At 40.4% G+C, this 115,857-nt stretch overlaps 3 protein-coding genes and 1 long non-coding RNA gene across 6 annotated transcripts; 1 reads left to right on the forward strand and 3 right to left on the reverse strand.

Annotated features, from left to right (window-relative positions):
• Positions 1 to 3,567: 3,567 nt before the first annotated feature.
• FAM81A (family with sequence similarity 81 member A) lies at positions 3,568 to 19,322 on the reverse strand. 2 transcript variants are annotated; one of them, XM_085234287.1, is made up of 11 exons: positions 19,086 to 19,322; positions 17,569 to 17,925; positions 16,183 to 16,250; positions 15,075 to 15,168; positions 14,679 to 14,952; positions 13,840 to 13,958; positions 8,381 to 8,510; positions 7,678 to 7,784; positions 6,478 to 6,613; positions 5,931 to 6,126; positions 3,568 to 5,527 (listed from the first exon to the last, which is right to left on the reverse strand). In XM_085234287.1, the coding sequence occupies exons 2-11, from the start codon at positions 17,574 to 17,576 to the stop codon at positions 5,388 to 5,390; spliced, it is 1,272 nt and encodes a 423-aa protein (XP_085090413.1). In that variant the 5' UTR covers positions 17,577 to 17,925; positions 19,086 to 19,322; the 3' UTR covers positions 3,568 to 5,387. The 2 variants fall into 2 exon arrangements, with proteins under 2 accessions (XP_085090413.1, XP_085090414.1); XM_085234288.1 differs by lacking the exon at positions 15,075 to 15,168 and having other exon boundaries at positions 19,086 to 19,320.
• A 3,418-nt stretch (positions 19,323 to 22,740) lies between these two features.
• LOC146543541 (uncharacterized) lies at positions 22,741 to 24,562 on the reverse strand. Its single transcript, XR_014885974.1, has 2 exons — positions 24,374 to 24,562; positions 22,741 to 24,268 (listed from the first exon to the last, which is right to left on the reverse strand). It is a non-coding gene; the product is annotated as an uncharacterized LOC146543541 (long non-coding RNA).
• Positions 23,546 to 107,451, forward strand: MYO1E (myosin IE). Of its 2 annotated transcripts, none has more exons than XM_085234285.1 (28): positions 23,546 to 23,812; positions 54,774 to 54,917; positions 57,582 to 57,671; positions 58,580 to 58,674; positions 66,079 to 66,166; positions 68,135 to 68,224; positions 69,150 to 69,281; positions 70,383 to 70,517; positions 71,551 to 71,683; positions 73,940 to 74,136; positions 75,125 to 75,205; positions 75,575 to 75,661; positions 76,817 to 76,903; positions 78,003 to 78,170; positions 78,892 to 78,977; positions 79,562 to 79,643; positions 80,575 to 80,681; positions 84,308 to 84,406; positions 88,136 to 88,280; positions 91,762 to 91,876; positions 92,570 to 92,739; positions 93,218 to 93,363; positions 97,942 to 98,088; positions 99,326 to 99,483; positions 100,569 to 100,661; positions 103,397 to 103,592; positions 105,575 to 105,744; positions 106,253 to 107,451. In XM_085234285.1, the coding sequence occupies exons 1-28, from the start codon at positions 23,561 to 23,563 to the stop codon at positions 106,327 to 106,329; spliced, it is 3,570 nt and encodes a 1,189-aa protein (XP_085090411.1). In that variant the 5' UTR covers positions 23,546 to 23,560; the 3' UTR covers positions 106,330 to 107,451. The 2 variants fall into 2 exon arrangements, with proteins under 2 accessions (XP_085090411.1, XP_085090412.1); XM_085234286.1 differs by lacking the exon at positions 23,546 to 23,812 and adding an exon at positions 24,030 to 24,165.
• A 1,015-nt stretch (positions 107,452 to 108,466) lies between these two features.
• Positions 108,467 to 115,538, reverse strand: CCNB2 (cyclin B2). Its single transcript, XM_003209404.5, has 9 exons — positions 115,381 to 115,538; positions 114,250 to 114,375; positions 114,042 to 114,170; positions 113,595 to 113,765; positions 113,362 to 113,520; positions 112,824 to 113,060; positions 109,791 to 109,931; positions 109,115 to 109,225; positions 108,467 to 108,803 (listed from the first exon to the last, which is right to left on the reverse strand). Exons 1-9 carry the CDS (start codon positions 115,402 to 115,404, stop codon positions 108,702 to 108,704), a joined length of 1,200 nt encoding a protein of 399 aa, XP_003209452.2. The 5' UTR covers positions 115,405 to 115,538; the 3' UTR covers positions 108,467 to 108,701.
• Between the last annotated feature and the right edge of the window lie 319 nt (positions 115,539 to 115,857).

Raw genomic sequence — 115,857 nt, forward strand, 5'->3', positions numbered from 1 at the left:
ACTACGTAGGAATTAAATGTTATGTATGCAGATGTGTATATTGTAACATTTGTAGTTGTTGAACCCTTTAAATTTTTGCAGCAAATGGAGCATCCTCTGTAGCTGCCCACAGAAGGGCCAATGCAGCAACAGCACAGGCTGTGTAGTGATGGGGAGTCCCAGCTTCAGGATACTGCCTCACTACAAGGCTGCTCTGATTGTGTATATAGATGCCAGATGTGAGTACAGATTTATTATCTTAATGTGTTGTAGATGACTTCGTTTGTGGTGTTTTGGTTTAGGCCTCATCTCTTCATGTATTAATTTCCTGAAAACTTCCTTCAGGTCCCACATGGGCAGGAACAGGCAGATGCTGAGATGCTTTCAGTGCTTGAAACTACAGGAAAAGCCAGAGTGAAGTACTAAATCAGCTCAGTATAAATTGCTGTTGGAACTGTACAGGTTTGGCATCTTTTTCTCAGTCTCTGAAGGAGCCTCAAACTCCCTTCCTTGTTTTCATAAGCATTCTATCAAATGCAGCATACAGTGTTTGATTGTACAAGTTCTGCAGCCTAACCAAATCTGACTCTAGTCTGTCTTCAGCAAGTTGGCTAGGTTCCAGATGTCTCTCATGACTTTTCTATAGGCTTTCCGTGTTGTGGCAATTACAGCTTCGATTTTCTTCTTGAAACTAGATCTTGGTTTGGTGTGCATCACTGATGCTGCACTGAACTCAAAATACTTTTTTTTTTTTTTTTTTCCTTCACTGATGTATGCCAGCAAAAGTTACAGCTCTCCCAAGTATTTTTGCACTGTTAAGGCTATTCCAATATTATTATATTGAGATTATCCTTGCATGGATTTCAGAGCAGCATTTTGCACTAGGCCCAGAGCATCATCTGCTAGCAACTGCTTGGATTACCCTGTGGTCCTCGTGCCAAAGCCCCTCTCAGGAGGGGAGGCAGTGCTGGGATAAGAACCTTGCGTGTCAGCAGCTGCTCCTGAAATGACCTGTTTGAAATGCATGTTGATCTTTGAGCTTTGTATGATTTTAAGGTCCTGTATTTGAGAAGAACTGCCAGTAAATTTCATCTGGTTTTACCTTACCTTTTAATGCAGTGTGTTGACTTAAGTTTTGCTGACAGAAATGATAGCAAAGGACCTTGGTTTCCACTTGCGTTCCTTGCACAGTCTAAAGGATCACACCAATCTCCCTCAGAATTCTACTTAATGAAAGGTCAGTCTTTACTGAAATTTAAAAAAGACATTTGGAATTTTCTACAGTTGTCCAAATGAGTAATATTTTGTAAATTGAGGTGAGCCTGCAAGCTGTGGTATTATCAGGGATCATCCCAGTAAAGCCAGCACCTTCCTTTACTTGACAGGAGTAATGGTGACACCCAGTGGCCAGTTTAATAGAGGAGTTGCACTGAATTTCTTTGCGTTTATTTGAAATTGCCTCTAGATTTCTTATGCCGTAGAGAAGGTCACAGGAGAAACACCTTCCCTATGCGTAGGAGGACTTCATCCATTTTTCATGCCTCTTACTAGATACTTCTGTAATTGGAATGTGTGTCTTCTGAGCACTTTAATTTGAAGATAAGGAGAGCATTCTCTGTTGCTGACTGCCAACAAAGAAACATAGAAACTGAGACAAGTTTCAGTTTGACTTGGTGTAACATGAGTGTGCTGCTGTATGTTTTCTTTCACACTGTTCTTCTCTAATGTCAAAACTGTGTCCACTGAATTATATCACTTTTTGATTACTATCAATGATGTCAAACTGCACTACATAAACAACTGGGTGTTGAATTCAAGATTGTCTTTTTTAATTTTATTTGCATTGCTAACTTGCCTAATGAGTGTAAATAACACAATTATTCTGTCACTATTGACAGTTCGTTTTCCAGTAACTTCTGGATGGACAGTGCTGTAGTTTCACTATGGTATCACATGAGGAAGAGGCACGTACTCCAGTTAGAAAGATTTTTCGTGAGGTTACCCACTGATGCTTTGCCATGTCACTCAGACTGAATACTGTGGTCTGCAGACTGCAAGTGCTTAAAGCTTTGTGTGAGCTGAGGAGCTGACAAAACTAAAGTTTTTATCTCACGAGAGGAACTGGTCTGCTTTAGTCTAGCCCCTACAACTTTTGTAGCAGTGATGTTATGGAATAGGACATAGATAGCTGGTGGGTTCTGCAGCAGTAAATGTGAAGTCCCTCTGCTCAACAAGAATTCTTCCATTGATTGCGTATAGCACCAGTTCTTTTTGTTCTATTAGAAAGGGTTCTGCTTTGAATTTGCTTTGGTATTTGCGTTGATTTGGTTTCAATTTAAGAAAAGTCAGAACTGAATCCTATATATTCAAGCATGTTAGCAAATGCTCCCTAAAATGCAAATCAAAAGTACTGGCATCATTTGATCATTTTCTTCTATCCCACCTACACTTACAAATAATACCTCTTAGAGCTTTGAGATTTGTTGGCTCAATGTGTGCTCTACTTATACTTGCTTTCAGCTACACTATTATCAATATTTTTAAATGGTGACTTCTGAAAAATGGTGAAGAGAAAGGAAGAGGGAGAAAGTCATCTGATTTCAGAAACATTCTTGGAAATGCAGGTCTTGCATTTCAATCACAAAGATATTTCATCATTTAAAGTTGTACATTGCAGCAGTTCCTATCTGCTCTCTTAATCTCATGCTGCTGGAAGCTGTTATACTAATATGATATTTGGCTTTAGATTTATAGAACAGGGACATCCTACAATAGCATGGTTTGGAGTTGCAGACACCCCTGAAATTTCTGCTTTTGTAAACTCTTCCATAAGGTGAAGTTGGTCAGCCTAGAAGAATGTAGTTGTTTTACCTGCCTCCTGTGCTTTGTGTGCTCCAGAAAGGAGTGAGTGAGATATGAATTGCTGTCTGAGCTCAGGCAGTTTTTTGAGAGGGGAATTTTCCTTCAGGGACCAGAGGTGGACCTGCTGATCCAAATTCTCATGCTGGTTTGGAAGGGCTTAGCAGATCTTCGGGTTTCCTGGTTTTTCTTATTCTTTGTTTAAAAGCCATGTATCCCCTAGGAAAAAATGTTGCACGCCTTTGTACCACCATTGAATTTATATTAAATGAAAGGCCAGAGGGGAGGAAAGATCTGCTTCACTGTATAATGAGTTTTGATATTGCTTAAGCTTTATAGTAAGCACAAATTGTGAAGACCCTCCAGTCTTATCCTGCAATTCAGGCAATAATGGCATCATAGCCAAGCATGTGGAACAAAAGCAATCTCCAGCATAACATATTTGAGTTCATCAAAGGAGCAGGAGTTAAGGAGTTTTCCCTGCAGGGTCATAGCGATTCAATATAACCTTGAATCACACAACATTTTATAAGAGAAACATTTTATTAAATTCATATATAACTGTTTATCTGTTTCCCTCTATGCTTTTTTTTTTTTTGTGTGTGTGTATTGTACAATACTCTCTAGAGTATTTGCAACTACAGAAGAAAAGGTGTTGAGTTTTTGTTCCATCGCTTCTTGCTTCTTCACACATTCAGGGTTTTTGTTAATTTTACAAAACACCAGAGATAGCATTGCCATTGCACCTGGCTAAATATTTAAGAATAGAGAAGAATACATGAAGAAAGAATTAATTTTTAGACAATTCCCAAGACACATCTGTGAGAATTGCACTGTCTTCCTTTAGTGAACAGGGCTTCCCTTTTAGCTGCCATCGTAAATATACTTCACAGTACATGGATGGTACAAAACAGGAATAACAGAGGCAGTGTGGTTATTGGAGAGCACTGGAAGTCAAAGTTGAAAGTATTTTAATGCAAAGATACCTGAAATTTTTGCAACTACATAGGAAGTGGATACAAATTTAGGCAGTAATCTTGTAAAGATTAGTGCATGTTTTCTTGATTTTTATTTTTTTTCCCACAATATACTGTCCCAGTGAAAGTAATGGGAATGTTTTTAGAGCCTTTATTTATTTTACTATGGTAAGTCTGTGGGCCATAAATTATTTTGTAGAAGTGGAGAAACACTTGCCACAGGTTGTCCAATTAAGAGTCTAGTTTTGCAGCATTAGCCAGAAAAATAATCAGTCTACAAAGACAGTGGAAAGACATCCTATCAATTTATACAAGTTAGCAGTAATGCTTGTATAAATTAATAGCATTTTTGTATATGAATTACTGTGACCTGTACAAGTTAATAGGATGCCAGATGAAGCCTTTTGTGAGTGCTTAATCCTACATGATTTGAAAAGATATGGGAAATGAAGTTGTGGCTGATAATATCAAATCAAAATATATATTTTCCCACATAGGTTAGCATTTTGTATGAGTGCTTATTTTCAGTGGGTTTTCTGTTATGGGAATGAAAATAGACCGTTATTATTTGGAAACAGCATGAACTCGATTACAAAATCAAACCTACTAAATTATTGAAGAGTTAGTTGTTGAACTTCACAGAAATGTCTAATCTGATCATAAACTGAATTTTATTTTACATCGCATTCTCCAGACTGTTAGATTATCACTTTCTTTTCTTCTCAAACCTTTCAAAGCTTTTATCAATAAAATGAAACAAGTCACAAGAACACATGCCCAAGTAAAAAATACCGTTATATAAATATTTTTGTCTCTTCTCAAGTCCACTTGGTTATTCATCTGAAAAGGTCACAATACTGAAGACCACAAGTTGTTTCTTACATTGTTCATGAATCATTTTTAGTCCACGACTACATTATATAATGCTATTTAGTTTACACACACGTGCGCACGCAGGATATTTGCACAACTAAACAAAAGGGGGTTTGAAAATTGGTCTGTCCAGTGCCAGTTCTGCCTCACAAGGAGTCAATGTCCTGTAATGATAGAGAAGGTCACTGCAAAAATGTCCATCAACTTCAAAGACAGTAATGTATATCAAGGTTGGGAGCCTTGCCAAACTGATACTACACGAGTGATATCAACTTGGTTTGGGTTTTTGTGTCTTTTTGTTTCTAAATAAAAAGGAAAAAAAAAAAAAAGCAGGGGTGCAGATGCTTATATATATATAAGCATATAATTGCCTGCTCAAGCCTACACAACTGGGGAGCACTGAAACGCTGTTAGCAAATTAGGTGCCAGCTTCACCAATATATTACTCCAGTTTTACAGTTGGTAATCTCCTGAGAGCAGCTAGAGTAGTGCAGTGGCAAGTGAGCACCTCAGCCCATAAAAGCTTCTTGTCAATTGGTCTATTAAAAGCTTGCATTTACCACTCAAAGTAAACATACAGACCTGTGCAACAGCAGCATGTCCTTCAGTACATGCATTTAATTTGGATTACAGACCGGAACAAGGCTATAGTCTGCCTATTCAGACAAGTAAGTGTTCATCTCAGTCAAAATCTTGCAGTCATGGTCCAGCCTCTCCCCACATTGGAACCTCCTGCTTCATTTGGTGGATCTGCTTTTGTAGTTCATCTCTGTCAAGTTTCATTTTTGCTTCTAGAACTTGCCGTAGAGATCCAATGCTCTCATAGATAGCTGCAAACCCTAATTGCAGATGAGAGATAAATTAGTTTGTAATCTAAAGCAGTAATAATATGGCATAGTTGATAACAGAATATTCTTCCTACCACAGTATTCAGTTTTCTCCTAGGAAGATGGCAAATGTTCTGAAGAAAAATAGGACTTTCGTTATGCTGGCAAACTAATGTCAAAATGCCCCTGATCACAGCCAAACTGTGCTAATGTAGGTTTGGGGGAAGCAATTCTAAGCTGATAAGATGTCACCTCTTGCTGCTGTGAGTTTCACACTTAGTGAAAATCCTCTTGAATGCCACAGATGCAGCCCAGTCTTTAAACTACTTTGGTACATGCACAGACATTTTGTACAATATTAAAGTTCAACATTACCACAATTTAGAATGAAGATCTTGTTTAATTATGGCCCTACCAGCATTAACTTCAGCTTTCATTTCTTTTATATCTTCATTAATCTCATTTTGAAGTTTGCCAATACGAATATTTATCTTTTCTTCAGACTGTTGTGTTTCATGTGCTTCCATGGTTATCTTCTGTATTTCTTCTATTTTGTTGATTTTCTCTGACATCTGGTTAAATTTCATCTCTATAGCTCTTTCACTCATTTCCTGGAGCCAGGGAAAATAATTTTAATGATTTAGCATGGATATTAAAATGAGTGGCCTTTCCCAGATATGCACCTTTTATTATGTGGAATTTACAGGTGCAACGAATTAAAATTTATTTCAGAAAGCATTTTAAAATGACTTGATAGAAGGCTAAAATACTGATGTACTGAAAGTGGTCAGATTTATTTCAAGACCCTCAGTCCATGGTGAATGTTACACTAGACATCAGTAAAAAGAGTTCTGCAAATGTTGGTGAGGTCTAAGAGTCTCATTCAAATAACATCCCTGTAACTCATAATGCTTTTGAACACTTCCTGAGAAGTATTACTGGGACATCTGGATGAAACTTACTGTGTTCTCCTTAAAAGTCAGTGAGAGTTGGTCAAGTTTTTGCACGAGCTCTTTTTCAATCCTCTCGCGTTCCTGTTCCAACCAGCTGCGTGCAGACACTATCTGGCTGCTGAGCTCTTCAATAGCATTTTTTAGTCTGAGAGCATAATGCAATTTAGGAGATGGTAAGAGCAGAGAAGTCATTCAGCAGTGATTTTTTTTTTTTTTTATGATAAGAAAAGATTTAATGCTTTGCATTCTCAACACTACGTTAAGGTAAATGTTCAAAGTTTACAGCTACTAAATTGGATAAGGCAACATTGTTTTGAAAATTAAAGAAGAAAACCACAACCAAATAGCAGTTATTTATATGAAACTTCACAACATTTTGATGTACGTTAGATGCAGATTCTTTGTAGCATTGAAAATGGAATGCAATCATCTTCATAGATCTCAAATCTGAACAAAGATCTGATGACCACTTATGTAACTGGCAGTGTCAGTTCATACAGCCCCACTTGCACTGCCCCATCTGCCTCACATTTACGCCATCCATTCAGGCACACTTGTTTTCCACTGAACATTTGCAATCTGGATCTGTTCTCCCATCTGGTTTGCAAATAGCCATGGTGCTGTAGCTGATGGGATGTCATGAGGTGGCAATCAGCAGGCAGGAGGAAAGGCTGAATGAGGCACAAGGACAGGAGCTGGTATCTGAGCTGCACATAGCCCTAGATAGAGCCCGGCAGTAACACAGTGACTTTTCTTTACTAATTTGAGTATTTGAGTTCTCTCTTTGGACTTAAAAGCAAGAGCACTCGGTGAGCTCAGTGCTGAGCTTCCACAGCTTTGGACTGCAGCGTTCACTGCTTTGCACGCTGGCAGAAAAGGTACTGGGACGCTTTTGCAAAAATATAGAACTGGTTTTTAATACAGTCCTGCCCGAATTCTTAGCTAGGGACCCAACTGGGTGTTCACAAGTGCCCAGCCACGTTAAGGGTGTAATTTCTACCGGGCAGATCAGCGTGCTTTTGTAAAACAGGCTGAGCACACGCATGTGTGCAGACAGGTAAATGCGGCTGTAGACCTGTTCCTTAGCGGAAGGCCGCACCACCCAGACTCGGAAAAGCGGGGCCCTCGCTTCCATCCCCCCGGCCCTGCCGACCTCCTCCCCCGCCTCCCGCGGCGGCCCCGCGCCTCGGCCCCGCGCCGCTCGCTCACTTGGTGTCCAGCAGGTGGAGCTGCTGCGCGCTCTCCTTGTAGGCCAGCTTCAGCTTGGCTTCCTGCTGCGCCACCGCCTGCTCCACGCGGCTCAGCAGGTGCGATACCTGGAACACAGCGCGCCCTCAGCCGCCGCCTCACCCAGGCAGGGGAGGATCGAAAGGCCCGTTTTGCTGGCGCTTCCGACATGATTCAGCTTGGGCGGTGAAATGATGTGATGAAAAATGTATTGTCTCACAAGATAGAAATAGGAGTGCTGTGAGGACTGCTAACGAAATATTTCCCACAAAAGCAGCTGTGGCAGATTTACAAAGCATGCTGTTCAGTTCTACAAGATTCGTGACAGTACGTTGCTAGCACACTGCTGTGCCAGTATACTATACTGGGGCTTCCCACAGCATGCAAAAGGCAGCAGTGTAAGGACTTTTCCACTCAGACCAATACATTAACATAGCTGTGTAGCAGTACTCAATCTAAGGACTGTGTGCATATATAAAGCATAGAATCACCAGGGTTGGAGAAGGCCTCCAATATCACCCAACTCAACCATCCACCCAGCACCAATATTTCCCCACTAAATCATGTCCCTTTTTACCTCAGTGCCCCCAGGACCTTCCCCCATCTTTGAATCTGTGACCTCGTAGGCAGGAAAATAATTCACAGGAACGATAGCTGTTTGAGTTAGACTATAGCTCTGCTGTACCTGTATTTCTGTCTCTTTGATTTTCGATTCTAAGATCAATTTAGAGGTGTGCTGGTCTTTAGTTAGGCTCTGAAGTCTTTCATATGTGATTTTGTGCTCTGCAGACAGTCTGGCTAGCCCGGCATCACACCTGTTTGAATAAAAAAATACCAAAGCAATAGTTGAATAGAATGTAAGGCCCAGGCTTTTAAAATCACCCATTTTATATTAGGTATCTCTATGAAAGTACTGTCTGTCTAGCAAAACATTGTCTTATGAGGCTGTAAAAATGCTGATGTATCTCGCCCTATCCAGCAAGCTGCTCCAAAATGGGAATAGATCCCAAATACTTCATCACACTCCTGCTGTACTATGGTTCTTTTGGTACTGACGTGTAAATTGTGTCATTGTCAGAGTTGGGGAAATTGCATTAGAATTTCAAAGATGCAGGATTTCAATACCTCATTACTTCTGTTACTCTCCAGCAGATATCTGCTGTGGTGTGCATGGTTTGCCCTACATAGAGGCCTAAATAATTATGAAGATCATTTTTCCATTATTGTAGCCATGTTCTGCTAAGCCTTACGTTCTTATTTTTGTTTGCCAAATAACAGTACCCAATATAGAGAGTAAACAATGTGAGGAAAAGTTATGATTTAACTAGCACAGCCTGTATTTAGGTAAGGCTGCCATTTAAAGCAATTTTGTCTCACTAAAGACTACAAAATGCAGTACTGGCACATAATAATTACTGTTTCCTTTCTTCATGTTGGAACATTTCTCAACGCTGTAACATTTTCACAACAAATGTGCTATGGAATACGTCCATTTCTTACCGCATTTCAAAAATACTTTTGTCAAGGGGGATTTCATCTACAGTAATACAATAAGGACATAAACTGTGATGCAAAATAGAAGTACTATAATTTCAAGAGTGAGACTCCTGCAGAGTATGAGTCATGTATATTTATAACCACCAAAGTTACTATAATTGATCTATGAAACTGGTGGAGAACAGACAGTGGTTACAATGTAAGGGAGGGGGGAAGGGGGAAAGGCAGTAAATGGGACAAACTATGGCAGGTTAAATCATTACTCAAAGCCATGGCATGTTTTAACTTCTCTTAACTTACATTTCAGTTGGAAAGCTTTCACTTCAAAATGTGTTTTCAACACCTCAGTTATAGTTGTGTTACTGTAATTATGGTGGTATACCTTCAGTATCAAACTAACAAATAAAGCAAAATACCACAGATTATAAAACCTGTCATTTATAGTTTGGCAGTTCAGCATAGTAAGACCAATTAGTAGTATCTGTAAGAAGAGCAGCTTAGGTTTATACAGTGGTAAATTCTAGGTCTTACAATCAGGCAGCTTCTTTAGAAAGGCAAGAAAAGCCAAATGTCTCCACTTTGTTGCTATCTGAAAAAAAAAAAGAGGGATGAAATAACCTATCTATTCCCCAGAAGCCTGCGATCTCTGTGCAGGAACAGCAGAGCTATAGATTCTGCATAGCTGGCGCTGGCAGGTCAGACCCACCCTCCCTGTGAGCTTTGTACAACTGCAGCTGGCAGAGTGCAGCAGGCTTTTTGCTCACAAAGATCTTAAACGTGGTGCATCCCAGATGCATCAGGCTCATTTTCTCATGTAGGAAAATCTGCCTACATGTTATAAGTCGAGGGTGTCTGAAATGAATCACATCTACAGTGTATGTAAAAATTGACTATATCTGCAAAGTAGGCCCAGTGTGAACATGCATAACTGCCATCTCTCTGGTATCTGGTATCAGGCAGCCTCTGCAGACACCAACTTCTGTACTGACCGGATTGCTGTGTTCATACTTTCCAGACAAATGGTCTTAGTTCACAAGACATTCTGTAAAGATTTGATAAGGCAGTGCTCACAGGTTTAATGATCTTTTATCGCTAGAAATAGGCATGGCAAAGCTGTTTAATATAAAACTTGCAATGCCAAGGACAGAAGGTGAGAGTAATGGATTTATCGGCATATACATAATTTTCTGCTCAGTGTGTCACTGCTTTTAATTAATAGAGGCAGTTTCTGTCTTAATAGTAATTCTGATTCTTAGAAAAATGGACAGCATCATTCACACTGAACCCTGTAATAATGCTTCACAAAATCATCAGTAAATGATACTTAAAGAGGAGTGGTCCAGAGACATGAGCTGCAGTGTGGGTCCAGTCTTCTCCTGCTAGAGATACTAGTTGGCTCTCTGATGCAGGTGAGCTCAGCTGTGGGGTCTGTCCCAGCCACACTCCTCCAGAGCTGTGGGCAGTGTTGGAGCTGTTCCTCTGAACTGCACACGCAAGTAGGAATCTCTGTTTTCATAGCTAAAAGCTGCAACTCTCAAGAATAGAGAATTGCTCACTGATATTGACATGTTACAGAACAGCTGGTGTTAGGAAATAAATAGTACTCTTTCATACTGAACAGAATTTTAGTATACATGTAATCACTGGAATTGAAGCAGCCAGAATCCTGAGACTGATACTAAAATTCTTACAGGATCCGAAGGCTGAGATGTAGGTGATTTACCATCACTCATATACAGACTGAGTCATGGCAATTGTCCACGTGTATACTTCTATGCTTGTATACTTGGAGCTGTTGGAGTGGGTTATCAGAGACTAATGGAGTGCTGGAGTACCTCTCCAATGAAGAAATGCTGAGGGAGCTGGGCCTGTTCTGGAGAAGAGAAGGCTCTGGGGAGACCTCACTGCAGCCTTCCAGTACTTAAAGGGAACTTATAAGGAGGGGGACTGACTGTTTACACAGTCTGATAGTGATAGGACAAGGGGGGGGTCGTTTTAAACAAAAAGAGGTGAGTTTGAGATTAGATATTAGGAGTAAATTTTTCACTCAGAGACTGGTGATGCACTGCATGCTACAGGCTGCCCAGAAGAGTGCGGGCGCCCCGTCCCTGGAGATGCCCAAAGCCAGGTCAGATGGGACCCTGGGCAGCTAAGCTGGTGGCAGCCAGCCAGCCAGTCCACAGCAGGGGTTTGGAACTGGATCGGCTTTAAGGTCTGTTCTAAACCAGACTGTTCTATGATGCTAGCCTAGAGCAAGTGTGACTTACTTTGAGTTAAATTAGCCTACTTTCACTACAGCCTGAGTTGAACTTAGCACCTTGGCTATGGTCAAGAAGAGGAGTTAGCTGATGTACAGTAAGTTGGAAACCCACAGTAACTGGATCACGTATCTAAGGTTTCACTCTTCCAATTAATCTGAAAGCTAGCAAGACTAAATGCTGAAGTAAAATTACATTAAGTGAGTTTGTCTTATTTTATATAACAGATTTTCGGTAGAGTAATCAGAAATTATCACAGGGAAATTTTGTATTGCATATTTGTATAACACAAGAAACTCTAATCTTGATTATGATTTCCAGATATACCATAATCATTAATCATAGGAATACTAATGAATGAAGTAGAGTATGTTTGTAAATGAAGGCAAATAACCTTCGTTCACAGACCACCGCTTTAAATTGATGTATGGTAAAGGGAAACTTATTTCCTTCTCCACATAAGGAAAATACAGAGCATAATACTGAATAGGAGCTAATGATTAGAGACAATAAACTAATTATCTTATGGTAACGAATACAAATGAATCCACATTCATTGCCCAGTCTGATATAAGGGAAATTGATGTAATCTCTTAAAACGGTCAGATAAATTGTAACCCAGGCAGAATGACAGGGAGTTGCCCAAAGTAAATAAAGGAAGAAATCTTGGCAAAGACTGTGCTAGTCGACTGCTGCTCTCAATACCAAGTGCTCAGCCATGCAGGGCCATGGTGAAGCTCATGCTGGCACATGTTTATTTATGTGAATTCTTTATTGAAACCAAGCACATTGTATTTTGCTTCATAAGCTAATCAGTAAGTGCATTGCTCCACATAAAGGCCTGTCTTGGGTCACTTAATATTAAAAAAAAAAGGGGGCGGCGGGAAAAAGGAGGATGTGTCATGCCCATCCTCATGTGTCACAAGGATGTTCAGAGAGCTGGAGCACTCCTCCTATGAAGAAAGGCTGAGAAAGGAAGTTGTTTAGCCTGGAGAAGAGAAATCTCCAGGCAGACCTCATAGCAGCCTTCCAGTACCTAAAGAAGCCTGTGAGAGAGCTGGGGAGTATAGTGGTAGGATAAGGAATAATAGCTTTAAACTTAGAATAGAATAGATGTAAATGAAAAATACAGAAGAAATTCTTTCCAGTGAGGGTGGTGAGGTGCTGGCATTGCTGCCCAGAGAAGCTGTGGGTGCTCCATTCCTGGAGGTGCTCAAGGCCAGGTTGGATGGGCCCTGGGCAGCTGTGCTGGTGGGTGGTGTCCCTGCCCATGTCAGGAGTTGCAGCTAGGTGATATTTAAGGTCCTTTCCAATCCAAACCATTCTATGATGATACCATGAAGTTTCCCATTGAGTTATGTATGTATTTATATCAATTCTCATTTGACAAAAAATGCTTATCTAGTTCATTCCTGTTAGTAAAGGATAACTTCAGTGAAGCATAACTTAACAAAAAAAAAAAAAAAAAAGACACATAATGACTGTGCTAAGCCTCTCCTGAGTATTCTTTATAAAACAGGCTCAGAAGTTACTGGGGAAGCTTAAAAACAATTGAACAATTTGAGGGAAAACTTAAATTCAAGGAAAATCCCTCCCTGATTATTTGTATAGGCTGCTATCACTAAATCAGTTGAAGTACAGGAAAAAAAGAGAAGTTATCTGTACATTATAGATAATAGGTCAAACTCAGGACAAGTATAATTCCAGTGAAGTTGTTAGCCCAGATATTCTAGGAGAGACCAGGTCCTTTTCCTGTAGCTGTGCTAAACCATCTTTTATGTTACACTTTACAGACACTGAGGCAAATGTACTTTGTGCCATCACCTACACATTTACAATTCAGCCTGAAGTCTGTGTAATTGCACAGCTGCAAGCTGGAGTTTGAAGCAGCCCTCAAACCTCTATTATTTTATAGCTGTCTGTTCTTTACACATCAGGTGGCCTATGTAGGTTTTAATATGGTTAACCAATAATTTCACACACATATTTCTACTTCTAAAATGTCTGCCAAAACGTGCAACTATTATGTTCTTTACAAGTGCAGATTGTTCCATGCCTCCTTTACAGTAATTTTGCTAATTAGTCTCAAAGACAAACTACAAAGACTGTCTAACCAAAGTACTTTTAAAAATTGAACAAAATCCAGATTTATATGGAATTTGAGGTCTCTTGTTAAAAATTAATCTCAAGAATTATGGGACATATTGTTTAGTTTAATATGTAATCCTGAGATGCAAAGGATTACTGTTAATTTTCTTGAAAACACCGAGCAAAATTATCCTGGGAATTTTGCCAAAGTAGAATTCAGCCCATTAGCATTGACATTCGTAATTCAAGATTAAAGCAACATTAGTTAGTCCCAAAAATATACGTCCATAATGACATTTACCTTGCCACTCTTCCACGAAGATCCCCTAAACCAGAAAGCTGCCGCATTTCCAGGCTCTTTAGGGTAGAATTTGTTCCATAGCTGAGATTGTCTCTGACACGTATCTGTTCTTGCAGCATCTACAAAGTATTCATATGCAAATACAAATTCAGTATGCTACGTTTAATGTACCTTTTAAATGTCACTCATAATTTTTCAGTATTTCAGTAAAATCAGGTATCATTTTATTACGACTTTAATAGAGGCTCGTACGTACTGATACAGGTACCTCCATGTTACTTAACATTTCTTATTCTGAAAGTCCACACCATAACCTATTACATTTTCAGTGGAATGAAGGTTTAAATATTAACATTTACCCATCAGTTTTTCCCACCACACCCATGTTGCTCATCAAGCAGAGGCCATGATTAGTCAGAAAAATGAGCAGTTGGGTTGGGCTGCTTGGTGTTGTCAGTGAGTCAAAGTGAAAGAAAGTTTAATACAGACCTAAGGCATTTCCTAGTGTTTATACAGCACAGTCTTTGAACTAGAGTTTAGCTGGGTGTTAGTACCACGTTAATTCATTTTGCCAAGGTTTTCCAGTGTTGCTTTTCAAAGCAAGCTCATTAGTACCACAAAGATTTCTGTGTTTACATGCTAATATCCTGTATTATTTTCATAGCCACTGGAGGAATTGCATAATTTGCAAACAGTTTTTACAGTTACAAAAACAATTTATAAGCTTACAGGATCTTTAGACCTTGCCTGAACTTTCTCATCCTGTGGTAAACTGTTATTAAATCAGAAGGACTAAGTAGCTGAAACAGTATTAGTCCAGTGAAAAATTCCTGACATACCTCAATGTCCCTGTTGAGCTGCCTCACGATGGCAGTTATGTTCCGGATGTGTTCTTCTAGGAGCTGCCTAGCTAACCGATCACCCCCCCCTTTGTTCTGCATTCTGTGCAGAGTGGAAACAATGTCCTCCTTGATGCGAAAAGCGTGTTCCACAAGCGCAGCCGTGGTTTTCTCATGGCTGAGGATTCTGTCCTCCAGCTGATCCACGAGGCTCGCAGATGCCAGCGGGACCGCTGTCAGCGCCTGGCTGTGCAGCGGGATGTTTCGAACCCGTCTGGTGGAGAAGAATGTTCAGATATGATTTGGGTCAGACACAAATCTCCATAGCATCTTTCTGCTGAGACAGTACGAGATTATCTTAGTGGCAGCACTGGGGAGAAACACCAAAGCACTTACAAAGGCCGGCTGCTACAGATGAATGGGTGTTGTTTGCTGCTGCCTCTGTCCGTACAAAGGCAGGTCAGGCTCTTTTTCCTACAGTTTAAAGAAGCTTTACAGAGACATAGGATCTTAAGAAGAGGACATTAGCATTATAAAGAGTTACAGTTCTGAACCATAATTTGATTAAGAACCCAAACCCAAGACCCTCTTACTGAGTTTCAGAAGTAATGCTTTTTGTCTCTACAGTTTTCATCTTTATTCAGGCTTAATCAAAGCAGAAACTGTGGAAGGGAGATACAGCAAACCAGAACAAGATTAAAAAGAAGTAGCTTGCGTCCATGCCTTTTTGCAGTCTATACAGCTGCCCTGTAATAGCATACAGAAGCTTGTCCTCACATGAACGGGACAGGAGGATACACAGGTGAAGAAACTGAGGAGAGACCAAAACTATGACAAGCTTTGCAGCCACAGAAGTCACATTCATTTTTATCCTTTAAAGCAAGCTCACATTTAGGTCTACGTTTTTCAGAAGAGCTCTGCACTACATAGCTTCCATGAAATCAATGGGAGCTCATGGATAATTGAAGTGGAAAAAAAAAAAGACTTTGGATGCATGCAATCTTTTCCTGTTCTGTAAAGAGAAAGGAACATTTTCAGAAGCCTAAGTAGAAGATAAAAGTTCAACACCACTTTGAAAGAGATTTTTGTTCTCGTAACTCTGTTATTCACTGTGTATAGTCCACATCGATTCTGCTAGTGAACCAGACTGACAATTTACTTTCACCCTAATAACATTGATAGAGGTATAAGAGGATAGTCAGCTCTGACTCTGAGCTTTCACATTTTCTCTATAGTTAGAAGACTTCGGTTTAAACATAGTACTTTTGGACTTCTATTTAATTAGAGTTTAAAGAATTTCATTCAGGAAATTTTAAGTAAAAGCTGAATAAGGAATTGTGATCTGGGCATGATTTGAAGGAGTCTACAGTATTTCAGCTTGTTTGCTTATGAAATTCCAAAGACCCAAGCTACAGCATTACCATAAACAAACAATTAAGAGAGGAAGAGAGGCACATAATACTCCACAATATGAAGATTTTATTTTTTACATTCTAGTTTGTACCTTTCAGAATGGGCGAGAGTTGGGAAGATTGGGCTTCGTTGGGCCATTTTCTGGTCAATAATTTATGTCTGTTGAAAAAGTACACATTGAATTATTTAATGGTTTACATTTGGCACTGAAATGACTTAATGCTCCTGCTGAAGTGAACCTCCAAGTAAAGTTTAAGATTACACTGACAGGTCTGATCTTGGAGTTTAAATATTGCTTATAGAATAAATGCATATAAAAATAGATATAAAGGAACAGAATAATGGAAACTAAAACCTTCTAAAAAGGTTCTATAGTGAAAGTGATACTCTTGCAAAAGGCACGGTTGACAGCTTTAAAACTGAAATCTGCTCAACCAACAGAACTGGTTTGGCAGGACAGAGACAAACTTCTTGTCCTAGATCTGTCTGCTGGTCCCAGACACCATTAATCAACAAATACAAAAGTGAGAAATGAGGGATTATAGTAAAGCTTAGGAATGCATTGGCTAGAGAATGACATGAAAATTCTTCATGACAGCAAGTTACTGTGGGTAAGGTGTTTTTCAGAAAACCTCAATAAAATGTTAGAGATCAGTGTAGATTAGGAAAACTGAATCTTTTATTCATTTATTTTTCAAATCTCAATGTCCACACTTTATATAGTAAATTCTTATGTAGTCAGACTATAAATTCTGTTTCAATTTTTAGATGTAGCCAGCCAGACTGTGGCAGACATTGCAGCAGAGCAGCTCTGTTAAGAGCTTCAAAAAGATATTTCAGGTATTTCACTGTGAGACCAGGACTGGAGCTTTGCTCCATTGTCAGAAATTAAAATAATAAAAAAAAGCTTATAGACAATATCAAATCCACCTATTTCACCCCATACAAAGCAAATACATATTTTAAACTGTAAAGATGGCATGATTGAGCATGGCTGTCCTATTGGAGGTCTGAGCCTAAATGCTTACTGAAAACTAAAGTCTTACGCGCAGAAAGAATTTTGCAGTTGCTAATGCAATATGTTGCACAAACAGAGAGGACAGAATGGGTTTATTGAAACAAAACCATACAATTTTAATTGTAGAAAAGTAATAGAACTGTTCTCCAAGATCTCAAAATTCCAAGCATGTTTGTGCTTCAGGAACTTATAAAAGCACTGCCTAAAAAGAGAGCAAACATTGCCACTGTATGCATGTTCTATTTATAGCACAGTGCTTCAGAAACTACAAATTAGAAGAAAAAAAAAAAAACAGTTTGAATAGAGGCTGAGTTGCTGAGCAGCAGTAACACAACTGTAATTCAGAAGGTCTGATTTCAGTTCCTTGCTCGCTCTCTGATCCTGATGCCTTTGGATCAGTTATTTCCATGCCCAGTGACTCAGTTTCCCTTTATGGAAAACAGAGATTATAGCACCTACCTCTTCATTTAGGTTCTTGCATGCCTGCAAGTAGAAAGCCCAGTACAAGAGCTGGGTATCATGGTGCTGGCTTCTGCATTCAGGATTGCACTGCACTGGCCCAGGCCCACTGTCTGTTCATGCACACAGTGCTCCACAGGTGTTCAAGCAGTGCCTGGCTGTCCCACGAGGTCACACAGCAGCCTGAGGAGCCCGAGCTGCTAGCTCTGAGCTCTGAGCTCCTCGTGCTCTGGGCCACAGCACAACTCACTGATCTTGGTGCAGTGCAGGATTTGAACACAAAGCTATGAACGTGGGAATATCCCACTGATTTAGGTAGAGCTATGCATATCACAGCAGCAAGGCACTGGATACTACCTAAAAAAAAAAAAACAAAAGATCAGATGTTGGGGACTGTATGTCTAGTGATGTCTTAGTGAAACACTCCTTATAAAAAAACAGCAAAACAGGAAATCCACAACTGAAGTGCTTTCATCTTAGGGCCTTTGGTACACATTTCATACCAAATGACAACCATTTTTGGAGCACTGGAAGCACAGGATTGCATGAAGATGTCACTTTTTTTGCCAGACTGCCACTAGACAGCCAGCAGAACGTGGGTGTCTGCGGAAACAGTGTGCACAGGTGGGCTTCCCAATCTTTCGTTAATTTGAGCACATCTCTCAGTACATGTGGAAATCTCAGAGCCAATTGGCAGCTTTCTTGATCTGACCCAACATCCTGAGGGGATGTACCAAGGTCTTGTTCAGCAGTTGTACAAAACTTTATTGCAGTTTGGAGGTATTGCAGTTAACAGCTCCACAAAGCTGTCAGGACTGATGCCATATTTCTTCTCATTTAGCCTAATAAAAAGCAAATCAAAGAAAAAATAAACGTTCCAAAGTCTAGAACTGGGGGAGTGTGATTTCACATGGCTCCCAATTAAATGGTGCTAAACTGGGATCAGCTTAGATACAGCCTGAAATACAGGCTTTAAGTGCATGGTTGTCACTGTAAACGGTGCTGCCTCCTGCTTCATACCGCTGTGGCCATTTAAATCGCAATACGTGAATCCGGTACTTTTGGAGCGATTAAACTGCCGGCTATTCCAAATGCACTTGTCACGTCGACACGAGAAAGGGCGATTTTCCCTGTGCCGCCGGTAGAGATGCGAAGCACAGGGGCAGAGCGGCTCGGCACCTCGGCACCGGGCACACGGGAAACGCAGCCGCGGGGGTGCGCGCCCAGCGGGGCTCCGAGCCCCGTTTGCACCCAAAGCAGAAGCCGCTCCGGGGCGGCGGGGGGCGGCTCCGTTGGGGGCGGCCTCGCAGCGCGGAGCTCCGGCCGGGCCGTGCGGGGCGGGGCAAGGGAGGGGGCAGGGGAGGGGGCCGGGACCGGCCCGCCCCGCTCCGCCCTCGGCTGGGCGCTGGGTGCCGGGCGACGGCCCGATGGGGCGGCCGGCCCCTCCGTCGGGTTACGGGTAGTGCGGGGGCGGGCGGCTACGCCGAGGGGCTCGGGCCCGGCGGGGCGGCACTCACCACTGCGGGGGGCGGGGGCTGCGCGCCTCTTCTCCGCGCCTCGCGGGTCCCGCTCCTCGCCGCGCTCCGACCGCGACGCTCCGCGCCTGCCCCAACGCCTGTCCTACCCTGTCTGCCTGTCCGTCCGTCCGGCGCGGGGAGCGGCGCGGACCCGACGCAGGCCGGGCTGCGGGAGCTGCCGCCGTTGCCAGGACGCCGTCACCATGGGAACGGAGCGGCGGGGGGCGCGCCGCAGCCGTATTTATAGGTAGCGCCCGCCCCAGCCGTTCCCACCCCTCCGCCGCGGCTCTCCCGCCCCTCCGGGGGCGCGCGCAGCAGCGGGGCTCGCCCTGCCCGCGGCAGCGCTCGGAGCAGGGGGCTCCTCGGAGCGCTGACAGACCCTGGTAGAGTATAACGCTGCGATGTGTCTCCAAACGAGTCCTGGCTTTTAGCTGCAGTGAAACTTTGTGTCCCACGACAGGTGCTTTCCTCTGTAGGAGCCAAGAGGTGCTGCTGGAAAGGCAGAGCACACACGAGGTGTGTCCACACCTCAGCTCTACCTGCTGCTTCAGCACAGCCACCTTTGGGTAAGCACGGGCTGTTTGGTGTGGGCTGAGCAATCCCTGTGCAGCAGCGCAGCACCTGTGTTAGAAAGATGCTGCAAATGGGAGAAGCACCGCAGAGTGTGCGTGCACCCATATAAAGAGCAAGGCAGGGGCAGAACCTGCAGTTCTTAAAGTAAAGGGGTCAGTATGTATTAGGGTTAGGGGCTAGAGACAAAAACACATCATGGGTGCTTTCAGAACAGCCTGTGACCAACGTGGTGCCACCCCACCTCTGGAGGGCTCTTATCCAGCTCCTGTTATACGTAGCTGCACCCTTGGGGCCAGGGCCTGCTCCTGCTAAAAGCCACCAGGGGTAGCAGCAGCACATGGGGAGATGCTCCCTTTACACCCAACCAGAACCTGTCCTGGTTCCATTTGTGTTGCTGCCCACCCACCGTGCAACAATGTGCAGAGCTCGGCTTTGCCCCGTGATGGGTTTCCCCGTGGGGGCTGTTGTCAGTTCCCAACACTGACCTTCTGCTGACCTCACTGGGTACACAGGTGCTGTCTCTAGCCCTGCAAATGCCTTGCTAACTGCACACAGCTGTGTGGTTGTCATGCACCTGGTTCAGGATTTTTCTTGTTAAAGAACTGCCTGTATATATTGTGTTCTCTTGTCTATGTATGTGACTGTAAGAGCTGAGCAAAACATCACCTACAGTAGATCAGCTTAGGTTATTTTGTTTTAAAGATAGAGTTTGTATCCTTCCTGCAGCATGATGTTAGCATTGAGCCGTGTGCCTGTGCTCAGTGCCTTTCTGTGCAGACTTTGCCTTGGCAGCAGCACACAGCAGTGCAGGCCCTGCAGCTAGGCTGCTGGGAACGGGGCACTGGTGAGAGCATCCCTCTGACCTGTACAGAAACTGCTGTCAGTGTGTGTTGGCAAAGACCATTGCTTTTATAGTCATGTTGCTTCCCTGATGCTTCTAACTAAAGCAGTGCTAAGCTCTTGTAGTTGATGTAATTATATCTTCAGTGTAATTGATAATGAACAAATAGATTTATTTTCCTGAAGGTTCCTATTAGCCCAGAGAATAACACCCATTCATACCTGGTTTGTAGCTGGAGAAATATTCACCTCCATGAATTTAGAGTCTCTTTTAAGTCTGAGGCTTCTCCAAATGAGCCCTAGAGCAAAAGAGCTATGAGATTCTCCTCAAAGAAACAGGTGAAGGAAGCTGCTGGCCTTGTTCCTATGCTCCTCTGGTGATATGTCAGAGGGCACCTTGAACGTGGCACCAAGTACATTGAGCTGCGAACTTCCCTAGTGTGAGGCCAGCAGAGCAGGGGGGACACAATGTTGTTAGAGAAAGGAGAGTTTCACTGTTGCCATCCTGCATGGACAGCCTGTCCTAATCACTGCTGTGATGCTGCTGCATTTAATGTCAGACCTTCTGGTTTTGTTTTGTATTTGCTATTTATTTCTCCCTGTATTTCACAAGAAGTGTTGAATCCTTATTTCATTTTCTGCGAGTAGCGCTCTACACCACAGAGCGTAACTGAGGGCAGAATGAAGCCAGCTGCATTTTAGTAAAAAAAAATGTGAAGACTGATGAAGTCTGTATTTGTTCTTTGGAACGCAGATCCAGCAGAAGTATCTGCGATGAATTTGTTAAATGCCCTCAGTCTAATGCCATTTATTTTCCTATCCTTTATCTTTCTAAGAAAAAACAGCTCTGTGGTTTTCTAACTGTGTGGATGATGTCTTAGTAATGGCATTAAGCCATTTTTAGTGGCCTACAGGCATTAATTAAATGATTAATGAAATTATTCTGATCAATGGAACACAAATACATGGTTTAGAAAACTTACTCTAAATATATTTGAAAAGCAGTAACATCTTTATTTTTTTCCTCACTGACATCTGTGTTTGTCAATTAAAGGTCAGGGCAATGTCTGTTGCACTACAATTTCAGATCTTTTCCAGATTGATCACTCACATTAGAGCTCCTTCTTTCTGAAGCACAGAACACCTTTTTAGAAGGAAGAGCAGGGGCAGCTGCATTCCACTGTGCTCCCACAGGTGGTACCTTTGCCAACAGTTCGGTCTGTAGCTGCTCAGCAGAAGCCCAGCTCCCACCCAGAGCTGCTGGCTGTGTGCAGGCAGCAGTGGGCAGAGGTGTGCGGGTTTTCCCCATGCAAACTCCTCCTTAGCTCTGCTGGAGCCCCTTCAGATGCAAGTGGCTGGAAAGCTGCCTGATGGAATGGGACCTTGGTTGTACTGACGGACAGTCGGCTGAATATGAGCCAGCAGTGTGCCCAGGTGGCCAAGGAGGCCAATGGCATCCTGGCTTGTATCAGGAATGGTGTGGTGAGCAGGATGAGGGAAGTCATCCTGCCCCTGTACTCAGCACTGGTGAGGCCTCACTTCGAGTGCTGTGTTCAGTTTGGGGCACCTCAGTGCAGAAAGGTCACGGTGGTGTTGGAGCAGGTCCAAAAAAGGGCAACAAGGCTTGTGAAGGGCTTGGAGAATGTGCCCTATGAGGAGAGACTGAAGGAATTGGGGCTGTTTAGTCTGGGAAGAGGAGGCTGAGGGGAGACTTTATTGCTCTCTTCCAGTATCTGAAAGGTGATTGCAGAGAGAGGAGGGTTGGTCTCTTCTCACTGGTGACAGGTGAAAGGATGAGAGGAAATGGCTTCAGAGTAAGTGCCAAGGTAAGTTTAGGTTGGATATCAGGAAAAGCTTCTTTAAAGAAAGGGTTGTTAAGCACTGGAATAGGCTCCCCAGGGAGGTGGTTGAGTCACCATCCCTGGATGTGTATAAAAAACGTTTGGATGTGGTGCTCGGGGATGTGATTTAGCAGTGGTTGTTAGGGCAGTATAGTTAGTTGTGGTTGGACTCAATCTTTAAGATTTTTTCCAACCTGAGCAATTCTATGATTCCCCAGCTGAGCGCAGTGCAGGTTGGCCTGAGCAGCTCAGGCACACTGGCCGCTCTGCGTACTGCGGCCATCATAAGGGAAATGCCTCCCTGCTGCTGAGCTGGGTGGTGAATAAGTGTCATTCACTCCGTACAGCCAGCCTGGGAATTCCATGTTTATCATTAAAACAAGCAGAAGTAAACCGCTACATTTAAAAGCATGAAAAGAGTTTATTGTAAAATAGACTGTGCTTGGTGCGCAAAGGTTGGTGCAGAGCGAGGACAACTTTGGCCCTAAAATTTTTGTTAGTAGTCCTCTGGGAGTGCTTTGGGAACGGCTGGGCCCTAGCAGCACTACTCTCAGCTGGCTGTCCTATGCTGAGACACTTCTTGAGTGCTCTTCTGTAATGTAATTTCTGTGTTTTTTTCATAACTTGTTACAAAGATGCCCGTGTGTACCTACACGCAACTGCAAACCAGGCATTACAAACACCCGCATCCGAAGCAAACAGAAAAATCAGTAATGCTGATGTGGGTTCCCTTTGTCGTGCCTCCCCTATTCCTGCTCTCTGGGTGCTTGCGGCTCTTCACTGTTTTTCATCACAGCCCCACGTCCCGATGCAGCGCCAGGCACACCCGTTTTGTCCGAGCGCGATGCGGCTTTCGCTCTCTGCTTACTGCCAGCAATAGAGAATGATGCAAAAATAAGAAGCCATGCACCTGTCGGGAGCGCTTTGCCGGGCGCTCCGGGAGAGGGACGGACGGACGGTGAGGGGCCGCCGGGCTGCGGTATCGCCGCTGCAGTCGCCCCGCGGCCCGGGAGCGGCGCTGGCAGCGGGAGCTGCTCGGCTCTTCCGCTCGCGAGGGGCACGCGGCAAAAAGTTGAGAGCTTTCCGGCGGGCTGAGACGTGCGGCCCTGCGGGTCGTTCACGTGGGAGGAGGAGGGCACGGTGCTGCCGGTGCCCCCGGGCCCCGCAGGGCGGCGGGCAACGGGCGGGGCGCGAGGGGCCGCGTCGGGATTCCCTCAGGGAATGACGTTCCGCCGCGCGGCCATTGGCTGCGCCGTGCCGAGTTCTCCATTTATGGACACGGCGCCCGCGCGGCCAGGAAGGGGCAGCCACCCGCGCCGCTCGGCCCTGCCCCGTCTGCCGCGAGTCCCGGCGCTCCCCGCCCGTCCGCCCCGCCCCGCACGCGGGGGGCGGGCCCGCCACCGGCCTCGTCCGTCCCGGGGCGCCGGCGCGTCTAAACGGAGCCGTGGGCAGCGCAGCGCGGGAGCCGCGATGGTAGGCGCGGGCCGGGGCGGTTCGTTCCGCGGGGTCCCGCCGGGGAGGCGGGGTGCGCGCGGTGACGCCGTCGATCCGAGACCCGCGGCCGGCGAGGGGCGGCACCGGCGGTGCTCGGAGCTCCCCTCCCGGGGCGCTGGGGTGTGCCGGGTCCGCGTGCCCCCCGTGCCGTGCCGGGGACGGTCCGCGCAGCGAGCTGCCGGGCGGGGGCCGAGGGGTGTGGCGGGCCGGGCGGGCCGGGGTCCGCAGCTGAGTTTGTCTTGCCGGTCGCCGCCGGCTCCTGCCGGTTCGTCATAGGTTTCGGAATGGAGTAACGCAGGTGTGACTCCGATTCCCCGTGCGGAGGACTTGGAGTAAGTAGTGAGAACTCCGGTATGGTAACTAACCGGGCTGAAAGTAAGTCATTGGTTATGAGCGCGGTTCTGAAGCGGAGCCCTGAAGATCTGAGTAAAGGCACTGTAAAAAGAAAAACTTTTGTGCTCCTGCTGCTACAGGTGGGGGTGCGCTCTGACATCCCCTCCCCCCTCCCGGCCCCACCTGCCCGGGCGCGGCCCCGCACACCTGTGCCCGGCGGCAGTCGGGGCTCTGCCGTTCGCTGTGCAAATACAGCGCTGCGGGGCTCGGGGGCCGGGATTCCTGCCCCACGGAGGGGATGGGATGGCACGGCTCGGCTCCCCGCCCGCTGCAGTCCTGCTCTTGGCGACGGGCTTTGGGAGGGAGAGGCCCGCGTGCCGGCCGTGAGCTGATTGTTTACTTGGAGATTGCAATCGGCCTTTGCCCTCACCTTTGTTTCGCGGTGCTCTTTACGTCAGGGACGATTGTGGCACCTGTGGGCTCCCGGCTGTGATTGCTGTGCGGATGCTGCTGGGCGCTGGGTGAGGCCGGGGCTGCCTGGTGCCGGAGCTGCCTGACCGCTGCCGGTGCTGCTCAGATCAGCGCACCTCTCCCTACGGTCAGTTTGCAGCGGGCCCCAGCGGTTCCCTTCCAACGAAAGGACTGAATATGGTTCTTGTCAATAAGTGTAACTAGGAAGCAGTAACACGCTCAACCGATTTTACTTTTTCAAACTGAGGGAATTAATGTCTGACACAAGTTATCCTCTTCTGGGAGCTGTTCGGGCCACTATCGTTGTGGTTTTGATTTGGTATTGAAGTAGTCCTGAATCACATGAGTACTTCTGTGATTGTTCTTATGCGGCCATTACAATCCAGCCAGTAAAAAGATTGTTGTTTTACAAGTACTGCTTTGTCTCAGAGCTCTCTGCAGGCAGCAGTTGGTGACCCTTCAGCAGGTAGCTCTGTGTAACCAGCTGGCAGCAGGGCTATCTGCCAGGATTTCTAATGGCTTGTTACCAGTGTGAATCACACCACTCGCATCCTGAAACTTTATATGCTTTTCTGAGCTCTTTGAGAAGTTATTTCCCCTTTTTTTTTTTTTTTTTTTTTTTTTTCCCTCTTGACAGCTTTGATTTCTTTGGAGGGGGAAAAATGCTAGTACTGACTTCAGATGCATTTGTTTTGTGCTGTTCAGGCACTTTGATATAGCAGAGCATGTGATGGTGACACTTGTGCAAATATTCCTCTTTCAGCCATTGTGCCCTTCTTATGTCTGCTGGTGGGGCCGTGCAGCTGTGTGCAGCTCAGCAATATGTGTGCTCTTTTTTGCTGGTTTATTTTTAATCCAGGTCAATATCTATATCTAGTTAGTGGTGTGGTTTCAGAAGGAGTTCCGCAATCATGGAATGGGTGAGCTGTTCTGTGGCTGTTTGCTGCAGTATGAGGTGTGGGAGTGAAAAACAGCAGGGTGAAACTGCCCTACATCTGACAGCTTTAAGGAACTGATAACTGGTAACTACTGGAATGCATTCCTTTTGTTAAACTTTGCATTTCAGCTTTTTAAATTCAAGGGTGTAGAATCACAGAATGGCTGGGTTGGAAGGGACCTTAATGATCATCCGAATTCCATACCATTACTGTCAACAGGGTTGCCAGCCTCCAGGTCAGGCTGCCCCGGGCTCCAACCAATGTGGCCTTCGCTGCCTTCAGGGCTGGGGCATCCATAGACTGACTCTCTGGGCAAGGACTTCCTCCTAATATCTGTAAGTAAGGAATTCTTCACATGGCGAGGCCCTGGTACAGGCTGCCCGGAGAAGCTATGGATGTCCCATCCTTAAGAGTGTTCACAGCCAAGTTGGTTGGGGCCCTTGGTCAGCCTGATGTGGGGGGTGGAAACCACCCTTCCCATGGCAGGACCTTGGAACCAGATGATGCCTAATTTCAAAACAGCTTGATATGAGTAGAGGTCAAATATTTATTGTTCAATCCAGCATGATGCTGAGCGTGTCTTGGTTACACATAGCGCTCAGAAAAGTGCAGAAATGGTATTTCTTAGTTGCCCTGAAAGGACTTGCTTGGCTTCAGGGTTTGGTCCTAAAATAATTTGTGTAAGGGACCTTATACTGTCTTAAATATACCATCTTACATTTTCTTCCTGTATGAAATTCTCAGGCAAGAGACTGATGTTTCTGTATTTGAAGAGTGCTTTCCTGTCTGGTGCTGCAGACAGTAGCATAAGCTCAAACCTTGCTCTCTGCCAAAAGTGGGATAGCAGGGAGGGCAGCAGCATGTGCTTTGCATTATGTCTAGAGGTGCATTCACAGGAAAATCTTCCAGCTATATGGTATTCCCGTCTGGCTGATACATAAAATAGAGCAAAACACAGTAGCATGTTCAGTAGCAAAACTAGTAATTCATCCTTGAGTTTGATTTAAATCTGCACTGTGCATATTCTCTCTGCTTCTTGCTAGTCTGGACCTCTAGAACAGTTTATAGATATATGGTGCATGTTAGCAGACTTCAGAAAACATTAGTGTAGGCAGAATACTATCCAAATGCAGCTAATAAAAACTGAACATGTGACGTGTATTATGTACGTCCTGAACACTTTCTTAAGTCTTTGCCTTCCAGAATTGCTTTTTTTTCCTGTCTCTGTGTAACTACTTTATAGTAAGGGAAATGGGGTGAGAATGGCATTAGTAGCTTGTAACTAAACTCTTTACAGGCATTTCTCTTAGCTTGAAGTAAGGGGTAATTGCCCCAGTCTTACTGCCTTGGTCTTAAGATGTTGCTGCATGTATGGGAGGGGAAAGCTGAGACGGTCTTCTTTGAGCTGCTGTGACAGCTAGCAAGTGAAAGTGTCAGCTCAACTTGCCTGTTCCCAAAAAGTTCTCAGTGAGAACGTTAGCAATAACCTCATCTTGAAGTACGTTGTCACACTTGAAGCACTAAGCAGTTGCACACATCTTTGGAGAAGTTTTCTCACCTCCTTTTGTAATGACATTAACTGTTTATTTTTCTTTTGGCAATACTGGTTTGATTTCTTCCCAGCACCTAGGAATTAAGACAGTGACACTGATGTAAAAGGTCATGTGTGGTCCCATCCAGGTTATATCTGAGGAGAAAGGATTTATTGTATTTTTCTATTCCTAGTTTCAGCATCAGAAATGTTTGTATGTTTAGATCTGCCACTTAAGATTGTATGTATTACTAATGTGTAACAATTAACATGTAAATAAACACTTAGATCTACAAAACAATCCTTTGATTGAATTCAGTTGCAGCATCTGGTAAGGAAGGGAATGAAAAGGTAAGAGGTCATCTTTTTTGCTAAATTTCTGGCTCTTGTATTTACTTTGCCAAGGACCTTGTGCAACCCTGGGAATGAGCTTACTGTGCTTAAAATACAGTGTTCTGGCATAAATTGCAGTGATTCTGCTGATAGAGACCCGCCTGGGATCACGCTTACTGTGTCAGCTTATTAGTTGTCAGATTTCTTGCTTACCTTTTGGTTCTGGTTGCTGCCACAACACATGGCTTATATGTGACAAATCTGTGTTTCCTTTTTCTAAAGTGCTGTTGTAATGCAATACATCAGTCTGGTTGTTTTTTTTTTTTGAACCTGGTTTCTAGATCTAGATGGTGTGCTACTACTGGGAAGCATTAAAGCTGTGTTAGAGGGGATTTTGTGCCTAATTAAAGCAGTTGTTGTTCCGGGAGCTGATGGCTCAGAACTTGAGGGAATGGGGGAAAAATCAAAGCAGCAGTTCTCAGAACTGGTGCGTATGTTTGTTTTACAAAAATAAGTATTTGGAGAGTAGTCCAACCCCTGTACAAAACCAGAAATAATCAGGCCTACCTTGGCAAGAAAGCACTGGCTTGTGCTGTTGCTGACTTTCTGAACAAAGACACTTTGCATATTCAAGATTTTGATTAAATAGTGTGAGAGGCTTACATCAGCACACAGGGATAGACCCTTTGGAGAGAAAAGGTTCTCTTAAGCCTATTCTTATCTGTTGAAGTTCAGTTGCTTCCCTGTTGTCCTGTTATCCAAGAAACTCCTTGGCAGACTGCAGTGTTGTTATTACCCTCGTGGAAGTGTCTCTACTACTTGGGAGTGCAGAAGCTGCGTGGGCTACTTGCTAACTTGTGCAACCAGTGGACTCTGTTAGCTGTTGTGTGTTGTTTGGCTTCTATTATTTCTACTACATGGGCATAAAAGTATTCAAAAGTATCACAGAAATGCCACAGTCAACACACTTTCTCCGTTTTGTGATATCAGAACCAAGAGCTGTTTTGTTCTGAGTTGGTTGGGCCTTGTGCTCCCCTCCTTGCTGGGCCCTTGTTCCAGCCCAGCAGCCTGCTGTTGCACTGTGGTCTCTGCTGTAAGAGCTGCCTTTCAGACAAGCCTCCCTGGGTTCAGCTGCTCCCACCTCTTGCATCCACCGCGTTCCTGAGATGCTCTGGCTGTCCTGCCCAGGAAGTACGGCTGTTGCTCACCTCCTGACTCATCCTCACCCAGTTCTCCTGTGCACCACCTTCTGACTTCCTCCCTTTCTCCTGCCCCACCTCTGTGGCAGTGCAGTACCCTCTGGGGAGAGCAGGTGTGCAGTGTGTCTGGGCAGCACAGGGAAATCCCTTACTTCAGCTTGACCAAGTCATTGCTATGTGGGAAAAGGGTTCTTACTCAGGGTAAAGTATTTCTGAATGGTGATCCTCACGTAATAAAACTTGCTCAGTATAAATGTGTGCGTGAGTCTGGAGTTACCCCTCATGTACAGCAACAAGTACATCTGAGCTCAAGATGTGTGTAGATAGCCTAGCAGGAGGGGTGGTTAAGGGACCCTTTTCAAAGACAGACATTTAGCTGCTGTTAAAGCTATTGGTGAGTTGGGTTCATGAGCTGTTCGGGTTTTAAAGTTTTGACTTGAAGCTGAGACTGTTCTTTTGAGTAAAGCCAATGAAGAGCTGTCAAGGAAAGCAGTGCAGGTTGTTGGAGTGTGAGTCGGAGTATCTTCAGTAGGAGTGGTGCCTATTGGAAAGGACACTTGAGGGGAACTGCGATGTCTGAGGAGTTGTCTACTGACATAAGAAAACAAGTTCAACAACTGTCCTATACTTATAAGTTCATTTAAAAGTTAGCAGACCTTCAGCATGCTTCTCAGTTGTTGCAGGTCTGGAAGTGCAGCAGACTGCCCACAGGTCTGTGTGCCGCTTTCCTGCCAGCTGTGACTTCAGCTGCCGCAGGTATCACTGGTGGAAGTGGCTTCTGGCTGTTGGCAGCAATGTGGAAGCACACCCACTTAAGGTGGGATGATGACAGCTGGGTATTTATTTAACCTACCTCACAAAAAAACGGAACAAAAATGCTTTAAACAAAACCATGTTCTTCTAGAAGCTGTTCTGATGCTTTGTTCGGCAGTCTGAAGTCTAAATAAATGTGTTTTTGGCACCCATCAGACAGAGCTAGCAGTCTTACAGTGACTAGCTGCACTTGTTCTAGAACAGGAAGTGTGAGGGTTTTTCTCTGCCAGCTCACTGAACCACTCACTGAATCACCTTCATCAGCTGAGTTTGAGTCTGCAACCAGTTTTCTGTCAGCTGTGTCTAATTTAAGTGTGGAAGCCGTGGTCAAGTCTGAACAGTGCAGCCTGATATCACTTGTAAAATATGGCATCTCCACTCTGGCAAATGTTCTTAACACTCAAGATTTTAAATCTTTCGTGCTCATGTCTTATGAACTAACACACTGCCAGATGTTTGATCCGGCACCTAGGAGAGTCTTCTGTTTTCAATCTAACATTCCACAGCATTTGAGAGGCTTTAAATTCTAGGCCATTCACCATTGCTGCTGTTTTTTTTTTTTTTTTTTTTTTTTTTTTTTTTTTGTACTGATTTATGTCTTTTCCTGTGCTTTGAGCCGCATATTGCTAATAGCATAAATACAGAAGATGGAAATCAAGGCTTTTTGTCAGTAATACATTTGCATTGCCAAGTGGTAGTCAAGAATTTGTCTTTTTGTTTTTTTTCTGCCTTGAGGGTTTGAAGTCTGTGCAATGCCCAAGCACTTCCGAATTTGCTTTTGCAGTTGAATCTTAACCCTGTGCTACTCAGCTTTGTAGATGAATTATGCTTGTTCAAAGTATTTTAATTTCTTTTTCAAATACTGCTACAGCATCTGAACTGAAATCCCTTGGGCTGTGACCCCTGTATGCCAACAGCTTTTTGGTATGAAAGTACTATCCCTTTGGGCTGGGCTGGTAGGATGGTTCCAAGGACAAAGGTTGCCCTATGTATCTACTGCATTATTGCTATTGTATTTCTCTGGATGTGTACTGAGTTCCTTTAGAAATCTGTAATCGGTAGCCCAAAAATTGAGCTGTTGCAGTATATGAACTGTAAAATATTTAAGTGAAAGCAGTGTTCTTGAGCTGTAGTGAAGCTTGAGAGCTTGTATTTTCATTGGATCTAATCTTAACTGCCTTTTTGTGGTACTCAAAGGCAAGTGCATGCCCTTAAGTGAGAGCACTTGTCTTCTTTCAGTATGAGAAAAATTCGGTTTGTGTGTTGGTCAGTTGCAGAGTAATTTGTTTTCTTATACTGTGCTTCTGATTGTATTCCACATACACATTTGTCCTTTCTTTAGATACAAGAAAACTTAACAATATTTGAAGAGTCATGCTTCTGGTACAGATAGTGTTAAATGAGAGTTTTTCCAACTTGATGAGATTCATTCCGGAAAGGGTAAAAGCTACAGGTCCGCACATTTGTGCTTTTTCAGCACTGAGGTACTTAGGTGTCTACCTACTCTGAATTATGAAATAATTCTACAATATTTTCCTAATAATTGCACAAAATCATGTGTCATTGGCTTTATTTTTTCTTGTTTTCTACCCATTTAGATTGCCATCTAAATATGGATCAAGAAGTCTGGTATTTTTGAACAAGCTAGTGATAGAACTTGACTATCTAGGGGACATACTAATTAGTCACAGAGATCTGTTGTATTACATCATGTCATTTCTAGTTTTGTAATCTTCATGTTGATTCTTGATAGTACAGATTCTGTGGAAGCATGTTACAGACTAGACACAGCATTCCTATTGAGGGAAATTCTGGGTAGTGTGGAAACTGACGTATTATAGTATAACGATTTTGTAACATATGGCTTCTATACCACATAACGTATAATCATAGTCATTTGAGTTGGAAGGTACCCTTAATCTCTCCTGCCATGAACAGGAGTCAGGATGCTCAGAGCCTGGTCCAGCCTGACCATGTCTGTCTCCAGGGATGATGCATCCACCATCTTTATGGGCAAAATATCCTGCTGCAACTGTCTGTGTAGACTTATGGATTCAAGCAAATCAAGAATAAAATACAAATTAAAAAAAGATATTTGACTGTAAATTAAAATGCAAAAGTAGTTTCATTAATACAGAATTATTTCAGCTAATTTTTTGCTTTACCTCCCTTCCCCCGTAAACTGGGCCTTATTCACAGCTGTGTTTCCAGGAGCTGTTGCTGTTCTCTTGGTAGTCTCCTAGGCCTTTTTCAGTGCTTCCCCTTGACTTTAAATACACACTGGGAGCTACTATCTTGGTCAGTAATTGCTAGATTCAACAAGCCAAAGATCCCTACCAAAATATTCTGGTCTTTGCAGTGCGAAGGTCAAAATAACTTCTTACAGTAGTGCATTTTGGATCCTGGCTGTTCTGTGTAACCTACACAACTTGGGCACATGGCGTGAGATGACCTTCTGTAGCTGGATGGCCCTGGTTGGAGGTGGAAGTGTGGGCCTACTGCAGTGTGCTAGCACCATTGAGCCTGCAGAGATGCTTGCAGCGGGAGTGCTAAAAGTGCATCAGTTGGGTCCTGACTGGTCTCTGTGTTGTTAGCCTTTTATTCCTTTTGCTTGCTCTGCAGTGGCTGGTGGCTCTTCAAAGCATCTTTCTGCTTCTTCCTTGAATACTAGGAGCTCCTAATGCCTAGAGCCAGTGTGTGCTGGTTGTGGTAGTCAGGGATGGTGTTGGCATGCAGTGTTGGTGTGAGGGGGAATGTGATAGGGGCTTCTGTGCTTCTCAGGGTTATGTTCAGCTTCCCAGAACACTGTGAAGACCCATGTAGTTCTGTTGGAAGCCCTACTTCATGGGAATGGACTATCAGCAAGTAATCTGGGCTCTTAAAGTTGGAGTTGGAATAACTTCTATAGACTGTGCTATTTGTTATGGGTTGTGTGGGTGTATTTTTATTTTAAAAGCCTGAATTAAGCGTGGCATGGCTAGGAAGAAAAGAAATGATCTTAAATGTTATTGTTCAGAGATTCTGATGTGACACGGCATACTTCTACAGATGTCTGATGCAGAATTTGGCCCTTAATAAGCGAAATCTGCACTCCTCTTTAAAGCAGAGCTATGTGGGAGGAGGCAAGATGACTTCATTGTAGGCGAGGCCACTGCCGTTGTTTTCTGATGCTGCTGCGGTCTCTGCATTGGGTTGTGATTACAGAGGTCAAGGCACGGTCTCTTTCCTGTGAAAGGACAGGGATAGGTGTTGAGCAGATCAATTAGAAGCATACCTACTCAAGTGAAAAAGGATATATTGGTGCTTGAATGTGAAACTCAGGCTGTGTTGGGTCTACTTATGCTCAGTAACTGTCTTTATGAACTCAAATGCTAATCTGTGTTTTAAATGACTTAAGGGTACTTGTCTGTAACAGTCATTCTTGTCTTACAGCACTGTGTAATAATTCATATCTGTATGGCAATAAAGAACTAGATCCAACCTACTGGAGAAAATAATTTGCCCAATTTGATATTTGCTTTAAATAGCAATTAAATCAGTGTGTATGATGCTCTACAGTTAATTAAATTTAAATTTGATACAACTGAAATTGTTATGGTTTGGAAAAAAAAAAGTCCATGCAATAACAGAGGCTCATCTGTTCTAGCTTAAAGCTGCCTTCAAACAGTTCTCTACAGAACTTCACATTACAGACTTCACAGATCTTGGCCTCAGCCTCAGGAATATGTCAGTTGAACCTACTGTGAGGCTACAGAGTGGTTAAACTTAAGTGGCATACCATAGTACAGAATGGGACTGATTATTCTGTGTAGATAAGTAGTATTGTTAACTTTCAGTTTTTATGTGGAAAGGAACAGTTTACCGATTTACAGTGCCAGTTACCCAGCTGACTTTTCCAAAATTCTTAGAGCTATTCCCATGAGTACTACTCTTTAAAGCTGTTCTAGTGATAAGTAGGATTTCTGGTTCTAGGGCTCTTACTGTCTGAAATACCAGCACACCCAGTCCCCAGTGACCTGATCTCAGTATGCAGAATAAGTTGATGACCAACAGTGGTTTCTTCCTGTAGTTTAGCTTGTGCTTTTATTCTTGGTTCATTCTAGGAACACTTCAGAGGAAACAAAAGAACAGTGAATAGTTATTCCCGTATTTGGTATAATTCCAGACAAAATGAGTATCCTTCCTCATTAAGTAATGGATGATAGTGTTTCTGGAAAAACCAGACCTCCTTAAACTATGGACTTATCTTTAAATGGCCACGTCAGGCTTATTTTCCTTGTAGTTGCATACAGTGCAGTTTTCTACATAGAATCATAGAGATGCTAAGCAATCAGGTAGCTCTAGTAGAGTGAAGAGGATTAAGATAAATGTTTGCTTCATTAGAACAGTAAAAGCTTGTATTTACATATTTATAAGTCCTTCTTTGTTAGATTCCATTAGCACTGTGCATTAGTAGGGTCATTTAAAATTACATTAAGAGTAGGATTGGAATTAGTGGAGGTTATAAAGTACTTGTTACGAAATAAACGTTTGGCTTTTAACTACTGATAGTGGAAGAGGAAAGAATAAATAAGTGTAAAAGTCTGTTGCATCTCCTATATTGCTTTTTGTTCCTTTATATATGAGGGCAGCTCTGAAAATAATGTCTCCTGTTTTATTGTGTTGGCCCATGATGTCAGAGATGGATGTTGGTGTTATGGCAGTAGAAGTTGAACCTTCCCACCAGTATTCCATTACATGTTGTTGCTGTGTGACAGATGGCAGCAGAGGAACAGTCTGACAGAATGGTGTCTGACAGGGAAGTGCACATGAAGCAAAGGTGTAGAACTGAATTCCTTCATGTGGGGAAAAATGATACCCACTGATGAACCAGCGGGCATCAGCACAGTGAGGTGGTGGTTGGTGCATTGCAGCAGTGGTGACAGTGACATGAAAGACAAGCCGTGTTCTGGATGGCCATGCAGATTTTTGAGTGTGGCATTGCAGGCTCTTGTTCATGGCTGGCAGAAAGTCTTAGCTAATGGTAGTGACTATGTTGAAGTGTTCGGTAGCTGAGAATTTGCTCTGTCAACTAGTGTTACTGTGCTCTTTGTTGCAGCTTCCGTGGAAAGAAACGGGAGGCATTACTTCTGGAGCAGCCTGTGTCATTGAATTAATTCACATCGTTTTCTGTATTCCCAATACAGATCTGGTGTAGAGGGGGAACCCAATTTGAAAGCCTCGTTTCATTAACAGGCGCTAATGAAGAAAGCCATACTTAGAATGAGTAGCAAACACAGTATACTTCAGGAGAGCATTTTAATCTCTAGAAACATACTCCCTATTTCCTGCTGATCTAACCGGCTGCTTTACCTGCTTCCATGTAGCTCATCTGTAAAAATACCCCTTAATTCTGAGACAGCAGACTTTAATTTTTAGTTTAGGAGTCCTGATCTTGCTAAGTGTTGCAGTATGTACATAAATTCAGATTAACTAAACCTTAGTTGCATACATCAGGGTAACCAAAATTAAATTGTTCTGTATATGTTCTTGGGAGAACTAGAAATGACCAATTCTAGATAAGGAATGAAAATCTGAAACTCAACCAGAAAAGCAGAACGCAATTCAGAGTTGTCAAATGAGACCAGTTTTGGTGACAGAAGATAAGTCTTAGAGTTTTAAGTCTGTAACCCTTTGCCAGTCCTGATAGTTTCTTTTATGGGAAGGAATTACAGTGCAGTTTATTCTGAAAACAGTCTTCACTATATGAAAGAAATCAAGTGCTGCAGGAAGTATATTTGGACTCTGTTGACAGTACAACTTGTACTTCTCAGTGTGTAGGCAGATAACTCAGGAGTCTGCAGACACTATAAGGATGTTCTGATGAATCTGAAGGTAGTAGTTTGAGCGTGACAGAGAAGTATATTACCCCTTTAGTGAATTAATCATGAATAACTATTTAGTCTGACCTGCTGAAAGCAGGTTTTCACATAATTTCAGTGTTCAGATAATGTCTTAATGGTACAGGCAGAGATGTTATTGTACATGTGGTCATTAGGTAGGTTGTTGCTTGACTCTTCTGGTATGTGGGTCTGTCCTTAGTCCAGAATATGCTTAAAAATACACTTTAAAATTACGGGAAGATTTAGCAGGTGCATTTTGCTGCTATGCAGGAAGATTTTTCTTTGCACTGAGTCTGGGTAGCAGGAACACTGCATGCAGTCTCTGCTTTTCTCCTGGCTGAGTGACCCTTGTGCCTGGAAGTTAGGGTGACAGCAGCAGCTATGGGCTGATGCTATTGTTTTTTCCAGTGAGATTACACAATTTCTTCTTGAAGAAAGAAGCTTATGGTATTTTTCTGCATGGATTTAATGACTATTAGTCCTGTTCATCAAAACATGTGCAAGTGCTTTGCTGTTGGGTAGCTAATAGTCACTTAGTAAGCAACTGGAACTTTTGGCAGCCGTGATGAATTCTTGTCCCTTCTTTTTTGAAGGTTTGAACTCCCAGTAGCTGGAGTTCTCTGCCTACTGATTTCTCAGTTCTGTTATCCTCTGCACAATCCTCCTTGGCAGCAATTTGGCAGGCTTTTTCCTCCTAGAATGTTCTGTAGAGCAAACAGAGGGTTGCTAGTCGGTGACCTATATGGGGAAACAGGCAAAAATGGTGAAGCTTCCCAAAGAAGCATAAAGTGCTATGGAGCAGCTATGAAAAGCTGTTTGTCCTGTGTCTGTCAGTTTTCTTGCTGGCTAGCTTTCAGCCTAGAGCTGTAAGAGACAAGGCAGTCTGATTGTAACCAGTCTGTTATGGTTTGTACTGAATCCCTGATACTCAGGAGCAGTTCAACAGCTGCTAAGTTACAGTGGAAAAGTCTTCAGTAGAAGTTGCTAATGGTAACTTTTTACTTCTCTAGAATCCATTTAACTATTTGTATAGCTCTTCTTCCTGGTCTGCTACTATAATGCGGCCAGAATCAGTGACTGGGTTGTAAGCTACTCCTTGTCAGGTAGCCAAGGCCATGAATTTTGCAACCAGAGTCACCAGTCTTTTAGGGGAGTATCCAGTTTTATTTTAAAATAATTTCATGAGGACCACAGTTAGATCTTCAAGTTAGAACTCAAGGAAATTTGTTTCTTTGCCTTGTCACCCTCTAGGACTTTGAAAGTGCTGACATTCTGCCCTTTTTGGATGCAGGGCTAGCTATGAGGTACTAATCCTGTTGCTGTGCTCTCATTGGGACTGCAGGTGTACAAACAGGAAAGGAAAAAACAAAGGGGAAGTTAATATCATCTGATTGCCAAAACAAAAAAGCAGCAATTTAGTAGCTAAAATTATGTCCAAGCTGGTAACAGGATACCGTGAACAATGAAGAATTAAAAAAAAAATTATGTAGCTAAGTGTGTCCTTTTAGGGCTTGTTTTGTATTTATTATATGCCATTTAAAATTTGGAGGGTTGGAAGTCACCTCCCTGAAGTGAACTCATTTACTTTTTTGGTGTGTTACCTTACTGAGAAGCTTAGTCATAGATTGTTGCTAGTACTGTTGACAACTTTAGAATATACTCAAGATCTAAAACTGAGTAAAAGCCTCCTTTTGGGGTCAGCTAGGGCAAGTCAAAACAGGATACCAGAACTGGTAGGTAGATGGTAGGTAGAGGAGAGTGCTTACTGTCGTTGGTTGTTGTTGTTTTTGTTTGTTTGTTTGTTTTTAAGGTAGCTGCACTAAAATATGCATCTTCTTCCTTAATTTCTGTTCCTGTCTTTCAGTCTCTAGTGAAGCAGCATGTGAGAACTTTACTGTGGAGTACCACAGCTATGATCACTCTTTCTGTGGATGCTGCTTTCTTCTGGTGCTGTTTCTATTAGGAAGTAGAAGGGAATATACCTGGGGGCATTTCCCTAATGGGTGCCACAGCCTCTGTTGCATAGCTCTTAAGTGCCTGAATACTGCACAGTATGTGAGAGGGCTGGACTCCTGTGCCAGTTCTTACAGACAATGTGCTTCTGCCATGTGATGTACGCTGGATCCCCAGCAGGCTGATCTCCTGGTCTTTGTTAATCAGAAAGGTGAAAAATGAATTGAATGTAAGAGGGAATGGCCATGTCTGGGCTGGAGAGGTGGTGGGAGCCTAGCTTGATCCAGGTACATTGTGTCCAGCTGCAATATAGAGTTCTACACCTTCTGGAGCACCCTAATAGTCCTCCCAACTGTACAGATAGAACGTCTGATTCCTGTAGAAAACTGGTACTTGTCCTCCTGTTGATCAGTGCATGACCTTGAAATATTCAGCCTAAGTGTGCTGTCACACCCTGTTGGTGTCTGTGATTGTCATCCAGGCTTTCCCTTGGAGACCCTTTCCTTCCCATGTGCCTTTGCCGATCTCTTCCTGTCCTCTGCTGCAGCTCTCGCAGGGCTGCCCCACTTTGTTTCAGGCTGCATGTGGTTTTTGCATTTCGCTTAAATCTTACATATCTATGCGCTCTCATAGATAAGTTACACCTCCGCTAGCAGTTCTAAACACATTTAACTTTGCCCAGGCAGTAGTGCTTAAATGGTGAAAACGCTGAAACTTATATTTTGAAAAGTGCTGGGTTCTGTGCATCACACAGTGAAGGGTAGCTTGTGGTAAAGACAGGTGAAGTTTTATTTTATGCTTTGTAATGAGGGGGTTGAGAAGAAAATGGACATCCAACTCCCTTCACAAGCCTGGTTTATGAGTAGGTTGTGTTATTATTTAAATGCTATTATTCTGAGACAGTAGCTTAAGACGTGTTCATTTTCTTAGTACTCCTTGCAGTAACTGCTGCTGAGTGTTGGAGAATTTCTAAAAGCAGCACACTGAAATGTATGCACTATTCAATTTGTCACGCATTTGCACAAATTGATGTTCATCACTGGTAACATCTCCAGTAGTTTGGAAAAATCTACCATTAGATACTGCCTGCACACCACAGACAGATGTGTGTTGAAGATGATACAGGAAAGTCTTCCTGTAATGCTAGCACAAGACTGTTACTGTATAACTTAAAATGCAGACAGTATCTTTTTGAAGTTGTGGTTAACACAGTTCCTAAAAGCAATATGACGACTTCAGGGCTGGATTCCAGAGTAAATCTGTTCTTGCAAAATGTTCTGTGGCAACTTTAATCCCTACAAATAACTGAAATCTCTTTGACAATTGATTTAAAAGATATTTTCCCTTATGATAGCCCTTCTGAAGAACCAGTGGGTAGTTTTGGACTCATCAATGACTAAATTACTGGTGTGCTGTGTAGAGTCCTGCGCTTCACCTGGTATTCTCCTTTGCAAACACTAAGAAAGCCAAACCTTGCTAAACATTATGAAATTTGACAGGAGCAAACTCCAAAGCATGATAGCTGCAGTCTGCATCCTGTGCTTTTGTACTGTAAGAGGTCCTGGCAGTCAGGCATTGCAAGGGGTCTGCAGAAGCACATCTGTGTATCTAATGATTTAGTTGTTTAAGCTACTGATGTTGAAGTGCTTTCATTAATTGGGTGAGGCATGTTTGGCTGCATATTAAGTATGAAAAACTACATTGTGAACAATCATACTGTTTTGTTGGAGAGCCAAAAAGGCACAGGCTATGATAGTTAGAGATCACATGCCTCATGTGCTGTATATTTTTCCGCTGTTGCTTCACCAGAGGATACAGAATTGTGTGTTAAAAGAACTTTGCAGAAAACAGGTTGTTAATATACCTGAATACGAACAAAGTATGTGGTGGCTTCAGTATGGGTTGTGAGTGAGCTTGTAAATTCCAAACCTGTTTCACCAGATGACTAATTGTACAATGTCGCATCCCAGCCTGTGTGCTGGGACAGCTGATGTATTCCGTAACTCGTGCCTTTTCCTTCTCAGTAGTAAGCTTACAGTCCCACAGCAGGATAGTGTGCTGTCCTCAAGTGACCTCAGAAGGGTGTACGGCCTGCTCCAGATGAGCCAACCCTGAGCATTAATGGTATTGGGAGATAACAGAGTGGCTGAGAGCTGTGTACTCTTGCCTAGCATCACACCTTGTGTACAGCTACATCTGAGGGCTGCCAGAATGGGAGGAAATGCAGAAAGCATTGAAACTGCAGCTTTTAATTAGATTTCAATGAAGTGATATCAATGGACATCTGAAATAACAGAATGAGGTTTTATTATACTATGTATGAAACAAAATTAATAGGGAATTGAGAAGTGAGGTGTTGATGTGCAGAACATAATCTGACAAGGCATCCCTGTACATGGGTTTTTAGGTACTAGTTTCTGTATTTAAACACAATGCAACCTGCAGAAAAGGCAGTTCGCATCATTTATGATACAAGTCCAGAAATTCTACTGAAGAATGTTTCTAATAGCTTGTTCCTTTAGCCTAAAAAAAAATCTATTACAAATAGCTGGATGTTTCATGGTTCTTTGTTCTTTTATAATGCTAAATCTGAAATTAGAGGAATTGCATCTTCAAAAGCTTGAATGAGTTTCAGTACTCCAGCTGTTGAATAATTCATGTTAAAGTTTGTTTGCACATTGTTTATGGTACCAGAAAGAACCTCAAGCAACTGTTTAAAAAGGGATTTACCACCTTCCTTTATTCACCTCTGGCTAGTAACATTTAAAAACAAACGTGCTACAAAATCGTTGTGTCTGTGTAAAGGTTGGCACCGTGCCTGGCCTCAGCGCTGTGTAGTGAGTGCCCTCCAAATCTTCCCCCTTTCTGCGTTGTTTTTATTCCATGGAAAAAATGCTCCAATGTACTTCACGTTTGTTTCCAGTTTAGCTTTTTTTTGTTGTTGTTGTTACCAGGTTTGTATGGCTGCTATGGCCCAGAACAAACAGCTTGGCTATGAAGTGAGCTGTACTGGAGTATTCACAGAATCACAGAATTGTAGGGGTTGGAAGGGACCTCTAGAGATCATCGAGACCAACCCCCCTGCCAAAGCAGGTTCCCTACACCAGGTCGCACAGGTAGGCGTCCAGGCGAGACTTGAATATCTCCAGAGAAGGAGACTCCACAACCTCCCTGGGCAGCCTGTTCCAGTGCTCCGTCACCCTCACCGTGAAGAAGTTCTTACGCACATTCGTGCGAAACTTCCTATGCTGCAGCTTATGTCCGTTTCTCCTCGTCCTGTCTCCACGTACCACTGAAAAGAGACTGGCTTCACCACTCTGCCCGCCACACCTCAGATATTTATAAACCTGGATCAGGTCCTCTCTCAGTCGTCTTTTCTCAAGGCTAAACAGACCCAGTTCACTTAGCCTTTCTTCATAGGGGAGATGCTCCAGGCCCTTCACCATCTTTGTGGCCCTCTGCTGGACTCTTTCCAAGAGATCCCTGTCTTTTTTGTATTGTGTTAGGCTTATTCATAGAGGCTGAAAGGGTGTCTGTCCATCTTTAGGAAACTTGTAACTAACTTCTTCAGGCTGTGCTAGAATGATGGCTAGCATAGCATAGTATCAAGGAGCAGGTTAGGGTTTTTTCTAATTGATCAGCTGAAAAGAGTGACTGACAGCAGTCACAAGGAATTGTGATTATGTAGAGGAAAAAAACCCACTCGAGATCCCTAAGAAAGGGCTTTCCTGTAAATTCATAACTAGTTGTGTTTTTTGTTTTTTTCCCAATGGGAAAAATAGATTTTTGTGGAAATCGTTTTGTAAGTGTAGCAGCATGTACTGCATCAGTGCCTTGTTTTCAAACATAACAGATCAGTGCTCCAGAAATTTATGGCATTGAGTCAAATTCTTGATAGTCTAAGAATCTTACCTAATCGTATCAATCTGGAATCTGAGGAGGACACTGAATATGCAGTAGTAGAAAATGAACGGTAGTATGGTCAGCAGTCAGCTGCAATGTCTCTGTTGCTGCACACATCTACCTTTAATTTCTGAAATAGCAGAAGGCTTAGGTTCTGGACTGTTGCTTAAGCAGGAGTTGGAGCTGCCTGTTCACCTGAGCCATTCTCAAGAACCAGATGTGCTATGTGCTATGGATGCCTGCTGCTTTACAAAATCAAAGGTCATATGAGGCAAAAATGGGTAGCACTCATAGGGAAGAAAAAGGGCAGAACACACTTGTGTAAGTAGCAGAGTTAGAGATTTGAATAAAGCTCCTTATATGTTCCAGTGACTGAAGTGAAAGCCCTGGAAATGGACCAGTAGGGTTGGTGTTATCCAAAGGCTAATTAGAATGTGCTGAACCCTTGGACTCAGCACCATGGGAGTCTGGAGAGTGTGTCAGTATTTCTTTCTTAGGAAGCTGCTTTTACGCATGGCTTCTGGGACTCCCTTCACTACTTAGAATTTTTTTTTCCTTCTGGTTCTTGGTCCAACTTGTGCCTCAGAGTTTCAAGCCCTGGTGTGAGGAATGTGAAGAAAGACTGGTGTTGAAGGAGTAACATATTGGGGGGATTTGTCAGAGTTCATGATAGACCTGTGCAGGGTTAGTGAAAATCAGACTAGGTTTAACTCTACATACCTCTTGGCAAAGTAGTAACCTTACATGACGAAGGTGCATGTGTGCAGCTGAGGGGTTTGTGGCAGTGCCCTCCTGCTGACCAGCTACAGCTGCTGGTGTGGCATTGGGGTCCATTTGTTTATTGCCACTTTAATTGTACTGTTCTCATCCAGCTAGAATAAGGCAGCATTTATGTCACAGTTGTCCTGTGGTTCTGAGGGGTTATGAGGAATGTAAACTTGTAGGAAAACTGCATCAGTACAATTTGCCATTTTGAGCCAGAACTTTATTTTAAAAGGGCTTATATACTTAGTATAGGGGAAAAAAAAAAAAAAAAAAAAAAGCTGCCTCTGAGGACTTCAACAGAATATAATGTATTGAGATGGCTAAAAGCAGATAAACGCTAGGTTATCAATGTCCTTTTTATTTTGTGTACAGGCTGCGTGGGGCCTGGGTGGGGAAGAAGAGTACTCTTTCTTAATTGAAATGCGAAACTTAGATGTAAAGTCAATATACAGCTGGAGTTTTGTAGCTGAGTACTATGTGAAACTCAGCTGGTTTTAGTTCACACTTCTAATGACTCTTTTTTTCTTGTTTGCTTGGTTTCTGTGGGTTTGATTTGGGGCTCAGTGGCTTCGTGTCAAATCCTAGCAAGCCGAAGTCTTTGGACCATTGTGTATCTAAAACTTAAATGTTTTCCTGATTTATTTTTTTCTCAGATTTGGAGACCTCAGTACAAGTAACATGATCTAGCTTGAATTTTACTTTTTCTGAGTTTTCATTGTGAAGTTAAGCATTTGCTTAAGATGAAAGCTAGCAAGCTTTCTGTTTGAGGGTAAGATAGTAAAGAATTTTACTGTTAAAGGCTATAAGAAAGCTACTGATTAATCATTTTAAAATTATTATCCAATAAAATAATTCTTCTAAGACTTAAATCTCTAGCTTGATAGGGAAACAGATGATGGTGATGAAGAAGGGAACAGTGTAGAATGTAAAATACTGAAAAGAGATTTGCATCAATACAGTCTTGAGATTATTCACTTGGCCTGGGTTTCAATTTTTGAATGCTTTGCATCTTTTCACTTTTCTTGAGTGTTAGAACTGAACAAACTTACGGTTTAATGAGGTGTCTTCAATGAAGAAAACATTAAGTTTTCTGATAGAAAGCCATGGTCAGACTTAGCTATGGAAAAATTGAAGGGGACAGAAGATGCAGTACCAACTGCTGTACTTCAGACGTGCTTTAAAACAAAATTCCAGTAATTTTTCTGCAGTATACATAGCAGTTCTGTTTTTTCCCGAGGCTGATTTTTACTTTTCTGCTATTTCCCTTTAGAGGAGATCGTTTGAAACGGATGCGGCTTTGCAGTAATGATTTACAGGCATAAATGGGTATTTAATTCTGAAAAATAGGTGATAAAGCTACTGGCTGTGTGAAACAAGCCTTTTTTAAAAGTCGATTAAAACACAGTTGGAGTACATTCAGTGCTTGTTTGGCTGGTGTCCCTGCTTAAAACATAATTATGCCAAATCAGTATTTGCAAGACTGCATCTAATATGTATTCTGATGGTATTGCTTTCTATAGCAGATATGACAAAAACTCGTTTACAAATGAAATCAGCTGTCAGTAATCTGTTAAAAGCTTATAGCTATGAAGGGCTGGATGTCTAAACTAGTTTTCTGTTAGTTTTCTTATTCCAATAATTTGAATGCTAAATATCTACATTAAACGTTCTAACATTAAAAAAAAAAAAAATCAAAAACAAGAAGGAAGAAACCCACAAACTTCAGGAGCAGAGTAGCAGTTTCTTGTGAAAAGCTGTCTTTTGTAGGTCAGTGGAACTGTCGCTTAACCTGTTAAATGAACTTCTGCACTATGTTGATGAAGACGCTAGGGGATGCAGCTCTAGGGATCAAACATAAACATGGCTTCAGCCTGTGTAATAACCAAAAAGACCCGATTACATAGCTGTCAAAGGTTGTATTGGAAGTTGTTTAATAATTCAACTAACAACCTTGGTGTTCCTCTAGAGTGGAATGAGCTCTTTGTGCATTTCTGTGCTTCCATCTTTCTGGGACATCAGCTTTACTGGAAAACGCAATGTGCTACTTACCCAATAGAGATCACGTATATCCATCTTTGGCTTTTTTCCTTTTCAGTGCCTTATGAATTGTTATGGAAATGTAGAAGTCTGTGGAGTTGGTATACAAGCTTAATGAAAATTACCGTAAATAATTAAAAGTATGAGAGATAACAGGAAAAAGATATGACAACCTTATGAAATCTTAAGCAGGCCGTGTTATTTGGAAACTTATTCACTGACTTGGAAAAGATTGTAATAAAAGTCAGTGAAATAAAGTCAAAGTATTAAATGAAAACAAGCTAGTTATTCTATAAAGCTATTACACGTTGTTGATGAAGCTGCCCTTATTACAGAGCTGACCGAATAGACATGCTAGAAATTTAGCAGGATGGCAAATTGTAATTTCCATATGAATAACGGGTATGTGGTCTGGATATGAGAGCATTCTGGGTTACACTCAGTGGGGTCACTATGCCTTGCTGTAGTGTCCTTATTGGTTAAAATAGAAATCAATCCATGACAAAGGGATGAATTTTCTTGTGCAGATTAGCCCTAGCAAGTAAGTATTTTCATTCAGTATGTTCCCACTTCCATATCTCTACCTGGAGCAGCTTAGGCTTTTCCTGCAGTTGCCACTTACCATGCAGAAGAGAGAGTGCTTGGGTTTGGTTCTTATGTGTGTCTGAAAACCCAGGGTGGTCTGCAAAGTTCTTTGAACTGGACCTTAACAGCCTTGGTGTGGGGTGAGAAGGGGAACTTACTGGCAGGAGAATGTGCTCTCTGGTGTTCCTGTGAGCTCTGGTGTGGTTGCTGGGGGATCCTGCTGCCTTCGGCCCAGAGCAATCACAGTGGGCTCTTTGCAGACCACGATGGGAATGAAGGTATAGCTGAGAAAGGGAAGCTTTCTTTCTAAAGTTTGCTACTCACCGAGTGAAATTTGTCAGGTCCGATGCTTGCTGCCTTTCCAAGATTTTGCTTCCTGTTGCTTTTAGATTAAAAAACAACTTTTTGGGAATGGTGTGGACTTGTAGGGTTTGATTCTTTGGAAATGGATGCGTAAGTGATCCCTGAAGTGGGATGCTCAAAAGAATTCTTGCTTGTGTTATGTAATATTAAAAAAAAAAAAAAAGCATCTGTTTCTGCAAAAACTGGAATAAAAATTAAGGTTGGATTTTTCCAGAGTTAAAATAAAGATTTAATCAATGTATCTAACAGTCTACCACATTTTGAAGCCAAGTCTGACTTCTTTGCATGAATAGCAAAACTGGAAAGCTAATAAAAAGGAATTTGTAGGCTAAGTCACAGGCAGCTTGCGTGCTGCTGTCAGCTCCTGGTAGGGGAGTGAATGCTCTCCCTGAGCCTTTCCCCTGTTGTCCTGAGTCAGTACCGTGGGGGTAAACAGGAAGCTGCTGTAGTCCCACAACCTCTAGCATGTGTTTACTCAGCACCCTGTGAAATTAAAACAACACAGAAAGCAGTTCTTACATGGGAGTCTCCCCTGCTCCTGGGCCCCTGCTGCCTGCCCCAGTGAGCACCTCCTGCCCTAGCATACCTGAGCTCTGCTGTCAAATGTGGCCTGAGGGTGTTGTGGGGCTCTTTCATACAGTGTTAAAGCAGGCATTTTTACAGCCACTTAAGTGGGAGAATCCCAGATAAACTCAACTTTAGGTGCTGAATTTCTGCATTCAGGCCTTCAACAAACCATGCCCTCTCATCCCAGTTCAGCAATGGTTACCTCACCTGCAGTGCTGCAGTGCTGTGTCTACAGGAGAGCATGCTGTGGTTGTGCCAACTGAGCAGATCGATGCTGCTATCTCAAAATAGGCTGCTGTGGAGCCACTGAGTAGTCCTGCGGGCAGACTAATAAATCAGCAGTAGACTTAATTTGGCATGTCTTACTTAGACATCTTAGCACTGCATTACACTAATAAAGTTTTGAGGTGTCAGCACAAGGATGCTTCTTGGTATCTGTTGTGCAAAAACTATTCTTGGCCACAGTTTTCTGCTGTGCTGCAACTTTTGCTGTTTTATTGTGACTGTTATGATAGTTAGCTTTTTTTCTAGTCTGAGATCACACAGGCACATGACTATGGGAGAGTTTCTACGTGTATACACACACACACACACGTGTAGGTTGCTCTGAAAGGTAATGCTTCCTACTTATTTCCATGGAAACCACAGCAGATATGCAGAGCACAGTAACACTATTTGCTAGAGCAAATTATTGGCTACAAAACAGTATTTTTCCACATAGTCATCCCATTAGCTGTGCTTTTTTGCCAGTACCGAGTGGGACACTGCATGCTACCCATGAACAACTGCACCAGTGGAGGTGACCCACTGTCACCACTGCTGAAGCAGGCTGCCTTGCTGTGCTCACATCCCCTGGTTGGTCCCCTTAAAAACTGTTCAGTGAGCATCAACAAATGTCAATGAGTGCTATTTCTTCCACATGGAAGAATTAAATTCTATCCTTCTGCTTCATACACACTTCCATGTCAAACGCCATTTTGTCAGACTGCCCCTCTGCTGCCATCTGTCACGCAGCAACAAAATGTAGAGTTACCTATCTGCACAGAGAAATCAGTTGTGTGTAAAACGTTCTATCACAGGAAGTGACTTGCCTCCCCTGAGGCACTGCTGGGGACAGAGTCGGGCCTTGAAGCTCAGGTTAATGTCTCAGCAGTATCAGCCTGGTGAGAAAACAAATACCTTGATTTTATCGTGAATCAGAAAGGTCAATAGGAGAGAAGGGGGAAGAGCAGCTTCCAATGCCTGTTTGTTTACAATGTACGAAGAGGGCAGTGACTGAGCAGAAAGGAATCCACTGGGGCGAGTTGTGGCCTGTGAGCATGGTTTGATGTTAAGGGCTGAGATTCCAGGAGTTGCAAGAAGCGGGCAGGGAAACAAAGTGGGAACATCAGCTAGAACAGGACATGTTTGTGATGGCATTGCTATAATATGCCACTGGTTTTACTTTCTCCAAAAACTTCAGCTGGCACCAGTATACAGTGTTCACCACAGCATCAAAATGCTCTTTCTGATGGTGCGTATACAAGACAGTGGTCCATGTGTAGAGCTTCTGAGTCATGCTGTTCTGAGGTTCTTCTCTCTGGGAACCAGATGGTGAGCTCCCACTTGACTTCAGTTTCTTATTTAGATTCAGGATCATCAAGGAAAAATATTTTCAATATGATATTAAAGGAGAGTCTATGATATTTTGTCTAAATCTATTGATGGAGTTTTCAAACTACGTATTTTAATTAAAGATGATTTATTTTTGTAAATCACATAGGAAGGCTCACAGTAAATTAATGATAGACAAATTGTTTTCTGTTGATTAAAAAGAACAAAAAAAAAAAAAAAAGAATTTTTTTTTTTTTTTCCTGGAGGGGTGGAGCAGACACTTAGGAGTAATCCATCTGTACAGAGATTTGTGGTTTTTGGCCTGTGAGATCCCAGATGCTATGCAGTACTTTGGGGGAGATTATATTTAAGTACTCTTATATTGTGTGTCTACCAAAATGAGTTTTAGTACTCGATGGAACTAGGATAGCACATTTTGGTTAAAATGTGTAGCAGTTCATAGTACTATATTTGAGATATATGGTTGCACAAAACCTTTTAAAACCAGATTTTAATGGAGAAGAGCGTTAGGAAACGTTATTTTTAAGATCTAGTACAGCTAAGATAGAACTTGTTTGTTGTATTTTTTCTTTTGCATTTTCTTAACTTACGCAATGTAAGAATATACAGTGCATTTTAGAGATGAAAAGTTAGCGTGAGTAGATGCTGCTCAGTAGATGGTTGTAATGGCGTGCATATACAACCTGACTAAATTTTGCAATTACCTGTTCTTAATCCGTCACCATCAGAATTTTGCTACTCATGCCACGGAATATAGGTGAAATGTAGCACACCTCTGGAGGCTGCTCAGTCAGTCAGGTAAAGCAGTTAATGTTCAACGTTAAGTCCACCCTGTTAAGTAGTTAACAGCAGTGCTTTTTCTTGAGATTATTTCTTGGAACATTGTGCCGCAGCCACCCAAAAAGCTGTGGGATGGGCAAACATACCTTTACAGCTCATTAGCTACGTTTTGTGACTGCCTGCTCTCTGTGAAAGTTGTATGAGAAACCTAAGAATGCAGCTATGATCTGCTCATAAATTCATTCATGTCTTTAATTTACTCTCTAGAATATGTGCCTTTTTATAAAGAAACTTTTTTTAATTCTGATGCAATGCCTGTTGCCCATAGTCAAAACTGAAGTAATTTTTATGTTGGTGATTTTTTTGTTATTTATCTCGCAAGAGTGTTGATGGTTTACTGACTCCTGAAAATGGGCATAATGTGCATACCTTGTCAACATCTCTTGTTCTTATAGCTTGTGTTGTTTTACAGGTGTGCATTTGCTATTCAGGTAAGAAGGCTCTAGTTTCTCCTGCCCTCCTTGAGCAGGAGGCAGTGCTGGGGACATATCCCAAGGCCACACGTGCTGCACCTGCAGCCCAACATGGGTTAGCTAAGTGGCTGGTGGGGAGCGAGAGTTTGGGCAACTGGACTTCCCACTGCAGGTAATCTGCTCTGGAGTCAATCCGAGCCACCCTGGGTTGAGCCTTGCCCTACAGCAGGCTGAGAATTGACTTCTTCCCTAACTGTGTTTTTTGGAATATGAACCTGTTAGTAGTTTCCATGCTTTAATACGTTTTTGGTATTTTTAGTTCTTTGTATGGAATGTCTGTCGTGCAGCTAGATGCTGAAATTTTTGCTCTGCTGTTTTCTCAAATATTTAAGCAGCACATTTTGTCTCCCTTAATGTTTCCCCTGTGTTCAATTTAAATTATTTGTCCTTGATCTTTGTCTATCTAGCTGCTGCTTCTGTCTTCCCTTAACTACATCTTTCAAATATGATCACATCATTGCAGTGAATGTCTGTTTGTTCTAACATTATGTACACAAGAGCTATTTTGAAGCACTTTTCCACTATGGTGTCTCAGTTTCAATTACCTTAATTGAGGATCAAAATTCATATTAAGGTCTTATAAAATATTTTCTACTGAGAAGGGCAGACTGTTTTCTTTCATTGGAATGTATGAAAGACTCCTGTAATTGGATGGTAAAAGTTTACTGTTTTGGTGGATGGCATTGCAAGAAGCTTGCGGAAGCATTGACATCAGGTACAGAGTAAGTGGTGTGCAGCTGTTTCAGCATGATGTGTTGTACTCATGATACTAATCTGAGCAGAGGGACAAACACTTCCAAAACTACAAGGATTTTGAGAAGTAGCAGTGTCATACCCGAAAAGGGAAAGAAAAGGTCACGCTTAGGATCGTTTGATACTTAATCCTTCATGGGGGCTGAGTCCCTACTGGATGGTGATGAAAGACGAATGTTTGCTACTGAAAACAGCAGTCTGGAATGCAGTGTGGCATTTCTTTCAGTTATGGGAACCAAGGAATGATTTTCTATGATATGTAAATTGTTGTATTTTAGACAGCACTGATGGAGCACAAGAGAAACAAGGCACTTTCTCAGGGGCGGAATAGGCAGTCTCTTCTGATCTCTTGTTTTTAGCACTTCACTTTTAGATGTACTATTTTTAGACAGCTTGAAATACAAAAATATTTGCTTTTTCTCCAGTTAAAAGAAAGCCCTGTTGTGACACAGCATGACTCAGTCTTATTATAGCCACATCAAGTATGTGTTGCTTAAGATAACACAAAAGTGTATAAACAATGATAAAGGCAAAAGTAAGAAACTGTGAGTTGCTATTGTAACACAAAGTGTAGGCCAGCAACAAAAGTTCTGAAAATAAATGTCTCATCAATATTTATTATTCATCTTAAACAAAACAATACTGTGCTTTAACCGTGTCATACCAAAAGTGTACAAGAAGCCTAGAAAGTAGTTAATATTAGTACGTCATTTTTTACATCTCCAGAACTGCCTTGGCAGTAAGTGATGAAATCCACTCGATATTGATGGTGCTGTCACCCTCGTGTCCTCAGTAAAATGTTCCTATTTCCTGCTATTCATGTAGCTATTGTCTTAAGCTGTTAACGAGTGGGTGCTAAGAGAAATTTGCAGTGTGTTAGTGGAGTTAATTCTAGGCTCTTCAGAGTCTTGGTAGGCTTGATGCTGAAGATGATGAAATTGCTGAGGTGTGCAGGGCAGCACTGCCATTCCCAGCCCGCTGGTGCTGGGGCTGAGCTCCTGCTGTGGAGCCTCTCAAACAGAAGGCCTTTGGCTCACGGGGCTGTCTTGTGACTCATAAATATTATTCTTGTCAGAGAGCAAAGCACATCTGATTTTGAGCCCCAAACAGCAACCACATGAATAATAACAGCTGACAGCAGTGCCATATACTCCTTTAATTCCAGCTTTTTGGCCCAGCTGAGTTTCTGTGTGCTGCTCCGAGCGCAGGCCGCAGCAGCACTGGCAGCCACTCCTGCTCTCAGACATGGCTTTTCACCTTGAAGAGGTACTTTGGCTTCTTGCAGGCCACTGATAGGGTAATCTGCTGAGCTTATCTTTTTGCATCAGCTTAGGCTTTATTGTTGTAACACAAAGACATATATTAGGCTGCTAGGCCCAGGGATGAACAGCCAAGCTCTGTGCCAGCCCCGCCCTTCCCATGTCACTATTTCATTAAGCTAATGAAATAAATACATTAGGACAACTCTATTTGAAAATCACTTTACTGGTTCAGTTTGGTCTGCAAGGATGTAAAAATGAAATCTAGCTGCAGCAAGACTCAAAGAAAGAATGTATTCTGAGGTGTAATTTATCACAGAATGGTTTGAGTTGGGAGGGACCCTTAAAGGTCATCTTGTCCAACTCCCCTGCAGTGCACAGGGGCACCTACTCTCCATCAGGTGCTCAGAGCCCCATCCAGCCTGACTTTGAATGTCCCCTAGGACAGTGTATTCCACCACCTCTCTGGGCGACCTGTGCCTCACCACTTTATTGTAAAAATATAAAAAAAATTCTTTCCTCTATCCAATCTAAATCTCCCATCTTTTAGTCTGAAACTATTTCCTCTTGTCCTGTCACAGTAGACTCTGCTAAAAAGTCTGTCCCCTTTTTTCTTATGGCCTCCCTTTAGGTACTGAAAGGCTGCTATCAGGTCTCCCTAGAGCCTTTTCTTCTCCAGGCTGAACAGCCCCAGTTCTCAGCCTGTAGGAGAGGTATTCCATCCCTTGGATAGTTTTTGTGGCCCTCCTCTTGCCATGGTCTAACAGGTCCATGTCTCTCCTGTGCTCCATATCTGGACGCAGTACTCCAGGTGAGGTCTCGCTAGTGCAGAGCAGAGGGGCAGCGTCACCTCCCTCGTCCTGCTGTCCACACTTCCTTTGATGCAGCCCAGGATACGGTTGGCTTTCTGTGCTGCAAGGGAACATTGCTGGCCCTTTGGCTCCTTGCTCTATGATCGTTCCTATGTATGTTCTTTTTTGCTTCTATTACCTTCATACTGTATTTCACTGTTCCAAATTTATTACCATTCATATTGTTTATTGTTATTAAAATCAGCTTGCTCAGTTATCTTAGTTTACTTGTAACTCCTTCAAAGAATGTAAGATAAGGCTAACTATAATTTGATTACATGCAAACTTTTCCTGCCTGGTGTTACATTCCTTAGAATTTTCCATTCCATGAGCAGATCCTTTTCCATCCACTGCCTGTGCTTCTTCATTAGTAAGTGAACAATATCAGCCCTTAGGATTAATTTATGAGGAATAGCAGTCCTTGCCTATTAAGTTTTTCTCCTGGTTTCTTACCTACTCTTTGGCTAGGTCTCTACAAATCCGGTTTACTGTACTGCTTGAAGTCATCATTTAAAAATCCATGTTGTGTATGTATATATTACAGTATTATTTGTCTGATTCTGAAAATGATCCTAATTGTATTTTCTCAAAGAACATTTTGTTCAATTTTGTTTGAGTTATTTGTTACAAGCATATCAAGTATAATTTTGAGATGGAAATTTTTTTGCATGTGTTAGAATTTTGGGAGAGACATCTAAAGTACTTTTCTATTTTTTGCTTCTTGAACAAGTTCTGAAAATTGAATTACAGGTATTGTAATTTTCAAACATATATACAAGACCTCTAGGAAAGGTGCAGCACTGGAGAGGCCTGAGGAGTTCCTTTACAACTGCTATGACATGGATTTATTCAATTGATTTATGATGGGAAGATCTTTTCTATTTCAGAGCAATAGAAGAATGAATTAACTGTTAGCTGATGATAGTACAAGTTGGAAGGGCCTGAAGTTGATGAATTTGCATCAGACTCTGTAGCTACCATTCTATGATTTATGGTTGGAAGAGAAAGAACTTGAGGGTTGTCGTATAGAGACAGCACTCTTTTGCTGCCTGGACTGAGGAGATGCTAGCCACTGCCGCCTGTCCTGCTCTAGGTTCCTGAGAAAAGGCAGGGTGAGGGCAAAGTTTAAACATATAGGTGAAATTAATCACTATTAAAGCTTGGATTTATTTCTAGATCTATAGGAGAAATCTAATAATAGTCTGCCAATGGTTTGTCACTTCTCTGTGCATTTTCATGTATGGCTGTGCTTCAAGGAAAAAATAGTCCCAGACTACGGATAGGAACTTATTTAGTTTAATTCAATATTACTGTGAACTACTTGGTGCTACAACTGTCAGCTGTCTTCCATGCAATTGGTTTCGTGGACATTTAGACTGCTGCTTTTTCCAATTGATTGTCTGATACTGTGGTACTCGAATTTGCTGACAGCTGTTCATTAAATCAGTGGGTAAGCACTGGGGAAAGCAGCCCTCAAGGTAAGCTGAGTCTTCTGGCATTGCCCCTCTTGCTTGCATTGTTGCATTACTTTTGGAAAGAACCTTCTGGCCCAGTAATGTGTAACTTGCAGTCAGCAACAGTCACTGACTTTCATAAAGCTTGCTGTTAGACAGACTGTGTGCACATTTTCCATACATCCCTTGGCTTTGTGAGCTCTGTCCTTTTCTCACTGACCTTGCTGTCTCTAATATCACAGCTTCCAATGGGGAGCTTGATTGTTTCCTACAGTCTCCTTTCTTACAAGTTTTCTGTAGCTTACTCCATTTTCCAATACTAAACTACGCTCTGCATAACTTTATGAAATCTGTCATTCTCTGTGTTTATTTTTATACTGTACCTTTTTTTAATCCATGCTGCCTGTCTCTTTTTTCAAGCACAATATCACAAATAGCTGATGAGTGCACTGGAGGAAATTATGTCTTCCTGCTGGACTTCCGTTTACTCAGATAACCTGACATCCAGCTGAGGCTTCAGTCATGTGTTTTACAACAATTTCCAAAAATTAATTGGTTCCTTCATTTACTCAGTGCTTCCACATCATTGCTTCCATTATGCAAATATGAAATGGACATGTCTTATGTGAATGGAAATGGTTTTAAGATTATAATTTTATTTAAACTCATATAAGGTTATTTGATGTTTAAGAGGACTGATGAGATTGTGTGCTTTCAGGTATATTTTCCTCTGCTATCCTGTTTTTAAAAGTATTTTTTTCATTATTGATTACAAATACTCTTCAGTGGTGTTAGCAGTGATGGATAGCAGTAGCTGGAGATTTAATAAAAACAGGGGTAAAGCCTAGAAGTCCTGTGCTGTCTGCAGTGGGCAAATGAGTCTGTTTTTAGCGCAGGTTAATTTGAGATCAAATCCAACTCGTCTTATTTACCATCTGTGATTATGCATTAAGTTATTCTGCAAAATACTTTATAATAAGTTGCATGTATTCTGATGACTATGACTTGATCCCATAAAATGCATCTCACTGTTTGAAATTGTGATGCTAAAAAAGAGGAGGAGTATACCAGATGACTGTTTTGTTAACCACTTCTTCCTTGACAGCATGCATGGCGATATTAGTGTAAAATGTATTCATTTCAGGATTACTAATTTGAGAATTCAGACTTCAAGTGCAAAAATACAGGAGTGCCATGAGAATTACCTGTCAGACTCGAGAAATAGTTTTGGGTTTAGAGAGCATTTAACCTAGACTGGATTTAATGTATTTATGGTTGCATCCATAGAAACCTAACTACAGTTCAAATCAGCTGGAAAAAAACCAGATTTTGATTTCAACTGGTACAAATTGAAATGTCACGAGTTTTCAGTAGCATCCTGAAATAGTAGTCTCTAAGTGTGGGGAGAGATTATCTATTCAGATGTCAGTTATGCACAGTGACTAACAGCTCAGAAGGGGCTGTTCAGACACACAGCCTGTCAGGCTGTGCAGCATCATCTGCAGAACACCACTGAATGCCTTCAACATCAGTCTCACAGCTCCTATGAGAGTAGCGGCATCATATTCCAGTTTTGGATTAGAAGACTCAAGATGGAGAATCCAGGGTATCCCCATTTAATGCAGTTCAGATGCTTAATTATCCTCATGACTAATAGTTGCACTGCAGGAGTCTAATTTTTGCATCTTTAACTTCTAAGGACTGTATCTCCATTGGAATAATTTTTTTCTTCCCCTGCATGTTTTAGAATTGCCTGACATCTGAGAGCACTTCCATGTGTAGACATTCACAAAACCCCATGAAACTATTGCTATTTTTGGAGGGCAGTGCTTTAATTAATAGTTCAGAGATGTATAAGGTGACATCATCTGTGTATGCTTTTCGATAGCTGGGTCAAGGGATAGAATTCAATATGAGCAATATATTTTGGAAATTGGAATTAGAATGGGTTGCTTTCAGATATTTCATGCTCATGAGAAATATTGTAACTTTTTTTTTTTATACTTATTGTGTTTTCCTGCAGGGAAGCAAAGGGCACTACAGATATCACTGGCAGAGCCACAATGTCAAGCACAGCGGAGTGGACGATATGGTCCTTCTTTCCAAAATCACAGAAGATTCCATAGTGGAGAACCTAAAGAAGAGATACATGGATGATTACATTTTTGTATCCTTTCTAGTATTGCTTTTAGTTGGGCTATGCAGATGTATCAGAGTCGTATCATAGAATGGCCTGGGTTGAAAAGGACCACAATGCTCATCCAGTTTCAACCCCCTGCTATGTGCAGGATCACTGACCATCAGACCAGGCTGCCCAGAGCCACATCCAGCCTGGCCTTGAATGCCTCTGGGGATGGGGCATCCACAACCTCCTTGGGCAACCTGTTCCAGTGCTGCACCACCCTCTGAGTGAAGAATTTCCTCCTAATATCCAATCTAAGCCTCCCTGAAGGTTGAAATTAAGACGCTGTACAATTCTTTTTTATATGTAGTAGTTCTTGTCACTGTTGAAGATAATTTTGTAGCCCCATACATTGTGACCCCTCAAGCTAATCCAGTAGTGCTGCTTGCGTGATCAAGAGTTAATAGTTTTAAGCCTTACTATACGTGTTTTGAGATGGTGTTATCTTCTTTACCTCCCAGATTCGAATGCTTTCACATTAGCATTTCTCCTATTACATAACCCTGTTTACAACTTGTTCTGAATCATGGGCTGATGAAAACATGTGACCACATGAACATCTGTAAATCTACAATGTTTGTGCTATATATTTTTTTTTTACTATGATTAATGAAAATGTGAAAGATTTAAATAGTCAAATATATAACCCAGCAAGAAAAACAAATTTCAGCACCAAAAATGTTTTCATTTTTGGAAATTTCATGTGAAAAGACTTCCTTGACGTAGAACACAAGTAACTGTTTGATTTTTAGTTTCTACAATGTAACGCAAGCTACAGTAATCAATTTTGTAACCTGTAGTCAGTGGTGATACTGTTCTTCTGTTTTAGCTGGATTTTGGTACCAGCTAGCTGTGTATAGAGAGCAGTTCTTTTGAAGAGTTTAATTTCTTTTTAGCAGAATGGGAGTAAAGTAGAACTTCTCCTGAGTATTTCCAAATACTCAGACATAAAAGCTTTAGCAAGGACTGATAGAGGAGAAGTCATGTTGTGGCTGTGCTGACATTTCTGAGACAAACTGTGTAAGTTTTTTTAAGTTCATGGGTGAGTTGCAAAGAATTTCTCAGACTGATCGTATTGAGGCGATCTACAGCACTCTTCCTGGTAGTAGAAGAAACACGTCTGTCAGTATGAAGTCCTGCATCTTCCATGCACAATGTTCATGAAGTCTTCAGTGCTCAATGCTTTTTTTTTTTTTTTCTTACAAAAGTGAGAGTACCAGATTAACATAGTTTTTTTTTTTTTTTTTTTTACTGAAGCAGCTTGTGTGCTTTCCAAGGGGTCTGGTGGTCACATGGGTTATCAGACTCTTCTTTTAAAAGCATTATAATTCATTTGTGCAGAGAAAAATAATCCTTTTGCAGTTCTCTGCAGGCTTTTTGTTCTAAACTGGAGACCATCTCTTGAATCTTTCAACTGTTCTTATGCTCACCCATGAATGAATATTCCTCTGTGCTACTCTGCACAAAGATTACTGATTCTTCCCAGAAAATGCTGGTATTGTTACCAACAGAAAACTATCACTTCAGATGGTTATACTGACACAACGAGTGCTTGATATATTGGAGGCCCAGATGTTGTCACTCTTTGAATTAAATTTAAAAATGTATGAAGAAAGCATTGCAAATTAATAATACTGAGATTACGTTCACTGATTTATAGTTGTTGTGTGACTAATGTGATACTGTCTGGGGCACCAGCATAATAGGTTCTTATGCAGCCTAACACAGCAGCATGAATTTCTCAGTTTTCCTACTTAAGTATGGAAAGCTTGGACAGTAAGTTTAGTTGTGAGCAATTCCAGCTTGTTCAGTGAAACCAACAGTACAGTATTTTGACCTCACTGACATGGGTACACTGCTAACTTCCAACTCAAGGAAGCAGTCCTGCCTGTTAAGTAGTACCAGTTGTTTCAGTTGTGTATATAACAATTCATTACTTACACTGTAAGTGTAGGCAGATTACAGCCGAATATGGAACTGTGAAATACTGACATTCAGGATGTTGCAAAAAAAATATCTGGGAGTAATAATAAACTGAAATGTTTCATAGGGTAGCCTGCAGGACATGTCTTCTAGGGAAATGTCTTCCAGTGTAACTGTTAACAGTTACACTCATAAAATATCACCACAGCACTGCATTACCTAACTCCCTTAGCTCCCTGCCTTGTACACACAGCTGAGTCCAGTTCAGCTCAGTACGGGTGGTTTCCATGTGTCTGCACGCTCAGCACAATCTCTGTGAGATCAGAATGTGTCAGTACAGCTCACTCTGTGAAGGTCAAAACAATCTTTTCAATACTAACAATATGATCTCCTCAGTTACAAAGGAGCAAAGCAGTTCAAATATACCATTTCCTTTCTGTATTTTTGTTCAGGGAGTGTTGGACTTGGGCCTGTGATACATGTTCCTATGCTTAACTTGTCCTAAAATAAATATTTTGATAATATGAAAGTATCCCACTGAATGATATGTTTATATTCTTGCAAGCCTTCTAATTTCATTTTTATTAATAATTGTTTTAAGCTTTCTTTTTTCTGTATTGTTTGAAGCTGTATCCTGTTGTGTAATATATGGAAAGGCTGTTGCAGTATCTGGTGGTAAGACACTACTATAAAAACTGTAGTTACCTTAACTACTTTTGAATACAGACATATATTGGCTCTGTATTAATCTCTGTGAATCCTTTCAAGCAAATGCCGTATTTCGGGGAAAAGGAAATTGAAATGTACCAGGGAGCCGTAAGTAAAGCAGTCTGCAATGTACTACAGGATTGGCAGGGATGTAAATATTATTCCATGTGGTTAAACTCATGGAAGCATTTGTTTCTGGGTTTTGGTGATATTGTATTAACCTGGGAGAGCGTGGCTGATACCCATCACCATTTACTGAGTCCTCAAATTGAATTCCCTGGGACACAGGGAATTAGTGTCTCAAGAAAATACTTGCATTGATTAACTCTAATCCATACCAGATTTTTCCCCTTGACAAGCCTCTCCTCCTGCAAAAGCACTTTTTAAGATACTGTTTGCTTAAACTGTGGCACAGAAAACAAAATGGCCATTAGTGGATTTGAAGAATATGGGTAGAGATGTCACATACTAGACAAGTAGAGTAGGAAAATTGGGATGCCAAAAATAGATGCTGGTCTTGAAAATAATGCTTGAAGAGTTTGCAGTACAAGGACGTTATGGACTTAAAATTCTGCTTTCTGCTCTGTTTGAGTCAGGCATGTCCATGGATGGAGGACCAGGGAAACCACCCGGTTTGGGTGGGTGCAGTGGATGAGGATGATCCCATTACAGCACCAGGCTGTAGTGGCTTAGATAGTTCATTGTTAGCACATGAGCATTGGTGGGATAGGCTTAAATTATATCAATTTGTCTTGATCAAGTAATATATTTCAATTATGGGCCGTTATTAGAATGGTGTATTTACATACTTCAGGAGAGAATTGTGGGTGAGAAAAAGATCAGTAACAAATCAGGCATTGGTTTGTTTTAACTAAACAAACAGAAATTCCTGTAAGTGGGTTTGAAAATTGTTTTTTCCAGGAATATGGTTCTTCCAATTGAAATTTATTTTTCTCTTTCTGCATTGTTTAATGTTATGTTATGTTGAAAAATGTATGCTCTATCTCCCTTTCTAGGCACAATATGAAAACCCACCACATATTTACGCTCTTGCAGACAGTATGTACAGAAACATGATTATTGACAGAGAAAATCAATGTGTCATTATTAGGTAAGAAAAAAATCTGTAAGAAAATATTTTTGTCTTGTTCCTGTTGTAACTTCAAGAAAGGGAAAAGCTTATTTTTTATTATACTAATAAAAACCTTCTGAGTTCATGACCATTGAATATTTTGGGGTTTTCTAGGTTGGTTGTTTATGTTCTGACCCTCCCTTTTGTTTTCCAGTGGAATCCTGATAGCTTATTAACAAATGTCTTTCTCATAGCCAGCTTCATGCCTATCACCTAGTAGCAATAGCTCAAGTGACTACGTGAGAATTAACAACTATAGCAGCCACAGACACTGCTGGCTAAATCTAACACTCACATTGACTACATTAACTGCATTAGTGTGTTCATTTTAGTTGTTTTTTTTTTTCCAGTTAAAAGTAAATGCACTTTTGTTCATTTCAGAATTTAACTTGCTTTCAGTCAGAGGCAAGAGGAAGAGGCAGATACTAACAGTTATTCCTTACTATTGGTCTATCTGAATTATTAGGCTGAGAGAATCCACTGTAAAATTACTGAACTTGTTTAATGATAGGCATTACTTAAGTAACAGTGAAAGTGAATGTTGGGTGCAGAAGGTACTCTTTGGCCTTGTCTGTGAATTCATAAATGGTTTATGATAAAAGAAAGCATGCAGAGACCCAGAAATACAGGATATTTGAGCTGGCCTGTTATCCATCCTTTGACTTTCCTTGCAGTTTGCCTTTGGCACTGGTGTTCAAAGTGGAGTGCGTGCCCTGTAAGGTTTACAGTGCAATCCACTGGGGGGGTCTAGGATGAAAGTATTAGAACATTGGTAGTACATGTATATAATCTGTAAGCAACTAAGTTACAAGCATATATTGGGAGCCTGTGTTCAGTAATGTCTTGCTGGTTGGGTGCATGATCAAAAAAGTTTGGAGAACACTGGTCTGTGGGAAGGATCAGTCAAGAACTAGGGAAAAGTAAGAGGAAGAAAGTTATTTGAAGTTAAGCAGCTAATATTCTATTAATAACAGTCTTTCTGAGCTTTCAGTTGTTTTTCTTTGGAGCACTCAGGCATCACTATGAATTTAACTGCTTTTGAATTTAAGAAAAGCGGTTGCAGCTCTCACTCATGAGCTGCTTTGGATCCTTGTTGAAGAATATTTGTTTGTAAGTTAGATTCATTGTCTTATTTCACGTGGTCAGTGCCTAGGGTTCATCCAGGCCGTGCTTTCCTTGGTGACAGGATACAGCAGAAAAGCAGATGGTTGTCCCCCTCAGCAGTAGCAGAAATGTATGTAGGTATGTGGAAGTTTCTGGTTTTGCATGTAGGAAGGTCAGCTAAGCATTAATGGTTTGCTAAGCTGAGCTGTACTGTAATGGCCTTCCTGTTATGGGCAGCTACCTACAGCATAGAGTCTTGTGTGTCAAAAATCTCTAATTCAGATTCTCTTATTCTTGTTTCTCATACTTCTGAATTGTTCCCTGAGCTGCCATCTGGTTTGGAAAATTGATGCCTGTTGCCACGTGAAGTTAACAGTCCCATTTGGTCAAATTCAGATCTGTTAGGCATGGGTAAAATTGAGATTTATTTTGATTTTTGAACAAAATCACATTCCAGAATGGAATGTTTCATATGAAGCTAAATTTATAGTGAAAATTCTTGAACTGTTGTGGACGGTTAATATAAAGCACAGTTCTTGATACATTGCTAGTGCTGCAAAGTTTTTTAATACATTCAAATAATTGAATTTTCAGAGATGCAGGCTTTTTTGAATTCTCAGGTTAAAATTCTTAGGAGAATTCTTGGGTTTAAATGATGGATGATGTGTTTTAGGAATTCCTGCACTGTATATGTGCAGAGTGAATTCTTTCTCAGTCTGTGCACAAATCATGCAAATTCTGCTGGAATTAATTAAAATATACTACAAAATTGGAAAATGTTTGCCAGGGACATTTCAAAGAGTTCCTCTTCCTTTCTAGTGTTTATTTATCATATGATTTGTCTTACTGCAAACTGGAAAAACTGCAGACTTCATTTTTCTAGGACGCCATTAAGTTATTTCTCTGAAATCAGGTGACTTAGCCATTCATAAAGTTAATTTTGTTTCATTTGATATTTTAATACTTTGCCCACATTTAGATACATCTCATATTTTGTGATTAGAATGACATCACAATTTCTAATGACTAGATATGGCTTAAGACTGAAGTATCATTAAATTCACCATTTTGTTTCCTTACATTTTACTTTTATTTCATAGAGCAGAAAGCACTGAAATTGCTGGCTGACCAGAGGTTCCTGAGATCCTGCAGCTCTGGTGTGAAATGGATGTTTTAGCTACACGTCTACCACTCTGTTAGTAGCTGCCAAGGACTGTAGCATTACAGCCCCTAAGCTGCTGATTGTCAGAAAATTGAGATACAGCTCTGTTTGTTTTCAGTTCCTCAGAAGTCTGCTGAACATGAGCAGCTTCAAATGGACCTTGCATTTCAATGAACCATAATTTTTTTTCCTTAAAACTTTGGCATGTGAGAAAGGAGTGATGATGACAGTATGGCTATTAAGAGGTGCTGGTTTGCTTATTTTCTTCACAGCTAGTCTGAGATTGCTTCACTGAAAATTTGTGTTGGAGCAGAAGAAACAGAACAAGCTAGTACAGAAACAAACCCAGTTTTTCCTTCTTTTCTCTCTTTGTATTGTCAGTCAATTTTGTTTGGTTTTTTTAGAGAGCTTTGCAGAGGGCAAGGGAGAAATCCTTTGTAGCGTGTGCTAGTTCATTCACATCTGTCTGATGGTGCACTTAGAGACAAAGGAGTGGTGGGGAAGGGGTTGCTGCACCCCTGTCTTCCCACTGCATGTGGTTGGGCACCTGTGGCTTCTACTTCCAGCCCTGGGAAGGGATGTGTGTTCAAATTGTTGGGAGCAGATTTCCAGGCAGGTATAGGGAGGTCCCAGAGGTGTCACGCTGTAGTCAGGAATCTTTGTTGGATGTGGGGCCACACAACCTTTGGCCAGGATGTTTAGTTCCTGGATTCTAACTGATGCATTTAAACATTGATGGAAAAAGTTCTTCAGAAAGTCAGGGAATTAACGAGGAAAGCAGATCTGAAAGAAAATACAGTTCTCTGAGAGTGAATAGATTGTAACACTTGTATGTATTCATTTGTTTGTTGATTTATTTATTTATGCAATAACACTCACTTTGAAAATCCAAATCTCACCGGCCAACTTTTCCAGGGCCAGAGAAGATTATTTCATTAGTGGAATAATTGCGTATATGTGTATATGCTAAGAAAATTATATGTACGTGTCTAATTATTGCTGAGGAGCTGTGAGGTGTTTTGAATGGGTGTTAGCAGTGTATGCAGTGATGTTATTCCTGGGCTGGCTTGTGGCTGGGCTGTGTGCAGGTGCAGAACGTGTGCTTCTGTGGGAGGAGGGAGCACTACTTGTGGCTTTCTTCCCTCGTACACATCAGGCATAATTAAAAAGGGAGTTTATTCATCTGAGCACTGCAGCTTTGCTGGAGTTTGATTTCTTATTGACTTTGTGGTACTGAGCATAATACTTCGTTGGAGCCTCTACTGAACCAAGTTCATAAACTTGTGTCTGCTGAATCGGGCTGTTCTTATTTCTTCCGCACCGGGAGTGGCAGCCCTTGCAAACATCAGCAATGACTTGTCCAGTCAAGAGTTTAGTTACAAAGGGTTTTCTTTTAAGATTTTTAATTCCTTCTAGACTACTATTTTCTTTTAATTTAAAGCATGGTGATTATGATTATTATTTTTCAATTGTGTAGCTATAAATGTTTCTCCAGATTGTTCTTAAGGTGTTGCCTTTCTTTAAATTTGAAGGCTTTGCTTTCTGTGACTTCTGCCAGGAGATGCTGCATTTGCCTTAAAGCAGTTTTGTTTGTAATTTTAGTTTACATTTTACCTCTGTGTGGCAATGTTCGGATGCAGTGAAACCATATGTGACAACTGCATGCCTGAAAAGATGATACAGCATCTTAAATGTTGGGGAGGTACGTTAATGGAAGATCACTTATAACCCCGACTTCTTAGTAAACAACTAGTACATATCTTAAGCCTGTAAAGATCGAAATTCAATGTGAGATTTTTAGTCAGCTTCTATATCTTGACTTTCCATAAAACTCAAATGACAGTTCTAAAACTCCTGTACATAAACTAATTGGAAATATGGCTGGATTTTAATGAAGGAGTGGTAGAAATGTAAGTCTAATGTAGTAAGAAAAATTAGTTAACAGCTCTCAGTTGCAAAGGAGAAATTATGTCTCTGAAATTATGTTACTGAGGTCTCTGAACATAATTGGAGAAAGGGGATTTTGTATATAAACAATCTGAAAAGCTTATTCAGACATGACAGAATACTTTACACACACAGCATTCTTTATATATATTTATTATTAAAATTTCCACCTTGTCCTGATTATGTAGGTAACTATTATATTGTCCTGTATTGTTCTACAGCCAGTGAGATTACATTAAATGTCACTCAGCAAGTTAGTTTTAGAGAGAAGAATGAGGCTCTGTATTGGATCTTGCTTGTATACTCTACTTAAAGGATTATATGTAGGTTGCTCTGGAAGTAATGTCTCCTATTTATTTCCATGGAAAACACAGCAGATATGAAGAGTATGATAACATTACTGATAGAGCGAGTTCTCAGCTGTGAAGCATTCTTTCTCAATGCCATTAGCTATGCATGTCAGTAGTGATGAGCAAGAGCCTGTGTGCCGCGCTTATAAAGATCTGTACCAGCAGAGGTGCCCCACTGTCGCTGTTGCTACTGCTGAAACTCACTGCCCTCCACCTTGCTGTGCTCACATCTACTGTTCAGTCGCCATAAATGTTCAGCAAGCATTGATGAATGTCAGTAGGTGCCGTTTTTTCCGCATGAAGAAATTCAATTCCACCCCAATGCTTCATGTGCACTTCCATGTCAGATAGCATTCGTCAGACTGCCCCTCTGCTGCCATCTGTCACACAGCAACAACATGTAATGGAATATTGGTGGGAAGGTTCAACCTCTGCTGCCTTACTACCAACATCCAATTCTGATGTTGTTGGCCAACATAATAGAATAGGAGGCATTACTTTCAGAGCTGCCTTCATAACTCCTCTGGAAGGGAAGGAAGGAAAGAAAGGAGAAGCTAAAAATTTCTTGCTGCTCATAGTCTTATTCTGATTGCAGCTAATTATTAATTAACTTCACTGAACAAAACTTTGCTTTTCTGATGTTGCAGATAGTTCTAGAAAAACAATGTGTCTTTCAAAGCATTCTTTTTTTGTTAGTGATTGTGAGCATATGGTGATAGAAAAATCTCCAAGAAAATTGCAGCTTAATCTGCTTCTTACTTTCAGCCATTATTTCATTTTTTCTGCTTTTAAAAATCTCTGTACTTCTAGCTAAAAAAGTATTCTTGAGTCATCTTAAAATAGTTCTAATAGCAGCAGAGCAGTAAGGTGCATGTGGAAAAGCTTCTGTATGAGAATCATTCCCCTGTGAGAACTGAGTACCTGATCTTACTGGTGGTAGAAGACATCAGCTAAAATTACTTGAGTTCATAAATAATGTATCATCCTGTTCAGCAGTAATTTAGTTGGAGCTATTTACTGGTCTCTGACAAATAAACTTTTAATACTGAAAATTTAAGTGTATGGATCTGTATGTTTGAATCAAACTGAAAAAACTCAGTCTTCTAGGCAAATTCATTTAATGTGAAGGAGAACTTATATTGAAATAGAGACTAACAATAAAATGGAACTATGTGCCTCCAGATAATTTTCCAAGACAAACAGTACGGAATCATTAATGTAAACCATGCTTAATTTGAGCAAAGAGGAGAAGGATAATGAGAAAATCTTAATGAAATGTGCTACATTTTTACCTCTTGATAAATAGTATCTGCTCATATTCATTGAGTATTTGGCTCCAGATCCTTCTTAACATCCAGCAGAGAATGCATATATTAATTTAAGAATATGTTTTAGGTTAGATTGGCTTGTCTGTCTTGTTTTACAGGATGAGCAAATTTACTGTGAGTAAATTTTGGTTTGAAGAAGTTATTATTTTTCTACTAATCAAACTGATGCTGTTTTTAACAATGGTTTACCATTTAGAAAACTCGGTCGGTGCCTCAGAATGTCGTAGATATGAATAATACAGGCTTTCTTGTCTTCGACTGTTAGGAAGAGATGACTCTGAGTAATAAAAGTTGATACAGTTGAGATAATCAAGAGCTATTTTTTCACCTTTTTGATCTATGAAGCTGCAGGCAGGAAAAGATGCATTAAAACATTTCTGACAAAATCATTTCAGTATTTCTGTACTGTTTGGAAACTTTAAAGATGTAAAATGATACTTGCAGCTTGGCAGCGTGGGGAGCTTCTTCAGAATTAAAACCTTTGGAAATGTCTCCATTAGTCATGTTGATAAGGAGCTATGTGTTGACATTTTCAGCAAGTCCTGTTCCTGTGCAGCTCATGCTGATGTTTCTCTGGCAAACGTAGCTAAAATTTGTACAGGAAAAGATGTGTGCTTGGTCCATATCCAGGAACAAGTAGGCACAAGACAGAAGAGCCAACATTCACAGAAATTATTCAGGAACATAAGAACAGCACAAATTTTCACACAAAGATATCTGAAATATTTTTTCTTAATGACACTAAACCAACACTTATGTAACCTGCAGGAATTCTGCTTAAATACAGGTTAGCTGTAAGGTATGAAATAAAGCACTGAGGTTGCATTGCCTGGTATGCCAGTCATCTTTCCGTCTTGAGAAGCTCTTACTAATTCTGAGAAAATGAAACTACTGATGTTGTAAACTGTATTCACAACTGAAGTGAAATATTGTAACGGAAGGAAGGAATTGTGAAAGCTAGTATGGAATATTAAAACTTCTTGTACCCTGTGTCAAGAGGTATAGGAACAGGAAGGTGGTTCTTCCGTCATTCAGGATGTGATTAATAATGTCTCATTATTTCATTCAGGAATGCCAAAAACAAAAGATTCCTGAACTGAAGTAGGCATCTGGCATGGCATTCAAGGCTTGGATTTTCAAATGAGTTTGTGTGTTAAGATCTGAAATCCCACTTCATTTAATTGGGAATTGATTTATTTTGAGCGCATTTATTTCTCAATTTACATTACTTCTGACTTTGAATTCCCATAGGGATTCTGGGGTCCATGCAGGATGATTTATTCAGAATTATTTATTCATAAACAAATCTGTATTGCAATATTGTATGACAGTCTGTTATCAACTTACCTGATGTAAAACTCGAATTACTTATTATTATTCATTATTATAGTATCGTTAGTAATAGCAAGGTTGTACAAGATATACCCTGATTAACTCAATTCTTAGTTATTTAAAAACTAATAAGTATATTTTGTGTCTCACTTTCTCACAGTGGGGAAAGTGGTGCTGGGAAGACTGTGGCTGCTAAGTATATCATGAGTTACATCTCCAAAATTTCAGGAGGTGGCCCTAAAGTGCAGGTGAGTTGATACAGCATAATACTAAAGTATGAGCACCAATGTCATTTACCTGGACTTGAGCAAGGCCTTTGACATGGTCCGCTACCACATCTTTATTTCCAAATTGGAGGAGTGTGGATTTGATGAGTGGACCATTCGATGGATAAGAAACTGGTTGAAAGGCCGCAGACAAAGGGTGGTCATCAATGGCTCTATGTCCAAGTGGAGGCCGGTAACGAGTGGCATCCCCCAGGGGTCTGTCTTGGGACCAGTGCTCTTTAACATCTTTATCAATGACATCGATGACGGAATCGAGTGCACCCTCAGCAAGTTTGCTGACGACACCAAGCTGAGTGGTGCGGTTGGCGCAGTGGAAGGAAGGGATGCCATTCAGGAGAAAAGAAGGCTGCGGGGTGACCTCATTGCAGCCTTTCAGTACCTAAAGGGAGCCTGCAAACAGGAGGGCAGTCAATTCTTTGAAAGGGTTGATAACTACAGGACGAGGGGAAATGGTTTTAAGTTGAGGGAAGGGAGATTTAGGTTGGATGTCAGGGGAAAATTCTTTACAGAGAGAGTGGTGAGGTGCTGGAACAGCTGCCCAGAGAGGTTGTGGATGCCCCATTCCTGGAGGTGTTCAAGGCCAGGTTGGATGGGGCCCTGGGCAGCCTGGTCTGGTATTGAGTGTGGAGGTTGGTGGCTCTGCATGTGGCAGGGGGGTTGGAGATTCATCATCCTTGAGGTCCCTTCCAACCCTGGCCATTTTGTGATTCCGTGAGCACAGTCTGAAGCTTGAGTTTAGAGGCAGAATGGCAAAGGTCTGCCATGGCAGGCAGTGGCAGCCAGTAGGCACTCTATTAGAGAAGCGTCTGAGCAGCTGTAAATATGTGCCTGTCCTCAACTGCTGAGATAGCTGAAGAGCATAATGAACTGCATACCTGAAGATCACCTGTATGATGAGAGCCCTTATGGGGTAAATCCACAGACCTGGAATGACCTCTGTTAAAAGTATTATGTCTACAAGTTTGATTTTTTTTTTCCTTCCTTTTTTAAGTTAGTGTAAGAAAGATACTTTAATTACTGTTCTATTCTAAAGGTTGAGAACAGCAATCTCCTGCTAGTAGATGTGTTTTGTTTTTTTTTCCTTCTGGCTTGATACTCTATTGAAAACCGAGCTAGCTTTTCATGTTTTTATTAATTCTGTTAAATCTGATTTATATGCATACATCTGAGAGCCAACAATGGAAATATCATCTTTTTTATGAGGTTACCTAGTATCTGTGAAAGCTAGTTAAAACAATAAATAGTTTTTGTTCTTAATAAGTATGCTACTGGTGTCTGTCTGTAGAAGACCACGAACTGTAAAGCCAGTTTCCTTGAGCAGTTTCTTTTGAAGTAGAATTCAGTCTTCTTTACACAACCAAGCATACGTTAGGTTTCCTCTGAAGCTAATAGCTAGGCCATACTTCCAACTTTTAGGATCAAATACAAAAGCAATAGTAACAGACTGCTTATGGCTGTCTCAGAATGCGAGGTAGCAATAACACTGGCCCCCGAACAGTTGGCTCAAGCACTTGCAGAATCCTAAATTTCTTGCTGCTAGACTTCATTGGTTGTAGTTTCAGACCCTGCAGAAGATTTAAGTGCTTATGTGGAGGAAGGAAGTTATTTAAAAACAAGAAAAAAAAACCACATCAATTTACTGGCTGTGTTGCTTTGCCCAACAGTGAATAGAAGGACCAGTTGTTTGCAGCCTCAGACATTTTGTTAAATTTTCTTCAAAATGGATGGACATAAAAACTGATAAAAGGTTCTGCACTTTATCCATCCGAAAGGATATTTTCCACACTTGCACTTATGTACTTTTTTTATAAATAATTTAGATTGTCGTAGTTTTCTGGAAAATTCCTATGAACTTAAAAATAATAATAATAATAATAATTTTAAAGTGTTTTTTTTAATCTCTATTTCTTTTGTTTCCTAATATTTTAGCACGTGAAAGATATAATTCTGCAGTCCAACCCTTTACTGGAGGCTTTTGGGAATGCAAAAACTGTGCGGAACAACAACTCGAGCAGATTTGTAAGTCTATCTCCATTAGAAATTATTTTTCCAACTTCTGTGCTACTACAGATGCGTTATTCAGGAGTATAATGTACATTGACTACAGATTAAGGACACGTATATAAAATATAATGTGTTTTAAAATATATGGTATATGTTGATAGGCCTCTATTTTATTCTGCATGGATTGCAAATTTGTTACTCTTGCAATACATGCTGGTCAAAAATTATGGAATGTTCAGTCTGTAAGCAAATAACAGTAACAAAACATCCAGGTCAGTAAAACACATGCAACGATATAATTTAAGAGCATGTTTTTTGACAAATGAAACCATTCTTAGAATTCTTTGATGGGAAATACCTTTATTATTACATACAGAAAGTAGGCAGCAACAATCTTCTGTCTGTCCTTGTAAGATACTGAAGTTGATATTGAGAGTAAGTGTTCAGTAGCTAACTTGCTATAGGTTACACTGCAGAAAAGTTACACATAGGCTTTACAAATGTGGTATTTGTTCCTAAGCCAGTGTGAATGTTAACGTAATAAATGCATCACTGAAAGGTAAAAATAATTGCTTTACCTTGCTTTCAAGCACAGCACTGTTTCCCATTAGTCATAAATCTGCTAAATTGACTTCCATTACAGGTGGTCATTATGGCTTCTTCTATGCTAAGCAAGGATCTCAGCAGTGGGAAGAAGCCCCTCATTGCTTCTCTGCATTGGTATTACCATGTGGCATATTATCTCTAGTCTAGCTCTGTATAAATGAAGAAAGAAGGAAGATGTGATAGTTCAAGAATCTAAGCTTACATAATTCTTGAGCCAGCTAAGTCACTGTGTTCAGAAAGATCAGTATTGTACTAATGGTCCTTGAGATGCAGTACAAGCAGTATGTGATTTAATGTTTACTAATTATTCAACAGCTTTAATTATTTATTGCAGGGGAAATATTTTGAAATCCAGTTTAGCCCAGGTGGAGAGCCAGATGGAGGGAAAATCTCCAACTTCCTACTGGAAAAGTCTCGAGTTGTAATGAGGAATCCTGGAGAGAGGAGTTTTCACATTTTTTACCAGGTCAGAAGTCTACAGCTCTTTTATGAGTTATTTAAAATAACTTGTGCCAGTTTTTCCTTTTGATTAAAATGTCATTCACAACACAATAAGGTTATTGAAAGCATATTTAAAAAGATAATGTGGTTATCACTGGAAAACTTCATAGCATGTTAAGGCACCGTCTAACATAGACCTATCTGCATTTCATGTAAAGAATGTACTTCAAATGATCAGCTTGGAAATTCACTGATAACTCCCTTATGGAGAAATCCCATAGAATGTAATGGAAAATGAGAACTTTCCAACAATTTTCTCAATAAACTTAGCTATACAATCATGCTTTCTGCTCTAGAATTCTGTAGGACAGCTCTGAAATAGAGATTTAATTATGTTTTATGGGACGTATAGGTTAACATCTGTTGAATCCTCCAAACATCCCCAGGTTTTTATGTTCCAAAAAGCTTTTCTGGCCTTTTCTGGTCTTTGACATGAGAGTTCTTTATCAGCTGAAGTCTAGCTCTACAAAACTAGAGTAAAGACAGTGCAATGTAAGTAAGCGACTGTATGCAGCTTCACGTACATTTGAAGTGTTGTTATGAAGATGGAAAGCTGAGTTGGAGCTAGAATTGCTCCAGAAGCTGTGCACTCTCCTATTCTGAGGAAATAAACAATTTGCAGTTCCCTTCTGAATTTCTTCTGTGGCTGAGAGAGGCTTTTAGACGCAGAGAATTAGAAGACCACAGGGTTTTGAATATTCTGTTCGGAGATTAGTTCATTCCTTCCTATCAGTGCTGTACATCTGCACAACTGTGCTTGTCTTTCAGCAAGCATGGAAAATATGTTGCTTTTGAGGATTAGGTAAAATGTTGAAGACTGGAAAAGCAGCTTTGCCTTATCTTATGCGGTAAAGAGACTAGATGTTTACCAAACCATTTATGAGAATGGAAATAAGCATCTGATCTTTCAGGTCAAGCTAGTGAAAGAATAAGAAGGTTACTAGCCTGGCACAGCAGTATCCTTGTCTTCTCCAGTAATTTCAGGCTCAGTCACCAGTTTCTGACCTACTTCATCTGTGCTGAAAGTTTTTACCCGGTGACTAATGTGGAGATTTTTATTTTCTAGTTAATTGAAGGGGCTTCTTCTGAACAAAAAAGTAGTCTTGGCATTACCAGTATGGATTATTATTACTATCTCAGTCTCTCTGGATCTTACAAAGTAGATGACATCAATGACAAATCTGATTTCCAAGAAACACTGGTGAGTTCTTGACACTGATTTGTGTAGCAGTGGGTGTTCATCTTGCTGTCCATTCATAGCAAAGACATTGGTATGGGAATGACAAATTCACGTGCAGGCAACGTACATAAATTATGTTTTACTTGCAGAGAATTTAGCAAAGGTCCTGTGGAGAACCTTTGCTACAATCCAGGAATCCTGAGAAGATGGCTACAACTCCATCTTTGTATAGAAATGCATTTTCTTTTCTGTTTGTCCTTTTTCATAATGGTGCAAATTCTTGGATTGTGTGCAGACAAGCTGTCTGTTAGGAATCTACAGTATGGAGAATGTGAAAATGGTGAGGAACTTCTGTTAACGAAAATATAGAAGACTCTGTTTCACCTTGATTCTTGATAGTGCCTAATCTTTTCTTCCTGTTTAAAACAGCACAACTGGGAGGCTGCATAAAGGGACTAAGAAGACATGGATCAGAGATTTCAGCAAAAAAAAAAAAAAAAAGAAAAATTACTTCTAGTTTCTAGCTACTTTGGTATTTTGGGAAGTATATGTATGTATAGTAGAAGTATATCTCTCTTATGTTGAGAAGACATCCTGTATATTGTCATGTACTCAGAACCCAGTGATGCAGTCAGTCATTTTCTATTAAGTGGCTGAAATAGCCTGAACCAGACAGTCTGTGCTGCTTTTGAGTTTCACAGTTGTTAATCTCAGCAGATAAACAAAACTGTTCTTTGTTTCGCATTTTGCAGTGAAATTGATTTCAGAGTGCTTGTTGTTCTGCAACTTTAATTCTTCAAGAATTTATGTAGCTAACTCGTCTCTAAGTGGTATATGTAAATGCTTCTACAGTTAATGGTTAAAAAGGAAAAACAGAAATGCTCAAGTAGGCTATCTGGTACTCCTTGAAATTTCAAGCCATAATGAAATTTCATTGCCTTAAGTATTTGAATTCATTTGAAAAACTTAAATTTTTAAAGTAAAAAATTTGAAATGACTTTAGTGAAGAGAGTCATTAAAAAGCTTATTTGCTTAAAAATTCTTTTCTTCCCAGCATGCAATGAGTGTGATTGGGATCTTTGCAGAGGAACAGACGTTGGTGCTACAGATCGTGGCTGGAATACTGCACTTGGGAAACATCAGCTTCAAAGAAGTTGGCAACTATGCAGCAGTGGAGAGTGAAGAGTGTAAGTACCTCTGGAAATTCTGACAAGAATGGGCTGAAACCCAGGTGGCATGAGCTGAACTTCCATCTCGAGCTGCTTATTCAAACATAGTGCATCATTTCTTTAAGTGCAAGGCTTCTAAGTCAGATTTTTCCAAAACCAACAATGGTACCAAGGCCCTCTTTGTCTAGTACAGCACTGTAGGCTTTAATAGGAGTGCAATTTTGAATTTAAGAAATCCTTTTCCAGCTGTCAAGTATGAAAAAAAGAAACTGTTTCTTACATGCTGTTTGAGCCCATAGTGAATAAGCAAAAATCTGCAGTAGCTTATAGATACCTATTTGTTCTCTTATTTCAGAATGATCCGTATTGGTTTGTGTTTAGGAAAGCTGCATCTGTTACTCTATTTTTAGGAAAATTAAATATGAATGAAGTATCCTGTGCAGTCAGCTCCCCACTCGACTGTGTTATTGCTCTCCTGCTAGTTATTTTAACAAATTGAGAAATAAAAATTACTGATTTGAAATAAAAATTACTAAAAATGTATTAATTTGGGAGAATATTAATGGAGAGATACAAAGGGAAGCATTTATTTCAGTCTGAAATAATCAAAATTCAACATTGCTCGATGGAGTTCTTGTTATTATATAGCCAGTTGCATAGAAACTGATGCAAAAGATGTTCTTCAAGAAGCCAGATCTCTTACTCTGAGTCAGATTCAACTGTACAGAGACTATTCTCAACATTTAAACAAATGCTTTTTTAAAACTGACTGATTTCTGTCTGTTATAGTGCTTGATTAACAATAATCTCTCATTATTTGTCTTCCTTACAAATCATGCTGAATACTACTTATTCTCTTTGCATGTGGAAAACAATTTGAAACTGACCCTCCTTATACTGTTTGTACAGGGAGATATATTTTACACTTCCTGAAAACTGATGAAACGAACCTCATCTTTTACAGCTTCTTTGTAGATAGTACATTAAATCACAGAACACCATTGATTACTCTTTGAGGATTGTTTCTTCAATTACCTGCATATCCCACTTTAAAGTAATTTCTAGACCTAAAAATGGAAAATAATCAGGCATGTTAAAAGTGTGAAGTGTATCAAGTCATGTTCAGTTATTCTTCCTTTCCAGTGAATTATTACCACTGTGAAGGAAAAGTTTCAGAGCTCTGTGTGGTGGTTCTTATCATTATACCATCTTTATAAACTCAGACATTTAATATTGGCTAAATAATTCATTCCAGCATCTTTTCAGTATATGTGAGCCTACTTGGTCTCCAATACCCTGCAGTTTCTTCCCTTTCAAAATATGGGATGGTTAGCCATGTGATGTTCTCAGTGAGTTACCAGAGCTGTTGCTAGCAACTCAGTTTTGATTAGCCCCTTGGTTCCTGCTCCCCTAAGGGTAAATTTAATCACCTTGCTGATTGTAACAAATCAGGTTTATAAAGCTGGCAGTTACTTACAAGTAAAAAAACAGTTTTGGATTAAAACAGTAAGGGGTTTAAAGAGTCATCATGCTGTTCTATTACAGATTTGTAAAGCTCAAGTGGCTGCTGCCTTAGTGATTGTTTTGTGTCCTCCTCACATGAGCAGAGTGGATCTGAAAGCAAAGGAACATGGAAGAAAAATCGCTAGAGGATTATTGTGTTATAGAGGATATAAAGTGGAGGTACAATAGTACCTCCAAGAGCTACCCTTGGGAGCTGTTTCCATATGCTTTCAAGCAGTTTCTCTTTTCCTGTTCCACCTGCAGCTGTCACCTGTGCCATATGCTGAAGATGCAGAGTACATTGGATTTATTGCTGCTTCATGCACAGATACCTGTTTTTCTGCTTTGCTTTTTTGGAAAGGGAAGCCAGAATTTACAAAGTAGCTTCAGAATAAGATGTTAAAAAAAGTAAAAAGAAATAAAGAGCAAGGGAATTGGTTGGTTGTTTTTTTTGTTTGTTTTTTTTTGTTTTGTTTTGTTTGCTTGTTTGTTTGTTTTTCTCCCCAGTATCCTTAGAGGAAGAAGGGGAAAGGATTTTAGAAAGCAGCAGTATTTTCTTCATTATGTTTTAAACCGTTCATAATTTACAAACCACTTTCATTAGCTTCAATTTTATTTTAAGTGTGAACTTTGTGTTTTCTTTCCATCTCCTCCAACCATGCCATCTCTGTGATTGTTTTAACCACACAGTTCATATATATATTTTTTTCTTTTATTCTGCATTGGTTTAGTGTGTAAATCATAATCCAGCAACTCTGATCTTTCTTGCAGTTTTGGCTTTCCCTGCTTTCCTCCTGGGAATTAACCAGGACCGCCTAAAGGAAAAACTGACCAGCAGACAAATGGACAGCAAGTGGGGAGGCAAATCCGAGTCCATTAATGTAACACTAAATGTGGAACAAGCTTGCTACACTAGGGATGCACTGGCCAAGGCCCTTCATGCCCGTGTTTTTGATTACTTGGTGGATGTAAGTTGGATTTCCTTCCGTTGAAGTACTGATACAAGTACACTGGGATTGTATCTTGTAGAGCTCTTCTTGTCCATCTGGTTTTCAGCACGTGTATGTTTCTTTGCCTAAAACTTAGCAGTAGCACTGAGCAGTGCAGAGGGAACATGACCACAGCTCACATACAAGACATGGATCTTAGGACAGATGCTGCAATTTATTTGAAGCAAATGAGCTGTGCTTTCAGCACTGTATTTGTTCAGTTTCTTGCCACTACTGTCCTGTTCTGGTATCTCCCATCTGTCAGCATCCATACTTCTCTGAAACAGGTCTCACTTTCTCCTATATAGTTGAGCATTTTCAAATGAGCAAAGTGGGTTATGTTACTGGCCTCCTGCTATCCTATCCCAGTCTCCATGCAGCATCCTGATGTTGTGGCATTTGAGCAAAAGCTTGAATTCTATTCTCCGTGCTGGAGTACTCTCTGACCAAGTGATCTGGTGGCTGGATTGGTAGGGGATAAGCCTTACCTTTGGCCACAGATGTTAGCTAGATGAAGTAAAGTCTGCTGCTTGGTGGCACTGCTGGTGTATCAAAGTGTTTCTCATCATGACAGCTCTGAAATTCCTGCTATGTAAAATAATTGAATGCAGAAATTGGTAAAAAGATTCATGTTGCTATCTGCAAAATGCATCGACTGTCAGATTTAAAGCTGGTCTGTTTTTCTGTTCACTGTTGTTTTTTTTCTTCAACATGGCTGCAAAGGAGAAAGACTTAGAAAGAAAGTCCAGAGGCTTACTGACTGAAAAACAAGACAGTATATTGTTCATTCTCAAGCTATTAATAACACTTTATAAAGGAAAGTAGAATACTTTGTTATATGTATATTTATATATATATTCAATTCAAATATGTTACTTATGCAGAAACCCTTTTATATAAAGATTTATGGATATGAGCATATAATTTAAATATATAAAATTTACTTTGTTTTACTTTTTTTTTTTAGTCCATTAATAAAGCTATGGAGAAAGACCATGAAGAATACAACATTGGTGTCCTTGATATTTATGGTTTTGAAATATTTCAGGTAAGGCAATGCACTACTCAGGGTTTGAGCTGATCTGACCTGAGAGAGTTTTTTTTGTTATTTACAGGGGAAATAATCCAGAACATGAAAGACAAACTTACAGCTAGAGTAAAAGAAAGAAAAATAAGCCAGCTTCCAGGGCATTAAGTTCTCCCTGCTAATGTCTCACTTAGTAGGCAAGAAATACTGATGGAAATTGAAAGAGATTAATTCATTGACCTTAAAAGATCTGAGATTACACAGCATGCCTGTAAAATCAGAAACCTATCTGTCACTAGCAGTATTTCCTTACAGCTTCTCCTGATATTGCCAACATAAGAACTAAGAGTTGCTACGATTCTAAGTTTCTATTGTTTCCTTTTTCTATAGAAAAATGGATTTGAACAGTTCTGCATCAACTTTGTTAATGAAAAGCTGCAGCAGATTTTTATTGAACTGACACTGAAGGCGGAACAGGTAACCAGACATTCATTATTTTTGTCTTCATAGCACGGGCTATCATTTTCTCAGCTGGTGGAAAAAGTGAGGTTTCATCATCTGTTAATAAAATTTGCCTTGGTAGGCTAGAGAGAGAGAGACAAAAAACAACCCAAACCTTAGCTGTTGGCTAACCCTGAGAATGTAAACCGACTGAGTCCGTTATACAGTGTACTAATGAAGTCATATGACTCTGCCTAGACTTGCTGCATACTGACTCACTCACAGAAATGGAAAACTGCAGCTTGATTCCATCCCTGTGCTTTCATTGGACACGGCACAGAGTTAAATGGGAATACTTTCCTTAGTTTCCTCCACGCTCCTTTTTTTATGTATATGAAATAGATCACTGAGGCAAATGCACAAATACTTCTGAAGTTATTTGCATTTCTCTGCTCAAACTCTCACTGTAAAACCACTCTTCATGTGAATGTGAGCTTCAGCATGGGAGGGCAGACAGTGCAGCTGGAACAGTATTGCATACGGTATGAGCTCGGGCCTGGCACCAACTTCAGGACAGGGAATTCAAGAATGCACACAGAATTGCCTTTGTGTAAATGTAACTGATCAGTGCAATTGAGCACGGGAATGACCTACCTGCTAAGTTTTAGCTGCACTCTTATGTCTGTAGCTAAGTGGGTTAATTTAGTCAAATTTCAGTATGATTTTTTTCAGTCCATCTCTAGATATGGTTATAGTAATAGTGTACAGAATTAAAAAGAGTTGTCTCCATTTTATGTCCATTTCTGAATGGGGCATTTTGAAGACCTGATTGATTGTGACGCTGTCACAATCTTCATAATTTTTAAAAGAGTTTGGATATGGATGCTAACTGAATTGTCAAGAGAACATAAAGCTCATTTTGTTTCAATTCACAAAATGCTTTGACAGTGAACGCATAGGAAAAAATAGTCCTGCTCTTTTTGGTGACTACTCAAGAGCTATGAATAGCAAGAGTGGGGAGAACAGAGAGGAATTTTAGGTGGTAGATGAGCTGGGTTTAATCATCATATGGGTCATTCCTGCCCCTACCCAATAACAGAGTTGACAGGTCTTTCTAAACACAAGTAGAGTGGAGTTTGTATGGATGTTGTGTACTGGGCAAGGGAATATTTGCATCTTTCCTCTTAACAGGAAGAATACGTGCAAGAAGGAATTAGATGGACTCCAATAGATTACTTTAACAACAAAATAGTGTGTGACCTCATAGAGAACAAAGTGGTAAGTATTTGGCATAAACAAACGGAAAAAAACAGCAAGATTTTTCTGTAAAATATCTGGGCAACTGCTTTGCTGTCAAGAGAAAAATGCAAATACTGTTGTTAGTATGACTGAGTCATCCTAAGCCTATATATAAGTCTTACATAAGATATTTTATAAGATCTTACAAGAGATCTAAAATATATATTATTTAAGATAGTGGCCAAAAAGAGAACCATAAGATGACATGATTGACAAATGTGTCTGGAAAGTTCCCTGTTTGGAAATTACAACTTTAGCCTCCTGAATTTGTTATGAATTTCATGACGTATTCTTCTGTATGTATTAGATAAGTCTCTCTCTGTCCCTGGGATGTGTGTTTCACTTTGGGAAAGCTGCAGTATCAGCTTCTGTTGAGGTCCTGTGGCAAATGAAGCAGGAACAAGTGAAGAGGAAGTATTAGAAATTGTTGTAGCTAGAAGAAATCTATGTGTCTTTGCTCCAGGGAACATTCTGCATAAATTCCTTTCTGACTTAGGATGACAACGGATGTTGTTATCCAGATGTTCTTTAGGATACAGATAGTTCTCATATAAGACAATAAATTTTAATGGTAGTTCACGTAATACATTGTCTTGCACTTCAAAGCACTTCAGATTTCACCTGGCTTCTATCTGCATCATGATAACTAGGAAAAGGATTGGATCTCTGTCACAATCTTAGATCTGTTTGTCTCTAAGTTTGTCATGCAGCATGTGAATTTAAATAGTTATTTCAAACATGGCTTTATGGCTTTATGTTTTTGGTGGAATAACAAAAAAAAAAAGATTACTTTGCAAAGTAATTGAAAACCAATTTATTTATTCTGAACTACAGGCATCATTTCCCCCTTAATTTCCCACTCTGTCACTGGCTTTACATGTACTTGCATCTCTACTTAAACTATCTGTGTGCGAGTGGACAAATTAATTTGTACTATGAACTCTGCAGACTGATCTGATGGTGATTTTTCTTCTGCTGTGTTTTTGTAGTAAATAACATTCTTCTGGAGGGATCTTGGGGGAAAAGAAAGTCTTTTTTTTTCCCCCTCACTTTTTGTTGTTTTTCTCAAATGTGTTAGAATCCCCCAGGAATTATGAGCATTTTAGATGATGTATGTGCCACAATGCATGCGGTGGGGGAAGGAGCTGACCAAACACTGCTTCAAAAACTCCAGATGCAGATTGGAACTCATGAACATTTCAACAGCTGGAACCAAGGGTTTATCATTCATCATTATGCTGGAAAGGTAATGTGGAAAATCATCACTGAACTGTGCATAATGTATTTATTAAAAAAAAAAGAACAAAGAGAAAGAAGTAGCTCTAGAGTTATTCTGATTTAAATAGCCAAATTATCTCAGGAGATACTGTCTTCCTTTCACAACACAGGGATCTTGTGCTCTAATGTACATTCCTTACTTAGGAGAGTTGTCTGAGCCTTGCTGCTGTCAACCAAACTAACCAGAACTTACTATTAAATATAATGAATCAGTGCTTTAAAATCCTCCTTGCATAACAGCAGTAAGTTTAAAGCATTCAGGCATTTAAAAATGATCCTTAAGTGATAATATACCAGTCAAATTAGAAGTATTTTGCACATTTCTGTCTTACTTGGGTATATTTCTCAGACTACTCATCATTTCCTGCTATTATATTTAATAACAGTACATCATTGTTATGCAAAATATTTTTCTTCTGTAAAGTTCAGTATTAAATTCATTTGTATTGCATTCTGTTGACTTGTTCATAGGTCTTTTTTTTTGTTGAGCTTAAATCTATGGATGTAATTCCTTTGTTTTGAAAGAGTCAAGTAATATATGCAAGGATTTAGTCATCACTATACTGTCTTTAACTAGTATCAGACTAACCAAAATTTCAGAACAGCTACTGATGAGGACAGGATATAAATTTTCTGTAATTACTGGGTTCTCAACTTACCACAAACAATCAATTTCCACCTTGGCCCAGGTATCTTATGATATGGATGGATTCTGCGAGAGAAATCGGGATGTTCTTTTCATGGACTTGATTGAACTCATGCAGAGCAGTGATTTGTACGTAAGCAAAATTTGCTTAATCTAGGAATAATGTGCTAGTTTAGATGGATGCAGGGGGCCTAACTTCTCTACTGCTTCACAGCTTGTGAGCTAATTCGCATAAAAATGGAAATAAAGCATCACTGCAGTAAAACGGTATAGATTCTGTTATGCTTGATCTTCATTTCCTGCAAATCTGAGGAAGTAGGGCACTAAAATGTCAGACTCAAGTGGTATACTGATAAATATTTTTTTGCCTTGAAGAAGGCTGTCATTAATATAGCATTATTGCAAAATAGGCGCTGTTTTAACATATGAGGTAACTTTTTTCTGTTATGGTATTTTAACTGAGGCTTTTTAGGAAGCACTTTGTGTCTGGAAGACTGGTATCACATGTCTCCCAAAGCTCACTAAAATAGAGATTTCTGTGAGGAATGAAGCTCGTGGAAAATACCGAGATTAAAATAGATTTGATAGCACTCTGGATTAATATAAAAAGCTATTTGTATTCTGCTCAACTGTCAATTTTTACATTATATTCTTTTACATTTCTGCATTAAATTGTCTTTCTTAACAACAATATTTTATTTATTCTTTTCTAGGCCTTTTATAAAGGCTCTGTTTCCTGAAAATCTTCAGGTGGACAAGAAGGGTCGTCCTACCACTGCGGGCAGTAAAATCAAAGTATGGCTATTTTTGTATGAGCATGTATGAATGTGGCTGTGTTTGTGCAAGCACACCTAAACTAAAAAGAGGGTAGTCTTTGTTTTTATTATCCAGACGTTTATTAAAGATAGGCATAGGAGTGTTCTGATCGCAAAGCAGTGCGTTGTTTTAGTTGCTAGAATCATGTTTTGCCCGGCATTGCTATTCATTAAACCTTTTGTTCAGCTGCATTTTATGGTGCTGAATTTTCAAAATGAGCAATTGATGGTAGTGGTAATAGTACTTGCATGTGCATGATGAATGAGCCCCTTCACTCAGCCACTTGATGTCCTACAATTAACTACAGATAACTGGTCTCTTTATAGTGCAGAAATGCAGCAGGGCCTGATCCTACACCCACTGAAGTCAACAGAAGTCTTTCTATTGACCATAACGTGGGCTGAATAAGGCAGCGAGTGTTAGAAGGCAAGCATCTTTTTTTTTGAGGCTGGCTGTAAAATATACATTTAGATAATGTACTTCAGGACTTTAGAAATCAGTATTTTTTCAGCATCTTTCCTCATATTTTGACCTTATCGTTAAGACCACTTGACACATTACCCGTACTCACCACTCTGTATTTTTATACAGTAGTTAAAATATATTACATAGCTGGAGATAATGGGGACTTCTATTTACTGATTGTGTTTTCTGAGAGACTGGAAGAAGGTATTGAGTTTCTGTTGGATGTGTTTATCCATCTTTTACAAACGCATTCATAGACACCAATATGGGTAAGTTTTAAATAGAAAGAATAACATGATGTGATAGAGGAAAATGATTTGTGAAAGAATTGGAGAAGAACCAGAGCGATGTGGATCATCAGCAGATGGCTGATATCCTTAGCACTCTCTCTGAAGATTTACCCTGTTCACCTCTGTTTCTATAATATTTCCCCTCAATTTTACAGAAACAAGCCAACGATCTTGTTGGCACCCTCATGAAGTGCACACCCCACTACATCCGCTGCATCAAACCAAATGAAACAAAGAAACCTCGAGACTGGGAGGAGAGCAGGTATGAAGCAAGAGCGTGTGATAGGAACAAGCACTGAATAAAATTAAAAAAAAAAAAAAAAAAACTACAAAAATTCATGTTTTTTAATCATATAACCCACAGACAAACAGAACTAGATACTCTAAAAGCCTTCAGAAATGAGATCTCTCCTAAATCTAAATAATTCTGAATTAATTCTGACTTTTGCTTCATGCTTTGAAAAGAGCTTTTATTGGGTAGCAGAAAGCCAGCAGGATGTTTGAATTTACTTTCATGAATCAAAAAAGTCACACACACACAAACACCAAGAAAAACAATATTTTTTATGTATATATATACATGAAATCAAAGAATATAGATTTTGTTATTGTTTTTTACTTTCTGAATTTTAAGTTTCATTATCTATCTCTTTAAAGGGAAATTGATAGAATATGATCTCAGGTGGTTATACAGACACTGGATTCTTTGGTTGGTTGCATTTGCTCTAAGGCATCTTTAAGCATATGTTACTTTTTAGTATCTTCTTATAGTTAAAAAAGATATGCTCTTTTTCACACTGAGGTAGGGTACATTACTTAACGTTTTTAATCATACATAAGTACTTTTTGTATTGGTAAAAGTGCTGATGTTTGCAGTGTGGGGTTTTTTTTAATCACAGTGAAACAATTTGTGAAGTCTGATAAAGAACATTCTTGACCACATCAACAGCACACCAAAATTCACTTCCTGCCATTTGGCACACAGACTAGCACAATTACATGCAGATGTAGAGCATTTACAGAAGCCACAATCATGACTGCCCCTTGAAAGTGTCATTTAGATCTTGGCAGTAAATGCAGATCCTTTCTTTAACTTTTCCTTCCCTTCCCACCCCTTAAAATCCTGCTATGCACCACTTAATTTCACTTTGACGCTGGGAAAAAGAGAAGTTATTCTAGTAAAAGTATGCCTAAACTTATAGTGAAGCAAAAACCATGGACATTGGAGGGCTTTTAAAATCAATCATTTACATATTGGAAAATAGGCCTTTTATTGTGGAAAGTGTTGCTAGGAAACCAATGAAACAAACAAACAAAAACGGAGTCCAACAAGAGGCCGGCTTTCAGGAAGCCCATTCTGAAGTAAAAATAGGCAAGATTTCTGGTTTTCCCCACATAATGGGGATGATATTTGGTAAGTGCAGCAGCTACTGATGCTAAAATAATAAATTAAATACAAGGATTGTGTGGTATCGAACTCAACTCAACTCAACTCGAATGGAATGAATTCTTAGCATAATGGTAATTTTTAATCCCAATTAAAAATACCAACATTCTCTCCCTTTTCAAGCCCTTTCTCAAATATTAACAGATCACATACTGACAATAGTGACGTATCCAAGGAAAAGAAATGTAAGAGTATGCATATTTCAACTCAAATTTCAGCTTGTTTAGTTTTATATTTTCACAGTTTTGCTGTGAAAAAGACAAAATACAGCTGAATGCACACATGGGGTGTTGTGCTGTGTTGGGTTAGTGGCCTTGGTTTTCTTCTGCGATCATTTAATGAATGTGAATGAAATGAAAGTGTTTCTGAATGAGGAAAAGCTTCACAAAGCCCATCCTTGTGCTTATAGACGCCACGTAATTCCAGCTTTCTATTACTGTTGAATAATTTCAGAATATTTTGCACTTTAGGGTAGACCTTGTGTAGTACCTAAACCTTGTACAATACCTTAGTTACTCCAAAAATCGGGGTGTTCCTTGAAATGTGTTTTTGTTCAGCTCCTGGCATAGTTGCTTGGACTTGTATTCAAAATTGCTGCATCAGCTGAATTCCCAGACCCCGACCTGCTTAAGGCTGATGCCTGGAGGGAGATTTTCAGTATGCCTTTTCTAAGAAAGAAAAGGAAAAACAGAAAAATGTCTCAAATTCTCTGTTGCTAGACACTAATACTGGCAGGACATTAAGAAAAAGGGAGTAATAGTGTTGGTGCAGTGCGTTATTCCAGATGTGAATAGGAGGGAAAAGCTATAAACAGGAAAATGTATTTTTGTCTGTAAATTTTCTACTGTTACTGTACCAGAATTCTTGGAGTTCGTACAAAACATACTTCGTTCCTTGAACACAGCAAGATTAAGATGTGCTGTATTTTAGTTATTAGATAAAAGAGCAGCATCTCATTAAATAACTAATCAGTGCTCCTTAAAATAAGAAGCAACCAAAGGGCTTTTGTCAGCTGTGGCATGGGACTTCAGTTTTTTCCCTTGATACTGAGTCATGTGAAAGGAATTTATCTACCAAAAAAAGAAAAATCAACAGGCTGTACACATTATATTGAAATTTAGCATTTCAAAATAGCTAGAGAAATGACACTGAATGAACCTAGAGGGTTTTCAAGGCTGGAAAAATCTTCTGTAAACAGAGAAACGGTACTTAAAACTGGACTAAGGTTACATGGTTCCTTACAGCCTCGTTTTTTAAAAATTTAAATTGTATGTGAATTCTCTGCTATCTACCGTGTTCCATATTATTCTCTGTTCTATACTCTAGAATGTACAGGACTAAGATCTTAACAGCTCCTATTTCTGACTGTCAGCTAAAGCTTCCAGAATTTGCCTCAGATAAAAAAAACAAAACACCACCGCAAAACCAATGGCAGTGGAGCCCCTGAACACAGCATTTCAGAACTTAGAATTAAAAGCTGACATTGCCACTTCCAGCCATGTGACTTAGAAGAGATAATTAAGGAAATGCAAAGCAAAACAGCAAGTGTTGTGCAGTGTTAGCAAAGTTAACTGAAATTCTTCAAATGAAATTTCCATGCATTAAAAAGTAGACTAGGAGGATATGTAAGAAGGAAGAGAAAATATGTTCCATGGCTTCAGAAAGTGGAAAAGGTGCCAAAAGGAAGTTCTTTAGCTGCTTTTCTGCCTTGAGATTTATGGGGAAATACTTGTTCTCTGTTTTAAAACCCAAAAGGATCTTGCAAGAGGGAGCTGTAATGGTTTGGGGACAACGATGTTTCAGTTGTCTGCCACCATTAACACTTTCAGTGGGACTTGTACCACCTCAGTGTTTGTTTCAGAATACAGCACGCCATGAGCAGGCTTACCAGGAACTGCTGCACGTCTTGTGCCTGTCCTCACACCCTCCCTTTGCAATGTGGTAAGGTCTGCAACAGTGCTAGCTTTTCATGAATACACTGTTCAGAGTTTCTTACATCTGATTCTTTGTGTGATAAAAGTTTGGCATCTGGGGCTCAGATGTGGTCCTTCTCCAGAATAGCCAAAAATGAGCTGTGAGCAGCTGTCCCTGCTTGGGGCATGTAAAACACACACACAAACTACATTAAAGATCATCATTTCCCACAGCTATATAATTGTGTAGGTAGTTACTTGATCTTTTATGGGTATAAGTGAAGAAATTTGTACATAAATTACTTAGGAGACAGGAAATTTGACTACCAAAAAGAATGCCAAGGTAAGTTGCTGTACATTTCACTGATGTGGTTTTGCCACACAGTGTGCAAGAATAAATAGATTTCATGTACCTGTGCATTAATTTTAGAATTACACTCTCTAAACAGACGAGATTTTAATAAGAATACTTCACAAATATGCTAAAATAAAATGGATTGTAAATCTTGCCTTTGTTTTTGTCCACAGGGTAAAACATCAAGTAGAATACTTAGGTCTGAAAGAAAATATTCGAGTAAGAAGGGCTGGCTATGCCTACAGGCGGGTTTTCAAGAAGTTTTTGCAGAGGTAAGGTCTAATTTGGAAGTATTAAGAGAATATTTGCTTGCATCATGAGTATAAAAAAGTTGCGAGTTTTGAAAGCTTCTCATTTCCCACTTTTCCTTGTTAGTATTTACCTTGTTAAAGATGTAGGCTATGCAGATGTTTTGAAAAAACAGTCTCTTTGTGTCTTTAAAATCTTTCCACTTTCCACTAAACGTGCCTATGGCCACAGTTCTTCTTGGAGGGCTAGGAGCTCTATATTTGTGGAATCCAAGGGTCTGGGTACTAAATTCTGTTTAAAATGTTACTGTCACTCTCCAGTCACTCTTTCCCAGTGACAGAGGATAGGCAAAGAAACAGATGCCTGCCATTCAACTGTCTCAGTGAAAAGAGTAACCTATTAGCTAAATTGCTGGTGTTAAAACAGCTGGGAATGGGAACAAACAAATGCTGCAGCTGCTCACAGAATGAAAGCCATGAGATAAATCCTCATTTCAGTGTCTTAAGACCAGCTGTTGAAATGAATTAGCTACCTTCACCAGCTACTGAATCCTATTAAATGGAAGCAATTTCCGTATTTAGGCCATGTTCAGTGTCTTTTTTATTATAGAAAATTGAGACATGCACTTAATGCCCAAACCAGGGTGTTGTATGACAATTCAGCTTTTGTCAGAAATCTTTGTGTTACATTTTCAAATAGAAAATAAAAAAACAATCAGTTGTTCCAAGGAATGGAGTATGATTCAGCAAATGGCCCAGAACAAAGCCAATGATAATACTTTGTATACTTTATGATAATACAGAGGGTTCTAATTATCTAGTAATAAACAATTCTAAAATACCTTAAGGTATAGGCTCCATTTTAACCATGGGATAATTTTTAATCATTTTTTTCCCCATTATCTTCAAGCCCAGACATTAAACATAAATGTGCTTCAGATTACAGAACCTTACATGAAGGTTACTGCAAAGACAGAATAACAGATTAATAATGAATATTAGGGTTCTAGTCTAGCCTAACGATTGTTGAAAACTGATTGTGAGAGCTGTGCAAGTCTAGAAAGGTCTGCACAGAGGAAAGCCACATGGTGCTTCTGGAGGGTGAAAAGATCACTGCACTTCATATGCAGAGATCTACAATGAGCTGAAACCATTCTCTATGGAATTTGTTTGTTTCAAATCAGTATTGTTAAATTTTACATTTTGTTACAAGTAAAACCTTTCCTGCAACCTTTCAATTTACAGTTCCCTAACATCCAGAGAACAAACTCTTTTCTGACACCATGGGTCAGTGTGAGTAGAAGCGGGCTGAGGCATGGGATGGTCAGGAAATGCATGCTTGTACACTTGTTTTCATTGGGAGCTCGTTGGCAGCTCAATGTAAGTGGAGATTTCAGGACTGAATAGACTTATGTATGAAATTTATGTTTGCATGCAAAAAGCCAAAGGCACTGGAAAAGCTCACGTGTTTCAAAGCATAACCAGTCTGAAAGCTGAACTCCATACTCCTGTACTTAAAAGAAGAAACTAACTGCTTACTCTGAATTTATAATAATTTTTTTTCCGGTGATCCTTATTTTGGAATTGTTTCAGAAGCATTTTAAGAACACAGTATGCTGAAATCCCCCAAAAGCTTAAATTACATGTAAATTTGAAAAACTTAGATAAATGGATATTGATGTGAGCCATTTAATGGGAAGGTTGCAAGAACACCTGGAGAAAAATGTTATTCATTCCTAGACAGCAATGGACAATGATAGAATTGATGCAGATGAAATGTTAAATTCTAGGACTTGTGCTTAATTGGTGCATATTATGCTCTTTTTTTTTTGCCTTGTAGACTTGTCATAACCATAAATTATATGAAGTTAGTTTGCATTAATGAAAAAAGAGAATTTCAAATCTATTCTTCTACCCAGGAACTTTACTACAAAAGTCTTTAGTCTTTTCCCAATGCCCTCCTTCCGAGCTTACAAGATAGGATAGGAAAGAATTTACAGCATGCTGAAATGTAGCATCAACTTCTGTTGTGTGAAAGGTTGCACAATTTTGATTGCCTTTATTAACTGAAGCTCTTTCAAATTCAGACTTGGTTGTACAACTGTATTGTTGGAGATACTTGATGAACCTGCGGAAGAGTCCCTTAAATAAGCGGGGAGTTGGTTTATGTACAACTCCTGCTTACTACTGTTCATCTGTCTATCCCATAAATACTGAAAATAACTTACATAATCTGTAAACAGATTATATGTAATGTACATTTATATTTAAGATGTCATAAGAGCCACTTCTGTTACACCATCATGCCAGTGTCTAAGCATTTGATAATTGAGTTGAACAAGATAGCATGATTCTAGACTATTTGAATCCTACTGAATTGTATATATAAACCTTTTCTTTTCATGTACATGGTATTCAGAGGGTTTTTTAGTTTTTTTTTTTGTTGTTTTTTTTTTTTTTTGTAAGTATGTTCCTTTTTAACAGTTTGCTGTGTGTTTTTATGTGGTATTGCTATTTAAGTTGCATGACACTACTTATTGGTTTTGACTAGATAACATTTTAGGTATGGTAAGAATAAGAAATGAACATTTCCTGAATTAATTTCCTTTCAACTCCTTCTGTCATTTTTCTGAACATTTTATTAGAAGCTGTCTATTTCTTTCTACCTGAGAATTACAACAAACCAAACTCCATACTCTATCACTTACTAATTTAATTGAATAGTTGCACTAATAAGCATGATTTAGTCTATATAACTCAAATACCCTTACTGCAATATGAAAAAAAGAGTCAAGACTGAAGAACAGAAGATCTGTGGGGGAAAAATTGTTAGAACACATTTAGGTGTTCTCCAGTCCCTGTCAGAGGAGTTTAAATAGCTACTGCTAGAGAAGTTAGTTACCCCCAGGCATGCTGATGCAGCTAAAGCCCATTAGTTCTTCTCAGTGTGCAGAATAACAAAAAATCTGTCAGTTCCAAAAGAGCCAGTTAAGCATGAAAAAGTGGACAGTTTAGAAGGAGCTGTGACCTGGCATCTACCTGATTTCTAAGGCTTAAAGAGAGTGTCATGAGATAGAAGGCTACTCGCTTATCAAATGCATGGTATTACAGCACTTCCCCACCTCATTCCATAGCTCTTTTTTATGGTCAGTTCACCTCAGTGTTCCCTCCAGACAGCACCAACATCACAGGATCTTCCCTCCTGTAGCAGACACTAAGCCAGAGGCTTTATGGGTTAAAGCCAAGAATGCCTCCTTGCTACATGCAGACCAGCTGTTATTAACAGGTGGGTTAGGAGAATGAGCTTGTCTACTTGCTTAGAAACACAGAAAGCCTTTGTAAGAGTAAGGAAGACAGAAAAGCTTAAGGGATAAGTTGGTCACATGCTTGGGAAGGAGTCCATTGTACCAAGGGTAAGGAAGTACTTTAACCTGCACCATAAGTCATTGCTAGTAAATAACCTTGCCCTGGATTTAAGATTAGAGCAAAACTTTCTGTAATTAACCACTCCAGTTACCAAATAGTAACTTAGGATCTGGAAATGGGAGATTCCTGGACACTGTTGCCCTTCTCATTGCAGCTGTTTGGTCTTACTAAGCAAATAATACAGTACTGCATCCTCCTACGCTCTAAGCTTCTGTAAATAATGCCAAGGGGGCAAACATTTTCCCAGTGTGGTCTGACTAAGAGTCAGTGGTATTCTGCTGATGCTTGATGTCAGGTTTTAATGTTTTCTTCTCCTTGGTGGTTAAGGTATGCTATTCTGACCAAAGCAACTTGGCCTTCCTGGAAAGGAGATGAGAAGCAAGGAGTTCTCCACCTACTTCAATCAGTCAACATGGATCCTGATCAATACCAACTTGGGAAATCCAAAGTCTTCATCAAAGCTCCAGAATCTGTAAGTATGGCAGGACACGAGTCTATAAATATGAAGCTTTTGCTAAAATACATGGCCTTCCTGCTCTAATGATGCATAGCTTATCTGCTAGGACAGGAGAAGCATCAGAATGTAAGTCAACCTGGGCAGGGCTGTCACACATGCCTTGAGGCAGTGGGTGCAGTAGACACTAGAATCTCACTTCTGTGATGGGTACAGTACGTCCTTATACATCAATTTGACACTTACACAAGGAACTTTAAATACATCAGGAAGAAGAGATGGGACACACAAAGATGCTTTGGTGTCAGGTTGCACATGGAATATCATGGCATGAGAAACATGTATGGCTATTTGCCCAAGCGAACAGGTCTTTTTCAAAGGATAAGAGCTACTGATGAAAATAAGAGAAAAGCTCCCAAATATGTATGAATAAACCAGTGTCACAGAATAGCTAACTTCTAAGTTCTTCTAACTTCTAACTAAGAAATCCCATTCAAAAACATCAGGTAGGCAAATTAAGGCTGCTTTTATCCTGTGGCTTCTGAACTGCACAAAACATTGGAACTGTTTTGTTATTTCATTATTCAGGAAAGTTGTCAAGGAAGGAAAGTATGCTCTATTTACAACCATGTATTCCTTATCTATCAGAAACAATCAGGCTTACTTAATGAAACACCTTCTTGTTGCCAGGTGGCTTCTTAGTACTTTGCCTTAAATTACACATCAAAATAAAAGCAGAACACTTCAATTTCTATCATTTTCCTTGAGAAATACTTTGCACTACCCAATCACACAGCAAGATCCCAGAGGGAAAATAATAATTCCTCAGAGTCATAACCAAAATTGATTCTACCATGAATAGAGTCAGAAAGATAGTCTCAGTTGTTTAGGAAAAGCAGTGCTTTAACATCCCCGTCGTTTGAGAGAGACATGTTTATAATAATAAAGTAAATAGTATTCAAGGTATATAGGGTGCTTGGATGCATGTTGGCCAAACAGGAAATTCTAGTATAGGATTAACCCCAGTTAGTCATTGCAATCAATGCACCTTAGTTACCAGCTACAAAGAAGCGTGAGCTCTGTTTGCCTTCCAGCATAGCACAGGTCATGATTTGTTTCCTAAGATTTCAGAGAATTTTGGCCTACATATGCCTTGTTACAACCTTGGACATGAGTGGATGTGTGTCTTTGATAGCTCTTCTTGTGACACCAGCTGGGACATGTAGTCCTTTGCTGATTACCTCACGTTTAACTGAGTGAATATTCTAAAGCTTAATTTATATCTGTTAATATCAAAGAGAAATCTCTCATGTTACTAAAACATTGACTTGAAACAGTAGTCAAGAATCATATCACTTGAAATAGTAAATGAAAAATTGTCTTCCATCAGTAAAGAAAGAAAGCACCTGAAGGAAAAAACTTGATTTGCTCAGGAGTGTAAGGAGGAGGGGGATTATTTTATATCTATCTATCTATTTACACACATCTATATATAATATTTAAGAAAAGAATTTTTACTTCAGTATTTCATGGCCTACATTTTACTGAACCATGTTAACTTGATGTTTTCATGGAACTTCCTTCACTGGGACTCTGACATTCAACCCCAAGTGACAGACTGTTTTGCGTTGATAATTTGCAACTAGCAATATTGTTAGAGAAATCAATTACATGGTCACAGATAAGCTGAATTAGACAAGGCTTGATCATGCTATGGCTCAGACTTAAGAATTTTTTGCATCAGAAGCAGTCATGCCTCTGCAGAAACACTTTCCAGTGCTTGTGTGTTGGTGAAGTTTGGTGAGGTTTTTTTTTTTTTTTCTTTTTTTTAAGTTTCTGTGGATGGAGATTTTCCAGCTGTAAAATAAGGTTTTATGGGTGGCAGAAATGAGGCTTCATTATTTACATTTCCATCAAACACCTGAATAAATAACTTAGTACAAAAACAAGAGAGGCCCTGTGGAAATAGCTTACACAAGATCAGGTTTCCTTTTTAAGATCAGTATGAACAACGTTTTTTCTAGATTAGCATGATTTAGCAGCAGGGTAAGCAAAGGATCCTGAAGCCCAGGTTCACTTCTTGATATACCTGCTTTTTCTAGTGTTCTCTTTTGAGAGCTATGTAGATTGCTCCAAAAGCAATGCTTCCCATTTATTTCCATGGAAACTACAAGCAAATACAATGAGTACACAATATATTTGATAGAGCAAATTCTCAGCTACAAAACACTCTTCTTCAACATATTCACCACCACTAGCTGTGCTTTCTTGCCAGTGATGAACAAGAGCCTGCATGCTGTGCTCATAAAAATCTGCATCAGTGCAGATGACCCACTGGTTTCGCAGCTGCTATGATGGTGTCATTGCTAGGTAGATGTTGCCCATGCAGTCCACCTTTCATTGTCCCAAACACTGGAAGTCAGAAGATACCAAATCCGCACTGTACTGTGGATGTGGCAGGATAATTGAACCAAGGTTGGCAGTTTACTTCATGGTCTTCAAACTGGTGTGGGGCCTGATGTTATCACCTTACTAGAGAAAGGTTGTCTTCTTCTCTGGCCTGACTCTGGAAGTTCAAGCCTTCACCTTAGTGTGATGTAGCAGTCACAGTTGATGGTTTGTCTGGGTTCCAGGAAATTCAGAAGGCTCACTCTTATCTCAAAAAGCAGCATGCATCACTTTACCCACTGAGGGTTGTATGTTGAACTTTTTCTTCAATGAGGAGTTCACATCTCCATTCCATGAACTGCTTTTTTGACTCCAGTTCGTAGTGGTGACACCACATCTATAATAATAATGTAATAGTGTAATAATAGTATAATAATATAGAATCATAGAATGGCCTGGGTTGAAAAGGACCACAGTGATCATCTAGTTTCAACCCCCCTGCTATATGCAGGGTCAGTTTAAGGCATAGTAGAGAGAAATAATTAGCAAATCAAGCCAGTGGACTGATTTAATATTTTAATTGTTATCCAAATGCTCATATTTCTAGTAAGATAAGAAAAAATAAGTTTACAATATGTAAAAAGATTATAATGAAATATGCCATATCCTGCAATAATTTTGAATTTTTTCTTATGCATTATATTTACATATTTTGTAGTGGGAACTAAAAAGAAGGTGGATCTTCAGTTTTGATAAATCATTTCCTCATGAATGTTAACAGTGTAGGCTAAATCATATACGTTATATGATCATGTATCATATATGATCATAATTACATATTCCACAGCCGGCCTACAAACATCACTGCTAAGGAAAAATGTTGCCAATGGGTCAACAGTATTAAATACAGATGAGTAAGAAAGTTGCAAGTGAATGTGAGAACACGTTGTATTTCACCTTGAACAGATAGTTTCTTATTCAAGACTTCTGGGTTGTAGTAGGACCAGCTTGGATCTGGAGTGCGATACATATGAAAGTTGAACGTAAAGCGTTTCTTCCAAAAAAATATTCTTGTAAAATTTTTGACCCACCTTGCTGTCGTCTTGTGCAGCTTTTTTTGTTAGAAGAGATGAGGGAGAGAAAGTATGATGGATATGCAAGGGCCATCCAGAAGGCATGGAGGAAATACGCAGCCAGGAAAAAATACGTACAAATGAGAGAAGAAGGTAAGTCCTAACTTTTGGTCGTAGAATCATAGAATTGCTCAGGTTGGAAAAGAGATTCAAGATCATCAAGTCCAATCACAGCCTAACTGTATTACCCCAACTCTAAAAACCCTCTGCTAAATCATGTCCTTGAGCACCACATTCAAATGGTTTTTAAACACATTCAGGGATGGTGACTCAACCACCTCCCTGGGGAGCCTTTATTGATGACTTATTTCCCATGATTCCAGAAGCTGAAAGTATGCTACAATAGATGAATCAAATATTTTCCTTTGTGTAGAGAAAACCATTGCTTTGCAGACCATTTCCCAGACTGCAGGGAATGACTGGAAACTGTTGAAAACTTAAGGTACCATTGATGAGGTTGGCTGTTCAGCATGCACGACTTTCTTGGACTATCTGGTGCTTTGATCTCAAAGCCAGACTGAGTAGGATAGATTTTCCATAGTTTCAGAAGAACTCTTGATTCATCAAAACTGCCAAGCTTGCCATCAGTATATTTTAGTAAGAATGAATTTAATAATCATGTGGATCCTTAATGCAAGGTTTTATAGCAGCATCTCACTGTTCTTTCCATTGTTAAACCATTTGGTTATCACTTGTTCCCCAAGTTCTGTTTGAAACCGCTCGCTATTTCAAATGATAAATTTCCAAATTTCAGCAAGTAATCAGTGTTTATTTTTTGTATTTAAGCATCAGATCTGTTGCTGAACAAGAAAGAAAGAAGGCGGAACAGCATTAACAGGAATTTTGTGGGAGATTACATAGGCATGGAGGACCACCCAGAGCTACGCCAGTTTGTGGGCAAACGGGAGAAGATTGATTTTGCAGACACTGTAACTAAATATGATAGGCGGTTTAAGGTAGGTTATAGAACAATATCCACTATTGATGAGTTCTGCTAGGGTGCTATACTGATGTCTTTACCACCATTTAACAGAAACTCTGCATGTGCCAAAGAATTCTTGGATACCAGTTTGAAAAACAAATCTTTGACCTAAGACGACATTGGGAAGCAGTCCACCCTCTTGATCTGAGCACATTGCTGTTTTCAAACTTCTCCTGGGACAGGGCTTTGTGGGACTTGCTGGGCAGGCAGCTGTTATGAAATATTAGGAGGGAAAAAAGTTTTTTTTTTTTCTTTTTTTTTTTTTTTTCAAATACAATGCAGTCTGATTCCAGAGTTATGCGAGTCAGTAAGTCAAGTGTTTCCTTCTCACCCCACAACTCAAACGAGAGACTTGGCCCAAATAACACTATTTATATCTTTGGAACAACGTCATGACATTAGAGCATCAGTCTCTGCATAGCTGTGTATTTTCAAATAATTTTGTGTTTCAGAGTGTGAAGCGAGATCTTGTCCTCACTCCAAAGTGTATATACCTTATTGGGCGTGAAAAAGTAAAGCAGGGCCCAGAGAAAGGCCAAGTGAAGGAAGTCTTAAAGAGAAGGATGGAAGTGGAGAGAATTCTTTCTGTTTCTCTAAGGTCAGTACCTTGAACACGTCTTTCCTCTGACAGAGAAATTTGTGTAGAGTAGCATGAAATGTGTTGATTGATGAAGAGTGTATTTCATAAGATGTATTTACTGACTCTTGTAAACAGAAAGCTGGACTTATTTTCACTCCCAGCCCTAATGCTACAGTAATAGATGTTAATGTTAATAAACATTTTCTGACTACTTATTAAAGTAGTTCACTTAGTTTAAGTGTAACCCAAAATGTATTCTGTAAAGCATATGTTCACTATAATATGTTCAAGGAAGTTGTAGTGAGTTTTGGCTTAATTTTGTGTCCCTTACGTAAGTACATCCTGTGCATGTCCCCTGCTTTCTGAAGAGTGGTTCTCCAGTGAGCTATTACAGCCTTCATTCCTAGTTGGATTTCACATCACTTCTGGTGACAGTGTCAAACAAGTCCCAGCTTGCAGGAAATAGCTGTGGTGTGCACAGAGAACTAAGAAACCTAGTTAGGTAAGTAAGTAAAATCAAGGAGAAACAGCCCAAAAGACTAAAGTTCATGCCTGTGTCACTTCATCCCTTTGAAGGCTGATAACTCTCTGGATACTTCAGCAGTTGTTATTGCACTTTATCAGAGCTGGTACCTAAATAATTTAATACAAAAGAATACAGATCCAGCCTAATATGGCAACTAGCATTCTTCAAATACTAAAATTTCATATTTTAATAGAATTCAAGCCTACCCTTGACTGCTGTATATTGACTGTTACTGCAAAGTTTTTATTTATATGCTTATAGAACATTGTTTCTCTTAGCATAGCCAGAAGTCTTCTCACAGACATAATTCAGTACTTGAAAAGAAAAAAAAAAAAAAAAGCAGATGGCACATTTCTGCAGAGTTCTAAACAACTCTTCCAAGATTAGGGTAAGGTCTGCAAAACAATCTTGCATACAATGCCATTTTCAAAACGTGTGGTTTATTTTACCATACCATTCAATTTAGAACAACTTTGGTAGATCTGGGTTACAGTAGAATCTGCCTGTTTAATGCTCCAGTTTGGACTGTGTGCCGTGCAAATGCTAACCAGATTGTAGCCAGGCACCCAAGCTGGGCCTTTTGCATTCCAAAGGCAGAGCTGCATTGAGTCAGCTGAAAAGCACAGCTTGCCAGCCTAGTGAAGACTGTTGCACTTTTCTCACATGTAACCAAGTTCTACAGAACATTTTGAAGCAAAACCAAATTTGCATACTTTGGAGGAAACATGCATATTACATTATGTCTAATAATGTTTTAAACTTCTTGTATTTCATTTTGTTGCAAAAGCCTTCTTTATGTATGCTGCAAGTAGAAGCAAAATTACAAACTGTCAAGCTGCTCAGGTATTTACTCCCTCCCCTCCCCCCAAAAAAACCCAACGATGGGAACGAGGGTGCAGTCTTCATATTAGGATGGGCTGACTTCAGAATGGATCTTACTGGAGGAATATTTTAATACAGCTGAGCAGTTAGTCAGTACTCTGCTCGACAGGCTACAGATGTTGCTGCTCCACTAGAATCTGAGATATCTTGTGTCAGTGACAAGAGTTACAGCTCACAGTACTTAGAAGTCTTCAGTGACTAAAGCCAGAACAAAACTTTCAAGTACTACAAGTGTGACCAAATCTGTATTTTTGAAAAAAATATTTTTTCAGAGGCCGGGTTCAAAACAAGTTGCATTATTTCATTCTCAAAACTCTATAGTTTACTTCAGATTTTTATTTGTGCTATTTTTTCCAACAATGCTATGTTTTAATTGGAGTAATACATGGAATATATTTTAAACAGAAGGGAGCAGGGGATAACTGGATTCTTGCATTGTTATCTAAATTTATTTCAAGAAACTCATGCACAATACATTGAGGTGAGCTCGGATAGATACACCTATACACAAGAAAGGCAGAATATTCAGCAGTATTGATGGGTAACACCACATCACAGTTTAAATTACTGAAGGAATTGCACTTTAAAGGGCAGTTACCAAATTTGGAATTTGTTCAGCAGATTGAGTATTCATGGAAATTTGCTGATGTTTTTAGTAACAGTAAATTACTGAGCTTTACAATTATCTGATAAGCAGTGACACAGGATATCCCAACAGTATTACAAAGTCAGGCCCTTTGCCAAGTGAGCAAAAATAGGACAACTGGCTGGGTAATACTATAGGGCTTGGGTTTTTCTTACACATCTCCTCCAGAACATTGCTGAAGCTCTAGATTTGCTTGATGGTAGTGAAGGTCATGATTTTATTTTGCTTTCTTATGTTTCTTATTGCTATTTTGAATAGTAAATAGGTACCTTAAGGTAATTCATTTGTAGTTTCATACACTTTTTCCTATACAGTTGTAAAGACTTTGGAGTATGAAGTTGGTTGAACTTCAAGTTGGTGTAATAAAAATGGGTAGTGGTATAACACTAAAACTTTCTTATTTCACCACCTTCATATTTAAAGAGTCAGCAATGAGGCAAACCAGCCATGAGTGAAAAAGAGGAGAGCATGCTCAAAGTGTTAATTGCTAGGTAATTAGGATTGGAAATCAGTGACAGGGAGAAACTGTGGTGGAAAACTGAAGCTTCTTTTCTGAGCTTAAACTTACTTTAATCCCTCATGTGTGAGGGTTAATTTACTTTTTGGCATTACCAAGTTTGTAGTGCACTGCTTTTAGGGGAAAAAAAAAGTGAAAACTACGAAGAAATGTTAAGTCTGAATCTAACTAAACCTTTCAAATCTCTGGAAAGAAATGCAAACAGATGGTTCTTTTTTCCACTTAGTAGGTGACATCTAATGTATTGAAATAAATCACTATGATAAAATTGTATTTTCTAATATTGCCAACTGCAGGTGAAGATGAGATGGAAACAAATATGTAGCACAAAATAACATGGTTAATTTAAAATTCACATGAGATGAGCCTTGGAGCGTGCTGTGATAGGGAGGTTAGCTGCTTGCAGTAAATATCTGCAGTAATAGCAACCTTGCTGTAAATAGCTTTTCAGTGTAACAGTTGTAGGTTTGGGGTTTTTTTTGAATCAGCAGCTGTGAATAATGCTGCTAGAAGTTGTATTGGCAACTTCTTCTTTAGCTGTGACTCTTACAGCTTGCTGACCATATTTGTAACTTGCTTTCTTTTTCCAGTTCTCAGTTTTCTTCTCTTAAAAAAAAATAAAATCCTGTAATCATCTCAGAAATTATTTCATGTCTACAGGAGTCAGATAGATTTAGTCCAGTCTTAGAACTAGAGCTAAGTTGACTAACCCTGATGAAGCAGCAGAGAAGCTTTGACTTCAGACACTGTGTAGTGGTCTAAAAAAACATGAAAAGGAGCTGTAAATTTTCTGTCCCAAATAAAATTTTTTTTAATCAGATATTTTTAAATGTTTTTACTACTTTTGGTGAAAGCATCATGTCTGTGACAACTATTTCGTGACAAGGTTAAGCAATTCCCAGCTCTGCGCAGCTGTGAAAAAAGCCCTGTGCCATCTCCTGCATGGTGCACGTGTTTCTGGCCCCATTGCTCGGGTGGCTCTGCGTGGGGGTTGGAGCTCAGATCTTGAAAAGCAAGGGAAGTTAGAAATGAATCTGCCAGAAAGGGGTGGGAGGAAGGGAAGGGCAGTCGTGAAGCTGTCCCCATTTTCTTGTCCATGGGTGCATCCTATGGGACACTAGCCAGCTTCAGAGTACAAGTAGTTTACTGAGGAGTCAGCAAACAGAACCAGAGTATCTTATGGTTCCTGACATGCTGTTCAAGTCATGGGGTAAGGAGGTGAGGGAGAGGTGGGCATGGCCACACAAATGAAACTTCGTTTTGATGAGACATGCAGGTTAAAAACTGCACCAAAACTCAGAACTATAAAAATAACCCAACCCTCCATTTCCAAGTTTTGGTTTTATTTGGAAAGCTTTGTTTACATCTCTTTTAGAGAGGGTGCAGAAACGGACAGGCATCAATGTAGTTACAGTTAGGAAGTGTGGAAAATTGATACTTGTACAGACAAATTACAAGCATGCCAGAATAACAGTGATCTTGGCTAAAACACAAAGGAACTGTGGGGACCGGGAGGACAGAAATGTTTTGCAACTTTTTCTGTAAGAGTTGATGTAGTGATGGCAATGGATGCCAACATGTATGATCTTGTATGATGCTGTTTAACCACTTGAAGCAAAAGACAGTGGAGACTTCAGAGCATTCATTCAGAAGTTGCTTGCTTTGGGTTTCAGTCTTACTTTATGGTTAGTGAGTTTTCAGTTCATCTCTAATCCCAAATTTTGCCATAATTGAAGAGATGGACTTTAATTGTGACTTTAATGTGACATGTTCTTAGGATACAGTGATTACTATAAAATAACCAAGTAATTTTCCCGTGTCACAGAAGGGATTGCTTCAGATATTCAATTACCAGCTGATCAAAAAAGGTGTTCTCAGAAAGCAAGAGTCTACAGTTAGTGCCGCTTGGACTTTCTTATGTTGTTAAAAGTTAACCATCTGTACTTTGCAAATTTCATTATAATACTGGCTGTATTTGCTGTTAAAGTTTTATTCTGAATGGTAAATGTTCCAATTTCTTTTCAGCACAATGCAGGATGACATTTTCATTCTACATGAACAGGAATATGATAGCTTGCTTGAATCAGTCTTCAAAACTGAGTTTTTAAGCCTCTTATCAAAACGATATGAAGAGAAAACACAAGGAAAACTACCTCTGAAATTCAGCAATACGTGAGTTTAATTTTTTCAATAATCTTTGCTCTTGCTAACAAGACAAATGAACGCTGCTTGCAGAGCTTCTGACACTATGTTTTGATTTAGAAGAGGCAGCACGCTGTAAAAATGCAAGTGAACTGGACTTTGTTTTACATCATAATGTAACAGGTTAGGATCGTACCTCGGCCCTCTGCCATTTTCCACTGTCTTTGTGCATAGATAAATTGCTTTCATTCTATTGAACACACATCAGGCTCAAGAGTCTGCAACTTTGGCCTGCCACAGAGCACCTCTGTGCTGTCAGAGTTGTTAATACTCCTGCCCGTGAAGCAAACTGGCAGCAGAAGGATTTGGATTTGTATGCAAGAATTATAAAATTTGAGAGGATTACTGTAGTTTCAAAGGGCAGAGGAGGACAGTGGAAGTTTGGAACATTCCTGTAGCATATAGTTCTATGCTGTGGGAATCCTAAGCCAGTACCTGACATTTTTTTTGTTCATGTAAAATACATTTCTGGGGTCTTGCCCAAAACTAAACCAAGATTTTCCTAGAATCACAGAATGGCTTGGGTTGGAAGAAACGTTAAAGCCCACTGAGTTCCATGTCTCTGCTGTAGGCAAGGTTGGACCCACTGGATTGAGTTGCCTAGGGCCAGCCTGGCCTTGAACACCTCTAAAGATAGGGCATGCCCAGCTTCTCTGGGCAACCTGCAAATTTTATCATTATAGTTATAATTATGTATTTTATCTGATTACATTACGGAGCACAGTGTGGAAGTATTGGGAAATAAATGTGTGTGCATATATACAGATGTGTGTGTGTGCGTGAGTGCAAAAAAATTCACTCCCCAAATACATACACAAAGCTTGTATTAGTCACCTAATAGCATCTACAAAAGAACAGAGGCAGTGCCTGAATCTGTTTTATGGTAGACATGTCTGTTGCTCAGTGCTTTGCACCTCAATGCTCATACTCTCTGTCTTCTCCTGAATATCTTAAAATTCCTTTCTTTACCAGGAAAGCTAAAACATTAAGTCGAACACGAGGGGAGAAGAAAAAAAAGAAGCTTAATTAGGTATTTTATGTCAGGTTATTCACTCATTGAATACAAGTTCTTAGTCTGAACTTCTTATTTTTATATCTCTAGGTTATTTACTGCCAAGTACTACTGTCCTGATTAGACACACAGATGCTGTGTGTTATTTTGTTGTTTAGTTTATTTCCTTTGCTTGTTTTCATGTGCTTATTGTAGGCTAGAAGTGAAGCTGAAAAAGGAGAGCTGGGGGCCATGGAGCAGTGGTGGTTCTCGACAAGTGCAATTTATTCAAGGCCAAGGAGATATAGCCATTCTCAAACCAAGCAATAAAGTGCTGCAGATCAGCATTGGACCGGGGCTACCAAAGAATTCCCGTACGTATGATTTTCCATTAGAGATTAGCGATGATTCAGAATTTAGAGAATGGTTGAGTCTAGCTTTCTCTCCTTGCTTGCCTCTTGACTCAGCATTTTCTTTATTGTTTCTCTTTAACGTTGGAATAAGATCCAAGTTATAGATCATAATGATACAACAAATTTCCCTACTGCTGTACAGTTTTTTTGGAACTTATTACTTTCCATATATAACAACTGCTTCTGAAATGCCTGAAATTCTTTTCCCTGTGTCAAAATAAATCTGGGTTTTTACTCATGACATAATACAGAGAGCACACTCGCCAAGCACTTTGCAGATGAGTCTTTCTCACTGCTCTGGGCTCCTGCCATTCCTACAGTGGTGCTAATGCCTAAAGGAAGCAACTTCTGTGCATCACCAAAGACTGAACTGCACATATACTGGTGTCTGTTTTATGTTCCACCTTCTTCTCATACTGATTGTGCACCATGAAGCTTCCAGCACTTAGAGGATTCTATAAGGAGAATGAGGAAGGTTTTTCTTGTGCAGTATTCTTGGAGGATTAAAAAAGCAAAAAAAAAAAGGTCTCCTTTCAATATAAAACACCAAACTTTTAACCAGACCTGGGAGCATTTTGCTGAACTATTTTCCCATCAAACTGGAGAGCGCAATTAGACAAGTTAAGATTGATTTATTTTTTTTGTCCCAGGGAAATTTCTTGTGTCACAGAACTGGGAAAAGTGTACTTCTATGTGCAGAGAAATTGCTGATCAGAAGTGTTATGGTAAAAAGTATTGCTGTGCCAGCTGTCAGTGGTTGCTAAAATAAATCCTAAAGCCAATGGTTTTTGGATTTCCACTTTCTGTAGTCTCAAGACACTTTTACTTTATATCCTATGGCTGAACTGGATTGCAAAAGGGAGAATATGCCTAAAAGTCATCCTTGTTGCACCTGAAGCTGTAGCACAATGTGGATAACACTCTAGGCATTGGATTTATTATTCCTGAAGATCAGCCTCTCTGACTGTAGAGGAGGAGCCTTGCAGCCAGAAGACCTTACCTAATTAATGTAATCTTGAGTAACAAACTGTTGTTGTCTCTTTCAGGTCCTACTAGACGTAACCTTTCCCAAAGCAGAGGGTATTCTAGCAGGTCTCAAGCTCAGTCTTACCCTATGAGAGCTGCACCTCCTCCTCCTGGTAAGTTTGTTTAGCCTCATGTCTAAACCAAAGTTCAAAATTCAGGCTTTTGCTTTATTCTTGCCATCTAGTAAATTTGTTGTCCACTAAAAATGCATAGTAAAGTTTTTACTATTAACTGAAACATACACTGCAGGCCTTTTACGATGACTGCTGGGAGTCTGCTGCCAATTGAACTGGTGTTTCACCAGAAATAAATACATGGTGGATAGCAGCTGGTTAGGGACGCTGCTGTGTTCAGCCACTGTGTATAAGACGCTGAAACTGCAGCTAAGCTCAGCCCTTTCCATTTTAGGGCAAAGTGTATACATTCACAACACATGAAAATGCTTTCAGGGCCATGAACAGCAGAATGCAGTTTATAGCTCATTGTTCTACTCTGTTACACAATAACTTTCATGTAACCCCAAGTGCTGAGCCCTATCAGTTGTGCCAGTAAGTCAAGACGCGTGGCTTTTCTGCATGGGATTGATGTAATGAGGGTGTTTCACTTCTGCCCTTGAGTGATATGATTAATTTAGCCTGTGAACTCAGAGGAAAGAACAATATCCCATTGACCCACCACTTCCCAAGCAGTTTTTTTTCTATTTACATTTCTAGTGTTTGTTGGGTCAGGGTTTTTTTTTTTTTTTCCTTTTTTTTTTTCCAAAACAAAAGATTCTCTTTAAGTCACCTGGTCTTTTTGGAGAAGTACAGTGGTAAGAGAGTGGAAGTTCAGTACTCAACCATCCTGGTCACCAAATGGAAATAGCCAGCTCCTGATGCTAGTAAAAACCTCAGCCATATGAGTCAAACAATGATAAATGCGTGCATGATTTGCAGAAACTGCAGCTATTCTAGTAAAGTAGCATTGTGGTTAAGGAAGTTAAAAAATCTGCAAACACAGGCAGTAAATATTCATCGAGGATGAATTAAATAAAGTAAGAGAAGGCTTTTTTCATTTGCATTTTCAAAAACCCATCAATTTTAGAGTTACAAGAAAAACAGACAAAAAGAAATACTGGTTGAAGATGTAACTTCAGACCAAGCTCAGATTTGCACTTCCTTAAGGTAGTTTGGATGCAGATTTGTATTCTATCCAAAGTACAGTCAAAGTATGCTTGCAGCTTAGCCTTTTGTCAGCATGTATCCCCAGTCCTTGTGACAGCTGCTGGACAGGTATGTCAGTCCCAGTTAAAAGAACCTATTTCAGTGTCCAGCAAGAAGAGGCCTAACGCTTTCCTGTGGAGCTGAACTAGATGATCATGGCACAGTTAAAAAGCATGGGGTGTGGTATGCAGGAGGGATAATTTGATGACAGAGCTTAAATGCTGTATTGACCACTATTCATGTGTTACGTTTAAAAGGTAAGTACAGTTCTCATGAACACCTCAAATCAATCAAATCAAGTACTGTATTATCATCATATTGTCTTAGAAATAGAAAACTCAAAAATATTTTGTAAAATAGCCAATAATAGATTAAAAACAACTGTTACAAAGGAGCTATGTTGTGTTGGGACTTTGCAGGAGTCTGAAGCAATTGTATGATTTGGTCACATTCCTCATTGGAGGTTACAAACAATTCTATGCATCCTGTTCTCACAATGTGAGAAATTAATTCCAGGGGTCTCATCCTCGCTCCTTTAGAATGTATTCTGCCATAGTCACAGCTGGTTTGAAGTTAATGGTCTAGTTGTGTATAAAAGTATGTATCTGTACATGTGTGTCCATTTACGTGCATACACAAGCATTTGTTTGTATCAGTGTGTTTGTCTATATGTCAGTGCATATAGGTCTGTGTTTGTGCATGGTCACATGTATGTTTATATCTGCATGTGTGTATTGTGTACATGTCCCTGCCCATCATGCACATGAATACAAACACATGTATACACAAATGTACACATACACACATTGTATTGTGTATACATGTGCACATGCATGTAACTTGGTATGCATGTGAGTATGCAGATGTGTGCAGCATGTACCTGTTTCTCTCTGTCTGTCTCTCACCTGAGCAGAACAGGTCAACCTACTGGCCATAATCTTTAATGTACCCCAGCATACCATTGACCTTCTTATCCACCAGGGCACACTGCTGGCTCATAACCTCTTAATTTACTATCATGGACTTTTGTCCCTCTGACTTAAGGATATTCTTCTGTCTTGAACTCTTCCTTTCTATTAATGTGTATACTTTTGCACGTGTGCTTTGGTATGCAAGTAAATCAATGCCCATAGGTACGTGTATATATACACCTATCAATTTAACGTGCATACATGTGAGTATACAGGTGCAAATAGGTGTATATACATGTATATCCATGTGTACATGTGTATGTATTTATGTTTGTACTTGCTCACACACTTACATGCACAGATTCAGACTCAGGGTATTCTGATATGTTCAGGTCTACATATGCCTATAGAGGTAAGTATAGAGAAGTATACATTTGTATATATGTACATAGTTTTAAACACGCACAAGCCGAGGAAAAGAGAAAACTAATCCATATCTTTTTAACCAATTCAATTTTTGAGCACAGCTCCCACTTCCCTCACTAGGGGTTTTAGGAATGTAAGGGGTCGAGCTCCTTATAACCTGAGCTTGCAAGTAGCTCAAATGTAGGTGGAGTTGTTTTCAAACTCAAGATAGTTACCCATGTCATCACCTAGAAACCAAGAAAAGGGCTACTGTTGGAGTAATGGAGCCATTACTTGGACTGGATGTGTTCATGCTTTGTTTACTTCCAGGTCATCAGCAAAATGGAGTAACAAATGTTCCACTACGTCCTCAAATCCCAGGAAATCAGCAGGCCAGTCAGAGGACCCTATATACCAGTATGACACGACCAACTTTACCACGGCAGCTATCAGGAGGATCAGGCAAGATCTCACAACAACCAGAAAGCCTGGATTTTCTTAAAGTACCTGACCAAGGAGCAGCTGGGTAAGATTTACATTACATCTAAGAAAAAAAAAGTAGATTTCTGTAAATAGCTCCATGTGCTCAAGCTTCACTGCTGATAACATTCCTGTAGATGCTCAGATTAAGCTATTGAGCTGCACTGAAAGGACTCCTCTTCCATCAGATCTAAAAAGCACGTCCATCACAAACTGTAAAACTTTAGAAATGAAGGTGAACCAGTTGCAGTTTTAATATCTTAAACTTGCACAGTCTCTTCTACATAATGCTATTAAAACACGTGTAGAATTTTAATAGGTGTTCTTTATTATCTGTAATCCAGAAGGGAAAGATCAGATGTGGTGTTTCACAGCAACTGTCAACCACCTGCTAGCCATAAAAGCTTGCAAGCACATTTACAGCATTTGACTGTTGACAGTTCTTAATTTTTTCTCATTTAAAGACCAAAATAGCAACTATTAACTTTATCAATTTCAAAACTCTCAGCAGATGCTAATACTTTCAAATGTTCCCATCTTTGTAAACTAATAACCTCCAGGCATTAAAGTTCTCACTGCATGTCAATTCACTGTAAAGCTGTTTTGATAACATTTGATTTTTACTTCGTCTTGAGAATATGGTTCCTGCACTAGAACCAAAATCTGTAGGCTACAGCCAGGGTAAAGCTATGTGATTTTTACCAGACAGTTGTGAATAGACATCTGTCAGGTATGTAATGAGGTGAAGAAGTTATTCACTCTAACAGGATTAAAAACATCAGTTATACCATGTAGTTCCCAGTGCTTGGGTAAACACCAACAACTCTATTTCAGTCATTCATTTTTTAAGTTTATAAGGATGATAACACACATCAAAGCTCCCAGTTCATGTAATTGCCATTTGAAATAGTTGTCAGTCAAACTAGAGTAGATAGTGAAGATAGAACACAGTTTCTCCCCTCCCCCCCCCAAGGTAGCTGTATGCTCAGAGCTGGTGGGAGGAAAAAAGTAAAATACAAAAAAAGAAAGTAATAAAAATCCATAAAAGCTACAGCAGTAACTACTACTAGAACCTGTTGGGATCAGCTGTCCGCTTATCCCCTTCAACTTTGTTTTGTAGAAGTCAGTTTCTCTAAGAAGCTGTTTTTGTTCCAAAACAACCTGGCACAGTCACTTCTGAGACTTTAGTATTCCAACACGTGGGGTACTGGGTATTTAGCAATCTCTACAGCTTTACCAAATAGTTTCAGTTTTTATAGTGTAAAATACAACTTGGAAGGAATTATTTTGGTCAGAAACAGTGGGACATACCTACCCTAGGGAGCACACAACTCGGTAAGGAAAATTTGAGATAGGCATTAGAAAAAAAAATAGTGTTTTTTTTTTTTTAATCTTTGTGACACTAGTGTTGGGAAGTCTGGGAATCACAATGGATATATGATGGTAAAGCCTGGAAGAAGATGACAGGTTTATTTTGATAGCATGCATTCAAAGCTTTGTTAATGCTAGTACTACCAAATTCTGATCACAGAGTAAAAAGTTGAGTTTGTAGATCAGTAGATCTTCTCAGGGCCACTTCCTAGTTTCCAAGGAGAAAAAAGGAACTGTGAAGTTCCATTTCTTTAGGGTAAACAGCAAAGGAAGTTAAAGCTGCAGCTCTGACCATGCAGTCCTATCTTCAGCAGAGGCCAGGCCCCTCTCCACCAGTCTCATACAGGCAGAGGCATGGGCCAGATATGCCCCACCAAGGCAGCACTTATGCTTGAGGCATGCACACCCTGCTGGCAGCACAAGGCAGCTGCAGCCCTGCACATGGATGTGAGCTGTGAGGACATGGGCATTTATTTCTACTCCAGTCTGAGCACTGCTTTCTCTATGCATTTGACCTGCTGTTTCCAAGTACTTAACTAAATTTAACTCACACAGAAGTGGTCCTAGTCTTATGTGCCTATTTTTAATTGGTGTGACAATTAGCAAGTTCATTCTGTCTCTGAAGAATGTTAACATTCTTTACCCCTAATCCCCCAGTGTGCGCAGGCAGTCAACAAACCGACCCCCACCAGCTGGAGGAAGGCCTAAACCACAGCCAAAACCTAAACCTCAGGTACCACAGTGCAAGGCACTGTATGCATACGATGCTCAGGACACAGATGAACTTAGCTTTAATGCCAACGATGTGATTGATATCATCAAAGAAGGTATGTGAATGTATAAAAGCACTCATCTTGAAGGTACATTTTCACATGGAGTAAAAAAAAAAAAAAAAAAAAAAAAAAAAAAAGGCAATAACTTTGGGAACCAACCTGCAGATGTCTTCCATGACTAGGCTTGCAAATTTCTATAATCACTCTGAGAGCAAAGATATCTTCCGCAGTCACTTTAAGGCAAGAGTGAACATTTGAAAGAGATGCACAGTATTTGCTACTGTAGATCTGTCAATTTAGTTGACCATAACTGTGAAGAGTTTCTGGCTGAAAATTAGCCTATGTATGTCATAAGAACAAGTAACAAAGCATCTTCTTGTTTCCAAAGAAACCTAAAGCACAGTCATGTAGCCAGGAGATTAGCAAATTCAGTTTTCCGAGTTGTTTATTATCAGTCCTTTATAAGAAGGCTGACAACAAGTCAAGAAGTTTTTAAGTCTGCCTCAGAAAACAAACAGAAAGGTTTTATGAAGCCTCACTCACTTAGCTTTCTTTGTTATAGATCCTTCCGGTTGGTGGACAGGAAGACTACGAGGGAAACAAGGTCTTTTCCCCAACAATTATGTCACCAAGATATAAAAGACTTTCAGAAAAAATAAAAAATGGCATGAAGTTACCAGTGTTGAGGATATTTTTCCCTTGCCTTCAGGATACTGATCTCCCAAGATCTGCCATTCTCAGCAGTACCTTTCACCAGTAAAGTTGCATACAAGAAGAATATTATTCACAGCAGACTTAGATCCTCTGTCTCAGAACCATACAGCAACGGATATACTGACAAATTATTTATTATATTTAAAACCTGGTTTTCACACTTCCCAAGTGAAGAATACCCAAACTTACCATCATCCTGAAACAGAAAGGTGCTTTACAATCTGGGACCACACACCTGGAAATGGGTATATTAAGTGCCTCTAGTTGATAATAGTCTTTTTAATTGTCTAACAAAGATCATGTTAAAAGCACATTTTTTCTAATGCACATGATTCTGGGGAACATATTAAGTATGCTGCTACTTGTTACTATGTTCAAAAGATTTAGGGTGTTTTGGGGTATTCGCCATCTAAAAACCTAACACGATGGAGTGTATTTAAGTAATTTTGTAGAGGTGTAATGGAACTGGGTGCATTTGTGTCTAGGGTCTCCAGCAGGCACTACAAGAAGTTTAAACAGAAAAATGCTTAGTAATGCTAAACAATGTTGCCTTCAAGACTTATATTGGAATGTGGCTGGCCCATGTTGGATTTATGTTTGATGCTCCACCTGTTACGTTTATGCAGAGCTGTACATTTATGGAAACAAATCCTATACTGTATATAAAAACTGAATATATTAGAAACGTGTATGAATGTATAATGCTATATTCCACTGTTCTTACTCATAGAAGTTCTACTATGGTTTTTATGCCAGGTACTTACAGATATGCAGTACTCCTCCTGATTTCTAAAAGCAGAAGTGTTACTGTTTAAAGTTTGATTGCCTCCCACACCATTTAGAGTTGCTGCTGTCTGCCATAGTTACAAGCATTCATTGCTTTGCCTTCCAAACCTCCATGAAACAAAACAAGAAGCAGGTAGCTTAACAAGTCTGTTCACTGTGCACTTTGCTTTCAGATATTATACATGCTAACGTCTTAACCACCACCTGTTTGATTTTACTGTCATGATTTTAAATAAAAAAATAGCCCTTCCTGTGCTCTAATTCAGATTGTTTTTGCTATTGCCCAGCTAAGCCTTACATACTGCATTTTTTTTTAGTTTACACAAATCAACATACACAATTTTTATAACTGCTCTTAAGATGCCAAATCTTGAATCCTATCCCTCCAAAGCCACTCGCCCAGGCTTAATTTAGGCACACAAACATCTCCATTAACAGATAACAGAATGCAGAATGCATTTTTTTTGTATTGGAACTAGCAGCTAGAAACTGTGTCTCAGTCCAGGAGAGAACTGCATAGACTTGAGTGATCAAACACTTTTACTCCCCAATACGCTTGCAGTAAGTGCTAGACTCAAATTACCTGTTTTATTCTAGAGAAAAGACACCTGCCTGTGAAGATCAACACTTGCAGCTCCAACATTATTCCACAGATATATGTCTAGGATGTCATGGGTGCCTAGGTAGTTTCATAGTTCTGGGGTTTTGCTTCTACATCAGAGCCAGCACATCCATGCAGGAGACAGTGAAGGGAGGTAATGACTACAGCAAATTTACAGAATATCTTAAGGCTGCAATTTAACATTAAAATATATTTTAAGTACTACCATCAACAGAAAAGCATAAATGAAGCAAGGCAAAAGAACTGAGGTACTTACAATGCTTGTACTCCTTTGAGCATACCACTAGTTGTGATCACAGGGATTGTCTTCTGCCTCTGCTCTTTGTTTAGGCATACGAAGATACAAAAATGAGTTGTCCATCACTCTACTACCTAAACCACAAGGCTGTATCTGTTCCAGCCTATTTCTTTCCCAAGCTTGAAGCCAAACTACTTCTTGAATACTTCTCTGGGACAACACACTGCAAGAAACTACACAATGAACATCCCTTAAGGGATACCAAGGAAGGATTAACGGTCTGCCTACTCTTTAAAAGGGAGAACAAATTACCAAATATAACCCACTATGAATCCAGATTATCACTGGAAACAACCACAAAGAATAATCACCCATGTCTATGTGCAAATTGCATCAGCCACTCACTTTGTCAAGTGTTCTACTAGGATATTAAATGGCAGGCATAACTGCTTTTTTTATTTTATTTTTTTTTGAAAGAGAGGAGCTTTATTTCTAGGTATACAGTTTTAGTACAAAGCAAGTTTAAAACTTCAGAGTGAGTCTGTTGGTGGTAGGGCTGGAATACTATTTACACAGGGCAGTAGTTTTTCCTCAGTAGGCAAATGAGGATGACACAAAGTGCATATATCATCAGAATACATCTGCCTAGGGTTATAAGAGTGATGCAGCTAAGTCCTTGATAGTGTTACAGTTCAGTTGAGGGATTGTGCTGATCCTCAGGAGTTTGCTACTTGCATACTTGTTCTTTACAGCCTGCAGAGAAATAGTGTTAAAGGAAGTTTACACACATGCACAGTACTTCAATCCAGGCAGACAATTTAGAGTTAGTCTGACTGTTTTGAAAACAAACAAAAGTAAGGGTTAGAAGTGAACCAGCAGGCAGAGTACCAACAGTAGTTTAGATAAAGTTTTGATGTTAGTACTGATGACTGACCCTCTCAGAGGCTTGTCAAAATAGCGCATGCTGTAAGGTAACATTCAAAATGTTCATCTGTGAAATCCCAACATGCAGCAAAGGTGGCTTTCTAAAGCATTAGAAGACTTACTTAAGTAGATATACTTACAGTATATTTTGTTAAGTTTTCATTTACTTTGACGACGTTCTTAGCCATATGCTGCATAGTCATTACGAGGCTGTCTTCTGTATACCCAGTATAGTACTGCTGCTTTGTACCCTGCAGCACAACAGTAAGAAATTTAGGATCTACAAAGGGGGGGAATTCTGCTCAAGACACAATCATTTAAGTTCACTAAAGCCCCAGGTATCAACTGCTAGCCTTGAGTGCTAGGAGTTGTAGGACTGTCAGTTGAAAAGACAGATTCAGAATAATTTTTAGTATGCAGGTGGAAGACTAAACACATCAATGCTGAGTCACATTTCTGCACCATACAGAACAACAAAAACAAACCTTGCAAGAGTAAGTAATAGCTGAATTACAATTCACACTCCATGATTTAATCTAGCTTACTTGCAAGCTACATAATCAAGATCTACTTTAAAAAAAAGAAAACAAACAAAAAACCCAAAACAACAAAAAATACAATATGCTCTCCTGTAACTCACTTTCATAAGAAAAGCCTCCATCAAATCATGGTATTCATATAGAAAAGAGTAAGTTTTATTTTCATTTTTCTATCAGCCTGTCTGATCTCCAGCATTACACGATTTCCAAATGTATTTTTTTTAAACGGTTTAAATGTATGGAGGAAAACCCCCTTGATTTTGATTACAATCCTTACCCACTTATCATGGCCCAGAAGCTTCTGCGACAAGCACAGCGCAGCAGCTGCGATCTCTGAGGGGTGACAGTGCACCATGTCGTAGTCTATCAGTGTCAGTTCCATTAGGTATTTTGCTAGCGTGTGTTGCTCAGCGTCCGCCTACCAGAGTGAGAGTTTATTAGTGCACATTATAATACCTTATACCTTATCATAATAGAATTAATAACCCTGAACTATCAACTTAGAAATAACTCGGCAAAACAATAGTCAACAACTTAATGAGCAATTTCCTCTAAATTCTAAACCTGTCTAGCAATCTTTGGAATTCAGACACAGTCAGAGAAGCATTTAACAGAAAATGGCAGTATTGAGCACTGGGATACCCAACCAGGGCTGCAAGTGCTCCCTCTACAGCAGGCAAATCCAACCCACAGCCCAGCACAGACAGCAGTGCAGCCATCCCCTGCCCCATGCTATAAAGGCAGCAGCTCTTCACCACAGAGCAGCCCCATGCACACCCCCATCGCTCAGCAACAACCAAACCATCAGTGCTCTATTAATACTGTGTTGACTGAAAGCAGGGCACAGGAAAGGCAGTGCTGCGCAGTGCTGGTTCAAGTGATGGCAGGTAATCGTATGCGTTTTGATTGCTGTTTGGAGCAGCGTTTAGCCATAGAATACGCAGCTGTGCTTTCCGTTTTGATAAAGGTGTTTGAGAATAGGTTTCAAAACTGCCAAAAACTCACCCATTTGTTCTCATGACACCATTTTCAGTTGATACAAATACATTGCATGCACATTTTCAAATGGAATGTGTGGAGTTACAATCAGATTTCAACTCAAGAATCTGATCCTGCCTCTTTACCAGACTTTTGTAAGACTTCTTATGAGAGAAAAATAATCCTTCACTTCACAACCATGCCTTATTCATGTCATTGCTTTTTAGCAGTACATACATTTGTGAACAATTATCAAAGTATGAAGTACAGTAAGATTTCATCTATGATCTGATGAACACCTTAAGAGCTCACTGAGAATTACAGCCATATCCACTGAACAAGACTGATGCGTTAGTTTCACAAAAACACCGTCAAATATCCCACTAGTTTTGTGTTTTTAAACATTTTAATATTAAAAACTAAAATGCCTTATTACTTATATATTGATGATATTGAATATTTTCTGAAGACTACTCCAAAAGTAACACCTCCTATTTTATTATGTTGGCCCATGATATCAGAGTTGGATGTTGATGGCATGGCAATGAAGGTTGAACCTTCCCACCAACTTCCCATTATATTTTGTTGCCATATAACAGATGGCAGTCTGACAGAATGGCACATTTTTATGAGTGTGACATGCAGGCTCTTGCTCACCACTGGTGCAAATGCATAGGTAATGGTGATGACTAGAGTGAAGACTGTTTTCTAGCTGAGAATCTGCCCTACCAAATAGTGTTATTGTGCTCTTCGTACCTGCTGTAGTTTCCATGGAAATAAATAGGAGGCATTATTTTTGGAGCAACGTATGTTTTTGCAACCCAAGACAATTCCTCTTTACTCAACACAGACCAGGCAAGCCAAAAGGATGGACACCTGTGCTCTAGAGGGTGAGGATGGAGTATAGAATGTGCTGAATAGATTTTCATCAACAATTCATCTAGCTTCAGAAGTTACTCAGTTACTAACTTAACTTACCTAAGTTACTAACTACCAGAAGTTAATGATCTACTAAGGCAAACATACAAGCCCAGCTAAAGTGCTCATCCACCAACACGTGCAGCATAGGGAACAAGCAGGAGGAGTTGTGAGGCGTGTGCATGCCTACAGGGCTGTGATGTCAAAGGCATCACTGAGATGTGGTGGGGTGACTCTCACAACTGCAATGTAGGAATAGACGGGTATAAACTCTTCAGGAAAGAGAGGTAGGAGAGAAAGGGAGGGAGTGCTGCCCTCTCATCAATGACCACCTGTTGTTCATGGAGCTCCACTTCCATGATAAACAAGGATAAACAAGGAGCTGACAGAGAGTTTTAGGGTTTGGGTTAAAGGGAAGGAGACATCATAGTGGGGGGGGTCTGCTACAGGCCAACTGACCAGGAAGATAGGATAAATAGATAGGAGAGCTTCACATTCACAAAACATGGACTTCAACCACCTCGATATCTATTGGAAGGACAACCCAACAGTGCACCATAAATCAAAGAGGTTCCTGGAATGTGTTGTGATAGCTTTCTCTCCCAAGTAGCACAGGAACCCATGGGAAAAGGTGCTATACCAGACCTTGTTCTCACCAACGAGGAAGGACTGGTGAGTAATGTGGTGGAGTTCAAAATCTTCAGGGTATCAAAGAGGGTGTGCAGCAAGCTTGCTACTCTGGACTTCAGGAGAGCAGACTTTGAACTCTAAGTTCTAAGAGAACTGCTTAGCAGGGTGTCATGGGAAAAACGAATCCTGTGGAGGGAAGAGGGGCCACCAAGAAAGCTGGTCAGTATTCAAGGACTATCTCTCCTCCAAGCCCTGAAGCAGTGCATCCTGAAAAAAAGGAGGCAGGAAAGAAGGCCAGGAAGCTTCCGTGAATCAACAAGGAGCTCCTGGACTTACGTAAGCTCAAAAAGAAAGTCTATAAGGAGTGGAAGCAGGAACAGTTCACCTGGGAGGACTACAAAAGAAGTTGCCTGAGCAGCCAGACATTAGATTAGGAAAGCTAAAACCCAGACAGAATTATACCTAGCCAGTGACATCAAGAGGAACAAGAAGAAATTCTGTATACATATACTCTATATAAACACTTTTTTTTTTTTTTTTTTTTTTTTTTTAAACCCAGAGAGCAATGGAGCACTGGAAGACATTAAACAACTAAGTTGTAGAGTCTCCCTCATTAGGGATATTTAAAAGCCACCTGCACACGATATAGGTGAGCAGCTCCAGATGCCTTTAGTTGAGCAGGGCAAGAAGCTGGACCCACTGGCCCCCATGGTCCCTTTCAACTTCAGCCATTCTGCAATCCTGTGACACATGAAGAGTCTAGATAGTGAGGACAAGTACCCACCTCCCCAGCTTTTGATGCTCTTCTTAAGAAGTGAAGTGGAAGAGGCCGTCCCAAATCAAAGTTCAATTCTTTCAGAATCGTGATCTCCATTTCTCTAACTTCAGCACTGCTGTAGGCATTGTCAGTAATATAAACGAAGTCTGCTATATCAGGAGAGTACATCTCTTCATATTTTGAGGCTAGAAGCAGCGCTGTTACACCCACCAACTGAAGCCTCTTACGAGATACTGGATGACTCTGCAACACAGGAATTGGAAAAGCACACCTCAAAATTTAAACTCTAGACAAACATTATAATTCATCAGCTTAAAATGCCATTTTTTTCTGTGATTATTAAAAACATAATTGAGATTTTCTGCGTCAAAAGCATTCCCACAATAAGTTCAAAGAATCACTGCTTTAGATTTAAGATGCTATGTTACAGAACTCTCAGACAAACCTGAGAGTTTCCTGGGATAAATCCTAAATGTCTTTATAACCAGTTATTGACCAAATCTCCCTGTCTAAATACACGTTGATAAACACCTTTGTGACTTACTTGTAAGAAGCGGTCCATAATTGCAACACACATATACAGTGTTTCCTGAAGAAGCTGGAATCTTGAGTGGACCTGGACAAGCCAATCAACTAAAATTGCACGCATACGTCCATTGATCGTCTTCCCATCAAGGTAATGTGGGCGCACAGATTGCTGCAGCTGTTAAGAAAAAGAGCTGCATGAGCAACAAAATTAACACTCCACTGCAGTAGCGCAGACTCAGTATGTCATACCTCAAGCTGTCTCAGATACAGGTAGATATCTTTTACATAGTCACTACATAGCTGGGGGTTCTCCGAGTCATCCGCATCGATGTCTTCTACGTTGTGGAGCAACACATCAGAGAAGGCTTGACACAGATCCTCCTCTTGCATAGATACATCCATAGGGACAGGGGACAGAACCTAAGAAACAGATCACGGCGCTTTCATGTCTACTGACGAAGCACTGTTGTTTCTTTATTCACCCACTTTTCTAGCATAACAACGTATAATGATTAGAAGCTGAAAGGGTTTGCATCCCAGCATAGCAAGCTTTCACCAAGATGCCACACATTATACCAAACCTTCAAGACAAAAGCCTGCTTTTCCAACATGGAAATGGAATACAGCTACAAATAAAATTTGATGTTACGGCTCTGGCTAAGCCCTAAGAAGCAGATTAGTATTGTTACTGCCTACCTTTGAAGCAGTAGTAGTGTCTTTGACTGCTTGATTCACAGCAGCTGGAGGTTTAGATGGTGCAACTGTATTTGTCACCTTGCCAGGTCCTTTCGTAGCCCTTACTGATGGTTTGATACAGTCCGTTTTCTGTAGTGAAAACAACAGCTATTAGTACATAGCTAGTTAAGTACCCTGTCCCTACTGACAGATTTCAAGTGTACTTTACCTTAGGTACATTGGATCCTCTTGTAACTTTGTTACCTATTTCTTCCAAAACAGCCCTTTTACCAGTCACCTGAGCTTTGGCTTTGCCATTATGTCCGGTCACAGCATTCTCCATCCCCCTCATGACCTACAGCAATAAAATCTCAGTGAGTGAAGTTTGCCCAATTTTTTATTTTCGGATGTTTAACTACATGACAGCACATACCACCCTACTGGCACACCTCTACGCATACTTATTACTTAACCAGGCTTCATTTCCTACACGTGCACACAAGATCAAAAGAAGAAGCCAAACTGTTACAGAGAGCACTATGGAATGGAGCTGCACGTTCAGAACAACACACAAATCCTCATTCCTCCTCAAACCCTTTTAACGCCAAGCTAGGTAGGAAGCAAGCACCTGTTTACTGTATTTACCCACTTCAGGACTACAGCAACAATTCCACTCGGTCGGGGAAAACGCTCTTTTTATTATAGATGAGGAAATTATCTTACGTGGATGCAAGCATACCCTGCTTTCCACTGCAAAGAATCACAGGACAGCTTCGGTTGGAGAGGACCTTGAAGCTCCAACCCCCTGCCGTGGGCAGGGCTGCCAGCCAGCAGTTTCCAAATATTGAAAGCAGCCTTCAGTAAAGCTTACTTTAAAGAAGTTTTTTTTCCCCTCCTCCTCCCCCGCACGTGTCCCCTCCCCCACCCCCGTCCCTCGCTCGGCGGGGGAGCGGCCCAGGCCAGCTGCGACCCGATGGCGGCACAGGTGTTCGTTCCACTCAGGCAGGGGAGCACCGCACCGCCCCGCCCCCCTCAAGGGCCGCCGCACTCCCTGCGCAGCCCGGCCTCCTCGCAGACTCTCCGCCGGACCCCTCGCCGCTCGGGCCGCTACCCGCGGCAGCGAACGTGCCACACGGCAGAACCCCACCGCCTTCTGACCACCACCGCTTCCCTCCCACACGGGAACGAAGCCCTCCCCGACGCCCTCAGCCGGCTGGGGACGCCCAGCTCAGCTCCTCACTAATCGGGCCCGCCCGCGGCCCGCACGCTCCATCGGCTGCGGGGGACTGGCTCGACTTCCCGCCCCCCCAGCTCCTCAGCCGGGCCGGCCCGGGCCGCCTCCCACACGAGCAACACTCACGGCTGCACGGCGCGTTAACGCCATCGGTCCGGAAAACAGAGTAGGCCGCAGCCGCTCGCGCCGCTCCACACAAACACACCTCAGCCGCGAGAAAGACCACCAACTGCTGCCTCGCGCCGCGCGGTTGCTTTTAAACACCCTCCCGCGCTCCTATTGGGCAGCTTCGTACGATGCACGCACTCGATTGGCCCACCGCATGAGGCCCCACCCGAAGAAGGAAATGATCCCATCATTTCCGCCAAGCCGGGATCTCGCGGCGGAGCGGCGCATGCGCCGCAGGGACAGGCTCGTGGCGTGGCTCAGCACGGCGCTGGGGTTGCGCCCTTTCAGCCGCTGTGCGAGCGCCTCGTGGGAAGCGGCCTCGCGCCGCCGAACAGCTGCGCGGGCTGTGCCCAGCGCCTGAGGCGTTCACCTGAGAAAAGCAAAAGCAGGGAAGAAAAATCGATCGAACCCCTCTTCGTTCCCACCTTTCAGTGT

This window comes from Meleagris gallopavo, chromosome 12, assembly GCF_905368555.1.
Source record: "Meleagris gallopavo chromosome 12, MGAL_WU_HG_1.1, whole genome shotgun sequence".
In the NCBI taxonomy this organism is placed as follows: domain Eukaryota; kingdom Metazoa; phylum Chordata; class Aves; order Galliformes; family Phasianidae; genus Meleagris; species Meleagris gallopavo.

Bases quoted from the DNA above. Each gene is read 5' to 3' on its own strand.
- FAM81A (XM_085234287.1), bottom strand. The intron at 6,614-7,677 runs GTGAGCGAGCGG...TTATGCTCTCAG, and splicing joins CTCCACCTGCTGGACACCAA to ACTAAAAAATGCTATTGAAG. The intron at 5,528-5,930 runs GTAGGGCCATAA...ATCTGCAATTAG, and splicing joins GAAAGCTGAAGTTAATGCTG to GGTTTGCAGCTATCTATGAG.
- MYO1E (XM_085234285.1), top strand. From the start codon at position 23,561: ATGACGTTCCGCCGCGCGGCCATTGGCTGCGCCGTGCCGAGTTCTCCA. The intron at 80,682-84,307 runs GTATGAAGCAAG...TTTTGTCCACAG, and splicing joins CGAGACTGGGAGGAGAGCAG to GGTAAAACATCAAGTAGAAT. The intron at 105,745-106,252 runs GTATGTGAATGT...TCTTTGTTATAG, and splicing joins GATTGATATCATCAAAGAAG to ATCCTTCCGGTTGGTGGACA.
- CCNB2 (XM_003209404.5), bottom strand. From the start codon at position 115,404: ATGGCGTTAACGCGCCGTGCAGCC. The intron at 113,061-113,361 runs GTAAGTCACAAA...CCTGTGTTGCAG, and splicing joins TTATGGACCGCTTCTTACAA to AGTCATCCAGTATCTCGTAA. The intron at 108,804-109,114 runs GTAAGTATATCT...ATTTCTCTGCAG, and splicing joins AAAACTTAACAAAATATACT to GCTGTAAAGAACAAGTATGC.